General features: G+C 30.7%; 8 protein-coding genes across 22 annotated transcripts in view; 2 read left to right on the forward strand and 6 right to left on the reverse strand.

Annotated features, from left to right (window-relative positions):
- Nucleotides 1-25,165: 25,165 nt before the first annotated feature.
- LOC109802011 (UPF0481 protein At3g47200) lies at nt 25,166-28,793 on the forward strand. 4 transcript variants are annotated; one of them, XM_083072805.1, is made up of 4 exons: nt 25,167-25,442; nt 25,567-25,617; nt 25,823-27,157; nt 27,238-28,793. In XM_083072805.1, exon 4 carries the CDS (start codon nt 27,277-27,279, stop codon nt 28,645-28,647), a length of 1,371 nt encoding a protein of 456 aa, XP_082928931.1. In that variant the 5' UTR covers nt 25,167-25,442; nt 25,567-25,617; nt 25,823-27,157; nt 27,238-27,276; the 3' UTR covers nt 28,648-28,793. The 4 variants fall into 4 exon arrangements, with proteins under 4 accessions (XP_029127893.2, XP_082928931.1, XP_082928932.1 ...); XM_083072806.1 differs by having other exon boundaries at nt 25,570-25,617; XM_029272060.2 differs by lacking the exon at nt 25,823-27,157 and having other exon boundaries at nt 25,166-25,442; nt 25,570-25,617.
- Nucleotides 28,794-32,730: 3,937 nt separating this feature from the next.
- LOC109801731 (uncharacterized) lies at nt 32,731-83,149 on the reverse strand. Of its 3 annotated transcripts, none has more exons than XM_020362847.3 (6): nt 82,840-83,145; nt 82,526-82,667; nt 82,310-82,421; nt 81,233-81,347; nt 79,814-80,764; nt 78,669-79,174 (listed from the first exon to the last, which is right to left on the reverse strand). In XM_020362847.3, the coding sequence occupies exons 2-6, from the start codon at nt 82,650-82,652 to the stop codon at nt 78,929-78,931; spliced, it is 1,551 nt and encodes a 516-aa protein (XP_020218436.2). In that variant the 5' UTR covers nt 82,653-82,667; nt 82,840-83,145; the 3' UTR covers nt 78,669-78,928. The 3 variants fall into 3 exon arrangements, with proteins under 3 accessions (XP_082928934.1, XP_020218436.2, XP_020218435.2); XM_020362846.3 differs by having other exon boundaries at nt 82,526-82,694; nt 82,840-83,144; XM_083072808.1 differs by lacking the exon at nt 78,669-79,174 and adding an exon at nt 32,731-33,150 and having other exon boundaries at nt 82,526-83,149.
- LOC109802012 (UPF0481 protein At3g47200) lies at nt 51,432-55,526 on the forward strand. Its single transcript, XM_020363200.2, has 2 exons — nt 51,432-52,023; nt 53,741-55,526. The coding sequence occupies exon 2, from the start codon at nt 53,744-53,746 to the stop codon at nt 55,178-55,180; it is 1,437 nt and encodes a 478-aa protein (XP_020218789.2). The 5' UTR covers nt 51,432-52,023; nt 53,741-53,743; the 3' UTR covers nt 55,181-55,526.
- Nucleotides 67,433-71,104, reverse strand: LOC109803067 (uncharacterized). The gene is made up of 5 exons (XM_083072807.1): nt 70,868-71,104; nt 70,699-70,761; nt 70,429-70,634; nt 68,350-68,509; nt 67,433-68,216 (listed from the first exon to the last, which is right to left on the reverse strand). Exons 4-5 carry the CDS (start codon nt 68,506-68,508, stop codon nt 68,169-68,171), a joined length of 207 nt encoding a protein of 68 aa, XP_082928933.1. The 5' UTR covers nt 68,509; nt 70,429-70,634; nt 70,699-70,761; nt 70,868-71,104; the 3' UTR covers nt 67,433-68,168.
- Nucleotides 83,150-107,839: 24,690 nt separating the features above from the next.
- Nucleotides 107,840-110,816, reverse strand: LOC109802562 (protein yippee-like). 7 transcript variants are annotated; one of them, XM_083072809.1, is made up of 6 exons: nt 110,729-110,816; nt 110,283-110,403; nt 108,878-108,921; nt 108,402-108,510; nt 108,233-108,288; nt 107,840-108,102 (listed from the first exon to the last, which is right to left on the reverse strand). In XM_083072809.1, exons 2-6 carry the CDS (start codon nt 110,376-110,378, stop codon nt 108,018-108,020), a joined length of 390 nt encoding a protein of 129 aa, XP_082928935.1. In that variant the 5' UTR covers nt 110,379-110,403; nt 110,729-110,816; the 3' UTR covers nt 107,840-108,017. The 7 variants fall into 7 exon arrangements, with proteins under 7 accessions (XP_082928935.1, XP_020219561.1, XP_082928937.1 ...); XM_020363972.3 differs by having other exon boundaries at nt 110,643-110,767; XM_083072811.1 differs by having other exon boundaries at nt 110,283-110,396; nt 110,643-110,731.
- Nucleotides 110,817-120,220: 9,404 nt separating this feature from the next.
- LOC109802315 (Peptidase S24/S26A/S26B/S26C family protein) lies at nt 120,221-123,311 on the reverse strand. Of its 3 annotated transcripts, none has more exons than XM_020363629.3 (5): nt 123,093-123,311; nt 122,242-122,418; nt 122,084-122,156; nt 121,534-121,699; nt 120,221-120,797 (listed from the first exon to the last, which is right to left on the reverse strand). In XM_020363629.3, the coding sequence occupies exons 2-5, from the start codon at nt 122,402-122,404 to the stop codon at nt 120,693-120,695; spliced, it is 507 nt and encodes a 168-aa protein (XP_020219218.1). In that variant the 5' UTR covers nt 122,405-122,418; nt 123,093-123,311; the 3' UTR covers nt 120,221-120,692. The 3 variants fall into 3 exon arrangements, with proteins under 3 accessions (XP_020219218.1, XP_020219215.1, XP_082928938.1); XM_020363626.3 differs by having other exon boundaries at nt 122,242-122,482; nt 123,093-123,307; XM_083072812.1 differs by lacking the exon at nt 123,093-123,311 and adding an exon at nt 122,730-122,896.
- A 699-nt stretch (nt 123,312-124,010) lies between these two features.
- LOC109802986 (E3 ubiquitin-protein ligase AIRP2) lies at nt 124,011-126,890 on the reverse strand. The gene is made up of 5 exons (XM_020364427.3): nt 126,326-126,890; nt 125,139-125,283; nt 124,806-124,872; nt 124,466-124,700; nt 124,011-124,386 (listed from the first exon to the last, which is right to left on the reverse strand). The coding sequence occupies exons 1-5, from the start codon at nt 126,439-126,441 to the stop codon at nt 124,167-124,169; spliced, it is 783 nt and encodes a 260-aa protein (XP_020220016.1). The 5' UTR covers nt 126,442-126,890; the 3' UTR covers nt 124,011-124,166.
- Nucleotides 126,891-137,579: 10,689 nt separating this feature from the next.
- RUS5 (root UVB sensitive protein (Protein of unknown function, DUF647)) overlaps nt 137,580-144,179 on the reverse strand; it is a 7,703-nt gene continuing 1,103 nt past the window's right edge. The window contains exons 3-15 of one of the 2 annotated variants that reach the window (XM_020363134.3): nt 143,687-143,841; nt 143,456-143,556; nt 142,929-142,987; nt 142,766-142,812; nt 142,611-142,689; nt 142,451-142,523; nt 140,941-141,030; nt 140,004-140,063; nt 139,799-139,912; nt 139,331-139,391; nt 139,128-139,246; nt 138,912-139,004; nt 137,580-138,276 (exon numbers count right to left, since the gene is read on the reverse strand). In XM_020363134.3, coding sequence (XP_020218723.1) covers nt 138,043-138,276; nt 138,912-139,004; nt 139,128-139,246; nt 139,331-139,391; nt 139,799-139,912; nt 140,004-140,063; nt 140,941-141,030; nt 142,451-142,523; nt 142,611-142,689; nt 142,766-142,812; nt 142,929-142,987; nt 143,456-143,556; nt 143,687-143,841 — 1,285 coding nt within the window. In that variant the 3' untranslated portion in view covers nt 137,580-138,042. Of the gene's footprint in view, nt 138,277-138,911; nt 139,005-139,076; nt 139,247-139,330; nt 139,392-139,798; nt 139,913-140,003; nt 140,064-140,940; nt 141,031-142,450; nt 142,524-142,610; nt 142,690-142,765; nt 142,813-142,928; nt 142,988-143,455; nt 143,557-143,686; nt 143,842-144,179 lie in introns of both variants that reach the window. The other variant, XR_003804413.2, reaches the window with a different exon arrangement.

Consider the following 144,179-nt stretch of genomic DNA (forward strand, 5'->3'; position numbering starts at 1 on the left):
AGCGGATACAATTAAATCAGAATCAAAGAAGGAGATGAATGGAAAACTGCTTTCAAGATCAAGTTTGGACTATATGAGTGGTTAGTGACGCCCTTTGGGCTCACCAATGCTCCTAGTACATTCATGCGTCTCATGAATCATGTCCTTAGGGATTGTATAGGGAAGTTTGTTGTAGTTTATTTTGATGACATTCTCATTTATAGTAGGTGCCTAAGTGATCACATAGGACACTTAAGGCAAGTTTTTGATATTCTTAGGAAAAACTAACTTTTTGGAAATTTAGAAAAATGTACTTTTTGTGTAGATAGTGTTGTTTTCTTAGGATTTATCATTAGTAAAAAAGGGGTTCATGTGGACCCCGAGAAAATCAAGGCCATCCAAGAATGGCCCACTCCTAAAAGTGTTGGAGATATTAGGAGCTTCCATGGTTTGGCAAGCTTCTATAGGAGGTTTGTTCCTAATTTCTCCACACTTGCCTCCCTATTAAATGACTTAGTCAAGAAAAATGTGGAATTTATATGGGGAGAGAAACAAGAAAATGCCTTCACAACTTTAAAGCATAAGCTTACCCATGCACCACTTCTAGCTCTACCTGATTTTTCAAAAACTTTTGAGTTAGAATGTGATGCCTCTGGAGTTGGCATGAGGGTGGTTTTGTTACAGGGTGGGCACCCTATTGCATATTTCAGTGAAAAACTCAAGGGTGCCTCTCTTAACTATCCTACCTATGACAAAGAGCTCTATGCTTTGGTTAGGGCCCTTCAAACTTGGGAACACTATCTTATTCCCAAAGAGTTTGTCATTCATAGTGACCATGAGTCACTTAAATATTTGAGGGGCCAAGGCAAACTAAATAAAAGGCGTGCTAAGTGGGTAGAGTTCTTAGAACAATTTCCATATGTGATTAAATACAAGAAAGGGAAAAATAATGTAGTGGCTGATGCCCTTTCTAGGAGACATACTTTGTTAGTCTCCCTTGGATCTCAAATCTTGGGATTTAATCACATTAAGGAATTGTATACTAATGATCTCGAATTCAAGGAAAATTATACCCAATGCTTAGCAAAGCCTCAAGGAGGTTTCTATATTTCTGAGGGGTACTTGTATAAAGAAGGAAGAATTTGTATACCCCAAGGATCTATAAGAAAACTCCTTGTTAAAGAAAGTCATGAGGGTGGTCTCATGGGGTACTTTGGAGTTGAAAAGACTCTAAGCTTTTTAAAAGAAAAATTCTTTTGGCCCCATATGATAAGGGATGTTCAGAGGTTTTGCTCTAGATGTATAGCTTGTTTACAAGCAAAGTCTAAAGTAATGCCTCATGGCATCTATACACCCTTGCCTGTTGCTAACTCTCCATGGGTTGATATCAGTATAGACTTTATTTTGGGCTTACCCAAGACCTAGAGAGGCATAGTGGACAGATTTAGTAAAATGGCCCACTTTATACCCTGTCACAAAATAGATGATGCAAGCAACATAGCAAGACTCTTCTTCAAGGAAGTGGTTAGACTTCATGGTCTACCCAAAACTATTGTTTTAGATAGGGATACTAAGTTCCTTAGCCATTTCTGGAAAACTCTTTGGAGTAGGCTAGAAACTAAATTACTTTTCTCTACTACTTGTCACCCACAAACTGATGGGCAAACAGAAGTAGTTAATAGATCCCTATCTACAATGTTAAGAGCAGTCCTTAAGGGTAACCATAAGTCTTGGGATGAGTACTTGCCCCATATTCAATTTTCTTATAACAAGGTAGTCCACAAGACTACCAAAATCTCACCTTTGAGGTTGTATATGGTTTTAACCCTCTTACTCCTTTAGACCTAATACCCCTACCAGATTCTTCTCATTACTTTCATAAAGAAGGGGTATCTAGGGCTAAATTTGTTAAGAAATTACATGAGAAGGTTAAAACTCATATACAACAACAAAATGAAAGAACTGCTTTCGATAGACGCAAGGGAAAGAAAACCCTCATTTTTTAGGAAGGGGATTGGGTTTGGCTTCATTTGAGGAAGGAAAGGTTTCTTTCTCAAAGGAAGTCTAAACTCAATCCAAGAGGAGATGGTCCCTTCCAAGTCCACCAAAGAATCAATGATAATGCTTATAGGTTAGATCTTCCCAGTGATTATGGAGTAAGCAACACTTTTAATGTGAGTGATCTTATTCCCTTTGCAGGTTATGATGAGGAAGATGAACCTACAGATTTGAGGACAAATCCTTCTCAAGAAGGAGGGGATGATAGACCATGGGCCAAGGGCCCAGTCACCAGAGCTATGGCTAGAAGAATACAGGAAGAGTTGGACCTTGTGAAGACTAGTGGGCTTGTCAAGCCCAAGGTAATCTTCACTTGGAATGCTCTATCATGAAGAGAAGGCCTAGTTCTACTTGTTTATATTGTACAGTTTATACATAGTCTTTTGTATAGGTTATTTTTTTGCCTTTGTACTTGTGAGGCACTTTACTTGCTTTTCTTAGTGTTTGTATATTGATTTTGAGGTAGGTTATTTGGAGAGTTTAACTCCATTTAACCTCCCTAGTTGATATAGTCATTTTGTATTTTTTCAGTAGGGAAAAGGGGGTGACATTTAGCAAAGCTAGGGAGTGTGCTTAGAAATTGGGCCTGAGTTGGGCCTAGGCAAAATTTTGCATATTGGACTCATTTTGCTCCTAATTTTTCATAGATTTGATTTAGCTAGGTTTCATCATCATTTGATGAACCTAACTAAACCAAATCAAAGATTTTCAAATTAAATCATGGAGCCATTTGAGACCAAGGTCGCCTAGTCCAAATGCTTCTCCTTTGGCCGGATTTCCAAGCTTCTCCTCTTGGTTTTTGAAGCTTGCCTTGCAAGCTTCTAAACCATGGAAGGTTAAGCCTACCTTACCATGGTTCTTAAGTGAACCATGGTCAAGGTTAGCTTCTCCTACAAGCTAGCTAAACCGTGGAGGTTAAGGCTTACCTTACCATGGTTCCTAGTGAACCATGGTTAAGGTTAGCTTCTCCTAAAAGCTACCTCTCCCTATATATTTGTAATTCCTTCACTTGTACTCACTTTTGAACAATTTGAGAAATGAAATCAGATTTTCTCTCTCACTCAAGAGTCACCAAACCGTAGAGAATTCTCTCCTAGGTTTCCTATCCAAGGTTTTCAACCTTGACTTTGGTTCCTCAAGCTTCTACACAAAGCTAGGAGTAACCGAATCACCTTGAAGACTTCTCCTCCATGGAAGGTTTCTTTGTGGAGCTTCAAAGTCTCTAAGAATACCTCAAGAGTTCACGGTCCTAAGCATGGAACTATTGAAGAACCTCAATCTTCTTCAACCTAACTCCATCAATGAGGGAGTGGGGGACGTCTAACCTGAGGAACATTGGCCAATACAGGACGTCGGCCGAGCTCCCTTGGTCGATCAGTGTCTTGTGAACCTCACAATTGGCTAACTCCACGGCTATAACCATGGGATCATCCTAGTTGGGATCGACCCCGACATAGTCGCTGTCGGTGAAAATGATCGTCGATGAGTGTTGGTGCGAAGCTGAGGTGGTAGGGTGTTTGCAGTTGATATTGCGCAGGTGTCTTTTGCAGGTCGAGCTGCTGGCGCCCCCTCCTGCAAAACCACCTGCAATTGTATTGATTACTCCCCGTAGGGGAGCTGACCCTGTTTCCTGGCTTACCTCGACTTGCACTGCTCCACCGGGGCTGTGTTGAGAGCTAGAGGATTGGTCCGTGCGAGCTCCTCAACCATGACCTCTATCTCGTCCCTGTCCACCGTAGCTTCCCTGGTGACTTCGCTGGACATAATGGGCGAGGTGGCCTAATTGGATAAGTTCTTCAATGTGGTCTCGGAGTGTGCGACACTCCTCAGTGGTGTGGCCGTGATTCCTGGGGTACCGGCAGTGTTTAGACTTGTCCGCACTGTTGGGAGTGTGGCTTGGCAGGGGCAGGGTGAGCAGCTTACTGTTATTGGCCTCCTCCAGAATGCGAACTCTGGATGTGTTCAGGGGAGTGTAGAAGTCATATCTCCCCCCTCTATTTGCTCCGGGCAATTTTTTGAACTAGCTGTCATTGTTGACTTTGACCTTATCTTTGTGACCTTGCTCTGTCTTCGCTGGTCCTTTTCCGCGAATTTGATCACGGAAAGCGAAGTGTTCCTCCATCTAGATGTAGCCTGCAGCGCGGGCGCGGAGCTCGTCCATGTCGTAGGGAGACTCACGACATAGGCTATCGACGAATGGCCCGGGCTTGAGTGCCATAAGCATGGCATGTAGGGCGACCTCGGGATTCAGATTTCTAATCTTAATCGAGGTGGCGGTAAATCTCCCCATAAACGTTCGGAGTGGTTCCTCGTTGTTTTCCCTAAGACTGGCCAAGGCGGCAGAAGTGACATGGTGAGGTCGGCTCATCGCATACTGTGCTGTGAACCTTCTGACTAGGGTGCCAAAACTATCAATGGACTCGACAAGCAGTTGGGTATACCAGTTGAACGCGGCCCCCTTAAGCGAGGTTGGAAAAACCCTACACAAGATAGCGTCATTGTTAGTGTAGAGGTTTACTTGCATCGTGTACAGGTCTATGTGCTCATCTGGGTCCGTCGTGCCATCATAGCGATCGAGGTGGACAGGCTTCCACCCATGAGGGAGTGGTGTCTCCATGATGCCATCCACAAAAGGGTGGCGGCGGAAGGTTGCCTGATCCACTGGGACATGAGTAGGGGCCTTGCTGACTTCATGGACCGATGCGTGGAAGATCGTTGGGTCGGTGCCCTAGTTGTTGTCCGGGGTTGAGAGACTGAGTGCTCCTCCTCCTCATTATGGTTGCTCGTACGAGGAGGATGATTAGAGTGTCTCCGAGGAAGCTAGGCGCGAATCCGCTCATTTTTCGTGCGTAGCGCCGCTAGATCAGCTTCATTAGCGGTTCGCATTGCAGCTAGGTCGGTTTTGTGCTTGGCACGCATGTTCTACAAATCAGCGTCATGTTGTTGTCGCATCTATTTGACCTGATCGATCAGCCTCCTCAATGTTGCTTCGCTATCCATGGTAGATGGATGATCTGGGTCGTCTATTGCGCGTCTGCTATGGCTTCTGGTGCAAACCATAAGCGTGGCCGATAAGAGCTGTCTTGATCGGCCCCACGGTGGGCGCCAAATGTTCTTACCAAAAATCTGCTGTAGAGATGATCCACCAGGTAAGATCGGTGAGCCTCCTTCACTGGTACACTAGTGCTCCAAGATGGGGTTGGTACCTGCAAAAGAGACTCTGATGCTAAAGTTAGGGTTTGTATGAGTATGAATCTTCTATAAATAATACACGTACCTTAGTGTATATTAGGGTTGCGTTGGGCCTTGGGCTTGAGATTAGTTGTGATCTGATTAGGTGGAGAATCTCGCCTAGACTGAGATTTCCTGAGATCGGTTACAATCTATTTAAGTGTCGAGCTGACGTCGCGTTGCGCGTGCCTGAGGTCATCTTGCACTGTGATGCAAAACTCCGAGCTCGGTTTCGCAGTACGGATAGTACAATAGGGTTTGTTGGTTGGAAAACAATCCTTTGATCGGTAAACTGGTTTGCAATCTCATACACTGACCCCACAAACCTTGGGTTAAGAACTTGTGAGCCAAGTATTTACAAGGCACGTCGATGCTATAAGCCGTCAAACAAAGAACTTCTTCATATGTGTGGTCTATAGTACAATCAAAGTGTTACCTTTAATTAGGGATGGTCTCAAACCTTAAAAGATTAAGGAAAATGTGTCACGTGATTGGAAGGTTTCCTTTGTTATTATTCCTTGAGATATAATTAAACTTAGTCCTCCAAACTTGCATTACTTCTAGTGGGAGAAGACACTAGATATTTGGTGTAGCTTTTGTTTCCTTGCCTTTAATTTTCAGTTACCAAATAAAAAAACAAAAAGAATAAGGGAAACAATATTATACCAAAAAAATAAAATTAAATAAGGCAAACAGTAGATGTACAAGAGTTACAAGTCAAAGGCAATAGACTCACTAACAAACAATTTAAAGATAATAAACTAATAGAGTTAAGTTGTATATCATAATACCTCCCTTCAAGTTTGAGAATGAATATCTTTTCCTCCTAGCTTGGATAAGTTAATAGTATGTTTGGATGAGGAATTTAAATGGAGTAATTCATTTATTTGAAAATTTTCAAATTCTTTGAGGTAAAATACTTTGTTTAGATTGAGAATTTTTAAGGAATTTGAAATTCAAGCATTTGTAAAATTCTTTAAAATAGTAGAATTTCAAATTCTGCCAACAAAATAAGAATTTGAAATTCTTCATATTTTTTTTCTTATTTCACTTATATATTTTATTTTATTTCTTATCTCTTCATGTACTTAATTATTAAATATTCAAAAAAAAAATTAAAATTATTAAATATTATCTAATATTAATTTTTAAAATTATTAAATATTTAAAAATTAGCTAATATTTATTTTTATAAAAATTGATTTACAAATCTCAACATATAAATATATTTTTAAAATTAATTTTACCATGGTAGAATCAAATTATCATATCTAACCCAACAATTTAAAATTTGAGAAATTTGAATTGACTTATCTAAACAAAATATTTTAAAAATGATAAAAATTAAAATCAAAGTAATTCAAATACCAAGATTTAAAATTCCTTAAATTTGTAAAATTTTTCATCCAAATACACCATAAGAGAAAAGGGTTGAAGCATGCCTTAAATATGTAAGAGAGTTAAACCGTATATTCCAATACCATCAAAGACATGCCTAAAATGCATGAAAGACTCACAAATGTGTTAACTAATGATATAAATTCAAGTCCTTTTACATTTTTTCAAAAATCAAAAGTCCCTACAATTGTAGTATATGCATATTACCACAACCATGTCAACACTCACCGATCACCCTTTCACCCTTAACAAACCCATTTAACCTATTATAGCAAGCCAATGGAATCAAGGTTCAAGAACTAATTGAGTAAATGAACCCTTTCCTTCTCACCGTTTACCAACTCCAATCTTTTAATTTTTATTGAATTTACAATATCCAACAAATTTATTACCTGATTACTTTTAAACAACATACCATTCCTAATTAATCTCTCACACCTCAATAAACAAAACCACCCTCCATCCTTCCTTATCACTTCCATAACCACTCAACGATCACATAAATTGTTGAAATTTGACACTAGACATCATTATGGAAAACTCTTTCACATCTTATGATAAGCATAGAGACACCTTTGAAAAGAGCATGTACTTATGAAAAAAAAAATGATATATTTTTTCTTTATGAGAAAATAAAGATACGCGTCTATCATATGCATAAATTTTTGGAAAGGACCTAAATCCTAACTATGTTCTACCCCTCTCCATTAGAAATTGATTATATTATTAACAACACAAGAGGCACACTTAATAGAGAAGAAATACAAAATAACAATAAGAAAAATAATTGAAACATATTGATCCTTTTTTTTCTCTAGAATTTTGCAAGTAGCACAAAAGCCACGTTTTTAGGAAGAGAATGTTAGGATGTTTTTTCTCTTGAAGGTGGAAAAATAGTGTGGGAACTAATGTAGGAAGCTGAGAGCCCGTGAATGTCGGACCAATCCCCTTTTAATGTCTTTCGTTGTGCATGTGTGATAAAGAGAACCCATTAAAAAGAATGTTTTTTTTTTGTGCCAAGTTCACAGATCCAGATTCTCTGACTTTGTAAAAGGAAAGTTATGGTAACTTAATGCATTTAAACCGCTAGATGTATAAAAATAAATCAGATTGTGACACGTGTACAATATATATTTTAACTTAAATGTACAGTGTCACAATCTGATCTTTTATTACAAATCCAACGGTTTAAATGTATTAAGTTACCATAAATTTCCCTCCACAAAGTCAGAAGATCCATTTCCCAAGTTCCCTCCTCCTTTAATGAGATAGAGAGAGATTTGTGTCAGAAGCTCCATACATCAGTGAAGATGAAAAAATATCTTCTCTAAGTAGGAGTGCTTATGGTGTAGCTTGAAAATAAGAACTGATGCTTACAAGAAACTTCCAATAGAGTCATCCTACGTGACAAGAGGAGATCTTAATTTTTTGGCAGAGTTGCTTAAATAAGCAACGGAGCTTAACACTATGAAGTGTAAAAATGAAGAATTTTGATTGGTTCATCCAGAAACAAAAGATTCAGCAAAAAAAAAAAACCTCTGCTTCTCCCTCTGTCAGCCGCGCAGATCTCTTGTCGACCAGGCGCGCGAACCTCCAATCTGATGCGCGTAGACATCTGGGCTGCGCGTTCTCCTCTCTCGCGCTCGCGGATGTCCAAGTTGAGCGACCTCCAGCTAGCCACGCGTTTTCTTCTGCTGCGCGCGTGGACGTCCGGGTCAAGCGACCTCCGGTCAGCCACGTGTAATCCTCTCTCGCCCAGTTACCTCTGGCCAACCGTGCACACCTCCAGCCAACTGTGCATTGATGGTGAGGGTGAGGGTTAGGGTGAGAGAGAGGGGAACAGAAAGTGAGAGACTTTTAATGAGAGGAGAGATATAGAGAAAGTGAGACATGAGAAGAGAAAATGAATATTTATAATAATTAATTTTATAAAAATTTAACATAAAGTGTAATATGAGGTGTCAAAAAGTGTAGTATGAGTTGTAAAAAAGTAGGGGTGCTTATAAACAATTTCCATTAGAGCAAAAATTATAAAAATATAATATGAGTTGCTTACGAGTGACGTGACACAATAAGACCCATTTAAAGTAGTTGGGAGTTGTTTCTATTATAAATGCTCTAATACTCCATCTTTTACATTAAATGACCAAGACTTTTCGTTCTTTTCTCTTTCTAAACTAATCTTTTATTTTGCCACACAAATCTTTTCAAAAGACTTTATTTAAAACCAAAATATATTAAATATTAATCTATCAACATTTTGTTATTTTTATTCTCTTGCAATTTTTTTTTGCATATTATATATTTTTCATTAAAATTTATCTTAATTATTATATTTTTTTTAAAAAGAATTCAATATACTTTAGACAAAACGAAAATTTTACTAATATATTCATAAGTTTCATTGATGATTAAATCCATTAAGATTGATTATTTTTAGTAAAATCTCTTTTTTTTAATTATATTTTATTCATATATAAAATTTGAATATAAAATTTATTTAAAAAGATTAAATTTAATATTATTTGAATTAACAATTTATTGGTGCATTACGTGTTTGAAAATACAAAATGTCTACATAAAAAAATACAAATACAATATAAAAAAATGGTGTTTAAACGCCAAAGTCATTACACATTTTTGAAGTTAATAATAACGACGACTTTTTTTTTGCTAAGCAAAATTAAATTAAATAAGAGAAATACAAGGGGTACTCCAACTCATATACACAACATAACCAAAGTAAGTAGTGCACCCCTGACATCAGGAGGTGTTGAATGAAAATAACACAATAACTATATACCTCCTAAAATCAATTTGCAAACATCATACAATAAAAGACCTTGTACAAATAGGTGGAACAACCAAACTAGCAATCTAAAAAAAGACTATCAACTACAAAGTGAAACCAATCAGCATTGTCAAAAACATTGCCGCAACTAAGTCGGAATCACACACCCAGATAGCAATAATCACCAACAAAATCACTTAATAAAAATTAAGGCATACGGAAGGGGACTCAGCCCAAGAAGAAAATGAGTATGAAAAAGAATTATCTCTCACTTTTAACCATTTCCAAGTGCACTGATTTACCAATTCAAGCACATCTAAAGTAGATAGTACTTTGTTAGAAAAAATAAAAGCATTTCTTGCTAGCCAAATACTCCAGATTACAGTCAACCAGATCACAACCCATCTATATCTCATTTTGGAAGGACAGAGAGGCAGCCCAAGAAATTGATCAAAATAAGCAATGAAGCTATTGGACAGCACAAAAGTGAAGCCACACCATTCCAACGAAAGCATCCAAACATGATATGCAAAATAGCACTCAAAGAATAGGTGTGAAGACGTCTCCATCCTATATTGACACCATACACAGGAACTATCCGAATCAATAAGAACATGTCGCTTAACAAGATTAAATTTTGAGGGGAATCTATCTAACAATACCCTCCAAACAAAACAAGAGACCTTATAAGGCACCAAACGCCACCAAATAAACCTGTGTAATGGTATTTTAGCAAAAAGAGAATCATTGACAATAACATGATAAGTTGACTTCACAGAATACTTGCCATCTGAATCAACTTTCCATCCCCAAGAATCATGAGTATACTCTTGAACAAAACAAGAGACCTTATAGGGCACCAAACGACACCAAATAAACCTTTGTAATGGTATTTTAGCAAAAAGAGAATCATTGACAATAACATGATAAACTGACTTCACAGAATACTTGCCATCTGAATCAGCTTTCCATCTCCAAGAATCATGAGTATACTCTTGAACATGAAAACCACAAAGATCAGAAACTAATAGATCCAACTGTTCTAATTCCCACTGAAATAAAGGCCTTCTCCACCTCTAATTCCACTCAACACCACCCCCTCTACCAAAGAACATGTTCACCACGGTTGCCTCCGAGTTGATAGGAATAGAAAAGAGCCTACCATATCAAACACAAAAAGGTGTTGTAGTACACCAAGGATCCTTCCAAAAAAAAGTGTTTCGCCCATTACCCAAAACTCTTACACACATCGTAGAAAACCAATCCCAAGAGATACCATCACACACATCAATACTCCATGGATCTAACCACCACCTGGACACACTACCCCTTCTGCCTTCCAAATTCAAGGATGGCACTCCATATAAAGATGTTAACACTTTATTCCACAATCTATCTCTCACAGCTAATAGACGCCACCTCCACTTTCCTAATAGAGCAAAGTTGAAAGCTCTCAAATCTCTCAAACCTAGTCCCCCATACTATTTTTCTCGACACACATTAGCCCAAGAGACCCAAACTAATTTCCTATGTTCATCATCCCCTCCCCAAAGAAAATTTGAGAACAGAGATTCAAGATGTGAAATGATTCCTTTGGGAGCCTTGAAGAAGGAAAGAAAGTAGATCGAGATGGAGTGGAGCACGGATTTCAAGAGGACAAGCCTACCAGCGAAGGACAACAATTTGCTCTTCCATTTTCATAACTTTTTTTCCACCTTCTGCACCACGGGCTGCCAGGTCGTCAATCGAGCGGGATTAGCACCAAGTGGTAATCCTAGGTAAGAGCACGGGAAAGACCCAACTTTGCAATTTAGAAACTGAGCCAAAGGCTACAACCAAACCTAGTCAACGTTAACACCCAAGAGCTAAGTTTTGAAGAAATTAACCTTGAGACCGGCTACTAACTCAAATAGATGTAGAATAGCTTTAATAGCCCAACCATTACTCAGAGTAGCATCGCCCACTAGGATGGTATCATCAACATACTATAGATGTGATACTGGCACTGCATCCCCACCAACCATATAGCTTGTAAACACACATTCCTGCACTACTTTAGACATCAAAAAAGACAATCCTTCTACAGCAATCAAATAAAGAAAAGGAGCCAGTGGGTCTCCTTGTCTCAACCCTCTACCAACTCCAAATTCACTAGATGGACTTCCATTCACAAGAACAAACACTCTAGTAGTGCTGCTATCCACCTCCTCCACAATATTGGAAACCTCATTTTTTCCATAACAAACAAAATATACTCCCAATTGACAAAATCATAAGCCTTTTCAAAATCAACCTTAAACAACAAGCATTGTTTTTTCTTTCTTTATGCCTCTTCTAGAATTTCATTGGCAATCAAGACACTATCAAGAATTAGCCGTCCTTTCAAAAATGCTGATTGACTCTCAGAAATAACTTTCCTAATGACTTTCTTCATTCTATTTGCCAGTACTTTCGCTAACACCTTATACATACATCCAATTAAGGAAATAGGTCGGTATTCCTCCACTTTTTGAGGATTATCAGTTTTAGGCATAAGAACCACAAAAGAGCTATTGGAACCTTTAACTAATTTTCCATTAGCATGAAACTCATGTAAAAAAGCGAAAAAATCAACTTTAATATCATCCCAAAAATCCTTGATAAAATTGACTCAACTTGTGAACAATATAACAAATATCTGGGCGAGAGATTGTTAAATACAAGAGTCTCCCAATTAGCCTTCTATATATGCTTGGGTCTGGGAGCTTTGTTCCGGATTCTGCATTGCAAGTTTAAGATTCGCCTCCATTGGAATGGCTGAAGGTTTGCAAGCAAGCATACAAGAATCGTCAAGTATGGCTAGTGTGTAGGGTCGCTGACATAGATAAATGCCTTCCTTCGATTTTGACAACTCCAATCCTAAAAAAAATTTGATATCTCCTACACAAGATAGCCTACACAAGATAGCGTCATTATTAGTGTAGAGGTTTACCTGCATCGTGTACAGGTCAATGTGCTCATCTGGGTCCGTCGTACCATCATAGCGATCGAGGTGGAGAGGCTTCCACCCATGAGGGAGTGGTGTCTCCATGATGCCATCCACAAAAGAGTGATGCCGGAAGGTTGCCTGATCCCCTGGGACATGAGTAGGGGCCTTGCTAACTTCATGGGCTGACTTGTGCGTCGATGCATGAGACTGATGCGTGATAGGTCGTTGGGTCGGTGCCCTAGTTGTTGTCCGGGGTTGAGAGACTGAGTGCTCCTCCTCCTCATTGTGATTGCTCGTACGAGGAGGATGATTAGAGTGTCGCCGAGGGAGCTGGGCGCGAATCTGCTCGTTTTCCGCGCGTAGCGCTTTTAGATCAGCTTCATTAGCAGTCCGCATTGCAGCTAGGTCGGTTTTGAGCTTGGCACGCATGTTCTGCAAATCGGCGTCATGTTGTTGCCGCATCTGTTCGACCTGATCGATCAGCCTCCTCAATATTGCTTCGCTATCCATGGTAGATGGATGATCTGGGTCGTCTATTGCGCGTCTGCTATGGCTTCTGGTGCAAACCATAAGCGTGGTCGATAAGAGCTGTCTTGATCGGCCCCACGGTGGGCGCCAAATGTTCTTACCGGAAATCTGCTGTAGAGATGATCCGCCAAGTAAGATCGGTGAGCCTCCTTCACTGGTACGCTAGTGCTCCAAGATGGGGGTGGTACCTACAAAAGAGACTCCGATGCTAAAGTTAGGGTTTATATGAGTATGAATCTTCTATAAATAATGCACGTACCTTAGTGTATATTAGGGTTGCGTTGGGCCTTGGGCCTGATATTAGTTGTGATTTGATTAGGTGGAGAATCTTGCCTAGACCGAGAATTCCTGAGATCGGTTACGATCTATTTATGTGCTGAGCTGACGTCGTGTAGCTCGTGCCCGAGGTCATCTTGCGCTGTGATGCCAAACTTCGAGCTCGGTTTCGCAGTACGAATAGTATAATAGGGTTTGTTGGTTGGAAAACAATCCTTTGATCAGCAAGCTGGTTTGCAATCTCATACACTGACCCCACAAACCTTGGCTTAAGAACTTGTGAGCCAAGTATTTGCAAGGCACGTAGATGCTATAAGCCGTCAAACGAAGAACTTCTTCATATGTGTGGTCTATAGTATAATCAAAGTGTTACCTTTAATTAGGGATGGTCTCAAACCTTAAAAGATTAAGGGAAATGTGTCACGTGATTGGAAGGTTTCCTTTGTTATTATTCCTTGAGATATAATTAAACTTAGTCCTCCAAACTTGCATTACTTCTAGTGGGAGAAGACACTAGATATTTGGTGTAGCTTTTGTTTCCTTGCCTTTAATTTTCAGTTACCAAAAAAAAAAACAAAAAGAATAAGGGAAACAATATTATACCAAAAAAATAAAATTAAATAAGGCAAACAGTAGATGTACAAGAGTTACAAGTCAAAGGCAATAGACTCACTAAAAAACAATTAAAAGATAATAAACTAATAGAGTTAAGTTGTATATCATAATACCTCCCTTCAAGTTGGAGAATGAATATCTTTTCCTCCTAGCTTGGATAAGTTAATAGTATGTTTGGATGAGGAATTTAAATGGAGTAATTCATTTATTTGAAAATTTTCAAATTCTTTGAGGTAAAATACTTTGTTTAGATTGAGAATTTTTAAGGAATTTGAAATTCAAGCATTTGTAAAATTCTTTGAAATAGTAGAATTTCAAATTCTACCAACAAAATAAGAATTTGAAATTCCTCATTTTTTTTTCTTATTTCACTTATATATTTTATTTTATCTCTTATCTCTTCAAGTACTTAATTATTAAATATTCAAAAATATTTTTAAAATTATTAAATATTATCTAATATTAACTTTTTAAAATTATTAAATATTTAAAAATTAGCTAATATTTATTTTTATAAAATTTGATTTAAAAATCTCAACATATAAATATATTTTTAAAATTAATTTTACCATGCTAGAATCAAATTATCATATCTAACCCAACAATTTAAAATTTGAGAAATTTGAATTGACTTATCTAAACAAAATATTTTAAAAATGATAAAAATTAAAATCAAAGTAATTCAAATACCAAGATTTAAAATTCCTTAAATTTGTAAAATTTTTCATCCAAATACACCATAAGAGAAAAGGGTTGAAGCATGCCTTAAATATGTAAGAGAGTTAAACCGTATATTCCAATACCATCAAAGACATGCCTAAAATGCATGAAAGACTCACAAATGTGTTAACTAATGATATAAATTCAAGTCCTTTTACATTTTTTCAAAAATCGAAAGACCCTACAATTGTAGTATATGCATATTACCACAACCATGTCAACACTCACCGATCACCCTTTCACCCTTAACAAACCCATTTAACCTATTATAGCAAGCCAATGGAATCAAGGTTCAAGAACTAATTGATTAAATGAACCTTTCCTTCTCACCGTTTACCAACTCCAATCTTTTAATTTTTATTGAATTTACAATATCCAACAAATTTATTACCTGATTACTTTTAAACAACATACCATTCCTAATTAATCTCTCACACCTCAATAAACAAAACCACCCTCCATCCTTCCTTATCACTTCCATAACCACTCAACAATCACATAAATTGTTGAAATTTAACACTAGACATCATTATGGAAAACTCTTTTCACACCCTATGATAAGCATAGAGACACCTTTGAAAAGAGCATGTACTTATGAAAAAAAATGATATATTTTTTCTTTATGAGAAAATAAAAATACGCGTCTATCATATGCATAAATTTTTGAAAAGGACCTAAATCCTAACTATGTTCTACCCCTCTCCATTAGAAATTGATTATATTATTAACAACACAAGAGGCACACTTAGTAGAGAAGAAATACAAAATAACATAAGAAAAATAATTGAAACATATTGATCCATTTTTTTCTCTAGAATTTTTTCTCTAGAATTTTGCAATTAGCACAGAAGCCACGTTTTTAGGAAGAGAATGTTAGGATGTTGTTTTTTCTCTTGAAGGTGGAAAAATGGTGTGGGAACTAATGCAGGAAGCTGAGAGCCCGTGAATGTCGGACCAATCCCCTTTTAATGTCTTTCGTTGGGCATGTGTGATAAAGAGAACCCATTAAAAAGAATGTTCTTTTTTTTGTGCCAAGTTCACAGATCCAGATTCTCTGACTTTGTAAAAGGAAAGTTATGATAAATTAATGCATTTAAACCGTTAGATGTATAAAAATAAATCAGATTGTGACACGTGTACAATATATATTTTAACTTAAATGTACATGTGTCACAATCTGATCTTATATTACAAATCCAATGGTTTAAATGTATTAAGTTACCATAACTTTCCCTCCACAAGGTCAGAGGATCCATTTCCCAAGTTGCCTCCTCCTTTAATGAGAGATAGACAGAGAGTTGTGTTAGAAGCTCCGTACATCAGTGAAGATGAAAAAATATCTTCTCTAAGTGGGAGTGCTTATGGTGTAGCTTAAAAATAAGAACTGATGCTTACAAGAAACTTCCAATAGAGTCATCCTACGTGGCAAGAGGAGATCTTAATTTTTTGGCAGAGTTGCTTAAAGAAGCAACGGAGCTTAACACTATGAAGTGTAAAAATGAAGACTTTTGATTGGTTCGTCCAGAAACAAAAGATTCAGCAAAAAAAAAACCTCTGCTTCTCTCTTTGTCAACCGCGCAGATCTCTGGTCGACCAGGCGCGCGAACCTCCAATTAGACGCGCGTAGACATCTGGGCTGCGCGTTCTCCTCTCTCGCGCTCGCGGATGTCTGAGCTGAGCGACCTCTATCTAGCCACGCGTTCTCTTCTGCTGCGCGCACAGACGTCCGGGTCGAGCGACCTCCGGTCAGCCATGCGTTCTCCTCTTTCGCGCAATTACCTCTGGCCAACCGTGCACACCTCCAGCCAACTGTGCATTGATGGTGAGGGTGAGGGTGAGGGTGAGAGAGAGGGGAAGAGAAAGTGAGAGACTTTTAATGAGAGGAGAGATTTAGAGAAAGTGAGACGTGAGAAGAGAAAATGAATATTTATAATAATTAATTTTATAAAAATTTAACATAAAGTGTAATATGAGGTGTCAAAAAGTGTAGTATGAGTTGTAAAAAAGTAGGGGTGCTTATAAACAATTTTAATTAGATCAAAAATTATAAAAATATAATATGAGTTGCTTATGAGTAATGTGACACAATAAGACCCATTTAAAGTAGTTGGGAGTTGTTTCTATTATAGATGCTCTAATACTCCATCTTTTACATTAAATGATCAAGACTTTTCATTCTTTTCTCTTTCTAAACTAATATTTTATTTTGCCACACAAATCTTTTGAAAAGGCTTTATTTAAAACCAAAATATATTAAATATTAATCTATCAACATTTTGTTATTTTTATTCTCTTGCAATTTTTTTTCTGCATATTATATATTTTTCATTAAAATTTATCTTAATTATTATATTTTTTTTAAAAAGAATTCAATATACTTTAGACAAAACGAAAATTTTACTAATATATTTATAAGTTTCATTGATGATTAAATCCATTAAGATTGATTATTTTTAGTAAAATCTCTTTTTTTTTAATTATATTTTATTCATATATAAAATTTGAATATAAAATTTATTTAAAAAGATTAAATTTAATATTATTTGAATTAACAATTTATTAGTGCATTACATGTTTCAAAATACAAAATGTCTATATAAAAAAATACAAATACAATATAAAAAAATGGTGTTTAAATGCCAAAATCATTACACATTTTCGAAGTTAATAATAACGACGACTTTTTTTTTGCTCAGCAAAATTAAATTAAATAAGAAAAATACAAGTAGTACTCCAACTCATATACACAACATAACCAAAGTAAGTAGTGCACCTCTGACATCAGGAGGTGTTGAATGAAAACAACACAATAACTATATACCTCCTAAAATCAATTTGCAAACATCATACAATAAAAGACCTTGTACTAATAGGTAGAACAACCACACTAGCAATCTAAAACAAGACTATCAACTACAAAGTGAAACCAATCAGCATTGTCAAAAACATTGCCGCAACTAAGTCGGAATCACACACCCAGATAGCAATAATCACCAAAAAAATCACTTAATAAAAATTAAGGCATACGGAAGGGGACTCAGCCCAAGAAGAAAATGAGTATGAAAAAGAATTATCTCTCGCTTTTAACCATTTCCAAGTGCACTATTTTACCAATTCAAGCACATTTAAAGTAGATAGCACCTTGTCAGAAAAAATAAGAGCATTTCTTGCTAGCCAAATACTCCAGATTACAGTCAACCAGATCACAACCCATCTATACCTTATTTTGGAAGGACAGAGAGGCAGCCCAAGAAATTGATCAAAATGAGCAACGAAGCTATTGGACAACACAAAAGTGAAGCCACACCATTCCAAGGAAAGCATCCAAACATGATATGCAAAATAGCACTCAAAGAATAGGTGTGAAGAAGTCTCCATCCGATATTGACACCATACACAGGAACTATCCGAATCAATAAGAACATGTCGCTTAACAAGATTAAATTTTAAGGGGAATCTATCTAACAATACCCTCCAAACAAAACAAGAGACCTTATAAGGCACCAAACGACACCAAATAAACCTGTGTAATGGTAATTTAGCAAAAAGAGAATCATTAACAATAACATGATAAGATGACTTCACAGAATACTTGCCATCTGAATCAACTTTCCATCTCCAAGAATCATGAGTATACTCTTGAACAAAACAAGAGACCTTATAGGGCACCAAACGACACCAAATAAACCTGTGTAATGGTAGTTTAGCAAAAAGAGAATCATTGACAATAACATGATAAGCTGACTTCACAGAATACTTGTTATCTGAATCAGCTTTCCATCTCCAAGAATCATGAGTATACTCTTGAACATGAAAACCACAAAGATCAGAAACTAATAGATCCAACTGTTCTAATTCCCACTGAAATAAAGGCCTTCTCCACCTCCAATTCCACGCAATACCACCCCCTCTACCAAAGAACATGTTCGCCACGGTTGCCTCCGAGTTGATAGTAATAGAAAAGAGCCTACCATATCAAACACAAAAATGAGTTGTAGTACACCAAGAATCCTTCCAAAAAGAAGTGTTTCTCCCATTACCCAAAACTCTTACACACATCGTAGAAAACCAATCCCAAGAGATACCATCACACACATCAATACTCCACAGATCTAACCACCACCTAGACACACTACCCCTTCTACCTTCCAAATTCAAGGATGGCACTCCATATAAAGATGTTAACACTTTATTCCACAACCTATCTCTCTCAACTAATAGACGCCACCTCCACTTTCCTAATAGAGCAAAATTGAAAGCTCTCAAATCTCTCAAACCTAGTCCCCCATACTGTTTTTCTCGACACACATTAGCCCAAGAGACCCAAACTAATTTCCTATGTTCATCATCCCCTCCCCAAAGAAAATTTTAGAACAAAGATTCAAGATGTGAAATGATTCCTTTGGGAGCCTTGAAGAAGGAAAGAAAATAGATCGAGATGGAGTGGAGCACGGATTTCAAGAGGACAAGCCTACTACCGAAGGACAACAATTTGCTCTTCCATTTTGATAACTTTTTTTCCACCTTCTGCACCACGGGCTGCCAGGTCGTCAAGCGAGCGGGATTAGCACCAAGTGGTAATCCTAGGTAAGAGCACGGGAAAGACCCAACTTTGCAATTTAGAAACTGAGCCAAAGACTACAACCAAACCTAGTCAACGTTAACACCCAAGAGCTAACTTTTGAAGAAATTAACCTTGAGACCGGCTACTAACTCAAACAGATGTAGAATAGCTTTAATAGCCCAACCATTACTCAGAGTAGCATCACCCACTAGGATGGTATCATCAATATACTATAGATGTGATACTGGCATTGCATCCCCACCAACCATATAGCATGTAAACACACATTCCTGCACTGCTTTAGACATCAAAGAAGACAATCCTTCTGCAGCAATCAAATAAAGAAAAGGAGCCAGTGGGTCTCCTTGTCTCAACCCTCTACCAACTCCAAATTCACTAGATGGACTTTCATTCACAAGAACAGACACTCTAGTAGTGCTGCTATCCACCTCCTCCACAAAATTGGAAACCTCATTTTTTCCATAACAAACAAAATATACTCCCAATTGACAGAATCATAAGCCTTTTCAAAATCAACCTTAAACAGCAAGCATTGTTTTTTCTTTCTTTATGACTCTTCTAGAATTTCATTGGCAATCAAGACACTATCAAGAATTACCCGTCCTTTCAAAAATGCTGATTGACTCTCAGAAATAACTTTCCTAATGACTTTCTTCATTCTATTTGCCAGTACTTTTGCTAACACCTTATACATACATATAATTAAGGAAATAGGTCGGTATTCCTCCACTTTTTGAGGATTATCAGTTTTAGGTACAAGAACCACAAAAGAGCTATTGGAACCTTTAACTAATTTTCCATTAGCATGAAACTCATGTAAAAAAGCCAAAAAATCAGCTTTAATATCATCCCAAAAATCCTTGATAAAAGTGAAACTAAATCCATCAGGTCTTGGACTTTTGGATCCCTCACAATCCCACACTGCAATCTTAACTTCTTCATCAGAAAATGGCAAGATTAAGGTTGCAGCATCTTCTTCTGACAATGTTTTAAAGTCGGTACCTTGAAGTCGAGGTCTAGCATGCAAACACTCACAGAAGTGCCCTTCAAAAAAGCCTTTGACTGCCTCTTTTATTGTCGAAGGCTCATTATACCTTTCATTGGCCACCTTCAAGCTTCGAATCTCATTTTTTAACCTTCTACGATTGATACAAGCATGGAAAAATTTTTAGTTAGCATCTCCTGCTTGCAACCAATTAAGACGAGACTTTTGAAATAACATATTATCCTTAAGAGTCAATGATGGACACAACTGAGCTCTCCACTCCTTTCTTTACACAACTTCAACTTCTTGTAGATTAGAATCTTCACTCTTAAGATCCAACATGTTAACAATATTCCAAGCTTCATTTATTTTCTTGTCTAAACAACCAAATGTCTCTTGATTCCACCAACGCAATCTACATTTTAAGAGCTTGAGTTTCTCCTTTAGTACAAATGCAGCTCTCCCCTCCACATCTAATTCCTTCCATTGGGACCTCACAAATACGGCGTACCTCGCATCACTCCTCTAGCAATCAAGAACTCTAAAAGGCTTTGGACCCGAATTGATATCTTCATTTTTCATCAAAATAGCACAATGATCTGACACACCTTTACTAAGGCCCCATTGTGTTGTATGTGGCCAATAAGACAACCAAGCATTTGAAACTAAGAATTTGTCTAATCTTCTCATACACTTTCCATCTGTTTTGTACCATGTATATTTTCTCCCTATTAACAGTAAATCCACCAACTTAGCCTCAGTAATAAATTCATCAAAGCACTTCATATCATCTTCTCTCCAGTAGGAACACACTCCTCTCCTCTCCCCCTCAACCCTTACAGCATTAAAATCACCTCATGCACACCATAAATCACCTCCACGACACCTCATCACCTCCACTAGACACCACCACAACGTTTTTTTCCTTTGCAGATCGCAGGGAGCATATATGTTTACAAAAGAACACTCAAGATTATTTTCCCCCCACAACCCTTTCACACCAATAAAATGATCCCCAGAAAAAGACTTAGTCATTATAAATTTTTCCTTCTGCCAAAGAGATAGCAACCCTCCAGACAACCCAACAGCAGGTTTAGAAACCCAATCATAATCCACTTCACCAGTTAAAGAAGCACAGAATATGTCATCAATTAATTCCTTTTTTGTTTCTTGTAAGAAAAAGACATCAACCCCCTCTGAGCATAGCAACTTCCTTACCTCCAACTTTTTCACCCTTCCCCCTATGCCCTTAATATTTAAAGAAGCAACTATCATTCATATTAATTCAGCACCCTAGTAGGAAACTATCAACAACCCAACATCCTACAGCTTACCTCTTCCAGCAGCCACCTGATCCCTACTTTCCATATTTTTCAATTTTTGAAGGATATCAGAATCTGAGCTCACCCCTTCTATCCCCAGCTGTTTTCCAATCTCCCAAACACAATCAACTATACTCTTAGCGCCCATATTTAGCAACCTATCAACATGTTGTAAGTCATTGACAGGGCTAGAAGCACTTACTTCTGAGCTTAATTTCTTTCGTGGTCTACCCTTCCTCCTTCTAGACTCCGCAATGTGAATCACTAGTTTTGAACAAAAATTTGTGATATTTGACGTTAAATCAACCAATTGAATTGGCACCTCACATATATGATCTTCTGAGAGCTCAACCCAACATGAATTGGAGCCAATCGCATCAACACAATTCAGGGGTTCTTCAACATTAGGGCCAATTTCTGGTTCAGCCAAAATATCAATCTTCCTTCCAATTATTTCATTACCAACCGGACCTAGGTGAATACCTTCATCAACCATATGGCCCAATGAAAGAGACAATCTCCCTACCTTCGCACATGCCGACCTCTGAGCCTCCTTTGGGTTAACACAACACATAATAGACCTCACACTTTCCTTACCAATAGCCTCAAGATTTTGGGCCAATGAATTGGTATCATTCACCACGTCCTTCCCACTAAGAATATGGGCCTCAAATGAATTACTCTCTATACTAGTGGGCTTACCTCCTGCTATGTCAACAACCCCACAAGGAATATGGGCCAGCAAAGTATCACGGCCCACCATAAATCCTTCTAAATTCTCATGGTCGTTTCTCCTCCTATCACCATTCACATCATTCCCACAACGGTCATCTAACAATTCATGCTCGTTGCTCCACCTAACAAGATTTTGGTCCAATAAATTAGTAACATCCACCACGTCCTTCCCTCCAGGAATATGGGCCCCAATTGAATCACGCTCCACACCATTATGCATGCCTCCCTCTACATCAACTACACAAGGGATATGGGCCAACACATTATCACAAGAGACCACTGCACCAACTTTGCTTCCTACCTCACCACTCCACTTGTCATGCTGAATTGATGTTGTAGATATCTCCACCAAGCTCGGTTGTCCATCACCATAATTAGTTTCGCATATATCTCCTTGGAGAATATTCGCCTCAGCATTTATAACCAATAAATCCAAAATAGATTTATCTTCATTTAAAATATAATTACCTCCCAAACCAAAATCCCGATTATGAGTAATTAACTCCCCATGATTCTCTACCTGATTGAGTGTTACTATCTCATTTTGAATTTCAAAAATATCATGCTCCCCATTTCCATCTCGACAGAAATCAGCCCAAGCACTATCATTACTAAAGTAGTCCAAAGAACAATCACTCAACGCCTCTGACTAAGAATTTGAAATATTTCTATTAGGTAACACTCTCCAAGGAAAGATTAAAAGAACTTCAACAACCTTAATTGAAAAAGAATTATTAATCTTAATTTTCAAACAAGTATTAATAATCTCCTCTAACGTAGTATGAATCAGCATCCACGCTACATCCAATCTATCCTTATTCTTTATTCTACTATCAATACACACAAACCTCCCAAATGTCGTAGCAATCGACCTAAAAAAAGTTTCATTCCAAGCATGAAGTGGCACTCCATTGCATCTAAACCATACATAGCGTGCACGTGGAACATCTTCTTGACTCCAAGGGCGAATTGAGCCAAACCATAGTGAAAATACCTCATCTAACTCTTCTAACAACTCCTCGCTATTCTCCTCATTATCAGGTTGAATTAACACTTTCAACATTGGAGTGAACTTAATAGATAGGATTCCTTCAGCAATAATCTTTTCCTGAAGTGTGAATATCTCATCAACCTGACGCACCTGACCAATATAGCATTTTCTCAACCAAACCATTTCAGTGTCTAGGACTTGAAATTCCATACCACTCCATGTATCAGCACTCTTGTTAGCATGACTATCTTTGGGCTTCCACACCTTCCTTACACACTGCCTTGTATGTCCTCTAGCAACATCCAAATATGATTTCCCTTCCATAATACTGGTTACCTTCTTTTATTGGCACCCTTGACCCGTGGACTGAGAATGATCATCAGATTCATCACCAACTAAAATTCCACTGTCTTTGTTTTTTGCTAAATCATCACTCTCTTTGTTTTTCGCATACCGAGAAACATTTACACGAAGTTTGTAGGTACCAATCCAAATTTGACTCAACTTGTTCTCCATCAAGCACTGATCAACATTATCCATGAATCTAACAAAACCAAATTGATATCCTCTCTTATCCCTCTCTTTTGGAATGTACACATCAGCTACCTTCCCTCCCCATTTCGTAAAAACTTTCCACATATCCTCAGTTCCAAAGCCCTCTGGAAAATTTGAAAAGAAGAAAGAAACATATCCAGGACTCTTTTGATTAAACTGTATCCACTGCCGATCCCACGCACTCCTAGTGTTCCATCTATCCTTTGGCAATCTGTTCACTACTATAAAAGTGTCATTTTTCTGCAAATTTTCTTGCAAAAAAATATTCGTAGAAAGTTTTTGCGAAATTTCCTGCAAAAAATATTCGCAGAAATTTTTTACGAATTTTCCTGCAAAAAAATATTCGTAGAAATTTTTTGCCAATTTTCCTGCAAAAAAATAATTTACAAATATTTCTTAAAAATTTTGCTACAATTTTAATAATCATGGAAAAAAATTTACATGGTAAAAATTTGCAGAAAATATTGTAAGAATTTTATTTTGTTTCTTGCAGATTTTCTTGCAAAAATAAATTCGCAAGTAATGTTTACTAAATGGTAGAAAAATTTTGCAGGTAATTTTTCTTGCGAATTTTCTTGTAAATTTTGATTCGCAGGAAAAATAAAAGAATATATTTAAATTCATAAGTTTAATATTTTAAAAAACCTTCAAGTCCCACATCGATTGAAAATAAAATAATTAAAGAGTATATAAGTTGGGGCAACACTTACCCTTACAAGTTGAATTGTATAGTTGAGTGTTAGGCTTATAATCTACAATCTTAGAATTTAAAAGATTATGTGTGAAACATGAACATAAAAAATTATGAATTCTTAAAATATATAATTTATAGTAATTTTTTTTTAATTTTTTCGTAAAAAATATTCTTGCGGAATTTCTTTTGCAGGAAACTTTCTTGCGAATTTTCCTACGAAATTTTTTTTTGCAGGAAAATTTCCTGCAAATTTTTTTTTGCAGGAAACTTTCCTGCGAATTTTTTTCGCAAGAAATTACGCAAGAAAATTTTCTGCGAATTTTAAAATTCACAAAAATATATTATCCACAAAAGTATTACTTGCAAATAAAATTTCGCAGAAAAATTTGTAGGAACAATATTTCTTGCAAATTTTTATAAAAAATTTGCAAGAAAAATAACACGTAATAAAAGAAATTCGAGTAGTAGTTGTCCTCTTGAATAGTATCCATTCTCGGTCGAAAGTCCTTCCATCTTCTTGATCTCACCAAGGTCTAATCCCTCGCGTTCTCTCCTTCCTTTGGCTCTGTTCCCGTTTTCATTTTTTGACTACTTAGTACTTTTATGATAAGAATCCGATATAATATTGAATAGAAGCCACGCCGTCCCCACTTAGCAAACCGCCGCCGTCAGCGTCTTATTATAAGTGGACTTTGAGTACCCTAAAAGCTAAAATCACTCACAAATAGGCAAATCAATTGCAGAATTTTCTCTTTAAGTAAAATAATAAACTAAAATAATAACGACGACCTTGACTCGACCCCTTCAAAGACTCGATCTTTCTATCCTGCTTTCAGTGTACCTATTTATTTAGAGCATCTGCAGCGTAGCAACCCACCCTGCATATATGCTCTTAGAAGCAACCAACTCACCGCTGCATACGTTCTTTATGGAATAGGTATCCACTGGGTTTTGAGGCTGAATCGTTAACTTGACGGGGTGAGGTTTTTGACAGGGTACAACTTTGACATGGTAGTCTCTATCTTCTCTTTTGATTCAGATCAAGCTTTGCCAAATTATAAGATTTCTGTTTCGTGGTTCAAATTTTTGAGAATTTATTTTGAGAGAGAACTGAAATTTGTTTTACACTATGTAGCAGCGGTTGCAGTCGCGGATGCGGTCACGGTTGCAGTTACAACGGTTGCAGGTATTGTAATGCGGATTGTAACTGTTGCGGTGTGAAATTATTAATTATTTTTACTAAATATAAAAAATTTATAATTATCAATATATATTTTATTTTTAAAGATTTATACATTTTAATTTTTTTTTAAATATTCTATTATTTTAATGAATAATTTAATTTATTTTAAAATTATAGTATTAATTTATCGTATTACGGTGCATTTCAGATGTGTTGTGGATGCAATACTGTTACGTTGCGAAAAAATGTGTAATTTTCAGTCTTATTGCAATTATGATCCGATGCCGTTGCAGACAAGGCCGCAACAATAATATTACGGCCGCAATACGTGTTGCGGTCCGAAATTTAAAACCCTGCTATGTAGCAAATGTGATCGAGTTCAATGATTTATTGTGCCTTTTGGTGTGGTTCAATAATTATCATGATCTTAGACATAGCTAGTTTATTGACAGGGAGACGTTTTACTTTTAATTTAACTTTAAACACTAATAACTAGATAGGGTGTCAAGATCTAAAGGGCAAGCACACAGCAAAACAAGACAGATCTCAATAGTTAAATCAATTTCACGCAAAATAGAGTGTAATAAACCCAGGAGGTGGGCATAATGGTCCAACTAGGATGAATCACTTCTCTCACTTATCTTAATTGAGATCATTTAACTTAATAAGTATACATGTCATTTAATTCAATTGAGGTCATTCAGTTAAATAAATAAATAAATATAATTTTGGTCCACATAATTTACTATTTTTTCATTTTTGATCCCTGTATTTTTTTTAGTTGTTTCATGTTTAATATTTTATAACATTTAAAAAATAGTTTTTACTATCAATTACCGTAAATAAATCCTAAATGACAAACGAAATACATATTATATTTGTTATATTTAATTTCACTATTATCAAGTAGATAAATTAATTTTAAATTTTTAAACAATTTTAAAATATATTTAATTTCACCACACTCAAACCCTCACTTTGTGATTACGTTTTCTCTCTTCCATCCAAATTCGACGTTACAAATCCTAAACCTCATAATTCAAACAACCTCAATTGTCCAATGAAAAATTTCTCATAATCTATGTTCTCAATAATATCGTCAAGTTCGTCCTCAACAATTATAATATCAACAATGTCATCAAGTTTCTCTTCAACAATCATAATATTTAAATCAATTTAATGCAAAACAGAGTGTAATAAGCCCAAGAAGTGGGTGCACAATGGCCCAACTAAAATGAATCACTTCTCTCACCTATCTCAAGTATACATGCCTTTTAACTTAATTGAGATCATTCAGTTAAAAAGAAATTAAAATATACTTTTGGTCCATTTTTTAGAGTTAGAAAATCTTCCGAGTGAGTCAGAGTCTCAGCTCTTATCAGGAGTAACATTTTAATTATAAGGTGTAATTAATTTATTTTGATGTCTGTTTCTTTTTGTTTTCAACATATTAAAAATAAAAAACAGTATATATCATGGTGTAATGAAGTGGCCTCATGGTATTAACAAAGGGCAGTGACTCTTTCCTCAACTGTGTGTCAGTGTGGGTGTTTTTTCCCTTTCACCTCTAATATTCAATCTTCTAACCACTCATTCATTCACTATGTTTTTCCATAATTGCAGGCGAAGGACAAAGATTTGGAAACATGGCTAGAAGCAAAAATGGAATTGTTGGCTGCCATACGATTAAATGAATGTCAGCCACACAGCATTCCCATTGTTCCGGAGGAACTTGGGAAATGGAGCAAGAAAGAGTACGAGCCAAAGGTGGTGTCGATCGGGCCCCGGTTCAAGGGAAGAAAGGAACTTCTACCAATGGAAGAGATCAAGTTCCGTTGCATGCTTCACCTTTTTCATAGAAAACCATACACTTCTCTCAAGGCAATGGTAAAAGGCTCTATGAGATCCATGTTGAGCTTAGACGCAGCTGTTCGCACTAGCTATGGGGAACAAATCGATTTGGACAGCTACGGTCTAGCCACCATTATGTTACACGACGCTTGCTTTCTCTTAGAGCTTTTCATTTCTCAATCTGTGGAATGGAATTCAAAGCTACAACCCGACGATGACACACTCCCTCCTAGCCCAGCAGCTGAACTCGGGAATATCGAACTCATCTTGAGCGATCTCACCTTATTAGAAAACCAGATACCCTTTTTTGTTCTTTATAACGTCTTCTTTCAATTTTTTCCCAGACTCACTCCTGGTGACAAGTTGTTTCGCTACAAGAAATGCGTTAGAATTACACAAGATTTGGCGCTGTCTCTTTTTGGCTACTCTCGTGATTCAAGTTCTACCTCTATTCCCGATCCCATTGAAGCCTCTCACATTCTTCAACATGTTCACTCCTTCATTCTCAATCCCCAAAGCCACCATGGTTCATGTGTTATTGATATTGAAGTTGATGTTAGTAAACAAATAGAACCCAAATCTTGTGCCACTAGGCTCTTAGCCGCTGGGGTTACTATAGTCAAAACTGAAGAGAATTCTATTATTCCAAAATTCAGAAGCAGGAATGGGGTGCTAGAAGTTCCTCCCTTGCATATCACTCAAACCATGGAAGCAAAGTGGCGAAATTTTATTGCTTGGGAGATTCACACTACCAGGTGGAAAAAGAGTGTTGGAAGAGATTTGTTCACTGTTCGGGCGTTGCTCTACAATGATTTGATATGCTGTGCAAGCGACGTTCAACTGCTTAAAAACAAAGGAATCATCGTAGATGAGTTGGGTATGAGTAATCACCATCTCATGGATCTTCTTCGTTCCATCACAAATGGAGTTGACCGTGGCCTTGTTGATTCAACTTACTGGAACATGATTCATGCCCTCAACACCTATTATGCAACAAATTGTGTCATAGGCTTTCCCATAATTGTGTGGCATTATTTGAAGAGCCGATTTTCAGAATGGCTTTACGGTCTGAACAAGTTTTTAAGGCGCGGTTACAACTTTCCTGCTGCGTTGATAACTGTTCTCACTGTCATCCAGACTTGTTATACAATACTCAGCTATCATTATCCAAAGAACAATTAGTTTTTCTTTATCCAATTTATGTTATTTAAATGATTTTCCATTGCTTTCAGAATATTTACTTGCATTGTATTAATTTCTACAAGGCAAACTTACCTTGTTTGTTTGAGTTTTTATTCCACGTTTGTCCTCTTTCTCATTATGATAAATTTGTGTGTGGTTTCTCAATTTGCTGTTCTTCTCATTGGATAATTTGTTATCATTTCAAACTTTCAATCCATATATCTAAGCAATATCAATAATGTTGCAAGCAAAGAACCATTTGAAATGAAGTCATATTATTTCATCAGCTAAGTGGAAATTTGTCAATTATATTTTGTTGTGGTGTCTATGTAATCATACTATTTCATTGTTCAACATTTAATTATTTGTCATAATTTTTATTGTAATTTATATTGTACGTATCAAGTATACCACCATATATAATTATTTGTCATTGTCACATGGTTGGATATTATAACACGTGACATAACATATGTCATGATGACCTGACACGTGGCACGACAATATGACATATGGCATAATACGTGTCAAATCCGTTAAGTATTTAAACGAAGGATACGGAAAATCAAACATTAAGATACATTTTAAAGATGTGGGACTAAATTGATTTAATTAATTAAAGTGAGACTAAATTGACACTAATAAATAATATAAAGAAAGAAAAATGTATTTTTACCTTAAAAAATATTTAAAAAATGATGAAATATATAGTGGTAAAAAAAAAAAGACAACAATAATAACACCAAAGGATTTGATCAACATGGCACATGCATGAACCATTATGAAAAAATGAAAAAACTTAAAAAAATGAAAAAAAAAATATTTTTATTTATCTATTTTTATGTTTGGTTTTTCATTTTTTTAAAAAAAATCTGATAAATAAATATAATTTATTTTTAAAAAATTGAAAAAATGTGTAAGATTTATTTAATAAATATACTAAAAATTTTAAAATAAACCTCTTTCATTTTTTTAAATATTACATATTTATAAAATTAATCACTATTTTTTCTTTTCAATTTTTTGTTTTTTTTTCAATTATGTTTCTTTTGGGTCGCTGGTGGGAATAGCGAAACCCGAATTTTTTACTAAAATAGAATTTTTTTAAAATTTTTTTATCAAAATAGCACATGTACCAATTTATTTATCCAAGTAACACCTTTTACTGTTCATACTCAGAATTCAATTCCTGGGGAACCGAATTCTAAACTTCAATTTATTTATTTTTTTGTGCTCAAAATTCGTAGTGTTTTAAAAAAAATTTTCAGTTTGTAGTCCAGGTTGCGCGTTGATTTTGTAACTGGAACGGCCCGTTCTGCAAGCAGAATGACCCATTCTAGTTGCACGCGTAGTCTATTATTTTTGCAACTGGAACATCCAAGCAGAACTAGGGATGGCAAAACGGGCCAGCCCGACCCGTTTTGGCCTGGCCCTCCATTGGCCCGCCAAAAACGGGCTGGGCTAGCCCGGCCCACCAATATAAAACGGGCAAGGGATGCTGGCCCGGCCCGCCTAAGGACGGGCTAGCGGGTTGGCGGGCCAGCCCGCATACAAAAAAAAATAATAAAAAATGGAAAATTAATATATTTTATGTTCAAATAAAAATAAATTGCTACAAATAAATAAATATAACCATATGAAATTAAAAATGCATACATATTGTACATAATATATGTTCAACAAAAGCAAATTACAAACTTAGAACAAAATCAAATAGAAATTAGTCCATTTACATCAAAATCAAAACCAAATTATAAACTTACAAATTACTTATAAACTAAATTTTTTGATATTCCACAAAACAAGTTCAAATACAATTAATTAACTTTGAATTTTTATTTTAAGAATATTAGAAGCTCTCTTCAAAGAAGTTGTCTTTACTTTTTTTCTTGATCATATTCATCCTCATCTTCTACATCAAAATAAAATAAACATAAAAATAATTAAATTAAAAAAAATAATATATATATATATGCGGGCCGGCGAGTTGTGGCGGGCCGGCCCGCTATTTGGCCTGGTGGGTTGGCGGGCTTGGCGGGGCAGGCTTGGCGGGGCGAAATGATGAGCCTGGCTCGCTAATTTTTGGCAGGCCAACGGGCCAGCCCGCGAGCCACAGCCCACTTTGCCATCTCTAAGCAGAACGGCCCATTCTGATTCATTCTTCATGTGTTTATTTTTTGCTCTGGAACAGCCCGTTCTGAAAGTAGAATGGGTCGTTCTTCATGGAGAACAGACCGTTCTACAAGGAGAACGGGCCCTTCTGCAAGGAGAACGGACCGATCTCAATCCATTTTTATCTCCCATGCTCAGATCCAAAACGCAAAAAAAAATAATTAACAGCTTAGAATTCGGTTCCCCGAGTGTGAACACTAAAAGGTACTACATGAGTAAATAAATTGGTACAGGTGTTATTTTGGTAAAAAAAATTAAAAAAAATTATATTTTATTAAAAAATTCGTGAAACCCTCACCCCCCCACCCCCTCCCATTTTCTGTTTTTTCCGTTATTTATTTATTTATTGGTTTTAGTTTTTATTTTTAAAACTTGATAAATAAAAATAATTAATTTAATAAATTAAAAAATGTAAGATTTATTTAATAAATATTACCAAATTTGTAAAAATAAATGCCCTCATTTTTTTAATATTACATATTTAGAAAAATAAACTTAACTAATAAAAAAAAAAAGACATATACAATTTTTTTAAAAAAATATTTTTTTAAATAAAAAAAGTGGTGTCATGGGCCAGAGACACAGGCAAAAAAAAAATGTAAGTCACTATGACCTATAGCAACTTAAAAAAATCAACTCTACACATACTTGCATTTTACAAGTCACTATATGATTTATGATGTAATAATTATAAGAAAAAGTATATAAAATTAATTTTTTTCTCACATGTAATGAGTGTCATTATGATCCATAGCGACACCTACAACAACATCTTCCAATGTGTAAATGGTTTCAAAGTAACTTTATTTACATAATTTATTTTAAAAAGTGACTCTCAATGGTCAAAAAGCTAAGAAAGTGAAAGTGCACTTGGAGCAACAACTGCTAGCAGCAAAGCTTGTGTATAAGAAGTGACAAAACAAAATTAAGCTTGAGAGAAAAACCTATGACAAAAACTCTCTTTAGTGTTGAGCCGTAAATCTTAAACCTCTTTTTATTTGAGATTGTGTGTTTTGGAGGCTTTAAGCTCCTTTATTAATGGGATCAAAATAAATGACTATTATTAATTAGAAGTGGGCTAAGTTAATTCAAGGTCATTGGTCAAATTGATATCTCTGCTCACTAGATAATGTGAAAGGTGTAGGTTTTCCTTACTCTTTCTCTTCTCCTTTCTCCTTCTTTCTTAAAATAAGTTATAGAAGTCAAGATTATTAAATTCAAGAGTCTATGTAAACTTTTCATAAACTCTTACGAGTTTACTTATTATAAAAATAACATTAAAAAGTCTATTAAAGACATATATATATATATATATATATATATATATATAATATTTTTAATACAACAAGAATTCAACATTTTAACTCCATAAAAATGCAAAGTTCTAAACTACAATAATGAAGTGTTATAATACATTAATACTAAATAGGATTAAACTACATAAATAATCAAATTATATAATTTCACAAAAACATAGCTGCTAACAAAAAAATATTTCATAAAGGAGTTGATTTTTTCAAATAATGAGTCATAGTAAAACACTAACACTATGGAGGCAATTTTATGTTTTTTTTTTGTTGTTAAAAATGAACAGGTATCGGTCTATTAAATTTTTGCATGGGAGATGCTCAAGAATAACAAAACTAGTTGTATCTTCCCGGGTATCTTAGAGAATTAGGTTCAATAAAGAAATGCCTGAAGCAAATAAAACCAATGCCCTTCAGTTTCTTAAGCCCCATAATTAATAAGTAGAACTTCAAATGTTCACTTGCTCGTGCATCGAAGTTTAAGTCTACACTATGAACATTTCAAAAATAGATGTAGCTTGTAACAATTGAACGAGATTGTCAATTGATAGTTCAAGGTTCCGTACAAACAATCCTCGTGACATAAACATGCTCATGTTCTCTCCTATAATAAAGCTCATAAAATATCCGGAGGCACACTTCTATTGTATCAGAACACTAGAGGCACAGAGACAATGTACTACTATACTACAAACTTTCTTCATTACCACATCAACTAGAGAACATGGTATCACATGAATATCCGTGTTGTTTGTTGTACCACATACAAATAAAGTGGCTAGAGCAGTGATCCCCTCTCACTTCCAAAATCATTTTCTTCAATCTCACTTCCATCATAAGATGTGGTGGAATTGTTATTTACACTTGGTTCAGAGCTGGTAGTGCTGCTTGTGGCAAGTGGGGAATCAGAAACACTCACTGTTCTGCTCTTTGAGGAACTACCTGATCTCACACTGTACATTGAGGAAGCTGGAATGCTTGTCACTAGTGGACGCAGATTACCCTGGATGCTTCGCCTTATGTCCTGTGGAAGAGAAACCAAACACACACTTGAAACTTACCTAATGTGAAACACAAGTGAATTATTCCATTTTTGTGTCAAAATAGTGGATACATTATTTATTGCACCATAATGTGTATTACTCGTTCGAATTCAGACATACTTTTAAGTGCTGTTTAAAACTATAATCTAATTCAGATACTCTGAAATCTATGTCAACATTCTGTTCTAACTTGTAACATGCTTGCACCATATCTCAAATGCTATATTAATATTAATTGTTGGGATTCATCCCAAGTCCCACATCGGTAAAATGAAGGAACATTGGCTAGTTTATAAGTGTCCACCATTCCACATAGTATGAGGCCTTTTGGGAAGGAGCCCAAAAACAAAACCGTGCGGGCTTGGGCCCAAAGCGGACAATATCATACTATGGTGGAGGAACGGGTGGACTAGCGGGCCCTAACAAGTGGTATCAGAGCCAACGGTTCGTCTGGGTTTGATGCGGGAAGACCCTCCGTGTTGTGCCTCGCGATGGAGATTCGAACTTGGTGCCTTGTGTCGAAAGTCTTCCTGATATTGTGGTGTTCAGGCGGCGTGTCCCGTAGAGTTAACGGCGGTACAAGATGGTGACGGATTATCGCTTGAGGGGAGGAGATCACGAGACATGTGGTCCTTGGTCTGAGGGGAGGTTTGTTGGGATCATCCCAAGTCCCACATCGGTAAAATGAAGGAACATTGGCTAGTTTATAAGTGTCCACCATTCCACATAGTATGAGGCCTTTTGGAAAGGAGCCCAAAAACAAAACCGTGCGGGCTTGGGCCCAAAGCGGACAATATCATACTATGGTGGAGGAACGGGTGGACTAGCGGGCCCTAACATTAATGTCAGTCTACTGAATCAACTAAATATAAATCTTTCTATTCAATCTGTTTCTCAATATCGGACATGAACAAACACTTTGCCTTAAACTATCCAAACTTTCCGACCATAATCTTAGGGATGAGGATAAATAACCAACGTGTTTTAGTTTATTGATTATTCCAGTATTTTGGAGAACACATGGGAATACAGACATGGCATAGCTCATAAATTATTGACAATATACAGAACAGAAAAAAATAATTATTTTAAATTATTTAACTAGAATTTTATTAACTAATATCTAGTTTTAAATTTGATATGAAAATATTATGATATAATTAGATAATATTTTAAATTAGTATTTTATTAATGGTTGATAATTAAAAAATAAAACAAGGTTAAATGCAATTTTTGAATTTTATATCTTAGATTTAAGATAAATAAATATAATAAGTTAATTAATAATTTATTTAAAATGTTATAATTTAATTTATAAGTATGTAATAAATAAATATTTATAACTTTATAATATTAATTTTAAATAGAAATAAGTAGATTGTTAATTATAAAAGTAAGTATATGTATAAATAATGATTAATTAAATATAATATAATTATTATTATTGGTAATATAATTATTTATAATATTATATTTTTTTAACAATCTAAACACACCGGAGTGAAAGCTATCTAAAGATAGTAAAAGTATGAGATTGTATAGTTGAGAATGACTTAAATAAATTAATTTATACTACTTATATTGATAATATGCATCTACTTTTCGGTAGCTTATCTCATCAAAACTACACAATTAAACATGTTTAACTTGGAGTAATATAGGGATGAGTGACTTTCTGGAAAGTTTCTCAAAAATTGTGTAAGTAAGGACAAAACACGCTGAAAAATGAAGTGTCTTGAGAGGTCAAATATGAGGGGTGCTACATTAATTAATTTATTAAAATTAAATAAATAGAAATTTTTTGACGGATTTATCTGTCGGAATCACATAAAAATTTTCAAACAATTTTTTACGGATATATCCGTCAAAAATTTCTGACGGATTAAATTATTTTTGACAAATTTTTTTTTCTGATGCCCCTTTTTCCAACGATGGATTATGCCCATCAGAAATTTGTGTTTTTCTTGTAGTATCCATTGACAACTCTAAATTAGTCACCAATATATATATATATATATATGAAGTTAAATATGCATCATTAATTACATAATAACTAATGTTACCACATAATTTAAATAATAAATACTTTATCAAATTTTCCTTAAAATTCTCTTAGTGAAAGACAATAATTTATATACATATTTTTAGAAATAGTACACATATAGTTTTACATGCCTTTCTATTGGTCCCGGTAGAACATAAATATAGAATAGGGGTTGAATAGATTTTTCACTAAGATAGCTTCCTATGGTCTTTAAGAACTTTCTTTTTAATTCTTTACTTTCTTAGACCAATTTCAGTTAATCACATTCAGATTATAATTCAATTAAAGATACACAATATCATATTTATTACACAACAGAACAAATTCTTGTAATCCAAATTGATTTTAGTAATTACATTCTTTCACTTATTACCAAATTGCATACATACTACTCAGAATTTGAATACGCAATTGATAACATTCAAAAAAATAGTTTCTTGAATTTCTTGAAATTCTTTTTTATCAATATTAACAATAATTATATCAAGATATGAAGGTTAAAAGAGAATTTGCATAGTGATCTATACTGCTTCAGCCATATAAGGGCCTACATCCAATTTCTGACTTAGCACCCCACTAAATCAAGTCATTCTACTATAATATTCTTAACATATACCATGTACAAGTAATATTATACTTAGAATGTAAATCACACAATCTTGATTCCACAAGATTTCACAAATACAGAATTCTTGCACCCCACAATAATCCACTTGAGAAAAAATTATCCCAAGATTTCTTTTAACTCTTCTAGAGACACTCTATCTCAAAAAAGTCATATACCTAGCAATAAAACAAAGTTTAAAGATTAGAAACAATACACCTGATGTGTAGTATGATATTCCACAAAGATTAGCTCAACAATCTTTTAAGTTCTTTCAAGAACACATCTTTCTTGGTTCAATCTAGCTCTTGTAGTTTTTCCTTTCTTTTCTTGATCTTTCTAATGATCTTTCTTGCTTTCTTTTGATCATATCATTTCATTATTATTTTAGTTTTTCAAAAAGAGTTATATTTATAAAGCAAATAAGATTTCAGCATTAAAAACTCGTAACAATAGTAATCTATTACCATAACAGGTAATCCCCATTACCAGTCTTTAAAGAAACTGAAATCATATTGATTCAAGAACTGAGGTAATCAATTACTAAACTTGGTAATTGATTATCCCGTATTTCAAAAACCATAAAACTCAATTTTGTATACAGTTAATCAATTACTAATATGGATAATCGATTAACCTGATGTTTTTTCAACTTATTTCACTTGTTTTCACTTAAAAGTCACCATGATAATCTATTACTTCAATTGGTAATCTATTATCACATAGAGAACTTTGAATTTCACTTCAAAACTATGCTTCAGTAATCTATTACCTGAAACGGTAAATTATTACCTGACTTTAATATTGAATTCTTTTGAATAAATCAAGTTTCAATTTATGTCAAAACACTCTATAATCTATTACCAACACTTGATAATCTATTACATCATGTTTTCACATGAAATGAGAAACATTGAGTTTATGTTTATCAAAACAAGATAAGTTTTTAAAATTAACCAATCATAACAAGCAAACACATTCAAGCCTATATCATATTAAACAATCAATACAATATCCTTTTCACATAGGTCAAAAATATAAAATAAAGTAAACTTAATCAAAACTAAACAAAACTAAATATGGTTACATCAAAACTAAAACTTCATCTTCACAAAGATCTTCAAAAAGACTTAAAACTCAACACTTTCAAATATATTATATTTGATGAAAAAATAACCAAACTAATAATTAGTTTTACTCAAAAATTAAAAAGGTCGAAAAACCTTTTTTTTTATTATTATTATCATTAGGAAAAAGGTCTTTTGAACCAAATAAATTTTGGATACTTAACTAAAATACAACAAATACTTTTTTATGTGTATAATTTATAATATTACATTCTATATTTTACAAATTCAAACCGTTCTTTTTTATAATAATTGAAAAAAAATGGGAGTAACAATATAGAAAAAAACAAATAGAAAAAAAGGAAGTGTATTATATTTAATTGCTAGTGTGAATATAATAAGGAACCATTTAGTAAAAACGAAAATATGCATCGTATAAGTCATAAATTCCCATTAGGCATGCTTCACATTATACATCATTTTAAAATAATTACAGGCTCAATTATAATCACTTATCCAATCATATATTAAGCTTAATTGATCTAATTCATACATACATGTTAATATAAAGTTAGTGTATTAACATAAAATGTAACTTTATAATTTTAAATATTACATTTGATTTATTATATTATTTTCAAGATATTCTATATATGGTTATTTAATAACAATCATTCTGTGTCTTTTATTCTCTGAATCTTTTCAAATCTCTTTTTCTAATGTGCATGTATGATTTATAAGAAGCTATAACTCGGGAGTAATAAAGTTGTTTGACCAAACAAAAAATTTCAAGACAAATATAAAATGATAATTTTTTTTTAAAATATTCTTCGGCTTAATGCCTCTATACACTATACAACAATGTTTTGTTATCAAATCATCATAATGAAAAGGAAAAATACATAAACATTGAAATATTAGTGAAACAAAAGCACCCGTAACTATTGAAAATACACAAACAATCAAAGCTAAAACCAATTCAACGAAAATCCATAACAATAACATCAAATCAAACAAAGACATTACCATATAACTAAGAAACATATTACATTCTCACATTATAGGAAATAAGATTATTGATTGAGACCTATGATATACGAATACGATATGTATATCGGATACGATATGTATATCGGATATGATATGTATCTGATATGATGATACGTCAATTCTTAAAACATAGGATATGATATGTTTAGGATATTTATTAAAAAAATTAAAATAATATATATAAAAATAATAATTACAAATAAAAATCATTTAAAAATAAAAATTATGAATACATTTCCTTTAATTTTTAAACATTACTAAAAAAAATAAATCATTTCTTATATTGTCTAGAAATAGGAATAGTATCAATTTCATCCCCTCCCTGACCATCATCTCTAAATAAACCAACTGTAGACCCCTAAAATTGTCCGGGTCGGAAATAAAGCTTGAAGACTCTTGAAGACTGAAGGAAAGTCAGCCAGAAGGACTCATGGAAGGCCCTAGGAGGATTCTCTGTAGGTCTAGAGGTCTTATAATAGCTCAAAATAAGGAAGTGGAGGGAATGAAGCCCAATACGGCCTCCCAAAAGTTCAGTACGGCCGTATTGAACATTTTGAACTACAATACGGCCGCACTGAACTCAATACGGCCGTATTGAAGTTCCTGAACTTCAATACGGCTGCACTGAACTCAATACGGCCGTATTGAGGTTTTTTGAACTTCAATACGGCCGTACTGAATTCAATACGGCCGTATTGTAGTTCAAAAACTCAATACGGGCCGTATTGACTCCAGGGCCCGTATTGCGCCTGTTCCCTATAAATAAGACGTCATTTGGACGTCATTCCACACTTTTACACTGAGTTTTAACCCTCTTCTTGAGTATTCTGGGTTTTTTTGAGCAGTGCTCTGCCTAGAAATCACTCGGAGAGTTGATCCGACAAAGTTCTCGAGTTCTGAGCTTTTTGCTTGAGTCTCGAACTGAGTCGAAGGGAAATCCTCCGGATTTCCATAGTTAAAATTTTCTAGGAGGGAGCGAGCGGGCTTGTAGAGCGAGGGAACGCCAAAAAGCTTCCCAGTTTTACTTGAATATAAAAGCACGCTTCAAAGGTTTCTTCTTAAGTCCTTCCTTTTACTGCTTTCTGTGTGTATATTTAACTGTCATCATGTAGATAGTTAAGTTATAATTGTTTAGAATAAATAGGGGTAATTTAGTAATTTCGCACTATTATTTTTAGAAATAATCTGTCATAGGGAACCCGAAAGGGGCGCTGTGGGGTGCTAACACCTTCCCCACGCGTAACCGACTCCCTTACCCGACTCTGGTTGTCATGGCCGAAGTCGATTTTTGAATCGATTGCCTTAAACTTCTTTTTCCAATGTTTTGAGTAAAACATTGGTGGCGACTCCATGAACCCTTCCTTTTTATGAAAACCGCTAATCCATGGAGGGTCCCGCTTGGGATTAACATGGATTGGTGAGTCTTTTAATAAAATTGCTCGTTTGACAAGGTCTCAGTTTGAGAATAAGTCATTCTAGCAATCCATATTTTTAAACAAATAAAAGAGTCCAACCATCCTTCGCGAATGCCGAAAGCCCGTTTCGGGCCGGTGGCGACAGCAACTTCCATTTTTGGTTAATCGAGAGGTAATGATGCCACTTCGAGATTTTCAACACCATCTAAGCTACCCCATGCATTTTCACCAATGTCCCACATTCTAGTACTTTCACTACAAGAAAATGACGATTTTGTGACGGTTAGAACTACCGCAAAGACAACATTGCGACGGTTTGAGAACCGTCGCAGAATTGTCTGTCACTAAGTAATTTTGCGACGGTTATCAAAACCGTTGCCCAAACCGTTGCAAACTTGGAATGGCAACCCTTTCATCAACTGTGGCACCAACTGCCTCTATATTAACATTACGACCCTTTCATCAATTGTCGCACCAACTGCCTCTAAATTAATATTACGACCCTTTTTTTACCCGTCAAAAATTATAATTTTTTTAATTTTAATAAATTTATTAATGTAACAATCCTCATATTTGGCCTCTCAAGGGTTCTATTTCACGATATTTTACTATTTAACGTGTTTTATCATTCCTTGTGCAATTTCTGGGAAACTTCTTAGAAGGTCACCCATCCCTGTACTACTCCAGGTCAAGCACGTTTAACTGTGAAGTTCTGATGAATAGGCTACCGAAATGTATATATATATGTTGTCAGTATAATTTGTACAAATTAATTCATTTAAGTCATCATCAAATATACAATCTCATATTTGTACTATAATAATAATATATAATAATTTTATATTACGAATAATAATAATAATAATAATAACAATAATAATAATATATTTAGTTATTCTTTACTTATATGTACTTACTTTTATAATTAACATCTACTTATTTCTATTTAAAATTATAATTTAAATTATTTAATTTTACAATTTATAATGATAATATAATTTATAAAATTATAAATATTTATTTATTACATACTTATAAATTAAATTTTAATATTTTAAATAATTATTAATTAATTTAATATATTTATTTACCTTAAATCAAACATATAAAATCAAAAAAAATGTATTTATCCTTGTTTTATTTTCTAATTATCAACTATTAGTAAAATACTAACTTAAAATCTTATCTAATTATATATAATATTCTCATATCAAATTTAAAATCAGATATTAGTTGTACAAAAATATTAAGATCATATAGTAAATTGTCAATAAGATTTTAGTTAAAAAATTTAAAATAATTAATGTTTCAATTATATTGTTAATTAGCAAATAATTTATTCCAAAAATAATTAATTTTTTTTAATATTAATTATTAGTAAAATTTAATAACTTTTAAATTAACAATTAATTGGATCGATGAAATTCAATACACACCATGAGTTATTGAGGGGAATAACTTTACCAAGAGTTATTTTGTAAGTTATCTTAAATCAAACATATAGTATTCAAAAAATATATTAATATCCTTGTTTTATTTTTTAATTATCAACCATTAATATAATACTAACCTAAAATCTTATCTAATTATATCATAATATTTTCTTATCAAATTTAAAACCAGTTCTTACATTTGCGACAAATATAAATTTTCTGAAATATTCCATCATTAATATAGCTTTTCTTACAAAAATTTTCTCATCAAAAATATAAAGTTTTCGACAAATTGAATTTAATTTTATAAAAAATCATCTTCGATTAATATAACATTTTGTATATATGATTTAAGAGTAAAAGATTTTCATTTTAACAGTTGAATTTACAAAATTCACATTTAATATAAAATTGAGCGATGTAACAATAAAATTTATACCGATGAAATTATAACCCCTCTCATATATATATATATATATATATATATATATATATATATATATATATATATATATATATATGTATATATATATATATATATATATATTAAATGTGACTTTTACTAAATATTACACCACTCAATAACTTTATATTAAATGTGAATTTGGTAAATCCAACTGTTAGATTGAAAGTTCATATCTCTTATAGATTATATATACAAAACTTTATATTAATCCAAGATGATTTGATACTTCATTTTTATAAAACAAAATTGATATAATATATTCATTTCAAAATACACTAAAATATAAACACTTTGATTACCTTCCAGTTGTTCAATTTTAACAAAATTTGATATACACTTATAAAGTGATATGAACTTTCAATTTAACGGTTGGATTTACAAAATTCCCATTTAATATAAAATTATTGAGCAGCATAATACTTAGTGAAAGTTACACCGGTATAATTATAACCCCCTATATTATATATATATATATATATATATATATATATATATATATATAGGGACGAATGCACGTTTGGAATAGTGGGGCACTTGCCCCCACTACTATTTGACATATACATAATTTTTTATCTAAAATATAATATATTTTAAAAAATAAAAATTATATTCTAAAAATAAAATATAAATTCAGAAAAAATGTTTATTTATTTGATATCTGTCAAAATTTTGAAAGAAATTAATTTATGAGATAAAAAAAATTTCTTAATAATGAATTAATTTTTTAAAAAAGTTTAATTATAATATATATATATATATATGTCTTAGTATTCACATATATATATAATGTAATATATTAAAATATAATTTTTTGATAAAATAAAATTTGTACCATGCATGTTTATCTTTTGTGTTTTTTATTTATTGTATACGTTAATTAAAAAAATCAAAATAGTAAAATTGTATATATTGATTAAAAAAATCAAAATAAGAAAAATAAGAAGATTTATGTTCCATTTAGAATTGTTATTACAAGTTATATTTTAAAATAAATTATCATCTAAAAATATATTAGATATTAAAAACATATTTATATCATAAATAAATTAAACTGAATTTTTATAAAATTTAACATATTTATTTTTATATTTTTAATAGTGTTTAAAAGATGGAATTTAAAATAAAATTTATAAAATTTAACATTGTAAATTATTCAATAATATGTGATCTGATAACTCAAAAATTAAGTTATAAAATGATAATTATATTTATTTATATACTCTAACACATCTTATATACAAGATAAATTCATAAGTTTGTTGAAAGATAAATTTATATTCTAGTCACGATTTTGAAATTATATAAAGAAAAAAAATCATGTAGCTCATGTTAAAGGAAGTATATATAAAATTGTTAATAAAATATAAGTTCATTAAGATAATATACATAATACTTCAAAAAAAAATTTAATTTTAATAAAAAAAATTGTCGCAATGTTAAAAAAAATTTGCGACGGTTTATGATTAACTGTCGTAATGTTCAACAAATTTTGCGATGGTTTATAATAAACCGTCGCAATGTTCAACAAATTTTGCGACGGTTTATGATAAACCATCGCAATGTTCTACAAATTTTGCGACAGTTTTGAAAAACTATCGTTTGAAGGGTCGCAATATCAAAGCGACGACAATTTCTAGATAACCGTCGCAATTTGTCCGTCGCAATTTATCATTTTCCTTATAGTGTTTCTTACATATGTTCTTCACTTTTCGTAGACAAGAGTTGCAAATTAGTATGTACATAAACCAAGTTTTCTACTCTTTTAGGATTGAACTTATTTCTTTTCAGCGAGTGAATGAAGGAATAAGTACTCCAATTCCTTTCATAACAAGATGAAGAACTAGGTTGTATAAGAAGCTTTAAAGAAAGCTTTTGAAGGAAAGGGGTAGAAGAACCATGCATTACCCACCATGATTTAGGATCTAACATCCATCTATCTTCAATTGAGTCAAAAGAAGCAAAATTATGAGCTTTTGATGAGAAATTAGTATATGCAAGAGCAACTTTTCTTCTTTCTTCAACAGTTGTGAAAAATATTTTTTAAACATTTATTTCTCTCTACATAAATTTCTTCATCCTCATGTGGGGGAATTCTAATTGGAGCTATTAGAAAAGAATGACTTGATCCAAAAGGGGGGAGGGGGCGGTGAATTGGATCTATCAACACTTTAAAAAATTTATCACAGTTATAGATCTTTATTTCTAAAAACAATTTCCAAAGAAGTTTATTGAAACCTTGGTATATGGGATATGTTCCTATATGCTTTTATAATTCTTCTTTAAAGATTCAGTTCATACAACCTTGTTGACATGCACTGATTATACTTCAATTAAACCCTTTAAACACATAAGAATATTAATCACTTGCAAACATATATGAATCAAGTTAATTTTTCAATTAAAAATTGCACAAAGTAAAAGAGTAAGTATGAGAGAAAAGTGCAAGATTATTTATCCTAGTTCAGCCACTCCGCATGTGACCTGCATCTAGTTTTCAATCATAACATGATCAAGATTTGTTCCACTATCTCAATGAAGAAGTTTTATAATCATATCACACATGCAAAAGACTAAAACATACAAGAAAGACCCATTCTTGCACATAAGAAAGTACTCCTTGTAGTAACCCACTACAAGAACTCCTACACTTGAGAAACCTACTCAAGTATTACAACAAAACACAAAAAGATTATAGAATGAATTCACCTATAACTGCAAATTTAGATAGATGAATTCTCTATCAAGTATTTGTCCCTTTTCAAGAATATGTGGATGATGATGATAATCTTTCAAAACATTTCACAAATATGTTTATTTCTTGGATTCACGAAGAAATCTCTCCAAGAAGATCACATTGATCAAAATAGTTCACAAAGTTTCACTGAAAATCACTTGCTTGTGTTTCTAAATGAGAAAACCATTTTTATAAATGGCACAGAATGCAAAGGAAGAACTCTCTAAGAGAGAAAATACTCAATTGAGTAATAGAAGTGATATTGATTGATCAGTGCCTTGAGAGCTTACATTGATAGCTATTTATAGGAATCAGAAACAAAGAAAATACAAATCATAGAAGCTGGCAATTTAGAAAAACAGAGGGGGTGGTGGTTGCTTTGTGGAAAAAGAAATTCGGTGGTTGTCATTGTTGACAATGGTGACTGGCATGTGCTGGCATGTGGCTCATGTGCTGGCATGTGGCTGGCATAGCTTTCCAGATCATTTTCCCGGGGTTGGAAAAGACTCGTCCTCGAGTCTAAGCGTCTTCCTCATCGAAGTAGGGTGAAAGGTCTGCGACATTAAATGTAGCAGAAACACCGTAAGAACCTGGTAGCTCGATCTTGTAGGCATTGTCATTAATCTTCTGGACTACGCAGAATGGACCATCAGCTCGTGGCGACAGCTTGGCATTGGACTGTTTTGGAAACCTTTCTTTCCGCAAATGAATCCACACTAGATCGCCTTCCTTGAATACCTGTTGCTTCCGGTGCTTGTCTCGTTGAGCTTTGTACTTTGCATTTTGCTTTTCAATCCTTATTCTGGCTTGCTCATGAAGCTGTTTAATTTCTTTGGCTCTCTGGTCAGCATCAGCGCTGAATTGACTCTTGTCTGAAGACGGAACCAAGTCTAAAGGGGTAAGAGGTCGTGCACCGTAGACGATTTCAAAAGGACATTTACCAGTAGCTTGATTAGTGGAATTGTTGTAGGCAAATTCCACTTGAGCTAGAATCTGATCCCAATGGCGAAGATTTTTACCTACAAAGCTGCGTAGTAAGTTACCTAGTAGCCTGTTGATAGCCTCTGTTTGACCATCTGTCTGTGGATGGCTAGCACTACTGAACTGCAACTTCGTACCCATCTTTTTCCATAGAGTTCTCCAAAAGTGACTCAGAAATTTAACATCTCTATCTGAAGTGATGGTTTTAGGAATTCCGTGTAGGCGAACAACTTCCCTGAAATATAAATCAGCAATATTAACGGCATCGTTAGTCTTTTGGCATGGAACGAAATGTGCCATCTTCGAAAATCTGTCCACAACCACCATAACAGAATCTTTTTGTCTTTGGGTTCGTGGAAGTCCTAGGACAAAATCCATGCTGATGTCTTCCCAGGGTGCAGCTGGTACCGGTAATGGTAAGTAAAGGCCAGTGTTTTGGCTTTTGGATTTAGCTAGGTGACAGATTCTGCAACGTTGAATGTGGCGAATGACATCTCTCTCCAGCTTAGGCCAGTGAAAATTCTCCTTGATGATAGATACAGTCTTATCTCTACCAAAATGTCCTGATAATCCTCCATCGTGTGCTTCCCAGATAATGGCTTCTCTTAAAGAGCAACGAGGAATGCATAAAACGTTGTCTTTAAATAGAAAACCTTCATGACGATGGTAATGTTGGAATGGCTGATCTTCGGTAGACTTCCAAACAATGTTGAAATCTGGATCGTCTTGGTATAATTCCTTGACGGTCTCGAAGCCAATGACTTTTGTTTGCAGAGTAGTGAGCAAGAAATGACGTCGGCTTAGGGCATCAGCAACAGAGTTCTGCTTTCCTGACTTGTGTTTGATCAGGAATGGATAGGCTTGAAGGAACTCAACCCATGAAGCATGCCTGCGGTTGATCTTTTGTTGTGAACTCAAATGCTTGAGAGCCTCGTGATCAGAGTAAAGAATGAATTCTTTGGGAAGCAGGTAATGACTCCAGTGCTGAAGTGCTCGTACAATGGCATAGAACTCCTTGTCGTAGGTCGAGTACTTTAGCTTTGCATCATTTAGCTTTTCACTGAAGAAAGCTATTGGTTGGCCTTCCTGGCTAAGAACTGCACCAACACCAATGTTAGAAGCATCACAATTTACTTCAAACACTTGATCAAAATTAGGAAGGGCCAATACTGGAGCATTGGTCAGGTGGTGCTTTAATTCATTGAAGCTTTCCTGAGCTTGTTCTGACCATTGGAATTTATCACCTTTGATACAGTTGGTGAGTGGAGCTGCAATTGTGCTGAAGTTCTTGATGAACCTGCGATAAAAAGAAGCCAATCCATGAAAACTTCGGACATCGTGAATGGATTGAGGAATTGGCCAACTGTTAATCGCCTCGACTTTGCTGGGGTCCACCTTGATACCGTCACTAGAAACAATATAACCAAGGAATATAATTTCATTGGTTAAAAATGAGCATTTCTCAAGGTTGGCATAGAGTTTCTGCTCCCGTAGAACTTCTAACACCTTCTGTAAGTGCTTCAAGTGCTCCTCCTTGCTTTTGCTATAAATCAGGATATCGTCGAAGTAAACGACTAAAAATTTTCCATTGAAAGGCCTTAGTACCTGATTCATCAGTCGCATGAAAGTACTGGGAGCATTGGACAATCCAAACGGCATGACTGTCCATTCGTATAGACCATCTCGGGTTTTGAAAGCAGTCTTCCATTCGTCACCTGGTCTAATTCTGATTTTTCCTCTGATAATTCATGTGGTTCTTCTTCAATGATGGTGAAAGCCTTTCGATTGGGACAGTCGGAAGAAATATGTCCAAAGCCTTGACATTTGAAACATTTTATAGTTGATTTGGATTGTGGGGCAGGTTTGGAGTTGTTGTCTTTGGTATTTTGGGCTGGTAGTTTGGAGGTGTTGGACCGGGTGTTTTGGGCTTTACTGTTATAAAAAGGATTTTTGGATGAGGATGATTGATAAGGGTTTTTAGAGTAGGAAGGGCGGAACGGGTATTTGGATGTGGAGGGTTGGTCTCGAAGAGTGGTGGAGAGTTGTTTTTCAATTTTGATGGCAAGTTGTACTACATCATCTAAGTCCTGGTACTGTTGTAATTGGACTTGGTTGGCTATTTCAATGTTTAGTCCACCAATAAAACGAACTATTTTTTGTTCCTCGTCATCTTTAAGGTCACATTTCATTACTAACAACTCAAATTCCTGGGAATATTCTTCTACTGTGCGTGACTGTTGAGACAGTTTGTGAAGCATCATATAGTTTTCTTGCTTATAGTGGAAAGGTAAGAACTTACTTGTGAGTTTCTTCTTCATCTTCTCCCAAGATTTGATCTTTTCCTTCCCTGCTCTTTCACGCTTCTTGTTGAGATTCTCCCACTAGATGGATGCATGCTTCTTCAATCGGATAGCCACCATTTTGACCTTGAGTTTATCTTGAACATCATGCAGGTCAAAAATTCTTTCCACCGTTCGGAGCCAATCCATAAATTCGTCAGGTTGTAATCTCCCTTCGAATTCAGGTATATCTACCTTGAAATTATGAAAACGATTGGTTTGTTGTGTCCTCGACACTTGGTGACTTCTAGAGGAATAAGAAGATGAGGAATCACTGTTGTCTGACTCATGATTTGGTTTATTCCTCAGCTGTTCAAGTTCAACTCGTTGACTTGCAACTGTTTCTTGAAGCTCTCGCAGTTGCCTTTTCATTTCCTCAAATTCGATATCTCGAATGGTCACATCGTTTTGCTTTCCACGAACCATGGTGAAGTTGGATAGGAATAAAGGGGTAATTTAAGAGGTTAAAGGGGTAATATGGGAATTTAGGTTAGGGTAAAATGGTTTTTTTTGTAGAAAAGGGCAATTTTGGAATTTTGAAAATATAAGGGCTAAATTGTAATTTTAGAAAGTTTAGGGGCAAAAATGTAAGTTCAGAAAGTACAAGGGTAAAAGTGAAATTTCAAAACTTACAGGGGCTTTTTTTGCAAATTATGAAACTTTGGTCAAAGTCAACACTGAAGATACGTGGCAGAATATGGTTGGTCAGAGGTGGCAAATGAGGGTTCTCAGTCAACGTTGACCACTTATACGTGGCGTCTCCTGAGTGGCTGATTAAAGATGACGTGGCGCTTATGTGGTGATGACGTCAGCTTGTCTTCAACCTCCAGAAATTCCGGTGACCGTCAAATTTTCCGGCGAACTTTTCCGACGAATTTTCCGGTGACTTTCCGGGTGGTTTCCGGCGATACAAACTATCATTCCCAAGGTTTTGGGACCTTCCGGACGCTTCTACGGGGTCGGTTTTTCGAGAAAAGGCCTCTAAGGGTGGGTTTTTGGGGCTGGCCGAATTTCCAATGGATTTTCCGGCGACCGGAAAGTTCCAAATCTCTTTTCTAATAAACCCAAAGGCGTAGGAAGCTTCGGAACCTTGCTCTGGTACCAAAAATGGCACAGAATGCAAAGGAAGAACTCTCTAAGAGAGAAAATACTCAATTGAGTAATAGAAGTGATATTGATTGATCAGTGCCTTGAGAGCTTACATTGATAGCTATTTATAGGAATCAGAAACAAAGAAAATACAAATCATAGAAGCTGGCAATTTAGAAAAACAGAGGGGGTGGTGGTTGCTTTGTGGAAAAAGAAATTCGGTGGTTGTCATTGTTGACAATGGTGACTGGCATGTGCTGGCATGTGGCTCATGTGCTGGCATGTGGCTGGCATAGCTTTCCAGATCAATAAAGTTTTCAGACTTACATAATTGATTATTTTTAAGGGTAATTGATTATTTTTAAGGATAATTGATTATTTTGTTCTTAGCAATTTTGGAAATCAATCAAAATAAAATAATCGATTAATTCTAAGGATAATTGATTATTCTAGAGAACACATTCTGGGATAATCAATTATTTTAATAGGTAATCAATTATTACGTTTTCCAAGTTATTGAAAAACAGAGCAAATAATCGATTATTATTAATGAATAATCAATTATTTTGAGTTGATTATCAAAATTCGATTTTAAACATTTAGAAACTTTCCAAGTTGTGCTCTATCATCATCATACTATTTTCAAGTCAATCAAGATAATGATTTGACGCATGCATAAAACATAAACTAACATAAACATGCATAAGACAAAATAATCAAGCAACTACTACATATGAACTACACTATTACAACTTTTCACTTAAAACATTTCATGATATTCATGCTTCCTTTTTGTAATCATCAAAACAGTTAGAAATTAATTCAACAGCTTGTGAATCTCAACAGGAGCCTCTTAAAGTCATTCATCATTATAGTACCTGTGAATAAATAAGAAAGTTAATAGATAAAAAATATAGTAACTATCTATTTTTTATATAAAAAAATTTAAATATTTGATAGGCTAATTTTACCTAAGATTCAAAGAGTGAGCCATGTAGTGGAAAGGGGTGCAATTCTTAATTTACCTATCAATTAGTATAAAATAAAAAACTTCATAAAATGTTGATGTATAACTTTACTTTTTCTATCATAGTATCCCACATCTCATAGACCAAATGAAGTGTGGGATTATCTGTGTCACAAGCCCTAAGCATATTATAAATAAGCTTAATGAAATTAAGATTTTGTCCCACAACACATCATTCAAAATAAATTCTTTTGCAACTTGAGCCTTTACCCACATCATCTTCTCTATAAGAGTTTCATTCTTCACTAATAAACATCGATTGCAAAGTACCTTTCAAAAGTTTAAATCTCTTTAACATCACTAGAATAGATGAAAAACATGTTTTAGCTATATCAAACAATTTTATAGGTAAGAAGTGACTAAAAATTTCAATTTCATTGAGTGATTCATGATAAAGTTCCTAACAAAATAAACATCATCAACAACTTGAGTAATCCAATTACATTGATCAGCATAAACTACCTCATTCCTTTTGGAAACACATATATTCTTCAATGCAAGGTTCAATGTGTGAATAACACAAGGAGTTCAAAAAAATTTAGGAAAAGAAATTTCATTAACCATTCCTACACCTTTGCATACAGGAACATTATCTATTATAACTTGAACAACATTTTGTTTTCCTACTTTTTTTATAACTTCTATCATCCTATCAGCCATATAGTGTTTGTTTTTAATCTCGTCATAAACATTAATAGCTTTTAAAAATATTGGACCCCTTTAACTTGCAATCATAAAATTAATTAAAGGCCTTCTTTGGACATCTGTCCATCCATCAGATACTATGCTAATACCTTTTACATTCCAAGTTGATTTAATAGGTTTAAGTAACCTCTCAACTTGTGCCTTCTCTTGATGTAAGAGAGTTGTCCTTGAGGCATTGTATCCAGGAGGGAGAAAACCATTAAGCATATGATTTGCAACAAATGAATAAGAATTCACATAATAGGGATTTTTGGCGAGGTTGAAAAGCAATTTAGAAGAACAAATCATTCTAGCAATGTTGAGATTATCCTTATCTTCTAAATTAAATGTTTTCTCCAAAGTACCAACTTTTTCCTTTTTCAATAAAGAACTCTGACGAATTTGCTTTGCTGGCAATAAGACATGCTTAAGTTTCACTATATTTTTAACCAATTTTCAACAAATGATTTCAATTCAACAAAATATTGATCATTTACACTTGCACACACAAAAATTTTAGTTCCTTAACAAATGAGCTTAATTTAACTCTCGAATAAAAACTTTTAAAAATGTTATGACAAAAATTACAAGATCGGTTCTTATATTTCCCTCCCTCTTGATTTTTTTTATATCTAATATGCTAATATAACACCAAAGACGAGCTTGATCATCTTGTATAACAACAATAGAATGAACTTACTAGAAATTTTAGAATTGACATTACAATCAAACTTAGAAGTATTTAGTGTTGACATTATAAAAATATAATTTTTATGCTTCTATAAAAAAAAGTATATCGATGTTAAATAAATTCAATCACTTCATGAATCACAAAAAAATATAAAATTATAAAATAATAAGTAATTTCACAAAGGGCAGTATAACATGAAAATATTAAAATAATAAATTAAATATTATCAAATATTTTTTATTTATAATTTTGTATTAATATAAAGAAATTATATAAATATTGAATATTTAAGTATTTAACTTATTTTAATATTATAATTTCATCTAAATTAGAATAGATTAAATTAAGAAAAGATAATTAAAATTTAAAAAAACATTTATGCAAGACTGGAATTTTGTTAGTTTAAAAATTAGAAATTAAAAAATTACTACAATTCTTTTATAATTTTTTAGAGACACTAAAAGAGAATTAAAAAAATAAAAGAACTTCTAATTATTATTAATTTACATAGGAAAAAAAATAACATTTTTTCTTACAATAGAAATCAAAAACACACATCAATTGGGGCAGAGTTTTTCTTTCTGAGAAAATAAAAAAAAAAAACGCGTCTATCATATGCATAAATATTTGGAAAGGACCTAAATCCTAAGTCCTAACTAAGTTCTACCCCTCTGCATTAGAAATTGATTATATTATTAACAACGAAAGAGGCACACTTGGTAGAGAAGAAATACACAAAATAACAATAAAAAAAAAATAATTGAAACATATTGATCCATTTTTATCTCTAGATTTTTGCAATTATCACAGAAGCCACGTTTTTAGGAAGAGAATGTTAGGATGTTGTTTTTTCTCTTGAAGGTGGAAAAATGGTGTGGGAAGGGAACTAATGCAGGAAGCTGAGAGCCCGTGCGTGTGGGACCAATCCCCTTTTAATCTCTTTCGTTGTGACTTGATTTAAAACCAAAATATATTAAATATTAATCTATCAACATGTTGTTATTTTTATTCTCTTGCAAAATATATTAAATCATTACACATTTTCCAAGTTAATAAGTCTACCCCTTCAAAGACTCTATCTTTCTATCCTGCTTCCAGTGAACCTGTTCATTTAGAAGCAACCAACTCACTGCTGCATACGTTCTTTATGGAATAGGTATCCACTGGGTTTTGAGGCTGAATCGTTAACTTGACGGGGTGAGGTTTTTGACAGTGTACAACTTTGACAAGGTAGTCTCTATCTTCTCTTTTGATTCCGATCAAGCTTTGCCAAATTGTAAGGTTTCTGTTTCGTGGTTCAAATTTTTGAGAATTTATTTTGAGAGAGAACTGAGATTTGTTTTTAAGTATGTAGCAAATGTGATCGAGTTCAATGATTTATTGTGCCTTTTGGTGTGGTTCAATAATTATCATGATCTTAGACATAGCTAGTTTATTGACAGGGTGGCCTTTTATTTTTAATTAAACTTATTTTTCTGTTATACTTTTTTTTAGATGATTAGAAAAAAAAATATATTAAAAAATGAATAAATATATTATTTAATGAACATAAATTAATTATTAAGAATAAAAATAAAAAAATTAATAAATTATTAATTTTAAAAAATAATAATAAAAAAAATAACAAAATATGATAAAATGACTATTAATAAAAAAAAAACCAGGAGTAATAATTAGATAGGGTGTCTTGAACTGAAGGGCAAGCGCACAGCAAAACAAGACAGATCCCAATAGTTAAATCAATTTTATGCAAAATAGAGTGTAATAAACTAGGAGGTGGGCAGAACGGCCCAACTAGAATGAATCTCTTCTCTCACTTATCTTAATTGAGATCATTTAACTTAATACATGTCATTTAATTCAATTGAGGTCATTCAGTTAAAAAAAAAAGAAGATAAATATAATTTGGGTCCATATAGTTTACTGTTTTTTCATTTTTGATCTTGTATTTTTTTTTAGTTGTTTCATGTTTAATATTTTATAACCTTTAAAACATAGTTCTTACTGTCATTTAGAATGCACTCTTCTCATCACACCCAGACTCTCACCCTTGCCATCATTTTTTTCCTCTCGGATCCAAATTCGACATTACAAATCCTAAATCTCATAATTCAAACCACAATTTTCCAATGAAAAACTTCTCACAATCCATAATTTCTCATCCTCAACAATCATAATATCAACAATTCGTCCTCAACATTCATAATAGTTAAATTAATTTTATGCAAAGCAGAGTGTAATAAGTCCATTTTTTAAACTATTTTTTATATAAAAATTAACGAGTTTAATTTTCTAAAACATTTTAGAAAATATGTTAAATTCAGTCGCTCCAGTAAAAAAAAAAAAACAAAAGACAAGCGTAACAAATTAAAAGCGAGTCAACTATTGCCTAAATAGAACTGCATCCGATTTATATAAAATAATAAAGAGCAAATAAAAATCCCCAAATTAAAAAAAAAAAATACACATGTGATCGATTGATACATAAATTGTTGATGTTATTTTTTTTTTTTCGTCTTTAGAGTATCCACCGCTGATAGCGGTGACTAATTTTCTCGCTACGTTAGAGACACCTCAAAGGGTGGGATAGCTGGTCCCAAGATTTAACGCGGCTGCATACACAAGACAGGATTCAAAATCCTGATATTGCTTAAGCGTAGATCAACCTCTACCGCTGAACTATACGTTTGGAGTTAATTATTGATGTTATTAACTACCTAATAATTCATCAACACCAAATATTTATATAGAAGTATGGAATTTATCTACCTAAAGTCTTGAATGGGTGTAATGAAATAGTTTGTAGTGTTACAGTATATATTGACTTTGGTGTAAGCTCGTGGCCTCATGGTTCTAAGAAAGGGCAGTGATTGTTTCCTCAAATAACTGTGTGTCTATATCAGAGCTCTAATACTCACTCATTCATTCTGTTCTTCCTTACTTGCAGGCCATGAACGATTTCCAAAAATGCTGGATTGCAACAGGGGCTTTGTTAGATGCCGTAGACGGAGAAATATATCAACCGTACAGTATTCCCATAGTTGGGGAGGAACTTCGCATATGCAACGAGAAAGCTTACGAGCCAAAGGTGGTGTCCATCGGACCTCGGTTCAAGGGAAGAAGGGAACTTCTACCAATGGAAGAGATCAAGTTGCGTTGCATGCTGCACCTTTTAAATAGAATACCATACCATGATCTCATGGAAATAACAGATCAAAAATATATAGATCCTATAGAGAACGGTATGAGACTCATGTTGGATTTAGACGCAGTAGTTCGCGCAAGCTACGGGGAAGAAATCAAATTCAACAGCTACGATCTAGCAACCATTATGCTACACGACGCTTGCTTTCTCGTGGAGCTTCTCATTTCTCGATCAGTGGAATGGAATTCAAGGCTTCAATTCGATGAGAACCCACTCCCTCCTAGCCCAGCAGCTCAACTTGGAAATATGGAACTCATCTTGAGCGATCTCACCTTATTTGAAAATCAGATACCCTTTTCCGTTCTCGGTAACTTGTTTCACCAACTTTTTCCCCGTCTCTATACCGATATTAGGAATTACATTGGTCTTACACAACATTTGGCTCTCTCTCTTTTTGGTTACTCTCGGGATTCAAGCTCTACCTCTATTCCTAATTCAATCTCTGACTTTATTCCCGATCTCATTAATGCCTCTCACATTCTTCAACTTGTTCACTCCTTCATTCTCAATCACCAAAGCCACCAGGGTTCATATGTTGTTGATATTCATGATGATAATCTTAATAAACAAATAGAACCCAAATGTTGTGCCACTAGGCTCCTAGCCGCTGGGGTTACTATAGTCAAAAGTGAAGACAATTCTATTATTCCAAAATTCAACAGCAGCAAGGGGGTGCTAGAAGTTCCTCCCTTGCATATCACTCAAACCATGTTAGCAAAGTGGCTGAATTTTATTGCTTTGGAGCTTCACGCAAAGAGGTGGAAAAAGAGTGTTGATAGAGACGTGTTTACTTTGCGGGCGTTGCTCTTCAATGTTTTGATGTGCTGTGCAAGCGACGTTCAACTGCTTAAAAACAAGGGAATCATCGAGGATAAGTTGGGTATAAGTAATCACCATCTCATGGATCTTTTTCGTTCCATCAAAACCGGAGTTGACGGTGGCCTTGTTCATTCAACTTACAGCAACATCATTCATGCCCTCAACACCTATTCCGCAACAAATCCTGTCCTTCAGTTCCCAATAATTTTGTGGCATTATTTGAGTCAATTTTCAGAATGGCTTTACGGTCTGAACAAGTTTTTAAGGCGTGGTTACAACTTTGCTGCAGCATTGTTAACTCTTCTCACTGTTATCCAGACTTGTTATACAATCCTCAGCTATCATTATCCAAAGAACAACTAGTTTGTTTTTATCCAATTTATGTTATTTAAATGATTTTCTATTGCTTTCAGAATATTTACTTGATTGTATTAATTTCTACAAGGCCAACTTACCTTGTTTGTTTGAGTTTTTGATTCCACGTTTGTCCTCTTTCTCATTATGATAAATTTTTGTGTGTTCTTCTCATTGGATAATTTGTTATCACTTCAAACTTTCAATTCATATCTAAGCAATATCAATAATGTTGCAAGCAAAGAACCATTTGAAATGAAGTCATATTTCATCAGCTAAGTGGAAATTTGTCAATTATATTTTGTTGGTCTCTATCTAATCATACTATTTCATTGTTCAACATTTAATTATTTGTCATAATTTTTATTGCAATTTATATTATACATATCAAGTATATATACCACCGTATATAATTATTGGATAACCAGAAAGAAAGTGGTTCCTCTAGAATATTTACACTACCTTCAAACACACAAATAAAGGTCAATATATATTAAGCCCACAAGTTACTTGAATTACATTAAATTAACATTGGTATGTTGGTTAATTCTTTCTAATAATTTTATTATTTTCCAGTGCTAATAAAATTTGTTTATCCTATTAATTTAAATTTATATAACAAATTATTGGATGATTTATATAAAATTTTGTAAACTTTGTCTATTTATTAAAAAACATTTAATTTGGTAATTTGAAATTTAATGTAAAATATAAATTATTGAGTAGAGTAATTTTAAAAGAAAAAAAATTACTTTTAAAATAAGTGAATCTGATTCCTGAAGTCACGAGCTTCTTTCTGCAAAGTTAGAAGGTTCAAAATCTAAACATTGTTTTAGGCTTCTGATGGATTAATTGTTTTGACTTTAAGCTATAGGCACTATACCAAAAACATGTTCAGGAGCCTCCAAGAAGATCCTTTCCAAAGAAAGCTTCCATCCCTCAAACTTCTCTCTGCCAGCATTTGCTCTATCCTCATTTCTCCTTTCTCATTGAGTTGAAGTATCAGCCCTTTGAACTTTTCCTTTGTCAGCACAACTTTCATTCCTGAAACATCCCTTTATTTTCATTTATCTTCACAAATCCTCTTGATCGATGTTTCTGCTTCTTCTTGTTGCTACTGCTTCTTATTGCTGCACTATAGTGTATGTCTCCATAGTAGCTGCCGAAGATTTTTGGTATCGTTGGAAACAACTTTGATTTTCCTCAGGAAACTGCTCCCTTACTATTTTGTTATAAACCTAAGACATGCATATTTTCCCCCTAAATAATGAGCCTTTTGATCCTATAACCAAAAATTATTTATTTTGCCTTTTGTTGTGGTTAATGATTATTGATCTTAGATATTGCTATTTTATTCCCAGGATGGTTTTTTTTAAACATTAAACATTATTGATCTTAAGATAGTCTCATGATCTAAGAGCTAGTGCAGAGAAGAAGAGTAATCTTAATATTAAAATCAACTTTATGCGAGAGTTGTACTAAGCTCAGGAGGTGGTGGTTGATAATGGTAAGTAAAATATATGAATATCTTTTAATTTTACACAATTATCAAATATATTTTATACTTTTAAGTCATGTATTCGTCAAAAATAAGTATCAAAAATTAGTTTTAATTATTTTAGTAGTAGAATTCTTTAAATTTTAGGTATTTTAATGTTTTTGTTAGTACTCTTGACACATGAAAGAAATACATGAAAGAAGAAGAAACTATTCAAAAATAAGAAGAATTATAAAGAAAAGATTATCAATAAGAATCATTTAGAACAGGTCACACGAGAAGCCATTCAGAATGTTATAAATTAGACTTCAACCCACAAAATAAATACTGCACATTTAGTATATTTTATAGAGATCGGAAAGATTCATCCATTGTTGGAGTTTGATATAAGTGACTTTACTCTATTTAATTTTTTATTTTTATTTAATTAAGTTTTTATTCAGTTAAATGTTATTCTTTTTAATGTGTTTTAGCTTGATCACTTTTTACATGAATCTATAAAATTAAATGTGGTTGAAAAATCTTTTTAAAATTATGATATGGAAAACAACACTAATAATATTTATTATAATAATAAAATAAAAATATTAGTTGAAATTTTGAACATCGACTTTAATATACTTAATTAACATTACAATAAATTTTTGTAAATTTTTCTATAATTTTAATGATCATAGAAATTTTTTTCATGATAAAAATTTATAAAAAATGTTATAAGAATTTTATTTTGTTTCTTGTAAAAATAAATTCACAAATAATGTTTACTAAATGATAGAAAATTTTCATAGGTAACTTTTCCTGTGGATTTTCTTGCCAATTTTAATCCACAGGAAAAGTTAATTTTTTTTTAAATTTATAAGTTTAATAATTAAAAAAAATTTAATTAAAAAATGTTATTTTACTAAATTATTTATAAATATATCCTTATAATTAATTTTAATTTTAATTAAATTAAATATATAAAACTTTATAAATATGATAAATTATTGAGAATGAGTTTTAATTTAATGATAATTTATAAAATTTTAAAATTAAAAGTATTTATTTAATAAAATATTATTTTACTAAATTATTTATAAATATTTCATAAAAATTAATTTTAATTTAAAATATTGATAAATTAAATGTTTATTTTAATTAAATGTATAAATTAATGATAATGAGTTATAATTTAATGATAATTTTTAAAATAAAATTATTTAATAAAAAAAATATTCTTTTTTAAAATATTGAATATTTTAAGAGTTAAAATAATTTATAATAATATAATTTGGTAGTTCAATATAATGAATTAATCTTCCTTCTAATGACATGATCTAATTAATATTTAAAGAAATTTTCAAGTCCCACGTCAATTGAAAATAAAATAATTAAAGAGTATATAAGTTAGGACAACACTCACCTTATATGTTAGAGGTGCAGAAACAAATTTCTTAATGCTTTAGATGAATTCATTGTAAACATTTGAAAGTTGAAGAATTATTAATAGAATTTGCACAAAAATTATCTGAATTTTAAATTTGCAATAAAATTTCTGTAATAATTTCTTTAATTTTTTGCTTATTGTTAATTCAACACGTGTGTTATCGATTACAGCTATTGAAATTTTTTTGAATTATGTCTGAATCATCCCGTTTTTTTTAGGAGATATTGGTGTTATTGCACTTCGATGAATTGCTTCAATCTAGCTAGTCAAGTCTTCAATAGTAGCAAGGGATTAGTTTTCGTGGCAAATTCTGGGGTGGCAGAGTTCATGCCATTAGTGTTTGTGCTTTTTACAGAACGTTCATCTATTTGTTTGAGATGAAGTTTAGGTTCAGATTCAACCTGGAATATTTTCAAAGAGCTATATTCAGAGTCCTTTAATGTAGTTGCCAAAGCCATCACAGTATTGAATTATGGAAGAAAATCAGGACCTTCTCATGGAACTGTGGTGATATAATAATGCTGGTAGGGAATTGTGTTTGAACATCTCGTTGAGGACATTGATGATACAACAATGACGAAGATACTCAAGGCAGCTTTTGAAATTGCTAAGAATCCCTTACAGAAAAACCAGGATGCACTTTCTAAATCTAAATTCGTAGACTTACTGCTTATGGCAGAGACTCTTAGAGGGAATTTCTATTTTTCTCATACTAAAATGTCCTTACAATTCAAGCAATGGGACCCCGGGGGTGTTCTTTTGTTCAACAAGCAAATCACCAATTGTGGTGATTATTGTGATACGAAAACTCACTCCACCTCTTTTTGCGGGGTTCATAGTAAAATCAAAAGCCTTAATTATGATGCAAAGAAAAGCTTGACGTGTTATTCACCTCCTTTGTCAAGGAGCAACTCAACTGGTTCAGTGCCATGTCAAAAGAGAATGAGTTTAACTAGTCAGCATTCAGCAGCTAAGCCTTTATCATCTTCAAGTTCCTCTACTTTAAATTTGTATCATGTGCAAAGGTCCCAAAAATGTAAGGGTTTTGGAGTATCTTATGCCAATTGTCTTGGGATTAGTCATGTTTTGAACCTACCAACTCCTTGTATTTCTAAAGGAAGTGTTGGTCTCTTCGACTGAAATTTTTTTTACATGTTGGGAAGGCAGAAGACAAAACAAGTGATATGTTCATATTAGCTAAGGTAGATTCATTAATGGTTAATCATAGCATATCAAATTCATCATTGTTTATTCTAATGGGTGACAAATGAATGTATCGGGTGATTTTTTAGATTAATTATAATGGATCGGATAAAAATAATCTATTTAGCTCTATTAAAATTTTAAATAAAAATTTAATTTATTCAATTAATTTAAAGCAAAAAATTCATCTAATTCATCTATTAACAATTTTTTCATGAATGGATATTTGATCCATCCATAAAAATATTGTTTTAAAATTAAATCATTTTTATTTTTAAAATATTTTATTTCTATCTTTTTTTTTTATAAATCATTACATTCTTATATAATCTTTTAAAATTTACGAGACCTTTTATTTGTGTCAAAATAGTCTTTTTAAAATCTGAATTCAGTAAATATCTCATATCGTAATTCAATGAATTTTGAAAAAAATAATGGATGAATCACAAAGTATCCATAAAATTAAATGAATGGATTAGATCCAATTTATTATTTATTTTTATTGTAATAAAAAATTGGATAGATTTACCCATTCATCAATCAAATAGATTATGGATAAATACATTCATTTGCCACTTCTACTAACCAGAGATCTTAAAAGAAACAAGTAATGGTGGAGGTTAATTAGCATGGTACTAAATGACATTAATTATGGTTATGCCATGTTAATGAGTTGGATGTGAGAAAAAAATCTGATGGCAATGTAGTTAATAAGAAGCTTTTGGATCCTGTTTGTTCAGTTTAGCACTTGTTTATGTATGAGAAATGCTCTTTAGTTCAACAAAAAGGTTAGCTTGAATTTGAGGCCACTGATGTTGATGCTATCATTAAACCATCAAAAGACTACATTTTGGGATAATATTCATTGATATTTGACCTTAATTTATTTGTAATTCTTTGGCAATATTTCACTTTTTTTTTTCTTTATTAAGTGTGCAAGGGAAAAAATCAAAATTAGGTAAAATATGTTCAGTTATGCAACCAAACCATAAAGCATGGACATCCAACTCTTGTTAAGAAACAGGACCGTGCTTACTCACATGTATGACTGTGCTTAGCTAATAAAGCACGTTTTTCTTCTATTGAAACACGACGATGTCTCTTAAGCACACCCTAATCGTCCAAACAGCATGCCCATGTTCCCATTTGTCTAGCATTGAAGCACACCATGAACAAGATTGTACTTCCTATGTGCACGATCATGCTTAAAAGTCTGCCCTTGATTTTTTTTACTATAAATAGAGATTTCCAAACATATTATTTTTATCCAATTTTTATCTAATTTTCTCCAATTCTTAGTTATAGTTTCTCTTATAATTTTTTTTCTCTTTTATTCATAATTAAGGTTTTGTAAAAGGCTAAAGGCCAAACCTTTAGTGAGATTTTTCCTATCATAGTTAATTCTTTTCCTTTATTTAATGGGTTCTATTAACATGTGTGACTAGTTCTTTCATTCTAGGGTTGTGATGTAGTTGTTCCTTGAGAGCTCCCAGTGATGAATTTATGAATTAATTTTGTTTATTGTCAAATTATTTTAGTATATTGTTTCTTATCTTAATTAATTAGAAATGCTTGATCAAACTCTTGTATATAATTAACAAAAAACTAAAATAATTGAATTATGAAAATTGGCATGATCAAGTTGGTTTCTAATTTCCAATCAAATTAATTATTTGATTCACCTCTACTCATATATGTTTTGCTTTTAGAATAAAAGTCTTATGATCAATTTCAATTTTTCTTAAGATAAAGACTATTAACTTTCTGAAACTAACAATTTCATGAATAAAAATGACAACATGACTTATTAATTTATAAATTTTTTCTTTGGGGGGATCGAGAGTAATAAGTCACAATTATAGGGTTTTACCTCTAAATCTTAATAATAAAATCTAATATTCTATTTCAATTTATAAATTAACATTCTCTCAAACAAATTTTGTTTCTCCAAACTACTAAAAACCATGATTAAGTTGATAATTGCCTGAATCTAGTCCTTTGAGTTCGATATTTAAATTTTATCCAATATTACTACTACGATAAGATATGCTTCCTTAAGTAAATTTTAGACACATAAGTTTTTGGCCCCGTTGTCGAGGACTAATATCCAAGCAATATCAACTGAAAAGGGTTTTCACTCATTTGAAATTTTTATATTTTGTTTTACTTGTTTTGGTTTTTGTCTAAGCTTGCTTCCTTGTGTTGTATGTTAACCTGCTCAAAGATGCTTGTTTTGCAATACAATTTTGAGATTTAAAAAATAACTAACAAGTTAAGGAAGGAGACAGAAAACCAAGTCATATTGGCTGAGGCGGGAGAGTTCGAGCCCATACTAGTTGAAGAAGGAGTAGAAGCAGTCATGGCAAATGAATGCCCCTTAAAAGAATTGTTTCTCCCAAACATTGAGGTAACTAATAGCCTTTGATGACTTACAGTAGTTTCTAACACTTTTAAGCTAAAGTCAACCCTCATATCCAAGGTTCAAAGTAGTGGTCAATTTGGGGGCCAACCTATTGAAGACCAAAGACGAGTTTGATCATCTTGTATAACAACATCAGAATGAACTTGAAATTTTAGAATTGACATCAAACTTAGAAGTATTTGGTGTTGACATTATAAAAATATAATTTTTATGCTTTTATAAAAAAAAGTATATCTATGTTAAATAAATTTAATCACTTCATGAATCACAAAAAATATAAAATTATAAAATAATAAGTAATTTCACAAAGAACAATATAACTTGAAAATATTAAAATAATAAATTAAATATGATCAAATACTTTTTATTTATAATTTTGTATTAATATAAAGAAATTATATAAATGTTGAAATTTTAAGTATTTAACTTATTTTAATTTTATAATTTCATCTAAGGTAGTATAGATTAAATTAGGAAAAGATAATTAAAATTACAAAAAAAACATTTATGCAAGATTAAATTTCGTTCATTTCCCTTTCTAATATCTTTTACATTAAATGACCAAGATTTTTCGTTCATTTCCCTTTCTAAACGAATCTTTTATTTTCCACACAAATCTTTTGAAAAGACTTGATTTAAAACTAAATATATTAAATATTAATCTATCAACATTTTGTTATTTTTATTCTCTTGCAAAATATATTAAATCATTACGCATTTTCCAAGTTAATAACAACGACGACCTTGACTCTACCCCTTTAAAGACTCTATCTTTCTATCCTGCTTTCAGTGTACCTGTTCATTTAGAAGCTAATAACTAGATAGGGTGTCAAGATCTAAAGGGCAAGCACACAGCAAAACAAGACAGATCTCAATAGTTAAATCAATTTTACGCAAAATAGAGTGTAATAAACCCAGGAGGTGGGCAGAATAGGATGAATCACTTCTCTCACTTATCTTAATTGAGATCATTTAACTTAATAAGTATACATGTCATTTAATTCAATTGAGGTCATTCAGTTAAAATAAATAAATAAATAAATATATTTGTGGTCCACATAATTTACTATTTTTTCATTTTTGATCGCTGTATTTTTTTTAGTTGTTTCATGTTTAATATTTTATAACATTTAAAAAATAGTTCTTACTGTGAATTACCGTAAATAAATTCTATATGATAAACGAAATACATATAACAAATATTACAAATCCTAAACCTCATAATTCAAATCTCAATTGTCCAATGAAAAATTTCTCATAATCTATGTTCTCAATAATATCGTTAAGTTCGTCCTCAACAATTATAATATCAATAATATCTTCAAGTTTGTCCTCAACAGTCACAGTAATTAAATCAATTTTATGCAAACCAGAGTGTAATAAGTCCAAGAAGTGGGTGCACAATGACCCAACTAGAATGAATCACTTCTCTCACCTATCTTAAGTATACATGTCTTTTAACTTAATTGAGATTATTCAGTTAAAAAAAAATAAAATATACTTTTGGTCCATTTTTTAGAGTTAGAAAATCTTCTGAGTGAGTCAGAGTCTCAGCTCTTATCAGGAGTAACATTTTAATTATAAGGTGTAATTAATTTATTTTGATGTCTGTTTCTTTTTGTTTTCAACATATTAAAAAAAAAAAACAGTATATATGATGGTGTAATGAAGTGGCCTCATCGTATTAACAAAGGGGCAGTGAGTCTTTCCTCAACTGTGTGTCAGTGTGGGTGTTTTTTCCCTTTCACCTCTAATATTCAATCTTCTAACCACTCATTCATTCACTATGTTTTTCCATAATTGCAGGCGATGGGCATTGACACTCACGCAGATTTGGATACATGGCAAGACGCAACAATGTTATTGTTGGGTGCCATATACAACAATGAGTGTCAGCCACACATCATTCCCATTGTTCCGGAGGAACTTGGGAAATGGAGCGAGAAAGAGTACGAGCCAAAGGTGGTGTCGATCGGGCCCCGGTTCAAGGGAAGAAAGGAACTTCTACCAATGGAAGACATCAAGTTGCGTTGCTTGGTGCACCTTTTTAAGAGAACAGGAAGCATTTCTCACCAATGGAAGGCAATTCTAAATTGCTGTATGAGACGCATCTTGACGTTAGACGCAACTGTTCGCACTAGCTATGGGGAACAAATCGATTTGGACAGCTACGGTCTAGCCACCATTGTGTTACACGACGCTTGCTTTCTCTTAGAGCTTTTCATTTCTCAATCTGTGGAATGGAATTCAAAGCTACAACCCAACAATGACACACTCCCTCCTAGCCCAGCAGCTCAACTCGGGAATATGGAACTCATCTTGAGCGATCTCACCTTATTAGAAAACCAGATACCCTTTTTTCTTCTTTTTAACGTCTTCGGTATGTTTTTTTCCCATCTCGTTCCTGATGACCCGTTTCGCGGCAAGATTTACGTTAGTATTACACAAGATTTGGCGCTGTCTCTTTTTGGCTACTCTCGTGATTCAAGTTCTACCTCTATTCCCGATCCCATTGATGCCTCTCACATTCTTCAACTTGTTCACTCCTTCATTCTCAATCCCCAAAGCCACCATGGCTCATGTGTTATTGATATTGAAGTTAATGTTAATAAACAAATAGAACCCAAATTTTGTGCCACTAGCCTCTTAGCCGCTGGGGTTACTATAGTCAAAACTGAAGAGAATTCTATTATTCCAAAATTCATCAGCAGGAATGGGGTGCTAGAAGTTCCTCCCTTGCATATCACTCAAACCATGGAAGCAAAGTGGCGAAATTTTATTGCTTGGGAGCTTCACACTACCAGGTGGAAAAAGAGTGTTGGAAGAGATTTGTTCACTGTTCGGGCGTTGCTCTACAATGATTTGATATGCTGTGCAAGCGACGTTCAACTGCTTAAAAACAAGGGAATCATCGTAGATGAGTTGGGTATGAGTAATCACCATCTCATGGATCTTCTTCGTTCCATCACAAATGGTGTTGACCGTGGCGTTGTTCATTCAACTTACTGGAACATGATTCATGCCCTCAACACCTATTATGCAACAAATTGTTTCATAGGCTTTCCCATAATTGTGTGGCATTATTTGAGCCGATTTTCAGAATGGCTTTACGGTCTGAACAAGTTTTTAAGGCGCGGTTACAACTTTGCTGCTGCGTTGATAACTCTTCTCACTGTCATCCAGACTTGTTATACAATACTCAGCTATCATTATCCAAAGAACAATTAGTTTTTCTTTATCCAATTTATGTTATTTAAATGATTTTCCATTGCTTTCAGAATATTTACTTACATTGTATTAATTTCTACAAGGCAAACTTACCTTGTTTGTTTGAGTTTTTATTCCACGTTTGTCCTCTTTCTCATTATGATAAATTTGTGTGGTTTCCCAATTTGCTGTTCTTCTCATTGGATAATTTGTTATCATTTCAAACTTTCAATCCATATATCTAAGCAATATCAATAATGTTGCAAGCAAAGAACCATTTGAAATGAAGTCATATTTCATCAGCTAAGTAGAAATTTGTCAATTATATTTTGTTGTGGTGTCTATGTAATCATATTATTTCATTGTTCAACATTTAATTATTTGTCATAATTTTTATTGCAATTTATATTGTACATATCAAGTATATCACGATATATAATTATTTGTCATTGTCATATGGTTGGACATTATAACATGCGACATAACATATGCCATGATGACATGACAAGTGACATGATAGCATGACACGTGGCACGACAATATGATATATAACATGACACGAGTTAAATCTGTTAAGTATTTAAACGAAAGATACAGAAAATCAAACATTGAGATATATTTTAAAGATATGAGACTAAATTGACTCAATTAATTAAAGTGAGACTAAATTGACACAAATAAATAATATAAGGAAAGAAAAATATATTTTTAGCTTAAAAAATATTTAAAAAAATGATGAAATATATAGTGATAAAAAAAAGACAACAATAATAACACCAAAGGATTTGATCAACGTGGCACATGCATGAACCATTATGAAAAAATGAAAAATCTTAAACAAATGAAAAAAAAATATTTTTATTTATCTATTTTTTATGTTTGGTTTTTCATATTTTTAAAAAAATTTGATAAATAAATATAATTTATTTTTAAAAAATTGAAAAATGTGTAAGTTTATTTAATAAATATAGAAAAAAAATTTAAAATAAACCTTTTTCATTTTTTTAAATATTACATATTTATAAAATTAATGGGCATCTCCAATGCAAGCAACTCATTTAAAAATGTGTAAGATTTATTTGAGTTGCTTCATGCATTAAAAAATGAAAAAAGTAGTCTCTAGTGTGTCATGTCAGCATTAAGCAACTCAAATACAAATTTACTCCAATGGTAAGAAACCTTATGAAATTCAACTTTTAAATTTTTTTTTTCTAATCATTTATGAACCAAATTTAAATTTTTATTAAAAAGGATAATTACACTACGATGAAAGAAAATAAATTACGAGAAAAAAATACACAATAAGTAGATATTAAAAAATAAAATAAAGCAATAGTAAATACATAAACATTATACGAAATTAATTTTCATCATTATTATTTTTGAAATGTTCTCAAATATCACTACAAAAAAAAAGGATTTTAGTGACCACAAAAATCGGTCGCTAAATTGCTTAAATCGGTCGCTATTTACTTTAGCGACCGAATTAGCGACCGATTTGAAGTAGTTGCAAAAACCCTGGTCGCAAAGTTGTTTAGCGACGAAAATACTGGTGGTCGCTAATTAGCGACCGAAATTTTCGATCGCTAATTGGTCACTACGATTATGGTCGTCATAGTATATGGAACCAAATTAGCGACCGAAAAAAAGGTCGCTAAATCGGTCACTAAATGTGTTATTTATTTTTAAATTTTTAAATAATGATTTTCCTTTCCGTCGCAAAGTCGGTTGCTAACATTTTTCAAAATAAAAAATTATTTTTAATTGCAGTTGCTAAATCGATCACTAAATTTTATTATTTTAAAAAATAATTTTCATTTCGGTCGCTAAATTAGTCGCTAAGTGTGTTTTTTTATTTTTTTTAAAAAATAATTTCTAATTCAGTCGCTAAATCGGTCACTACATTTTATTATTTTAAAAAATAATTTTCATTTCAGTCACTAAATTGGTCAATAAGTGTGTTTTTTTATTTTTTTTTTTAAATAATTTCTGACTCGGTTGCTAAATCTGTTGCTAAATTTTATTATTTTTAAAAAAAAAATTCATTTCGGTCATTAAATCGGCCGGTAAATTTTATTATAATAAAAATTAATTTTCTTTTCGGTCGCTAAACATAATTTTATTTTTGAAAAAAAAATACTGATTTTTTTCGGCCGCTAGACTTACTTTATTTTTAGACATGATCGCTAATTTTATACCTTAAACACTACATATTTTATTTTCATTTTCATTTTGAACCTGTTTAACAATGAAACAATAACACTAAAGTTGATAATGCATATATAGTCCTAATATCATAATAAAAGTAATTAAAATATATAATATATGATACAATCTACAAAATCACAACTAATAAAAAGAATTAAAAAAAATGACATTTAACTAATAACTAATAGTAAAAATCAAATAAAGTTTTCTAAACCACAATTAATATAAAACATCTAAAGTAAGTCATCAAATACACAACTAACTAAAAACATCCAAAAGGAGTATATAACATTTAACTAATAATAAAAACTACAAGAAATATATATTTAATGATTTTGTTTAGTTCAGTTAGAAATCTCCAAATCATGGACTCATGGTACGGGCAAACCCTACAAGAAAGAATCTTTTATCCAAAAACCATGGTTTGGGGTGGCCTCTCCAATTGAAAACCAAACATTCTTCAAGACTAAACACAAATGCTACGAGATCCAAACCTCACTTTGATCCAACTTCTTTAGCCGTTTCACATGTTCCTGTCACCACCAATAGCTTAAGGCTCTCACCTTTTAAACCCCAAACATGGAAGGACATGCCAGCTTATGTTTGGTTACCTATACGGAAATGGAACCAAAACAAGCAAGCACTACCGGTCAGGCAATTCCACTTGATTATCTACCATGCCAAAAAGCAAACTGAAACGTTTAACAAAGCTTAGAACACCATTGAACTTGTCTAGCGCATGTAAAGCAAGGAGAAGTATAACCTAAAAGGAATAGTCAACACACAGCAAGTACGAAACCCGAATCGGAAACCAGCAGTTTGAGCTAATTCACTCGATTGATTATATAAAACATACAAAAAAAAATACACTTTCATTCAAGTTATAAACCCCCAATGATGGTCAAAGTCTGCAACTAAGCAATTTTATTAGGAGAAAAAACATAAATGCTAAAAAAACCACTTGTCCATATTAAGAAGGTTCTGCTTGGCTTGTGTGGCAAAACACCCACATCCTCAGTCCGAAATTCCCATGTCATTCTTTCTTTCCGATTCCATGTGACATATTATAGATCCCTCGTCCCTGGAAAATAACACACAAAACAGTGTCCATAAAATATGATTAGAAGCAAATGGAAAGTTGGAGATGCACTGATAATTTTAATCTGATGAAGTCAACAGAGACAAGTGAAAATTGATATTACAATTGAACTTACAATCAGATAAAGTGATGATGCAGCCAAAGCCAGTGGTATGGCCACGGACGTAACCTTATCAAGGGGTCCCTTCAAGTAGGTATGCTTGGGGATATTCTGGAAATATTTTTGCTTCTCAATAAGCTTCTCACGTGGTCTGAATGGTGCTTCTTCTGACATCCTGCACACCATGACCAATGATTATCTCAATGTTTATTCCTCAACAATATAAAAGAAGGAAAAAGAAAGAAAACATGGCATGAAATGAATTGAAACAGAACTTGTATCCAAAAGGAGTATATAAAGTGTTATCGGTAACCCAAAAACATAGTAGTAAAGGTATCAATCACACAACTCTTAACACATACCAATGTTTGTCCATAAAATTAGACCAAGAATTTAACAAAAACAACAACAAAAATAAATCTCACTTATAACTAAGAAATCAAGGAATTGAATTATATTCTTCAATTTATATCCTCCAGAAAGCATAAGAATGAAATTAAGGGTGAAATTCAAGATGCAAGAGGGCACATATTCTATGCTCTGATGGTTTTTTTTGCTTAACTTGAGAACTCATGTGATTGGTTTTCATTTTTTTTCTTGTTCAATGATCCACAATTGTTTAACCTTTCATTCAATGAAGCACTTTTACTCTTGTAGGAAGCATTTTACTATTTCTGCATGAATTTGTGCATGTTGAACTAGACAAATACCAAGCAGATTTGATTTCTCACTAATTGAAGCAATCAAAATCTCTTTACTCTGTTAATTCTGTAACCGGGTATTAGCCACCATTGAAAATCTCTTAACTAAATTGTTATAAAATACATGTACTTGGGTAATAAATCACAAAACTGTTCTATTTTATTGATTTTTTTTAATCAATGGTGATAACTTTACATTTTATCCTTTAAAGGGTGTCCCTCACATTAAAGAAACTAAATCCAAGTTTAATCATAACCTCAGAAGAACATTCTCACAGCTAGGTATGAAAGCATATAATATAACATAAAATATTGTTGTTAAAGCATGTAACATTCTTACAAGTTGCTTTATACCTGTTCATGATGGCAGTGCAAGGGTAAATAAATAGTAAAAGGAATTTATTTATACCTACCTGTTCACATCAACATAAACATTGCTAAACAAAATTTTTAATTTATTGTGAAGAAAAATATTAATGGATTATTAACTAAATGAAAAATGAAGAAAGGTAGTCAAAAATAATTTCATTGATATGGCTCTATAGTATGGTTTAGGTGTTTCTGAAATTTTTTAAAAAACAAAAGATTTGGATAAAGGTGACTTAACAATAAAATGAAAATAAAAGTTGTTTCACCTTTTCTTGTAAGTTATTTTCATTCCGTGGAAAGTTTTTAATGGTTACAAACTGATGACTACCACATGCAAGGAAAGGTTTATATTAATAATTAATTATATAAAATAAAATTAACCATTTTTACAAGTTTTTACTTGTGGAGTACTTAAACCAAAACAACAAGTAAACAAAATCATGCTTGTTTTTAACAATGCTCGCAATGATCAACGTTTTCTATTTTGATTTTGCGTGATATACAGTTTGCTGAAAAGCTATGTAAATATTATTTTTCACAATGCAATTCCACAGTTCTACCACCAATTTCATGCAAGCTTATCCAAATCAGATAAATATATATAATATATCACACTCGCAGGTCAGCATACAGATCCTGGACCTACAATCCAACAAATATAGGTACATATTTTTCATTCTAAAGAAAAAATAAATAAATAAAAGAATGACCAACTCTTATTTCATGAAAGCAACATAATATGAAAAATCCAATATATACAAAAGAGCTCAACTCAATGAGTCAAGCACATACTAAGCAAAAAGGAAGAGAAGAACAAAAACAGAACAATATTTACCATTGGAGTATTTTCAAGTTAATTATCCCCACCCCTATGAAAATAAAAAAAGGAAACAGAGATTGAATTTATTTTTTAAACATCCTTGTACAGTATCTGGTATTTTGGTACACGTTCACAATAAGCTTTCCCTTCATTGCTCCTCTAAATATTGTCAGTAGAAATTTCATGAATACTGATAATAAATACCTTGGAAGTAGACAATTCAATTAGAATACTGGGAAATTTTCGGGATATTTGGACTTGAAGTCTATGCAAGCCTTGATTGCCTTCACATAGTGGCTTTTCTCGTACATAAGGTTGTGAAGCTGCAGCGATGTGAAATCCACGGGAGCCTTGGCACGCTCCGTTTCGATTTTCACTCTGTCTTCCTCAAGCAAGATATTGCGATTTGCCTGAAAACAAACGAAGAGAGTCATAAACCCTAGACTAGAGAATAAGAGTTGCGAAATAGAGTACCTGGCGGAGAGTGACGAAGTGCAGGAACATTTGAGTGACAAGATCTCGAAGGTTATGTACCATCTGCACAACAATAATATTAAGAACGTTAACAATAACAAACAAAAAAGTAAAAGAGAAGTTTTTAAATGTACACAAAATTAGCCTAACGGAAAAAATCAAAGCTTACCCTATTTCTCAACACCCAACTCACACTTGTTTTGCTTTGACTCCTTGCACGACATCAACTCCGAGAAGTTTGCTGCGACAGGAAGTAGTGTCGAGAGGAGGATGAAGGAGAGGGCAAGCTCGACGGAGAATGCCTTCAAATCTAGGGAGACAAAAGGGGACAACGGCTGGTGCAGCAGCCCAAGCGGCAGCCCCGCCGAGGAAATGAAATGGAGGAACCTTAACTGCCCTAATTTTTTTGTCCGTCACGGACACGCTTCGGAGTCTAATAGAGAAAATCAAATGGTTGGGGCGCGCTTGGAGTGTTTTATTATTTATTTTCAGATTTTTTCAAAAACACTTTTTTAAATAAATTTTACATTAAATTATTAACTATAGTCATTTTTTAATTAAGTTATTTAATTTTAGTTTTTACAATAATTTTTTTATTTGTATAATGAATTTTAATTTGTTCAACTTATTAAAATTTTCGTTAAATTCAAATTCTTTATACAGTAGATAAGATACGATATATCTTATAATAGTTATTTTTTTCATAATGCTAAAAATTAAAAAAATTAATAAAGTGTATAAATTTTAGATTTTGTATCAAATATTCTTAATCATATTTATTTCAAATAGCGTTTTTTTTATTAAAAGAATCAAATAAAGTTTATTTAATTAGATTTGCCTATATTTTAGTAAAACAAAATTAAGTATTTTTCTTTTTATCTATTTGTATGTTTAAAGGGAATAAATAATTATGTATAGTAATCCAATATTAAATCAAAAGATAATAAAAATTATAACTAAAATCATAATAAATATTATGATATTAAATTTAGTATATATTAAAATTAATTAAATATTTGTAATTAAAAAATTGTTACAGATTTTAGATATATATTTTAAAGTTTTTATTTTATTAAATTAATTAAAAATTAATTATATTTTATCACTTTTTAATAAAGTAAGTGTATGATAGTTAAATATTATAATTATTTTACAATAATTTAAAATGAAAAGATAATAAAATATGTTAACTTATGTTTCAAATAAAATGCTTTAAAATATTATAATCAAAAGAAATTTAATATTAAATCAAAAGATTATAAAAATTATAACTAAAATCATAATAAATATTTTGATATTAAATTTATTATATCTTAAAATTAATTAAATATTTGTATCAAATAAACTGATACATATTTTATATTTTATTTACTATATTTTATAATCAAAAGAAATCCAATATTAAATCAAAAGATTATAAAAAATTATAACTAAAATCATAATAAATATTCTAATCCTAGATTTTTAAAATATATTTTAATTAAAAATATATTTTTGGTGAATATGATGGTTAAAAGTATTTTTTATAAATAATTATATTAAAAATAAATTTTAAAATCTTATAATGGTGTTTTTTAACGATGTTAACTTAAATATTTCCAAGATTTTAGAATAAATTAAAATAAAAAGATAATAAAATATGTTAATCTGTATTGAGATTTTATTTCGACACGAAACTTTAAAATAAATGTGCGAATAAAAAAAACTCCGTCAAAACGGTCATATATTCTGTTTGATAGAGAAAAAAGTAAGGAAGCGCATTGTAATGTATTAAAAACTAATCAAAAAGAACAAGTAGGTGGTTTGTCCAATTAGTTATAGAGAAGACTTAAGATTTTCTCCACGTAAGTATGTGTCTAGATTCGAGCTCTATTGTCAGTAATTTTAGCCTTTTTAAACAAAAGATGTGTAATTGTAATAAAAAGGAGGTGTATATATCATAAGTTAAATACTATGAACATCTTCGAGTAAATTAAAATCAAAAGATATTAATTTTTTTAAATTACTAAAAAATATTTCATTTTTTAATTGTTTCACAAATTCTTACTAATTTTTGTATAAATCAATTGTTTTTAAACAATGAAACTAACATGATTATATTAACTGAATTGAATGATTAAGTCTAACTTTTAAAATAATAATTAAAATAAAATAAGATTCATGAAAATAATTTCAAAATATATTAAGTAAATAATTTTTATATATAATAAAATTAAAGACTAGGATTAAAATAATTAATAGAATTAATGTAATGTTCATTTATAAATATTTAAATAAATTATAAGTAGCAAGGTATTATTTAATTGATGTTTAAAATAAAATATTTTATAATATCTGAATGAATTGATTTTTAAGATAAACTATTATATACATATTTAATTAATATAATTTTAATATATATATATATATATATATATGTGTGTGTATTAGATATATTTTAAATATATATTTTTATATTAAAAATTATTTTATCATTAAATAAAATAAAAATATTTCAAAATATGGCTGTTGTTAAATCAGTTTCCCATGGTGGGATCATATTCATATATAATAATAGAATCATGTCTTCTTAAAGAAGTAATATCTACCTCAAAGTAGTACGAACATAATTGAAAATAGATGGTATAACGTATTCTAAATAATTGATCTCATGTGTTATTGGTGTATATATTTATATATACATTTTTTTATTTTATAATTTTTATTTATTAAAATAATGGAACATTAATTATATTTTATCAATTTTAGATTTGTTTGATAAATTTTTATTAATTCTTATGTAGGCCAATTATTTTTAATTTGATCGAACTAGCATTTTTATATCAATTGAACTAGATGTTTAAGTCAATTTTGAAAATAATAATTAAAATAAAATAAGATTTATGAAAAGAAGTTTATTTACCTAAACAAAATTGGAAAGAACAATAAATTATGTATTTTCATATTATTTAATAATATAATAAAACATTAAGCATGATAAAAGAGAAATAAATTTCTCAAGAGAAAAATAAATAAATTTTCTAGATGAACTATTATTTAAATTAGTCTAATTTTTTTTAAAAAAAAGATTCAATTAAAAAGATTATTATTTAATTTTCTTTTATAGCATTATGTTTCTCATTTTTTAATACATCATGATATATTAATTGTCCATTTTAAATTATATATTTTTTATTATTTTAAAAAAAAATTTATTGGGAGGATAATGATTTTTATTTCTTATAATTAATATTTTTATCATTATAAAAATAATATTATATATTTTTATATTTGCTTCCAATTAAAAGAAATATATTTTTGAATTTTTTAAAAAATTTCTATTTAGCGACCGATTTTAATTTGGTCGCTAAAATTATTATAAATAATAATATTTTTATTTTTTTAGCGATCAATTTTAATTCGGTCGCTAAAGTTATTATAAATAATAATATTTTTATTTTTTTAGCGACCAAATTAAAATCGGTCGCTAATGTTATTATAAATAATAATAATTTTTATTTTTTTAGTGACCGATTTTAATTTGATCACTAAAATTATTATAAATAATAATTTTTTATTCTTTTAGCGACCGATTTTAATTTGGTCGCTAAAATTATTATAAATAATAATATTTTATTCTTTTAGCGACCGAAACTGTTCCGTCGCTATTTTAACCAATAATTATTATTTTAGCGACCAATTTAGCGACCATTTATTGGCCACTAAAAAAATCGGTCGCTAATTCGGTCACTAAATAAAATTTGCAACTAAATTAGATTTGGTCGCTAATTATGTCGCTATTAGCGACGGAAAAAAATTGGTCACTAATTTCGGTGGCTAAATTGGCTTTTTTTGTAGTGAATTATATGTTCAATAAGATCTGCTTGAAATCTGGTAAGGAACGATTGCTTGAAGAAGCAACTCTCTCTCTTCTTCAAGTAACTCATGTTGCTATGTCAGAATCATCCAATGACAACAAATCGAGACTTAAGTTGCTTCATGGGACAAACAACTCCCATTAGAGTGGCTCCACTATTTTTTCTTTTCAATTTTTTTTTCAATTATGTTTCTTCTTGGTCGCTGGCAGGAATAACGAAACCCAAATTTTTTACTAAAATAGAATTTTTTTAAAAAAATTTACCAAAACAACACCTATATCAATTTATTTACCCAAGTAGCACCTTTTACTGTTCATGCTCAGAATTCAATTCCTGGAGAACTGAATTCTGAACTTCAATTTTTTTTGTGCTTAGAATTCTATGTTTAAAAAAATATTCAATTTGTAGTCTAGGTTTCGCGTTGATTTTGCAACTGGAACAGCCCAATCTGCAAGCAGAACGACCGATTCTGGTTGCATGCGTAGTCTATTATTTTTGAAACTGGAACGTCCAAGCAGAACGGCCCATTCTGATCCATTTGTCATGTGTGAATTTTTTGCTCTATAACGGCCGTTCTGAAAGTAGAACAGGTCGTTCTTCATGGAGAATCGGATCGTTCTACAAGGAGAACGGTCATTCTACAAGGAGAACGGGTGGTGCTGTAAGGAGAACGGGCCTGAATCCATTTTTATCCCCCATGCTCAGATCCAAAATGGAAAAAAGAAATTTAACAGCTCAAAATTCGGTTCCCCGAGTGTGAAAGTAAAAGGTGCTACCTGGGTAAATAAATTGGTACAAGTGTTATTTTGGTAAAAAAAAATTTAAAATTCTATATTAGTAAAAAATTCGTGAAACCCTCACCCCCCCCCTCCCATTTTCTGTTTTTTCTGTTATTTATTTATTTATTGGTTTCATTTTTTATTTTTAAAACTTGATAAATAAAAATATTTAATTTAATAAATTAAAAAATGTAAGATTTATTTAATAAATATACCAAAATTTTAAAAATAAATGCCCTCATTTTTTTTTAATATTACATATTTAGAAAAATAAACTTAACTAATAAAAAAAAGACATATACACATTTTTAAAAAAATATTTTTTTAAATAAAAAAAGTGGTGTCATGGGCTAGAGAGACAGAAGAAAAAAAATGCAAGTCACTATGACCTATAAAAACTTAAAAAAAAAAATCAACTTTACACATAATTGCATTTTACAAGTCACTATATGATTTATGATGTAATATTTATAAGAAAAAGTATATAAAAAATAAAAAATTTATAAATATAGTAAAAAATTTAAAATAAACCGTTTTCATTTTTTTAAATATTACATATTTATAAAATTAATGGGCATCTCCAATGCAAGCAACTCATTTGAGTTGCTTCATGCATTAAAAAATGAAAAAAGTAGTCTCTAGTATGTCATGTCAACATTAAGCAACTCAAACACAAATTTACTCCAATGGTAAGAAACTTTATGAAATTCAACTTTTAGAATTTTTTTTCTAATCATTTATGAACCAAATTTAAATTTTTATTAAAAAGGATAATTGCACTAAGATGAAAGAAAATAAATTACGAGAAAAAAATACACAATAAGTAGATATTAAAAATTAAAATAAAGCAATAGTAAATACATAACCATTAGGAAATTAGTTTTCATCATTATTATTTTCGAAACGTTCCCAAATATGTTCAATAAGATCTGCTTGAAATTTGGTAAGGAACGGTTGCTTGAGGAAACAACTCTCTCTTTTTCAAGTAACTCATGTTGCCATGTCAGAATCCTCCAATGGCAACAAACCGAGACTTAAGTTGCTTCATGGGACAAGCAACTCCCATTGGAGTTGCTCCACTATTTTTTCTTTTCAATTTTTATTTTTTTTTTCAATTATGTTTCTTTTGGGTCACTGGCAGGAATAGCGAAACCCAAATTTTTTACTAAAATAGAATTTTTTTAAAAAAAATTTACCAAAACAACACCTGTATCAATTTATTTACTCAAGTAGCAACTTTTACTGTTCATACTCAGAATTCAATTCCTGGAGAACCGAATTCTGAACTTCAATTTTTTTTTGTGCTCAGAATTCGTAGTGTTTTAAAAAAAATTCAGTTTGTAGTCCAAGTTTCGCGTTGATTTTGCAACTGGAACGGCTCGTTTTGCAAGCAGAACGACCTATTCTGGTTGCATGCGTAGTCTATTATTTTTTAAATCGAAACGTCCAAGCAGAACGACCCGTTCTGATCCATTCGTCATGTGTGAATTTTTTGCTCTGGAACGACTCGTTTTGAAAGTAGAACGGGTCGTTCTGAAAGTAGAACAGGTCGTTCTTCATGGAGAACGGGCCGTTCTTCATGGAGAACGGGCCGTTCTGCAAGGAGAACGGGCCGATTTGAATCCATTTTTATCCCCCATGCTCAGATCCAAAAGGGAAAAAAAAAATTAACAGCTCAAAATTCGGTTCCCCGAGTGTGAACAGTAAAAGGTGCTACTTGGGTAAATAAATTGGAACAAGTGTTATTTTGGTAAAAAAAAAAATTTAAAATTCTATTTTAGTAAAAAATTTGCGAAACCCTCACCCCCCCTCCCATTTTCTATTTTTTCTGTTATTTATTTATGTATTGGTCTCATTTTTTATTTTTAAAACTTGATAAATAAAAATATTTAATTTAATAAATTAAAAAATGTAAGATTTATTTAATAAATATACCAAAATTTTAAAAATAAATGCCCTCATTTTTTTAATATTACATATTTAGAAAAATAAACTTAACTAATATAAAAAAAGACATATACACATTTTTTAAAAAAAATATTTTTTTAAATAAGAAAAAAAAGTGGTGTCATGGGCTAGAGAGACAGAAAAAAAAATGCAAGTCACTATGACCTATAAAAACTTAAAAAAAAATCAACTTTACACATAATTGCATTTTACAAGTCACTATATGATTTATGATGTAATAATTATAAGAAAAAGTATATAAAATTAATTTTTTTTCTCACATGTAATGGGTGTTATTATGATCCATAGCGACACCTACAACAACATCTTCAAATGTGTAAATGGTTTCAAAGTAACTTTATTTACATAATTTATTTTAAAAAGTGACTCTCAATTGTCAAAAAGCTAAGAAAGTGAAAGTGTACTTGGAGCAAGAACTGCTAGCAGCAAAGCTTGTGTCTAAGAAGTGACAAAACAAAATTAAGCTTGAGAGAAAAATCTATGACAAAAACTCTCTTTAGTGCTGAGCCCTAAATCTTAAACCTCTTTTTATTTGAGATTGTGTGTTTTGGAGGCATTAAGCTCCTTTATTAATGGGATCAAAATAAATGACTATTATTAATTAGAAGTGGGCTAAGTTAATTCAAGGTCATTGGTCAAATTGATATCTCTGCTCACTAGATAATGTGAAAGGTGCAGGTTTTCCTTACTCTTTCTCTTCTCCTTTCTCCTTCTTTCTTAAAATAAGTTGTAGGAGTCAAAATTATCAAATTCTAAGAGTCTATGTAAACTTTTCATAAACTCTTACAAATTTACTTATTATAAAAATAACATTAAAAAGTCTATTAAAAACATATATATATATATATATATATATATGCATAATATAATATTTTTAATACAACAAGAATTCAACATTTTAACTCCATAAAAATGCAAAATTCTAAACTACAATAATAAAGTGTTATAATACATTAATACTAAATAGGATTAAACTACATAAATAATCAAATTATATAATTTCACAAAAACATAGCTGCTAACAAAAAAATATTTCATAAAGGAGTTGATTTTTTCAAATAATGAGTCATAGTAAAACACTAACACTATGGAGGCAATTTTATGTTGTTTTTTTTTTGTTGTTAAAAATGAACAGGTATCGGTCTATTAAATTTTTGCATGGGAGATGCTCAAGAATAACAAAACTAGTTGTATCTTCCCGGGTATCTTAGAGAATTAGGTTCAATAAAGAAATGCCTGAAGCAAATAAAACCAATGCCCTTCAGTTTCTTAAGCCCCATAATTAATAAGTAGAAATTCAAATGTTCACTTGCTCGTGCATCGAAGTTTAAGTCTACACTATGAACATTTCAAAAATAGATGTAGCTTGTAACAATTGAACGAGATTGTCAATTGATAGTTCAAGGTTCCGTACAAACAATCCTCGTGACACAAACATGCTCATGTTCTCTCCTATAATAAAGCTCATAAAATATCCGGAGGCACACTTCTATTGTATCAGAGCACTAGAGGCACAGAGACAATGTACTACTATACTACAAACTTTCTTCATTACCACATCAACTAGAGAACACGGTATCACATGAATATCTGTGTTGTTTGTTGTACCACATACAAATAAAGTGGCTAGAGCAGTGATCCCCTCTCACTTCCAAAATCATTTTCTTCAATCTCACTTCCATCATAAGATGTGGTGGAATTGTTATTTACACTTGGTTCAGAGCTGGTAGTGCTGCTTGTGGCAAGTGGGGAATCAGAAACACTCACTGTTCTGCTCTTTGAGGAACTACCTGATCTCACACTGTACATTGAGGAAGCTGGAATGCTTGTCACTAGTAGACGCAGATTACCCTGGATGCTTCGCCTTATGTCCTGTGGAAGAGAAACCAAACACACACTTGAAACTTACCTAATGTGAAACACAAGTGAATTATTCCATTTTTGTGTCAAAATAGTGGATACATTATTTATTGCACCATAATGCGTATTACTCCTTCGAATTCAGACATACTTTTAAGTGCTGTTTAAAACTATAATCTAATTCAGATACTCTGAAATCTATGTCAACATTCTGTTCTAACTTGTAACATGCTTGCACTATATCTCAAATGCTATATTAATATTAATGTCAGTCTACTGAATCAACAAAATATAAATATTTCTATTCAATCTGTTTCTCAATATCGGACATGAACAAACACTTTGCCTTAAACTATCCAAACTTTCCAACCATAATCTTAGGGATGAGGATAAATAACCAACGTGTTTTAGTTTATTGATTATTCCAGTATTTTAGAGAACACATGGGAATTCAGACATGCCATAGCTCATAAATTATTGACAATATACAGAACAGAAAAACTATTGAAATTCGTAGCTTTTACTTCAAGGCATGTACCAAGATTAAGCATAAATAGCTTCCTCGTGATATTATATTCATTAATTAAAACTACATAATCTAATTGATTTCAAGTATAAAAAAAACGTGAATATTGGAATAAATGGACATACCATATGCCTCATTGCCATATCCAAAGACTTCTTTGAAAGTGTAGTTCCAAATCCGGAGCTACCAGAAGAAGATTTTCCATAAGAATTGTCACGAGAAGAATGGTGGTCTTCATGTTTTGGTGGGGCCAGTTTTCTCATGTTCACTACTCTTTCAACCATCTTTGTCCCAATCAAAACTGGGCTCTCATCATCACCATCAGTGAAACGAGTTCGGCTCAAAACTTGCATAGAGGTGTGATTATTGTGGACCAACCCTGCTGAAGTCCTTCCTTTGGAGGGGGTATTTGCCTGCCTTTTAGATTTTCCATTGCTACTGGTCTCAACTGAAGATGATCTAGAATTTGGTGCTCCATGCCTAGTCCTAGTGGCTGAAGCTGGTCTATCCAACAATGATGTCTTCAAATTTGGAGGAGCATCATGAGAGAAACCAGGCATTTGTGAGGGTTCCCAGGGTCTAGATCGAACCGATGGAGAGCTTCCACGTGATTGCACTGGATTCTTAGCAGCTGCAGGGCGTGCTTTGGATGCTGATGAAGGCCTAGTAGGAGGAGCAGATGCTCCAAATGCCTTTGATGGGGTTGTTGATCTAAGTGTTGGTGTTGCTGATCTTTGAGATGCCTTGGGAGGTGCCAAGGAAGGCCTTGTAGTAGTAGGTGTTGAGGACCTGGCAGTGGATCTTGTAGGAGTAGATGATCTCGCTGGTGGAGCCGTTGATTTTGCGCATGTTAAGGTAGCCCTGGAGGTAGGTGTAGAGGGCCTAGAGGATTTGGTTGTTGAAGGTATTGTTGACCTTCCAGATGGAGTTGAAGATCTTGAAGTGGCTGAGGTTGGACCCCCAGATGAAGAAGGTCTTCTGCTACCATTTGTGGAAGAACCTAATCCTGGCATTGGTGCATGATGTTTAGAAACTGCATTGCTTCTTGAAGCAGGTTCTGCTTGGATATTAGCTACCTGCATTTACAAGATACAGCATAACAAGAAAGTTGCAAGTATTTTATCAGTTAAACCAAGAACAACATAATCCAATACTAATAGTTAGAAATGCTAACAAAACACTCTCTAATATACACTCTTCATTACTTACTAAATTTTATTAGAAATCACAGAAAATTATAGGTTTCGTTGCTTATTTAATGATTACTAATAGTTAAAAATGCTAACAAAACACTCTCTAATACACTCTTTATTGTTGACTAAAATTTATTAAAAATCACAAAAAAAAAATATTTAATGATTTTTAGTCATGATTTTGTAATTTTTAATAAATTTTAATTGATAGTAGAGAATTTGTTAGAGGGCCGTGGCTACCACTCCTATAGTTGAAATTCAAAAGAATTCAAGGCTTTGATAAGGTAGAGGAATTATTAAGACAAATTGATATGGTTCAACAACACTCAAATCATATTAAATGGTTCTTACCCTAGGTTTTAAAGCTGTTGGACGAGCATTATGAGTCTCCTGTTCACTCTTTATTGATAATTGTGATTCTTTCTCTAATGTAGGAAAAAGTGGTGTATCTGGTGGTGCAAGAAGCCTGAAAGAAGAAAACTTCACGTCAATAAAATGCAATTATGATGGACAAAAACGGCAATGTAATATAGATGCAGAAACTAAGAATGAGGTAAAATACATACTGTAAATCAGACTATTGCTTAGGTATGTGTTATGCAATTTGGTTCTTTTCAGCATGAAAGGTTTTCAAGTTTCAACCGCTATAGAATAACATAGCAGAGAAGTACAATTAACAAAAGACTAAATACACTAAGCAAAAAATAGTTAATTCATTTCTGATTCCTCCACCAAAGGTTTTCATTTGAAGTCATTAAATTAAAGACTAAGGTGATCATAGATTTTCTTTTCCCCAAATATGACATCAATTTAAGAAGAGGGTGCATGAACAGTAAAGTTTGATGTTAACTTAATCACTTGTTTCCTTTGGAGAAAACATTCAGCGCCATACTCTAACTCACCAGCAAAAAGTCACATCCGGTAACCGCAGATTAGTCACTAATTGTCAATTTTAAGATACAGCATGGTCATGAAAAAAAAAAAAAAAAACTACTCTAGCTCGCCATTAAAAATGGGAAATTGCAAAGCTCCAATAATTGCATGTAGAGTGTCATTAACAGATGAAGGGTGGAAGTTGGAGCTAGGTGTTGGTGTTGCAACCAGAAATTTTCATTGACAAAATTGAATGACCAAAAAAAAAAACTTTTCAGCTTAAGCAATTTCAAATGAAAGCCGCTAAAACATTCAAACATGCACTTTAATCATTCTAAAAATTTACTAATCATTTTGCAATGCAAATGACGTTTCACTTCACTATTGTGACTGCTTTCATCTAGACTAGAAGAATTTCTCTCACATCAGATTACAAACAAGACCAAATGCTCAACAAAACTTTAGTTCAATCGATGTAGAATTTTCAAGATCTACAAACTCATACGGCCAAATCAAGCTCCCCATCACCAATCAAAAGTCGAAGTCCAAAATTACCATTCATAGTCAGACTTGTCATTCTCTGAATTCAAGAACTCTTCAACTCCATTCTTCCTTGGTGGCACCGAAGACACGATCTTGGAAATCACGGAGCCCCCATGATTAGATTCTGTAGTCAAACATCATAACATGATGCAACATGGCCTCATAATCATTAATCAGGTATTAATAATTGCTGCCAAAAATAAATACATGAGAAGATAAAAAACATACCGAAATTGGGCAAATCAAGTTCTTCAGAATTTTGAAGGAGAAGAAGATTGTTTTTCTCATTCTCTTTCTCTCTCCTCCTCATCTCGAGGAACAAAGAGAGCTCTTCATCTCTTCCCTTCATCACCATCACTTCAGCTTCTCTCTAAAAAAATTCAAACTTTGATAATCCCTTCCAGCAAAAACCAAGTAGGCAAGTACAAATTACCAAAGTCTCAGTCTTTGAACCAAAACTTAGTGATTGGAATGACTTGAAGGAAGATGATCCAAAAGGGTGTAGTAAAAACTGAAAAGACACTTAACAAGGATCTAATTACCGTTATGGGGTGAAAATGCAATCTAAAAAATTCGGGTCAAGACAAATTTCCTTCAATAAGCTAAGAAGAACTCAGGTAGTGTTGTTGGATGGAAGTTGAGTCACGTGGACAATGGTGTTTGTTTGTGTTGCAAGAGAGAACCTATTTTTGTTCGAAATATTTGATTGTGTTGTGAGTTGCCTTGACGAGGTTGGAAGTTGCAGTTGCAGTGGCTGTGCACCTTGTCTAGTTGGCATTCAGATGTTTGAAAACGGAACACAAGAAATAAAAACAAAAGGATTTGAATTCAATTTTTGCGGTTTATTTATTTGTTTCTCTGACACAATTAATACCTTTTATTATACTAACATTTGCTTTAAATGTTAAATCATCCTTGAAAAGTTTGTCCATAAATTTCGAGGCTAATCACGATGCTGCCACTCCGAGGGAAATTTGTTTTTAACAAGGGTCAGATATATTATATCTTAATTTGATTGCTTTAAATTTGTTATTTTACTGGGTCAGTTTCTCTACCAAAAACAACTAGGCTCAGATTAATTTACTTATATATCTTAATCCTTTTTCTTATTTGTTTCGGAACGTGCCAAACCACATTGACTAATCAATTAAGTCTTTTATTTTTATTTGATAGTGATGAATCTTTTAATTTGAAACATATATGGCATTATCACTCTAAGATAAAAATTGACTTCAAAGAGGATGAACAAATAGTCATGTACCTAAGAAATAAAAAAGTGAATTGCAATGGGACAATGAAACAAGAGGACAAAGACATAAATTCTGTCCTGTTTGTAATAGCATAAAAAAGTCTCAATCACAATTACTTCTGTCCTCATTGCCATTTCTTCACTAAGCATTAGACAATCAGTTGGTATTTGGCTATAAATGTGCTCCGTGGCCACAAGAAATTATTCACATTGTTCCATATTAGACCTTATATCCCTTCAAATGATAATGTATATGAATTTAATACCTCATTCCTTTTTGGGGGTGATGAGCTTTGCCAATGTAGCAAGAATAAGAAAGTTGAATGGGAGTGTTCTCCTACTCCTACTAATTAATACACAACTAATAGTTAATGGTTAATAAAATTATATTCTTTTATGTCAGTTTATAACACTCAATACTAAATTTGAAAATTAAAAATTAATTTGCATTTGCAAAATATATTTTTTTGAATAAATATTATTTTAAGTGCTATAATCATTGGAGCAATTAATTTAATTGAAAGTATTAAATTTATTTTAAATTTATTTTTTTTATAAACTTACTTATGACATTAATGAAACTCTTTTTTTATTAATTATTTATTGAATTGAATAAATAATTTTAATTAAAAATATTTTTTATTAATAATAATTACTGTATAAAACATCTTAAATTGATTCTTATAAAAATATTAAACAATATTTTCAACTTTAAAAAAAAAAGTATATATGAATAAGGGCAATCATGTAATAGGGTGATAAAAACGGTGTTAATTTATACATTATTTATTATATTATAATATATGTGGAATACAAAATGGATCAAGACATTCTCTAATGCACATCACCATATGTGGCACCTAAGCTATGACTCAACAAATATACAAAAATGTACCATATCAATAATTAAATTTTTTAATTCAGTGTGATATTTAGAATTATTCAAACTTGCAATAGATTAATTGTGTGGAAAATCAAAGATAGGGGTAAGAATGTAAGATGGGGAGAATGGCACATTTAAAAAATGGTGATTGGTCAAAGATGAAACGTGGGCTGTTGGATTCCTCGAGATGTAGAAAAGAATGATCGAACGGTGGTGATTGGAGAGAGAGGATGGGTCCTCGTAAATCGTGCGGTTCAAAATTTGGATTGGAGGAAAACGCTCCTCTCTGATTGCGAGGGTCCCATTGGGATGGATCTTTCATATTTGTATTAACTTTGCGAATAGCATTTATGTTTGCTTCTGAAGTCTGAACTGCTCTCACCCCACTGAATTTCAATGCCCCACACACTGCCAGGTTTCACCACCCATCATAAATATTTTTTACTTTAAAAAACTCTCATTTTCTTAAAGTTTAAAAATGTTTTTTTTTTAATTTTATTATTTAAACATATAGAAATTAAATCTAATTTGAAGCTATATTTAATCTTATTTATTTTTTTATTATATATATACATATGTACATCTCAAAAATAATTCTTTTGATCGGAAACTAAAAAAACTAGTTCCATTTTTTTTATTATTAATGATAAAAAAAAATGGTTAAGTTAATGTCATTCTTCTAAGTTAAATATTACTCCTTTAAAAAACAATATATATATATATAAATAAAGTTTAATTATTTTATTAAAATATAAGTAAATTTTAGTTGAGTCAACTATATTTGATATTTTAATTTAAAAATTTTAAAATAATAAATGATAATACTATTATAGGTATAATTAAGGATATTTTAAGAAATATTGTATATATTTTACTTAAAAATTATGAAAATTAAATATATTTAATTAACTTTAATTTGTATAATATTGATTTAATTAACTTTCACAGATATAATATTTTTATAATTATTAGTCAATTTAAATTAATGAAATAAAATATCAAATAACTTTTAAATTTTAAAAAATTTTACAAATTTAATCTATGCATTAAAAACTTTAAATTCAACTATTGGATTGTTCAAATTTGATATAGAACATGAGTTATTAAATAAAGTAAATTTAGGTAAACTTATTCATGTAGTAAATAAATATCTTTTCATATATATATATATATATTCATATATAAGTTTTCTAGGAATTTTTTGAAAAATCTAAGAAAAAGTACATTTTTCCAAAAGCTAGCAAAGAAACTTTTGCCGAAAAATATTGTAGAAAAAATTCATAAGAGAAAACACAAAAGAAAATTTTTAATGAAAAACTTGTATGTATGAAAAATACACGAATTCAAGTTTAAATTTTCCTGTACAAAACAATGATATAAAAGCCATAACAAGTTGGGTTTGAAAAATATATTCAAAAATAAGTTTTATAATGTAGAAGATAATTAACTAATGAAATAATGATATCAATATTTTCTTTTGATAAATATATATAACTTTGTCACGAGGAAGCTCGACATGCAAATGATATTGACAATGATTATAATATAGATAAAATTTACATATAATATTATAAGTGTTGTTGGTATTATTTTTTAATTTAAAATTAAAATTTTATTTTAATAATATATATAATAAATTTTTTATTAAATATTAATATATTATTATTATTATTGAAATAAAATTTTAATTGTAATTAAAAAGCGTTATTATAGTATTGTACATAAATTTTATTTTTATGAATTATAATATTAATAAGAAGAGTATTAATAACACATTTTTTAATATATTGATCATTGATCAAAGTTTATTAAAAACTATTTAAATTAAGAGACACTTATTAAATATGAGATGAGACATATAAAAAAATAATTTTTTAATAAATTGTAGTTAATATTAAAATATGTGATGTGAAATATATTATTAACAAAATAGAGCAAATAATGGGGGTGAAAAAAAAAATATTCGTCAAGTGCTATTTATTCCCAACTCAACTTCTTGAAAAATTTAAAATAATAAACAAGATAAAAATAAATTTATCACAATCACCAAATAATGAAGTAAAATAAAATATCATAATTTAGCCTATGTTATCTTCTTCATCTTAACCACTAAAAGACACTTAATGCATACATCAGTTAGATGATGTTGCTTTTTGAAATTTATTTTTATTCGGATACGTTCAATTTTTTTCCCTTGGTCATAGTTCAATTAAAGATCCTAATCAAACATTTATCTCTTGCTAGAAGCAGACAACACGAGTGATAAGCAATTTGCGTAATACCGATCAATATTTATTTATTTATTTATTTTGGAATTATTTGGGTGCTCATTTCTATTTTTTTGTCTTCTTTTTCTGAGTGTTAAATTATATGATAATTATTCAAATAATACTAACAATACTCTACAAGTATACATTAAGTATACGGATGACAGCCAATAAAATTTACCATTATATAAGTTTTCTAATAATTATGGAAAAAGTCAATAAATTTATAATAAATAATAATTTATTTTTAGATCACTATATAAAATTATTTTACATTCTCGTGCATAGTACTTTTTCTCTTATTATAATAATATTTCTGTTTATATATGTTCAACTTGTTCCAACTTTACTGATTTATTAATTAAATTAGATATATGATGCATATTTATAAATCAAATTTGTAATAATTTGTTATGTTCATCACACTTACGAATCACAATTGCTAATAGTTAAACTAACTCATACTAAAAGATTTATACTTGATATAAAATGAGAATATACACATTATAACATGTATATAAATATAAGCAACTAAAACAACTCTACAAATACATACACGACATGTACAATCATTCGATGTAAAAATAGTATAAAATCTTAAGTATCAGTCAAACACACACCCAGTTTCGAAGCTACACATTCAGTAGTCAAACTCATAAGATATTTAACCAATGCATATGAACAAATCAATCAACAACACATCATATGCATACGTTTCAATTAATGTGTTGTCACGCATTCACCTACAAAGTTCTCCCAATACATTAGAGCAGTCTAAGTGGCTTGACCCTACCAAGCCTACTCGACCACTTTAACACCCAATGTGCCCACTAGATCAACATCTAAAATGGGATACCAATCACTCATCTGATTTCTCGAGTGTCACCACTTACATTAGGAAAGTCTGGTTCCACCGTCAAGACTAGTATAATAAGATATAGGCATACCACGACCTTGACATACATTACCAAGTCACATATGGAGTTAGTTCACTAACTATTAGCAAGAAACCACAAAAAATTTTCAATAATTAGTTAAGGGTTATAGTCATCGACTTCATGCTTTACTCCACATTGACTAATGACCAAGAAAAGACTCAACAAAATTCACTTCAAGAGTTTCACACCTACTTAAGGAGGGTTTTCAACAATTGGCCTCCTAGAACACCAAAACAAGATTCCCTATATGGGATCTTCAACTTTCACACAACACCATCTCCTCTAGTCCTAAGTCAATCAACATGTTTTAATGCCTACAACATTCTTAGCATCAACGTCTCAACATACATCACATATATACATCCCAAGTCAATGCATATAGAGATCAAGTCACACTAATCATAATTAGCATATCAATGCTATAAACCTCATCCAAGACTAGCATGCCAATGCTAATGACTTATTTAATAAATGATAGCATACCAATGCCTATTAAACATCAATCATACCTAACATATCAATGCTCATCACCCTCATACAATTATACAACATGTATTAACAACATAACCCATGCCTTGGCGTAGCTTACCTTGCACTCGATGCTACTAAGGCAGGGAGTTCTCTATCTTGTCCATGTCTAGCAACACTCAACCTGTGCTCGACGTGATTGAGGTAAGGAACCCCTAGGACCTCATGTCTAGTGTGGCAAAATCCATGCCTACCTTTATCATAGGCAAAGAGTTTATGTATGGCTCATGCTTGACATCACCTCACTAGCACCTAGTGTTGTCTAGGCAGAGAGCCACTGCCTTAATCACACTTAATGCCACCCAATTTGGGGCCCAATGTCACCAACTTAAAGGCTTTCTAAGCCTTTCATGCTTGGTGTCATTCAAACCATTCTCGACATCATCCCAACCCGAGACGAGTCTTTCTTCTCACACCCAACACACCGATCTTACGTCAAGTGTGGATGAGATAAAGACCTCTAGTTGGGACTACACTTGGCACCATGAAGGCATGTTTGACACAATATCAGAAATCTACAAATGCAGACTATGAAAACTTGCCTTGATCCATCTAAAACACATAAATTCCAACATGCATTGTATCGATTTATACATACACATTCTCAACAACTCATTTCACACCAAAAATAACAACATGCAACTACAAAAAAGACCAAATCAATCAAAATTCATAACAATGAACCAAAACCTCGAAACTCAAACGCTCCCCCATACTATTTGAATCATAATCAGACCATACACATTCTAATTCCAATCAAACAACATCCAGTTTCAACAATCACAACAATTCCAACATGAATTTGCCCTAACTTTCCTTACCTCAACTCCAATAGCCACTGAGAATGAAAAAGGAAGGAGAAGATGAGTTTCCAAGCTTAGAGTACACAAGTTCTACACCAACCCAACACTCTGATTCTTAGCTCAAGCTTCAAATCCACAACCCCCAGCTATGAATTTCACACACCAAAAAGATCTAGAAAAAAGGAAGGAAGAAGAAAGATTCATGTCAGAGTTCTTATCCCTAGAATTCTCTCTCTAAGGTTATGAAGGACATGAACTTATGAGACTCAATCCTAAACAAAAATCTTATATACATTCCTCTCTCATGGTCAACTAGACCTTTAGTTAAAAACCCTTAGGACTAACCAAACTCCTAAGAGTTCTTCAACCCTTATTAGAGCCCCACAACACACCCTAAGTATCAGATACACAATTATTGCTATAAATTAAGCCAATAATTAAAAACTTATAGTGTTATGATTCTCTCCAACAAATAAGAATTTTTGTCCCAAAAATAGAACTACTTGGTAATAGGAATGAATATAGAGCCTTGAACTGGTCCTCTAACACCTAAGTCACCTCCACAATAGTTGCATCCCACAAAATCTTCACCAAGTTGATGGACTTACCCCAAAGCTCCTTCAACTTGTGATTAATCACAACTACTGACCTTTTCTCATAAGTCAGGTTCTCTTTAACCTACACCTAATCCATCTCCACCACATGACTCAGGTCATGGACATACTTTTTCAATTAAGAAACGTGAAACACATTATGTAGATTGGATAGAAATGAAGGCAACACAAATTGATAAGCCACTAAGCCTACATGACAAAGGATTTGTTAAGGACGAACAAATATCAATGTCAATTTCTTAACCCTTATAGCCCTTCCCACTCAAATAATGGGTGTCACCTTCATGAACACCCCTCCTCAAACTCCATAGGTTTTCTTCTTTAATCAGCACAAGACTTCTTCCTATTCTAAGTAGTCTTCATCCTCTCCTGAATCTGTTTCACCTTTTTAGTGGTTTGTAGAACTAACTTTGGTTCTACCACCACCAACTCACCCTCCTAATACCAACATAATAGAGTCCTACACCTCTTGTCGTATAATGCCTCAAAAGGTGTCATCCTAATACTTGCGTGAAAACTATTGTTGTAGGTAAACTCCACTAAAGGCAACACTTTCTCCCAATTCCCTAGATGATATAAAATGCAAGCTCTCAATATAGTATCCAACAACTGAATTGTCCTCTTTGACTGTCCATCCATTTGTGGGTGATAGGTGGAACTCAATCTCAACCATGTTCATAATGCTTGATGTAAACTCTGCTAAAACTTATAAGCAAACCTTGAATCTCTATCAAACATAATATTGGAAGACACTTCATACAATCATACTACCTCTCTGATGTACAACTGTGTAAGTCTCTCTAAGAACTACTTCTTGTTGATGGGAAGGAAATGAGTACATTTAGTCAACCTATCAACAATCACCCATATAACATCATTGTTCCTAACCAACCAAGGCAACCCAACAATGAAGTTCATCATGATGTTATCCCATTTCCACTTGGAAATCTCCATCATCTATCTTTATATCCTTGTAATTTTAAATTTAAAAACATAAGTAAGGATATTTGAACATTATACTAAAAATATTTATAATTTCTTTCCTTCTCCCATAAATCTCTCTAATATTACAGGGAAGTTAAAATTAGATAAAGAGGAATTTTACTCCCTTTCCTAAAAAAAAATAAATAAAAAATAAGCCAAAGAATAAAAATAAGTTATTTTGTAAATTATAAAAATATGATTCAATATCTCAATAAAAAGTTATTTGATAGTATATAAACTCATTAATTTTTTTTTAACTTGGAATTTGGTAGTTAACAAAAATCAAGAAAACAAGGATGCAAGTCACATAACAACATAAAACTTTAACAAAAGGAACAAAGTGACACAAAACAAATCCTAAAGTTGACAAATCATGAGGTCTTATATATTTCTTTCACTTTCATGACATGCGCATAGAATCACCTCCATTGTTTTTTCCGTTGTCCTTATTTTCTTTGATCAATCAAGAATATTTTTCTCCGTCTATATTTTCTATCACCCATTTCATGTTTTAAAAGCAAACATATATAGGATATATAATAAGGATGTGCATGTAGGGATGACCAAGACAGATACATAACCTTAACTATGACAGGCCGGGAACTCGATTTTTTTTTTTAATAATAACTTTAAATAATACTAAATCATAATCATTAAATATATCATGTTATTTATCTAATGTACGAATATTATTATTTTAAAATATGTACTTTTTTTTTATAATCCTTCAATATAATATATTTAGAATAATAATTAAATTTTATTATTAAAAATTTTCAAAGAAATGTGTGTGGGATGGTGGGGTGGGGCAGGGGTGAGGCCTGTCCCTTGGAGCTGTCGTTGAGAATGATAATATATTCTATCCATATTCAAAACTCAAGAGCAGCATATATCAACTGAACTTATGCTTAACCTAACTTGTAGATAATTTTTTTTATCTATTAAATTATAAAGATGATACTAAAATTTGTTATGTTTAGATTTAAATTTGCAAATGTAAATTTAAAATCAACCTCATTAATTGAAAATTGATGTTTTAAAAGCAGTCATGTTGCTTTCATTTAAAAGTTGATTTGCATCTAAGCATATGTGTACATAATTATTAAACAACCATGGTCGACCTAGTATGGTGGGAGTTGAAATAATCTACTTGAAGTCCTAAATTCAAACATTATTATTATTGTAATTCTTATAAATAAAAGAAATTAACTTTAACAAAACAAATGTACATTCAAGACAACTAATAATGAAAAATCAAACAGCCATTAAATTTGCATTTTCATTTGAAATGGAGAAACAGACACTTGGCAAATTAACCGTCCGTAGAGCTAAGCCCTAATTAATTGATATCAATACTAACCGCATAGTGAATGAACCTGCATTTATTAACAAATTAAAATAATATTTTTAACATTTTTTTTTCAAAATGTAATTAAAATTCTATAAATTTTATTTTCTTTTGACAACATTTTATAAAATTTATTAAAATATTGGCATGTATGTAATAGGAGCAATGATATATTAACTAAGAACATTTACAATGGGAGTTGTTTATAAGCAACTCTCATCCACTTTAAATGGATCTCACATTGTCATGTCACTTATAAGCAACTTATATTATATTTTTATAATTTTTACTTCAATGAAAGTTACTTATAAGCACCTCCACTTTTTAATCACTCATACTTCATTTTTTAATAAATTTTAAAAAATTTAATTATTATAATTGTTGGTATCAGTAAAAAAAGGAAATATTAAATTATTTTTTTTCTTAAGCAACTATCTCTTATATAAGAAACGGTGCTTAAATTTTAACAATTTGACCTATCATGTCAGCGTGTTCCAATTCAGATTTTTTATAAGTAATGAGACCTTAAACTTAAGAACCGGATAAAATCTTAACATTAAAAATGCTCTGATGATGTCAATTTTGGTAGGTGGTTATTATCATTGAATCATGTATCAGCATACTATTTAAGGATTTTAACTACAACAATTATACGATATATTAAACTCATCAAATTAATGATGTGATGACATTTCATTAAATATAAAATGCTAACTAATTCGAATGATATAAAGTCTTCTGCAGATGAATTTAAAAACCTCAATCCTCTTAGATGTGCACTCATGCGTCAACATGTGATGTGTGCTCTTAAATTGCTTGAATTATTCATTTATTATAATTTTAAGAAAACTTTTTACTAATCAATCAATTATATCTAATAAAAAACATCATTCAATATAATTTTTTTAATTATATAGAGAAGGTATGTCTGAATTAATTCTTAAAGTATGAATGAACGTGCCACGCTCAATTGTCAATGCTTGAACTATTTACCGTTTATGGGTCATGTCAAAGGCAAACCTTTTCTAATAGATTCGATGAACACGGGGCTCTTGAATTCAGTGACGGATCTTTTAAAATAAAAATTATTTTTTTAAGGAGTCTTAAATATTAAAACACATATGTCCTAAATTATTTATGATATAATATATATATATATAGTTTTTTTTTTTATTTACAGGGTCATCGCCCCTCCCGTTTTTTATAAACTCCGCCCCTACTTAAAGTTGAATTCGCCAATTAATGTTTTTGTCAAGGAAATAGTTAATATTTCTCTCTCTCTCTCTTTTTTAAGCATTTTACATTTTAAACATTGAAATGAAAACATTTTATAATGCAAGAGAGACCAAACCTACAATGTCAACCGAGAAATCAAAAAACAAAAATAAACCATTTTTTTTAATAATATTATATATTTTTATATTTGCTTCCAATTAAAAGAAATATATTTTTGAATTTTTTAAAAAATTTCTATTTAGCGACCGATTTTAATTTGGTCGCTAAAATTATTATAAATAATAATATTTTTATTTTTTTAGCGATCAATTTTAATTCGGTCGCTAAAGTTATTATAAATAATAATATTTTTATTTTTTTAGCGACCAAATTAAAATCGGTCGCTAATGTTATTATAAATAATAATAATTTTTATTTTTTTAGTGACCGATTTTAATTTGATCACTAAAATTATTATAAATAATAATTTTTTATTCTTTTAGCGACCGATTTTAATTTGGTCGCTAAAATTATTATAAATAATAATATTTTATTCTTTTAGCGACCGATTTTAATTTGGTCGCTAAAATTATTATAAATAATAATATATGTGGAATACAAAATGGATCAAGACATTCTCTAATGCACATCACCATATGTGGCACCTAAGCTATGACTCAACAAATATACAAAAATGTACCATATCAATAATTAAATTTTTTAATTCAGTGTGATATTTAGAATTATTCAAACTTGCAATAGATTAATTGTGTGGAAAATCAAAGATAGGGGTAAGAATGTAAGATGGGGAGAATGGCACATTTAAAAAATGGTGATTGGTCAAAGATGAAACGTGGGCTGTTGGATTCCTCGAGATGTAGAAAAGAATGATCGAACGGTGGTGATTGGAGAGAGAGGATGGGTCCTCGTAAATCGTGCGGTTCAAAATTTGGATTGGAGGAAAACGCTCCTCTCTGATTGCGAGGGTCCCATTGGGATGGATCTTTCATATTTGTATTAACTTTGCGAATAGCATTTATGTTTGCTTCTGAAGTCTGAACTGCTCTCACCCCACTGAATTTCAATGCCCCACACACTGCCAGGTTTCACCACCCATCATAAATATTTTTTACTTTAAAAAACTCTCATTTTCTTAAAGTTTAAAAATGTTTTTTTTTTAATTTTATTATTTAAACATATAGAAATTAAATCTAATTTGAAGCTATATTTAATCTTATTTATTTTTTTATTATATATATACATATGTACATCTCAAAAATAATTCTTTTGATCGGAAACTAAAAAAACTAGTTCCATTTTTTTTATTATTAATGATAAAAAAAAATGGTTAAGTTAATGTCATTCTTCTAAGTTAAATATTACTCCTTTAAAAAACAATATATATATATATAAATAAAGTTTAATTATTTTATTAAAATATAAGTAAATTTTAGTTGAGTCAACTATATTTGATATTTTAATTTAAAAATTTTAAAATAATAAATGATAATACTATTATAGGTATAATTAAGGATATTTTAAGAAATATTGTATATATTTTACTTAAAAATTATGAAAATTAAATATATTTAATTAACTTTAATTTGTATAATATTGATTTAATTAACTTTCACAGATATAATATTTTTATAATTATTAGTCAATTTAAATTAATGAAATAAAATATCAAATAACTTTTAAATTTTAAAAAATTTTACAAATTTAATCTATGCATTAAAAACTTTAAATTCAACTATTGGATTGTTCAAATTTGATATAGAACATGAGTTATTAAAATATTAATAACACATTTTTTAATATATTGATCATTGATCAAAATTTATTAAAAACTAGACACTTATTAAATATGAGATGAGACATATAAAAAAATAATATTTTTTAATAAATTGTAGTTAATATTAAAATATGTGATGTGAAATATATTATTAACAAAATAGAGCAAATAATGGGGGTGAAAAAAAAAATATTCGTCATGTGCTATTTATTCCCAACTCAACTTCTTGAAAAATTTAAAATAATAAACAAGATAAAAATAAATTTATCACAATCATCAAATAATGAAGTAAAATAAAATATCATAATTTAGCCTATGTTATCTTCTTCATCTTAACCACTAAAAGACACTTATGGATACATCAGTTAGATGATGTTGCTTCTTGAAATTTATTTTTATTCGGATACGTTCAATTTTTTTCCCTTGGTCATAGTTCAATTAAAGATCCTAATCAAACATGTATCTCTTGCTAGAAGCAGACAACACGAGTGATAAGCAATTTGCGTAATACCGATCAATATTTATTTATTTTGGAATTATTTGGGTGCTCATTTCTATTTTTTTTGTCTTCTTTTTCTGAGTGTTAAATTATATGATAATTATTCAAATAATACTAACAATACTCTACAAGTATACATTAAGTATACGGGTTTGATTACAATGTATTATAATTGTAAAATTTACATGACAGCCAATAAAATTTACCATTATATAAGTTTTCTAATAATTGTTGAAAAAGTCAATAAATTTATAATAAATAATAATTTATTTTTAGATCACTATATAAAATTATTTTACATTCTCGTGCATAGTACTTTTTCTCTTATTATAATTATAATAATATTTCTGTTTATATATGGTTCAACTTGTTTTAACTTTACTGATTTACTAATTAAATTAGATATATGATGCATATTTATATATTAAATTTGTAATAATTTGTTATGATCATCACACTTATGAATCACAATTACTAATAGTTAAACTAACTCATACTAAAGGATTAATACTTGATATAAAATGAGAATATACACATTATAACATGTATATAAATATAAGCAACTAAAACAACTCTACAAATACATACAAGACATGTACAATCATTCGATGTAAAAATAGTATAAAATCTTAAGTATCAGTCAAACACACACCCAGTTTCGAAGCTACACATTCAGCAGTCATACTCATAAGATATTTAACCGATGCATATGAACAAATCAATCAACAACGCATCATATGCATACGTTTCAATTAATGTATTTTCACACATTCACTTACAAAGTTCTCCCAATACATTAGAGTAGTCTAAGTGGCTTGACCCTACCAAGCCTACTCGACCACTTTAACACCCAATGTGCCCACTAGATCAACATCTAAAATGGGATACCAATCACTCCTCTAATTTCTCGAGTGTCACCACTTACATTAAGAAAGTCTGGTTTCACCGTCAAGACTAGTATAATAAGATATAGGCATACCACGACCTTGACATGCATTACCAAGTCACATATGGAGTTAGTTCACTAACTATTAGCAAGAAACCACAAAAAAATTTCAATAATTAGTTAAGGGTTATAGTTATCGACTTCATGCTTTACTCCACATTGACTAAAGACCAAGAAAAGACTCAACAAAATTCACTTCAAGAGTTCCACACCTACTTAAGGAGGGTTTTCAACAATTGGCCTCCTAGAACACCAAAACAAGATTCCCTATATGGGATCTTCAACTTTCACACAACACCATCTCCTCTAGTCCTAAGTCAATCAACATGTTTTAATGCCTACGACATTCTTAGCATCAACGTCTCAACATACATCACATATATACATCCCAAGTCAATGCATATAGAGATCAAGTCACACTAATCATAATTAGCATATCAATGCTATACACCTCATCCAAGACTAGCATGCCAATGCTAATGACTTATTTAATAAATGATAGCATACCAATGCCTATTAAACATCAATCATACCTAACATATCAATGCTCATCACCCTCATACAATTATACAACATGTATTAACAACATAACCCATGCCTTGGCGTAGCTTACCTTGCACTCGATGCTACTAAGACAAGAGTTCTCTATCTTGTCCATGTCTAGCAACACTCAACATGTGCTCGACGTGATTAAGGTAAGGAACCCCTAGGACCTCATGTCTAGTGTGGCAAAAAATCCATGCCTACCTTTATCATAGGCAAAGAGTTTATGTCTGGCTCATGCTTGACATCACCTCACTAGCACCTAGTGTTGTCTAGGCAGAGAGCCACTGCCTTAATCACACTTAATGCCACCCAATTTGGGGCCCAATGTCACCAACTTAAAGGCTTTCTAAGCCTTTCATGCTTGGTGTCATTCAAACCATTCTCGACATCATCCCAACTCGAGACGAGTCTTTCTTCTCACACCCAACACACCGATCTTACGTCAAGTATGGATGAGATAAAGACCTCTAGTTGGGACTACACTTGGCACCATGAAGGCATGTTTGACACGATATCAGAAATCTACAAATGCAGACTATGAAAACTTGCCTTGATCCATCTGAAACACATAAATTCCAACATGCGCTGTATCGATTTATACATACACATTCTCAACAACTCATTTCACACCAAAAATAACAACATGCAACTACAAAAAAGACCAAATCAATCAAAATTCATAACAATGAACCAAAACCTCGAAAAACGCTCCCCCATACTATTTGAATCATAATTAGACCATACACATTCTAATTCCAATCAAACAACATCCAGTTTCAACAATCACAACAATTCCAACATGAATTTGCCCTAATTTCCCTTACCTCAACTCCAATAGCCACTGAGAATGAAGAAGGAAGGAGAAGATGAGTTTCCAAGCTTAGAGTACACAAGTTCTACACCAACCCAACACTCTGATTCTTAGCTCAAGCTTCAAATCCACAACCCCCAGCTATGAATTTCACACACCAAAAAGATCTAGAAAAAAGGAAGGAAGAAGAAAGATTCATGTCAGAGTTCCTATCCCTAGAATTCTCTCTCTAAGGTTATGAAGGACATGAACTTATGAGACTCAATCCTAAACAAAAATCTTATATACATTCCTCTCTCATGGTCAACTAGACCTTTAGTTATAAACCCTTAGGACTAACCAAACTCCTAAGAGTTCTTCAACCCTTATTAGAGCCCCACAACACACCCTAAGTACCAGATACACAATTATTGCTATAAATTAAGCCAATAATTAAAAACTTATAGTGTTATGATTCTCTCCAACAAATAAGAATTTTTGTCCCAAAAATAGAACTACTTGGTAATAGGAATGAATATAGAGCCTTGAACTGGTCCTTTACCACCTAAGTCACCTCCACAATAGTTGCATCCCACAAAATCTTCACCAAGTTGATGGACTTACCCCAAAGCTCATTCAACCTGTGATTAATCACATTACTGACATTTTCTCATAAGTCAGGTTCTCTTTAATCTACACCTAATCCATCTCCACCACATGACTCATGTCATGGACATACTTTTTCAATTAAGAAACGTGAAACACATTATTTAGATTGGATAGAAATGAAGGCAACACAAATTGATAAGCCACTAAGCCTACATGACAAAGGATTTGTTAAGGACGAACAAATCTCAATGTCAATTTCTTAACCCTTATAGCCCTTCCCACTCAAATAATGGGTGTCACCTTCATGAACACATGTTCCCCCTCCTCAAACTCCATAGGTTTTCTTCTTTAGTCAGCACAAGACTTCTTCCTATTCTAAGTAGTCTTCATCCTCTCCTGAATCTGTTTCACCTTTTTAGTAGTTTGTAGAACTAACTTTGGTCCTACCACCACCAACTCACCCTCCTAATACCAACATAATGGAGTCCTACACCTCTTGTCGTATAATGCCTCAAAAGGTGTCATCCTAATACTTGCGTGAAAACTATTGTTGTAGGTAAACTCCACTAAAGGCAACACTTTCTCCCAATTCCCTAGATGATATAAAATGCAAGCTCTCAATATAGTATCCAACAACTGAATTGTCCTCTTTGACTGTCCATCCATTTGTGGGTGATTGGTGGAACTCAATCTCAACCATGTTCATAATGCTTGATGTAAACTCTGCTAAAACTTATAAGCAAATCTTGGATCTCTATTAAAGATAATATTGGAAGACACTTCATACAATCATACTACCTCTCTGATGTACAACTGTGTAAGTCTATCTAAGAACTACTTCTTGTTGATGGGACGGAAATGAGCACATTTAGTCAACCTATCAACAATCACCCACATAACATCATTGTTCCTAACTAACCAAGGCAACCCAACAATGAAGTTCATCATGATGTTATCTCATTTTCACTTGGAAATCTCCATGCATCATCTACCTTTATATCCTTATAATTTTAAATTTAAAAACATAAGTAAGAATATTTTGAACATTATACTAAAAATATTTATAATTTCCTTCCTTCTCCCATAAATTTCTCTAATGTTATAGGGAAGTTAAAATTAGATAAAAAGGAATTTTACTCCCTTTCCTAAAAAAAAATTAAATAAAAAATAAGCCAAAGAATAAAAGTAAGTTATTGTGTAAATGATAAAAATATGATTCAATATCTCAATAAAAAGTTATTTGATAGTATATAAACTCATTAATTTTTTTTAATTGGAATTTGGTACAGTTAACAAAAATCAAAAACAAGGATGCAAGTCACATAACAACATAAAACTTTAATAAAAGGAACAAAGTGACATAAAACAAATCCTAAAGTTGACAAATCATGAGGTCTTCTATATTTCTTTCACTTTCATGACATGCGCATAGAATCACCTCCATTGTTTTTTCCGTTGTCCTTATTTTCTTTGATCAATCAAGAATATTTTTCTCCGTCTGTATTTTCTATATCACCCATTTCATGTTTTAAAGCAAACATATATAGGATATATAATAAGGATGTGCATGTAGGGATGACCAAGACAGATCCAGAACCTTAACTATGACAGGCCGGGAACTCGAATTTTTTTTTAATAATAAGTTTAAATATATACTAAATCATAATCATTAAATATATCATGTTATTTATCTAATTTACGAATATTATTATTTTAAAATATGTACATTTTTTATAATCCTTCAATATAATATATTTAGAATAATAATTAAATTTTATTATTAAAAATTTTCAAAGAAATGTGTTTGGGATGGTGGGGTGGGGCAGGGGTGAGGCCCAAGGACGGAGCCAAGGGGGGACCTACGGGTGCCACGGCCCCCCCAACAATTTTAATTTTTTTTTATATACATATATATTACTATATGGCACCCCCTATTTTTAATATAAACTCATATGTATAATTAAATGAATAACCCAAATTTATTTTTTTATTCAACTTTTGGACTTCTGGTACGGCCTGCTATGTGGTATCACTTTGGAATTTTTTTTTTTTAAAAAAATGTAGCGCCTCATTTGATCATTCCAATTCTCGGCCCCCCAGTATTGAAATCCTGGCTCCGTCCCTGGTGAGGCCTGTCCCTTGCAGCTGTCTTTGAGAATGATAATATATTCTATCCATATTCAAAACTCAAGAGCAGCATATATCAACTGAACTTATGCTTAACCTAACTTGTAGATAATTTTTTTTATCTATTAAATTATAAAGATGATACTAAAATTTGTTATGTTTAGATTTAAATTTGTAAATGTAAATTTAAAATCAACCTCATTAATTGAAAATTGATGTTTTAAAAGCAGTCATGTTGCTTTCATTTAAAAGTTGATTTGCATCTAAGCATATGTGTACATAATTATTAAACAACCATGGTCGACCTAGTATGGTGGGAGTTGAAATAATCTACTTGAAGTCCTAAATTCAAACCTTATTATTATTATTGTAATTTTTATAAATAAAAGAAATTAAATTTAACAAAACAAATGTACATTCAAGACAACTAAATGAAAAATCAAACATAGCCATTAAATTTGCATTGTCATTTAAAATGGAGAAACAGACACTTGGCAAATTAACCGTCCGTAGAGCTAAGCCGTAATTAATTGATATCAATACTAACCGCATAGTGAATGAACCTGCATTTATTAACTAATTAAAATAATATTTTTAACATTTTTTTTTTAAAATGTAATTAAAATTCTATAAATTTTATTTTCTTTTGACAGCATTTTATAAAATTTATTAAAATACTGACGTGTATATAATAGGAGCAATGATATTAACTAAGAACATTTACAATGAGAGTTGTTTATAAGCACTTCTCATCCATTTTAAATGGATCCCACACTATTATGTTACTCATAAGTAACTTACATTACATTTTTATAATTTTTATTTTAATGAAAGTTGTTTATAAGTACCTCCACTTTTTAATTACTCATACTTCATTTTTAATAAATTTTAAAAAATTTTAATTATTATAGTTGTTAACATCAGTAAAAAAAAGGAAATATTAAATTATTTTTTATTCTTAAGTAACCGTTTCTTATATAAATAAAGATACTTAAATTTTAACAATTTGTCATGTCAACATGTTCCAATACAGATTTCTTATAAATAATAAAAGTTTAAATTTAACAACCAGATAAGAACCTTAAAACCTAAATTTTGATAAGTAATTATTATGTTAAATCATGTATCAGCATACTATTTTTAAGGATTTTAACTACAACAATTATACGATATATTAAACTCATCAAATTAATGATGTGATGACATTTCATTAAATATAAAATGCTAACTAATTCGAATGATATAAAGTCTTCTGCAGATGAATTTAAAAACCTCGATCCTCTTAGATGTGCACTCATGCGTCAACATGTGTGCTCTTAAATTGCTTGAATTATTCATTTATTATAATTTTAAGAAAACTTTTTACTAATCAATCAATTTTATCTAATAAAAAACATCATTCAATATAATTTTTTTAATTATATAGAGAAGGTATGTCTGAATTAATTCTTAAAGTATGAATGAACGTGCCACGCTCAATTGTCAATGCTTGAACTATTTACCGTTTATGGGTCATGTCAAAGGCAAACCTTTTCTAATAGATTCAATGAACACGGGACTCTTGAATTCAGTGACGGATCTTTTAAAATAAAAATAATTTTTTTAAGGAGTCTTAAATATTAAAACATATATGTCCTAAATTATTTATGATATAATATATATATATATATATATATATATATATATATATATATATATATTAAGTTTTTTTTTTATTTACAGGGTCATCGCCCCTCCCGTTTTTTATAAACTCCGCCTCTAGTTAAAGTTGAATTCGCCAATTAATGTTTTTGTCAAGGAAATAGTTAATATTTCTCTCTCTCTCTTCTTTAAGCAATTTACATTTTAAACACTGAAATGAAAACATTTTATAATGCAAGAGAGACCAAACCTGCAATGTCAACCGAGAAATCAAAAAACAAAAATAAACCATTTTTTTTACATTATATATATTAAAAATCTTATGTTGACTAGTGACATATATAACTAAAATAGAATATATAAATAAAAATATTATTATATTATAAAATAATTTTGCAGTCAGATTTTGCATTCCATTTTCTTTTAATGAACTGGTTCCATCTATTTCAATTTTGACAAGTTTAACCTAAATAAATTGAACTGATCTATTTTACCATTCATAATTATGATAATATGAATATTTACATGAAGATCTTCGTTCACTTGACATGGTTATTAATAACTACCATATTAATATTATAATAATAATAATAATAATGTTGGATATAATTAAATCATAATTAATTGATAGCTTAAATAGTCTAGTCATCGATAATAATGTCAACAATTATATGCGTGTAATACCATATTTAATTGTACGATTATTGTCAAATATGTGTGCATTACCATATTTAATTGTATGATTATTGTCAAATAAAAAAAAATAACAAAAAAAGAAATAATACATGCTTCAATGTCTTTTGAAATACTCATTCCCAAGGTAACTTTTCTAAATTTACAAAAATGCAACCTAAAAAAATTCTAAACAAGATAAGATCACTTTTAGGGTGTGTTTGCAAGAGGTAAATTAAAGAAATAAGGAAAAAATGTGGGAAAACAAAGAAATATCAAAAAGGAAATGTGTTTAGACGAAAATATGGATTTATTAGTGTTGGACTCACTATGTAAAACTCTCTTGTAACATTATAAGTTTTTATTAATTATTGTCTTTTAACAAAAATTGTGTGCTAAGTTGCTTTAAAGTAAGGTGTTAAGAGATTTTAGGAGTTAAGAAACTCTTAAAGAGTCTTTAGGTATTTTAAAAAGTTTTTGGACAAAGGTCCAAACAGACCCTAAGAGAAGGAGTATATAAGATTTCTATAAAGATATGAGCCTCGTAAATTCAATTCTTCAAAATCGTAAGTTTCCTTCTTCTATAAACCTTCTTCAGAAAGGGGGATTCTTTCCCTGTTAATTTGGTTTGTTTTTGATGATTCAATTTAGTGAACTGTGAATACAAATGTTGTTTCATGTGGAGTTCTTTAGAGGAGCTCAGATTTCTTCATCCTTCTTCTCTTCTCTTCCTCTTGGAGATTTTTGGAGGTAAGAGAAGCTAGATACATGTTTACAATGAGTTGTGTAGAGTTTCTTGTGGTTTGATTATTATCAAATGTAGTCATGTGTTGGATTTTTGGATAGTTTGATGGAAATGAGGTGTCAGAGTCTTTAAGCATGTGTGGATGGGTTTTGGATGATTTGATCTTTTTTTTTTTTGTTGCATGTTAATATTTTGGTGTGAAATAGTTTGTTTATAAGTTATATGGATGATTTGCGTTGTATGCGGAAATTTTGCTAAGTTTTGGGTGGTTGGAGGCAATTTGTGAATTTATTAATTAAGTGTAGAACTCACTATTGCATTGGGCATGTCTTCATAACACACCCTCAATCAAGGGCATCTATCCTACTTATATCGAGTGTAGGATTGATGGTGCTAAGTGTGAGGAAAGAGATTTGTCTTAGGTTAGATTAGCATTAGATGGCAAAGGAGTGATGTCAAGTGTGAGAAGAGAGAATCATTTCGAGTTGATGTGAGGTCAAATGTGGGATTCTTCCATGCCAAGCGTGAGGTCTTAGGGGTTCCCTACCTCAGCCACGCCAAGCGTGGGTTGAGTGGCATTGAGCATGGAAGAAGTAGAGAGCTCCCTGCCTCAATGGTGTTGGACTCGAGATGTGTAGCTCTAGGCACAAGTTGCCTTGAAAATACTTGTTGTCTTTGTACTAAAATGGTGAACATGAATAGATTAGGTGTGTTTATTTTATGTTGTATGTTTAATGGTGATGTTGTTTTATGTATATTGATTTAGAATGATATATATATATATATATATATATATATATATATATACATGTTTGTATGGTTGACTGGTTAATATGCATATGCTAAAAATTGGTGATGTTGCTAGATCTCTATATCCATTGACCTGGGGTAATGCATATAGATGACGATTGTTGAGGTGAATGCTAAGAGTGCTTTAAGCATTTAGTCATAGTGTATTGACTTGTTGAGGTGTTGACACTAAGAATATTGCATGTGGACATTAAAACATGTTGATTGACTTAGGACTAGAGGAGAGAACATTTTTTTAAAATATGAATGTTCATATGTGATTAAATTACTTACTATTATAAGGTTGTTGATGTCATGTTGAGTGATTTGTCTTGTTGATTCATTGTGAACCATGAGGTGTTTTGTTATTGGTTTACATGTGGGTGTTGGTGATTAGTATAATTATTTTTATTTCTATACATTGTTATATGATTATTTTTTTTAAATCTAGCTTACCTTTGTATTCCCTTGGTGTTTGGACTATGATAATCATGTTTATATGAAAACAGGGCAGGGCTAGACGGAGACTGGTGATGTTTTGTGGAGCCATGTTGTTGGTGAGTAGCTTGTGAGGTATTTTTTAGACTAGATTTGTTTAGAAGTTTCTTGATTGATAACTTAAGATTACTCTTTTATGATTTTTGGATTACTGTATAGTCTTTTATATATATATATATATATATATATATATATATATATATATATATATATTGTGACGATAGTTGTGTACATTTATGTGTATATTATATTGTGATTGACAAGATATATTTAAGCATCAATCATAGGTATTTGTTAGTTATTTTCTGCTACTAGTTGTTGGTTCTATTAAGTGTAGTGATTATGGCAAGTCATTATACTTTAATGATATCAGAGCTAGCCAAATCTTTTAGACACTATCTTTCTATTTATATGTTTTTTGTTTATAAGACTTGAATATGAGATTTTACTTTTTAAAAAAAATGAATCCAACTTTACTTAAACGAATGGTACATAAAAGTTAGTTGTTGAATTTATACATGAATATATATATTTGTATGTTTAGAATATTTAACACTTTTGTTAAAAATGTCTACTTTAATTAATAAAATACCCCCTTAACTTTTTTAAAGATAAAAACATATTTTCAGAAAATTACTTTCTAAAAGATAAAAAATATACTTTTAGGAAAAACTTTTTGGAAGAGAAATATTTTCCTCTTTTGAAAGTATATTTTAAAAACTAATAAACACAATTTTATAACAAAAATAAAATAGATATTATTTCTAATTAATAGTTTATCATAAAATCAATATATCATATTTTTAAAATGACATCTTCATAAAATTCATAACCTTGTATCAAATGTTTACAGTATTGAATATAAAGTGAAAATTGAAGCTTAAAAATGTTAAAATTATGAGTAAAAAAAAATAGGATTTAAAAAACAATAAAGACGAGTCAGGAAATTGATTGTTGGAGAAAAATTAAAAAAAAAATGTAAAATAAAAGGAGACATGTGAAAAGTTGTTAAAGAGAGATAAAGTAGTCAAATAGGAAGGGAGAAAGACATGCTAAATGAAGAAGATAATTTTTAAAAATAAAATTTATTTTAAAAAAGAGAAGTATCTATTTTTTCAAAAAAAAAATAATGTATTTAACATTTTCCTCTATTTATCCAACTCCAATATAGTAAATACAAGTTTTTATATTATATAAGAATATTTTTAGGAGAGTTTTAAGAATTTTTTTCCTTTTTATCTAATTCAGTTTATATTTATCATAATTATTTATAAATTAAATTTTAATATTTTTAAAATAAATTATTAACAGATAAAAATAATATTCTGCTATAATATAAATTATTTATCATAAATTTATATTATAATTTAAAATTTATTATAAATTTAAATTATATATAATAAATATTTCAGCTGGTAAAATACTAAGATAATCCATATGCGAAACAGAGAAACCGAATTGTCTTTTGTAGGTTCAGAGGAAACATGGTCACTTTTTTGCTCCAACGGATTCAATGTCCGCAAAGCTGACAGCATCACATTCACCTCATATCACTAGAGTGCCATCACTTGAACACCAATTTTGTTTCAACATGGAACACAATCCCCACTAGTACTACTCATCACAGCTTTTATTCTATAACCATCATTTCATTTTATTTTCTTTTTTGAATTATTTTATTTCATATACAAACATTTTTTCAAAATTTATTAAGTGGGTATTTAGGTCAATAACATAAATAGTCTATTTATTTTTTTACAACATTCAGACAGTTTTCTTCTAAATAAATTTTTTTTTTCTAGAAACAGCCAAATCAAAAGTAGCATAAAGTTTATTAAATAAGCACTAAATTAATTAATTAAACTTGTGTTTTTTATTTAAATAGTAATTTTTTTAAATATTAATTGATTTATTTTTGGTAATCAAATATATCTAATTTACTGCAATATAGTAAATTAAAACATGAATGATATTCCTTTTATATATGACTGGAAAATCAACCTGTTAGATTTCTCTAACTACTATTTATTATGATAATGTTGTCTCATTAAATTTAATCTATCTACCAGTTGGTAGATTTAAAATAAAATTTCATAATTTAATCTATCATTTCGTACTCAAAAAAATAGTGAAGTACCCTGCTCAAAGGCTAGTGATGTGTGAGACAAACATATGAATAACACAACACTTACAAATTAGATACTCTCCAAACATTCCCACTAAAAAAACCAAAAGCAGAAGCACTCAAAAATAAATAAAAAGGAAAAATGACAGTGAAAAAATTAAGAGAAGGTAAAGAAAGATATAGGAGCTTTGAAAAGCTGGAGAAAGTTTGTAACATGACCTTTTTTCATTTATTAAAGTACTAGCAAAATTCAAAATGAATGAAGAATATTCAAAATTCAATTTTCATAATAAATGCTTCTAGAGAGCTGAGTTACACAAATGATTCCGTGGCTGTATTAAAATGTCCTATACTGAATACTAATAATCGAGTGAAACTACCAAAGGAAGAAGGAATAGGACAAACATTTGGTGAAGATGTCATAAACATTGACTATAGTTACAATGTTATGAATCTCACTGTAGATCACCGTAATACTTAAGTGGACTTTCTCATAAAAAAAAATTAGCCTTTCATTAAAATTGAGCTGAAAGAAAAAAAAATTAAGTGGCAAACTCGAGTTTTAGAGAATATCGATGAAAACATAGAAGGTAACGTATGATCAGTTTGATGTTCATTTGGCATTAAATTGGCTCCTTTTCCGTGTTTGTTTGATTTTGTAGCTTGTTTATTCATAATTGCTTAACCTGGTGCACATAACTAAGGAGAAAAACATTATCTCTTAAGTTATCTACTTAAGTACATTGTCAAGACTTCTATTACTAGTTTGTGATAATAAAAAAAAAAAAGCAAAAAATTAGTCTCATATAAATCTCAGTATTTTGAAAGATTAAAGATTAGAAGATATCCTAATTCACTCAAAATAACTTGAGAAAAATATGACATCAGCTAACAAACCTAGGATGACTCCTTAGTTGAAGAGGCACAAGGATAAGGCAAGATAGGTGCAAAAAATATATTGATTCTGAATTGAAATAAAACTGTTGTAACTTTTTCAAAAGCTCTTTGAGGGGTCTTGCAAGTATGTATACTATTTCTAATAGTCTAGATAACAGATTTTAACAAAGTGAAGCATGGAGAATGTACAATTCAGAAATGAAATGAGCAAATCAAACATCATCAGCATCACTTCCAGCAACATGAGCATCTTGAGATGCCAAGTAGAGGCTGCCATCAGGTCCCAACACCTTAAACCTACTCAATAATAAAGCACTTGAGATCAAATTGTGAACTATTGGAAGCCAATTTTGAAAACTCAAAAGACAAAGATAAAACAAAAGCTGTAGAGTATATATGCCTAAACATAGATAAAATAACTGTTTACCTTTCAAGGATAAACTTTCCTTCTTTGTACTTCTGAGTCTTCTCATGAGCAGACTCCTGAAATGAAATAAAGAAAAATATGTTGAACAATAGTATTCCAATGCCCACAGCATTTTGTTAAGTAGACAAATAAATCACAAAGCATGAAGGTTTTACAAACTGGTCCTCACATATTTCCATCCAACAATGGACCCGCATACAACGCAGAATATGTCTACGACAGTGTGCAATCCAGTGATCATCATCCGTTCTTCTTTCTCACCAACAGTGACATTCACACTGTCGTAACATAGATCAACAAGATGTTATTTGAAGGACTCATATTCAACTACTTCTAATAGTGATCTTAAGTTTCAATTTTAATCAAGTAGCAATTGTGCTATTGGTGCATTCAAGATTTACGAAAGATAGAAGTTCAAGTTTTTCTCAAAGATATTACAAATTCCACAAGAAATTAACTTGCAATTTTAAAGTAAAAGAAATTTTATTGGCAGTAAAAGATGGGGAAATGCACCTACAACCATCATGCACAAGTATATTGGCTATATACATATTGGCACAACAATCTTTAACGAATAGAGGTTTTACATCAGCACCTAATAATGCTTATGTTAATGTGATAGAGAGAAAGTCAAATAACACTTACACTTTATCAAAAAGATATGCTTTCCCATGCCTGCAATGGAAAGCCTAAGAAAAATAGGGTCAGATTGTCTGAAGTTTCCAAAATTTACTCATATACTTAGTTTGCAAAATGCACAATTAAGGATTCAAATATATATTGGCAACAAAGAGAAGGTGGACCGGCAAATATTCTAATCTTTCCCAAAACATCTCTAATTTGACAAAATTATTTTGCAAGGGTATCACAGAAGGCTTCAATCAGGTGCCATAATCAGGGGAGGGAATAATTTTAATGCTCTAGAAGTTTCATATGAAGACATCCTATACCAATTCTTATGCAGATAATAAATCAAAAAGATAGTATGTCAATAAATTCATGAATGAAATTTGAATACACTGATAGAGAAAGAATTCATAGTTTTAACAAGTTCAGATAGGGATGTTGAATGACAAAAAGATTTTACCAAGTCACCTGGGACTGGGAACATGGCCATTTAAATATAACTGAAAAGTCAAATTAGGAAATTGTCAACAATTTAGAAGTCTTATAAGATATACAATCTATGTAAAAAAGGTATTTCAAACACTTCATCCTCCAGTTTGTACATTGTGGTTTCTGATTCATTTTTGCTTATTGACATGCCCTGTATGAGCCTATCTTGCTTCACTTTTTACATGGTTGTACCAATTACAATCTTCCTCAAAAGGAACAAAACTAAATCATCATTGAATTAAGAAAATCTTCTACGCAAGCAAACTTCTAGCTTCGAAACATTAGCATTTGGTCTGAACTAGAGTAGCACAATCATAATGGCATTACAAGTATTTTGCACTATTACAATCCCACACAAAAAGAACTCAAAAACCATACTTCATCGCTCTTGAAACACATTTATAACTAGTCCAAATAGCAGATCCTTCCACAGCCAAAGAATCACGCAACAGCATGGTATAACGTCTCAACCCAACACATACAAAATTCCAAAAAAGCACAGATACATGAAATGCAGTCACTAAGATACCAACATAGAAAAATTAAAAAATATAAGAACATGACAAGACATGGGCACATGTATAAGAAACACCGATGACTAAGCACTACTGATGGTTATCAGTAGAACATCAACAAGTATATCGAAACTGGAACCATATATAAATGTTCGTCATGTACTTGAAAATTATACCCCACTTTAGTTGATCATATCCTATCTTCTATTGTCACCCTCTCTTCGAGGTGAATCACTACATCCCTCTCATGATGATTAACCAGCAAAGACGATCACATAAAATAAAAGCCTTACACTTAAATATAATAACAACTAGTTATCGAGCAAAACACCAGAATTATCGTTACAAAATATTTTATAATCAAGTACTGAGAAATCAAATTAATGGCCAAGGGAAGGGAATAAAAGGGAGAGAAAAACCTTGGAAATGATATCATCATCAAGAGCAAAATGTGTTTGGCAGTGTTTGCAGCTATAAAAGTTTCCTTCAAGATTGATCAAGAAAAGCCTTCCCATGTCTCCCTTTACACCAATCTATCAACTTGAAACCACCCAAAAAAACTCTTTAGAAAACCACCCAACAAGAGAAAAAAAAAATTAAAATAAAAACCACCAACCCAGAAAGGAAAACACGAAAACAAAGAGAACCCTGATAGTGTCAAACACAAAAAATCAACCCCATGATGTAAAAAGACGAAATTGAAAATGTAGGCATGTAATGCAACCTGACCCAAGAAACCCAAAAAAACGTAAATGTTAATGAGAAATTGGGATGGTTACGGAGAAAGAGAAAAGGTGTTGAATGCAATGAATCGGTCTCCCGAAATTTGGAATTTGTTAATTACAATGTGAAATTAAAGGTTTACACTTTGGTTTTGGAATGATGACTCTCGTTACAAATTTTGTGTGTCTTCTTCCTATGTGTACATGTCTATGCTGCTATTATAATTTGTTTTTATTTTTATTTTTCTTTTAGAATTTGTTTTTATTTTCATTTTTCTTTCTTTATATGTTTGTTGGGATGAAAATAGTTACATAAAATTATATAAATTAAAATTTAAGATTAATTTATTATTTATCATAAATTTTTTATAGATTTGACTTTATTTTTAAAAAAAATCTGATCTAATCTATTAACATATTTAAAAATTCATTTTACTTTAACAAAGTTAAATAGATTAATAAATTTAATTTTAAATAAGTCAAAAAAACTTAATTTTTAAATTTTAAATTTGACTTGAATATTCAAAAGTCTATTTTACATTAATAAAATTAAGTTAGTTAATAAGTTTAATTTAAAATAAGTCAAAAGAATTTATTTTTATGTATTTTAACAATGCATGAGTTTTTTTATTTTTTTATTTGCATGATGAAAACTTTACTCTATTATTATTAAGAGCTTAAAATAAAAATGAAAATAAAAATTAATGTAATAGAGACAACTCATATGTATCCATTATCTCTACACTCATATATAAGACAAAAGAAAATAACTTTTTCAAAAAAAATATTTTTAAATATTCTCTATATTTCATTTAGATTATTTTGAATAATCAATCATAAAGATAAAGGAAAAGAGTAGATGAAGATACAATAATTAAAGTTTTTATTTTATATTTATTGAATTCCTACGAATAAAAAATTATAAAGTATTTAAGTATAATGAAAATATAAAAATATTATTAATTTTATTTTGTTTTAAAAATTTATTTATTTAATTATATTGTTAAAAATATACTATGTATATTATTTTTTATTATATCATCTATACTTATATTTAAAAGTGATTCCATATTTTTGTGTGCACACATATTGAATTTTACCATCATAAGTTATAGTCACTTCTAGTCCACTTGCTTACATTTTCTTTTTTGAATCTTTCTTTTCCAAACTTCCTAAATAATTACATATTTATTATTTATATTTTTACAAGTCTAAATTTAGACTTTTTAAATAAATAAGTTTTTTTAAAACTTAAATATAATTTTTTTTATTAAATAGATTAGATCACGAATCTTTATTTAAACTTTGATATAATTTTATTCTTACTTATTATCCGATTGTATGAGTTAGTATTGTATGATTGAAAATTATTTATTTTTAATTATTTAAAAATTTAGAAAGGTGTATTAGATTGAAATTTCATAATACAAAAAAAGTATTATGAATTTTAAAATACTTTGTAAAAATATAATGACTTTTAAGATATTTTTTAATTGTATTTTATAATTAAGATATTGTAATATGGATATTTTAATAAATTTATATATTGAGAATTTATGAGATTTTAAAGAATTTTATAAGATTTCAAATAATAAAGTGAATTTTAAAAAAAATAATACAATTAATAAAAAAAATAACATAAATGATAAGGTTTGAATAAAGAAAAATAAAATTAATAAAATTTTTCAATCTTTTAATAAATAATTGATTTTAGCTTCATGTTTTTTTGAGTAATATTTATTTACATATACATGCATTGATATTTTCTCATTCTTTTCTTTTAGAATGATCTTTTCTCATTCATGCTATTGAATTTGAAAATATTCACTAAAAGACTGTCATTCATTTGACATTATTGAATTTGAACAATATATTCAAATTTATTATATTCATTAACCAGGAGAATTGTTATTAATTTGAATAATATATTCAAATTTGACTCACTATGTCAAGTTAGGTTGGACCTTTTAGTTTTAGGCTCAAAAAAGATTGGACCCAACTTGATGGGCTAATAAGATCAAACTAAGTCACTAAAAAATATTTTCTTTGAAGTTATGTCTAGATTAGAAAATTTAAAAGTTGAGATGCTTTTAATTGTTTTCATTGAATAATTTAATTCAAAATTTTAAATTTTAAATACTTAATTTTTACCATTTACAAAAATTATTTTTTAAAATATGTTTAAAAAATTGTAAGCTTCTCTAAAGTGAGAAATTTGTACTTTAGAGAATAAATTGCAATAATAGTTATTGATTAAGAAAATCAATAGTTGGTATTACAATGAATTTTAAATTTTTATTTTATCAAAAATACTTATTATTGATTTTATAATCAATAATTGTGACTGTGAGTGCATTTTTTTTCTTTAAAGTACAACCTCTCACTTTAGAAGAGTCAAATTCATCATTTCAATATTAAATTTTATTAAAAATAAACATGCAGTTAAATTTTAATAATTTATATTTTTAACAGTAGATAATATTTAGTAATTTAAAAATAATTTTAATATTTAACAATTCAAAAAATAAATATTGATAAACTATACATCAATATTAATAAAAAAATATGGGAAAATAGAAAGAGAAAAAAAGAGAGACATAAATGAGAGACATAAACGAACGAAGAAAAAAAAAGAAAAAAAAGGATGACACATAGAGGTCAAGAGAAGAGAGAGAGAGAGAGATGAGAAAGAAAGAGAAAAGAGAAGAGAGCGAAAAAGGGGGATAAAAGAGAGAGGGGAGAAAGGAGAAAGATAGAGAAGCAAGAATTGTGAGAAAGAAGATTTAAAAAAGAGAAATAAAAGAAAAATGAGAGATAGAAGAAGAAATAGTCATGTAAAATCCTGGTATTTAAATTACTTTAATTTTAATTTCTATCTTTCTTAAAATATTTTGTTTGGATAAGTCAATTTAAATTTTTTAAATTTTAAATTGTTAGGTTCAATATGATAATTTGATTCTACCATGGTAAAATTGATTTTAAAAATATATTTATATGTTGAGATTTTTAAATTAAATTTTATAAAATAAATATTAGCTAATTTTTAAATATTTATAATTTTAAAAATTAATATTAGATAATATTTAATAATTTTAAAAATATTTTTGAATATTCAATAATTAAAAATATGAAGAGATAAAATAAAATATATAAGTGAAATAAGAAAAAAAAATGAGAAATTTCAAATTTTTACTTTTTTGGGAGAATTTGAAAATTTACTATTTCAAAAAATTTCACAAATGCTTAGATTTCAAATTCTTTATAAATTATTTATCTAAATAAGATATTTCACCTCAAAGAATTTGAAATTCTTCAAACAGATGAATTACTCCATTTAAAATTCTCATCCAAATACACTATAAAGATTTTGATAAAATTATTGGATAAGTGAATTATATGCAAATTCTAATAAAAAAATCTAACAAAATCTATCTTACAAAATAATCTATTGAAAACTCTAACTTAATTAAATACTACTAGATTTTGATATATTCTTAAAAAAAATGATTGTTTTAATTGAAAATCACACAACTTTTTTATATTAAAAAAACTTAGTTGAATACAATAAAAAAATTATTATAAAATAAAAAATTTTAAAATTCTAATTCAATACTCCCTTTTTATATTTAAGATAATTTTTAATTTATAAATAATATACAACTTTTTACTTTGATAATATATCTAAATCAATAATGGGGGAGAGACAATATATAATCATCATAGCAATTGGTTGGTGTAAAAGTATCTTTCTTTTATGATTGTCTCTTTTTTTTTAATACTAAATGTGCTCAAATTAAGCTTGTCAAATATATTTATGATAAATTTTACCCAGCCTCGAACTTGATGATTAATGTTCAAATATCATTTTTTTGCCTCAAAATATGTTCCCTATAGGAAAATCTCAAAATTTATCTCTATTATTAATTAATTTTGGCCATACTACCAATTTCGGTAAATATTTGGGTTTTCTTTTTTTGTTGGGAAGAGTTGAGAAAAGTGAATTTTCTTTCATTATGGAAAAAATTAATGCTAGATTATAAGAGTGAAAAAGTAAAAAGAAATTTTAGTTTCATAATCCGTTATGTTGTGAATATATTTATAAGAGCATTAATTCAGTTTTATTTTTGGTAGCTCTCATCCTCATTAGGTGGGATGAGATACAACCATTAAACCTAGGACCAAAGGGAGATTAGGAATTAGACAAGCAAAAAATTTTAATATTGCCTTACTTGGGAAGTATTCTTGGTCTTTTATGTTTAATCCTCGCAAATTATCTGTTCAAATACTTAGAGATAAGTATTTTTCAACTATGAATTTGATGTATGCAACTTTGGAGATACTTGGATTTAATTTTTAAACTCTGGGATAATTTAAAATCAGCAGCCTTCTCCTATTTCCTCTTTCCTTTATTATCTCTATTATTTTGTTTAATCCTTCGCTTGAAGTGATAAATACCGTTCCAATTTGGAATTTTTTATGGCCTCATTACTGTAAAAAAAATGCTTATGATGACAACATACATACATTAGACAATACTAATAAGATAGAAGTGTTGTTATTATAGTTTGGTCACATTTAACAACACTTTAATAGAATAAAATAAAAAAGTAGTTCTATATATTGACTCTCTTATAACACTTTTAATAAAGAGCATTGTCCATTTTCTTAAAATAACAATAAACAACATTTTCTCATTAAAATGTTGTAAATGAGATTTTAATAGTATTTTTTTAAATAAAGATATTAACCCACTTAATTTCACATAAAAGTTAAAATATCATACTCCTGCATAAATATAGCATCATTACTCTTGCCTTTCGTTCAACCCAACTATTATTCACATTTCACTCACCACACAACTATTGTTGAACTCATCATGTTTCCTAGCATTAATATTCACTCTCACTTAGTGAGATTTTCACCACAATCATCAATTCCTAATTAAGTGCATGTTGTGATTATGTTTCATTTTGTTTTTAATTACAAAAGAAGGTTTATTTTTGTTCTTCTTGTTTTTTCGCACATTTCTATTACTCATCAATTTCATTAAAATATATGAATGTTAAGATCTTGATATCATCACCATGGTGAATTAGGATTGATCCATCATTCATGTATTGATCGTTATTGAGTGATAATGACAATTGATTTGTTCAATTAATATTATGAAAGGGATTGGAGATAATTAAGATGAAGGTCAAGTTTATGTGGTTCCTTGATATAATTATATTAAATAATAGAAGATTTTTTTCCATCAAAAAATTGAGTACCCTATTGAGAAATTAGTGAAAACTTGCCATTAACAAGACCAATATGCCTAACCTTGATTCATTAAATATGGAAGTTTGTCATATGTACACCCAAATACAATATTTGGATGAGAAATTTGGTTGTTACTGCCTACATATAGTTAAGTTTTAGAGAGTTGGAAGGTATTATGCAAGAGATCAAGTGGGTAATTGGTGGGTCATAGAATGTAGATAAAAGGGAATCAAAGAGAATTAGATGAGTACGGTGCTTGCTAAAGGTGTCTTTAGAGGGAAAAAATAATGAATTGTTCCTAGGTAACTTATGGTAGAGTAAAAGGGTTGTACCATGGTTACTAGTTTCAGGATTGTAAAAAAAAAAAAAATATATATATATATATATATATATATATATATATATATATATATATATATATATAGGAAGTCATTTTCTAGAGTTTTTGAGGACTCACTTGAGACAACTCAGGTCAATGGTTACTAAGACCTTAAAATAACACTTGTTTAAAACAATTGTTGTCTAAAAGGACCCTATGACATCACATGTTTAGAACAAGTGTTGTTTAAAGGGACCCTATGGCATCACTTGCTTAGAATAAGTGTTGTATAAAGAGACCATACGTCAACACTTGTTTAAATCACAAGCACTATCCAATTAGGTTTTATAATAACACTTTTAATATGTTGTTAAAGGTAGATCCCTTTTAATAGCACATGCATTGACAATCCATAAAAGTTTTGTTAAAGACCTTATTTAAATGTCGTAGTGGAGGTTTGGATTGTAGTGAACTTTGACTTCTTTCATTGTGAGATCCTTATGAGCTTGAAAGGTGTAGTGTAGACTGGATTTGAGCATGGAGGTGTAAGTCATTCCTTTGATTTGGATGTGACACACTTATTATTGTGGACATCTATGAAAGTTTCACAAATTTCAAGAAAGTGTTTGATGAACTTTTCCCACAAACTTGATATAGGCAGCACAGATCATTCCTATGACGAACAAAAAAGCATGGCCTTTGAGAGCTCGTCAATGACAATGATTCTAGAGTATTTGGATTTTGAAAGGTATAGAGGTTGTAATGAGGAAGACATGATAAAGAAAGTGGTGTTGAAGATATTCTAGTATAAGAAAAAATAAGGTGTAGAGAGTCCACCATAATATTGTAAGGATAAGATTAACTTTACATAATTGTCCATCATAAATCACCTAATTCTTTTTTCCACCCTAGCCTTCATCGTAAAAATAATCATTTGAATAGATTTAGATAGATTTACAAAGAAACTTCTTAATCATATTCGACATTAACTCGATAAATATCATACGTTTATATTGTGAGAATGATTTATTTAGCAAACAACACATATTTGATATCCTCTGTGTAAAAAATGGTTGTGACGATGACAATTACAATATTGTGCACAAAATTAATCTCTAGTCTAATGGTCTAGGGATACCTATGACAAAAAAAACCTCCATGTTTAAAAGTTATTCTTATCAAATCAATTGTAATCAATACTACATTAAATGACTACCTAATTGTCGAATAAAACATATGGAGATAGAATTCCATTAGCCTTATTTTTTCTTATGCTTTGCTGAGTTGAGTTTTTTTTCTTCTTCTTCTTTTTTTTTTTTAACAATCTTGATTTTAATGTTATGTGTTTGTTTTTTCATATATCACTTTCTCATTTCATTTTTATCTTCTTTTTCTTTAAAATTTTAATGAACATGTAATATCAATATAATTTTTTTTTACATTGTACTTCAATTAAAATTATTTAGGATATTTTTAAAAATTATTTTTGTAAATAAAAACTAATGTATCATACATACTTGTGATTATATGATAGTATATATAAAAAAAAAAAAATTACATTGTCGATATATACATTATTTTCTCTTTTTTTTATATATTTTTTTTATTGAATTTCATAAATATGTACAATGCACTATAAATTTAATTGTTTTAATGTATCAACTAACTAAAAATTAAGTTTGAATTGATATATATAAAGTTTTAGTTATATAACATTAATAAAAGAAATATAATTTTTTTAGTGAACATGTTTATTTACGATTTTTTATCATTAATTCTTTTAAGATAAATGTATAATATCTCTTTATTTTAAAGTGTAAGGTGTAATTTTGATGGTTTAATATCTAATCTTCTTTTGTAATTCCACACTTTCAACCTATGTTGCATGAACATAACATTGGACTAGCATGTCCCCAAGTCTGACACTTTTTTAAAACGAACATGCGACGGATGCCCCTTGGACACTTCAACAAATCGTATCCACACAAATTGAATATGTCTCCATCGCGAACACCTACAAAATTGATGTGTCTCCATTGCAGACACCTACAAATGAACATGTCTCTATCTCGATGGACTATCTTCTATGCAAATTCAAGATTTTTTTATAAAAAAAGAATACATCTTAATAAAAATAGAAATAAAGAAGGAAGAATTGGAGATTATTTAAATTAAAAAAAAAAAAAAAGAATAAACCTCAATAAAAAAAGAAAAGAAAGGAGAATTTGAGGATTTTTTTGAAACAAAGAAAAATATCAATAAAAATATAAATAAAGAAGGAAGTATCTAAGTTTTTTTTTTTTATAAAAAAAAATCTTGATAAAAACGAAAATAAGGAAGAAAATCATTCTTGTCTTTTCTTAATTAACATTCATGTAATATAAAAGAAAAATCTTAATCTATACATATTATAAAAGGGATAGGTATGTAACTATTTTTGATCTCCACTTTTTAGTAGACCATTATACCCTTTAGATGTAAAAAAAAATTTATATCTTTCATAAATAATTACACACAACTTTCTAATATTTTGTTTGTATCTATATATTAGAGGCACAAAGTGTCTCTACCCCTCTAGTAAAAATAGTAACAATGGAGGGAAGATTTGAGATTTAAAAAAAAGAAGAATATATTTTTGCTAAAGAATATGATGTCTTTTAATAATTTATTTTTGAGATTTAGTAAATTATTGTCATGTTAATATATATATATATATATATATATGTGTGTGTGTGTGTGTATGTGTATATGTCGTATCCACGTATCCTATATTTTTTAATTTTACTATATCTCTGTATTCATATCGTGTCTGAATCCGTGTTACATACCTTTCAATATAGTTAAGTCCTTAACCACTCATCTTTCCATTATTAACTGCTTATTGTTTTTTAAATACAATATAGAAATTCAAAACTTTTAATCTAGTTATATATCAAAATAAATAAATAAACTCACTCTGCATGATAATTTATAATTAAATGATATTATAAAAAAGTTATACTACCATTTTTTTTTCTTGCTTTTGTTATCATATATTATACTTCACTTTTTATCTTTTTATTTTATTTTTCTCTCCTTTCTATGCATAAAAAAAATGAGGCGAAAGTTAATTTTCCTAACTGTTTTGGTCCCTGAAATTAGTAGAAATGGTCTCATTACTTCCTAAATTTAAACAAAAGAATATTTCACCTAATTTATTTCTTCAACCTCTAAAGACACCAGCAACCTAAACATTATAATATCAAATTTCAAACTTTAGTAAGATGAAATCATATTGTGAACACGGTTATAAAACTTTATTTAAAAATATTATCTCATCTTCAAAATTTACAAGTTTGATGTTGATGATAAAGATTCAAAGATGCGGGCAATTCAAACATCATAAAGTGTGTTTGTATACACATTCAAAATGTGGAAAATCATGTTTAACGTGAAAGCTATTATTAATAACTTCCACGTTAAACGTGATTTTTCACGTTTCAAACGTATATACAAACACGCTAATAATATCATTTTCAAACTATAGTACTTTCTTGTGTGAGAAAAAAAAACTAGTATTTCTTTGTTGTTAACTTTTCAAACTTCAGTAAGATGAAATCATGTTTTGATTATCATTTTTAAAGCTTTTATTTCATTTTCTAAAACTCTACTGTCGTCTGTCGATTATGTGCGTGTTTGATTTCACGTTTGAAACGTGAAAAATCACGTTTAACGTGAAGTTACACATTGTAGCTTCACGTTAAACGTGATTTTTCACGTATCAAACGTGAAACCAAACACAGGCTATAAATACTAACATTAGTCAACGATAATGTTGATAATCACAAAAATAGGGAGAAAAAAACGTATTTAAAAGTTTATCTACATTAAAATAAACTAATTTATAAAACATAATATCTAAGGAATATAATATGATTTTCAAAATAAAACAAGGGGTATAATTTATTGATATCATTTTTTTTTGTCTTACATTTACAATTTACTAAGCCATAGACTAATCTTACTATCGATATTACGATGATTTTCGTACATGATAGAGATTGAACACAAATAATTTAAGCATATAATAAGTATAATTTACTTTCAAATAATAATTTCTCTAAATAATGACGGCATCTTTTAGCTATTACTGCAACAAATCTCTCATCCTCAACCAGAACTACAGCACCAACAGTATGAATGAGTGCTCAAAAAATCTATGGTAGCAGTAACTAGACATGTCCTGACACCTTTCGAAAGAGCGGTATCACATTGTTATTATTGAGTTTTCACCAATTTCTCCCTAGAAAGGAGCAATTAAGATATCATTCTTCTTATTTGTAACCCTTTAGGTTACCTTGCTTTGAATGTAATCAACATTTGAGGATTCAAGGTTACTCCTTTCCATCGACACAAAGTCACAAATTAAGTAAAGAATGGTCTTCACCATCTAAGGGAACAAGGTCAGAGATCAGAAGATAATACTTCCTGTGTAGTTCTTTCATACCTATTATTTAATCAGGCCAAACAATAGAGTTGGGATCCAACTAAAAAGAAGCTAATCCTTGTGGTGGAATACTCTTGACAGCTCCTATTCTTTGAGGAGGCCACACAACATGGGTAACCCTTCCCCGAATTAGGCCCAAAGGAATCTGCAAATATATTTATCAGGTCACACCAAAATTAAAAGAAAATTCATTAGCCATTGCTCAGATTACGGCACAAAGAAAGTCCACAACAACCAATCAATAAATATTTTCTGTCAAATGTAGCATTCCTAACTACTTAACAAAAGAGTTAATGCAGCAGATGAAAATTAATTTAACAAAAAATGTTTGGTAATTGACTGATATATTAATAGACTAGTGTCAAGGCTTGCTTAGATGTACCAAAAGACACAGCTACAAGGCAAATTGAAACATGAGGAATGTAAATTAGCGAGGCATTTTGCTTGAATACATTAAGCAATGCAACCTAACGAGGCTGAATTAATCAGAAAAACTCCTAGCCTCTATTGCTTTGAAATAAGTTAAAAAAATGCAATTGACAGATAATAAATGTACATTCCTTTTCTAGCAATAGAAGCCTAACTGGTCAGGCTTTGTCCAGTACTTATTACAAACCATAATTTCTTTTGCTCATGAGCAACAGACACATTGAGATTTTTGCTCAAAATGTAATACTAAAGAATAATCGAGGAGAAGTCATCATAACCAACTTCAATTTTATATCCTCAACCAACCAAACTACTAAAATGGTAAATGGGTCAAAAAAATTTCACCTAACGCTCATTTCAAGTATTGATCCTTTACAAGACTTGTTTTTCTTGCTTTATTTTGCATATCATAACAGTATCATGCCATAAACTCAGTGGTAATAGCAACTTACTGGTCCAAATGACTTTGAATCCATGCTAGAAGCTATGTTGTCTCCCTCAACCCAACAATGTCCTAGAGGAATATGAACCACATCATTGTTATGATAAGTGCCAAACCATTCACCAGGTAATGCAGCTATTCTCTTTATATGTGTCTCCTTGTGATTCAGTGGAGAGCTACAGAAGTTTCAGAATGCCAATTAAAACTTCCAAAAACAGAAATTTAGATCTCAATTGTAAAATTATCATATTAGTATAGTTCAAGATTGTAAATATGCATCATTATGAGCAAAAGCCAATCAATGGACAATTTACATAACAAGAGTTCATTAATGTTTATGAGCCAGTGCCAGATAGTATAATTCAGACAATGAACCATCCACTGCCAATAACTTCTACAGAGAAGCAATATTAATCCAAAGACATGCTAATTCACCAGGCTCTACAATCACCTGCTAAATTATCTTCCAGACATCATATAACAAAGGAAGATATGGCATATAAATGCAAATATAAATCTTAAGAATACAATACATGGAAAAGAATGGACAAAAATATTACCGGAAAACTACCACATCACCATGTGCAAAATTGTACTTCCCAAGGCTAAATTTCTCAACCAAAACATAGTCATCTGCAGCATAATTAATGGTCAAACAAAAAAATCTGCAATTGTAAAAGTCATTTTTTCTCTTGAACCCCTTCAGCAAGAAAAATACCAAAAACATCTTCCATCTGAGAACCGGATTTAGGATTAAATGTGGGAGACATAGAGCCACCTCGAACTGGAATAATGGTCACAAAACGATCAGACACAGTCACGGTGATGATCGAAGCAGTGACGAACTTTTTAGTACAGTTCCATAGAAAATTGGTTCCCATGAGTTTAGATGCACCTGTATGTCAAAAATCAACCGTCTGCACCCAGCTTTCCAAAGCACAACAATAGAAAAAGGGTAACTGAAATTCAAACACACTAAAAAAAATTACAAACTAACGGCAAATATCGTGGCACAGTTTCAAATCTCAAAAAGGAATCAATCATTAACAGGAAAATTTACACAGAAAAAGCAAGCAAGCCACCAATTTACACACACAGTAAGGAAACCTAAGTTCAGCGTAAATCAGAAGAAGAAAATAGTTATAAGTTTAACATATTTCAATGCTAAACCAATCCACCAAATTGACAAATTTCCAGAGTACTAACTCTTAGATGTGCACATTTCCTTGCTTCTACATTGAACTAGTTCTAATGGACCTGAATAGAGGCCCTGCAGTGTTGGAAGAACAGAGCATGTTCATCAACTGGGCATTTTGAAAATGCCAAATTGCAAGCAAGGTTGACATTGAAGAGCAGGCAATATTTATGTTTAGTAAACTTAAGAAAACAAACAACACTGACTTGGGCATTTGATCAAGCACCTTACAAGCACACAGACAAAAGGGTAAGCATCGAAGTCCTGATTTTCATTGACATTAGGAAAAAAACTTGACATACTAAGATATGGGCATTATTCTATTACGTAATAGTGAAAACAACACGTAGAAGAGAAGAGGGAAATTTAATTACCAAGCTACGAAGGAGAGAGAGAGAGAGAGCGAGAGAGAGAAATGGTGGGTAAGGGTAAGTTTGTTTTATCGAGTTCTCTGTACATATACAAAATACAAAGGAGAACATATATAGGCCTTTTGGGTTGACATGTTGCTGTTGCACTACCCAATTGGATCAAATTTCCTAATTTACATTTCATTTATATTTAAATAGCCATTTTATTCAGGAAATTAAAGTAATTTAAAGAATGTGTAAAAAAAAAAGTCATTTACTTTTTTAGAGTTTGTGTAAAATAAAAATTATTTTCTGTTTATTTATAAGAAAGTGTGTTTTACGTTACGTTCGAGAGCAGCGAAATAGAATTAATTTTCTCATAGTCTCTCTTTGCCTTTATATAGGCCACAATAATCAATTATGGGGAGCATAATTGACTATAGCATCATATGGTATCCATTATTTTTTTAAATCTTGTATAAATTTCAATCGTATTTTATCACGTAAATTAAAATTTTGAAATAAAATTATTTTATATATATACATTTATAATAGTTTTAATTCATGTTCATATATAAATATAATATTTATAAAATATTATTTATATATTTATTTTAATTAAAATATGTATATATTTATTTTATTTCATATCATATACTACTTTATTACGGTTTTCAAAAAAAAAAAAATCGACATAACCGATTATGCAAATGGCATAATTGATTATCTGCCTTTTTTCACAAATGATTTAAACATAATTTAAGAAGTAAATTAAAATATAAAATTGATATGTATATAATTGTTATAATCTTATTTTGTTATAAAATTGTTATGTATATACATATATTGTTATAATCATATTTTATCAAGTGTGAATGCATCAAGGGATTGCATAATTGATTTTGCTAAATTAAGTGTCTCAGCCATGAACAAGGAAGACCGTTTGAACAACTGAACTCTTTAATTAATTCCAATGAAATGAGTATATAATATGGACTGTGATGAAAATGTAACATGTATTTACAAATGGATAAATTCCTGCACAAACTGAGAATCATATAAAAATTTAAATTTAGTGAGTTTGAATGAGCTTTTCTACTAATTGGCAATCACTAGTGGTGACGACATGACATGGTGAATATAGGGCCTGGCAATGAGAGGCAAATTTTCTATGTACATAAATAGTCTTTTCAAATTCTCCTTGTTGATTGAAGCCGGGTCATTAATCTCACTTCTGTTAATGTAGATCCAAAGGTCATCTGAGTTCACTCTTTTGAGACTGTCTCGACAGAATGGACATGATTGAGATCTTGCGTGCCTAAACCAACACGAAAAACAAGAATCCTTAGAAGTGAGGAAAAAAAACATGCCATCAAATGTTGTCTCAATCCACTCACCAGTCTTGGTAGCATTTCATACACATTGAATGATTGCAATTGGGCAATACAACCTTGCTATTCATCTCCAAACAAATACCACACTCTTCTTCTCTCTCCATGTCAATTTCAGAAACCTTTCCTTTACTTGTCAAGTCTTTAAGCTTATACTTGGTAGCACACAGATGTTTTTGTTTCCTGTCTTCAACATCACTGATTCCTCTGTGGAGTTGCAATAAAGAGGGAAACACCATACCTGTTATTATAGTCAGAGAGTGTAAAAGTAATCACATTTGGATTGTGAAGCACTTTATCATATGAATGCACACACAGCATGATTTCAACATGACTATTTACTTACCATAGAACTCCTTTAGACTGGCTTTTCTTTCATAAATGGATATGGTTGTCTTCCCATCCTCATATGCCTGTGACAAACCCAATATGTATTATTCACTAGCATTACAATAAAAGAGCAACATTGGTTACACTTTTGCATTATCATATTCGATAATGAAACCAATGGATCTAACTGAGTTGGTTAAGCAGGATATGTGAGTTGTTATAAATACATTATTACTGAGTTTGCTTCCTATATATCAAAAATAATATTTGATAATGAAAATTGGAAAGTATATTTTAGGGAAAAGATAGACTTGTTAACAGACACAAAGTTAAGAAGCATGGAACACACCTTGTATATAAGAATTCTGAGCAACCCTAAGGCTCCAGCAAGGTGACAATCAGTCCACTGAACCAGAAAAAGGAAGAATTGAGCAGCTGGGCTGTAGGACAATCTCATTTGGAAGCAAGCACCACCACTTGGATACTCAGAAGCTCTGATTCAAACAATTTTGCACACAAGATAGGTTAAAAACTTAGGGTAATGTCAATTTTTTGGTTGAGAAGTTTCAATGTTGAATAAAACAATGAAGAAAATGGCTAGTCATGTTTCATAGATAAGCATTTAAAGTGGGCACATAGAAGCTTCTTTATCTCATTTTGTTGTGCTAATAATATAAGTCTACATTACAGTAGTATTTTAAAAAAAAAAGGGTTAGATCATCTCACTGCATTAAAATGCAAATAAAATGGAAGCTAGAAGTGACAGTGTGACACAGGCAATTTCAAACGTGTCTCATACTGTCTTGTAACCCAGTAATCCACTATGCTTTTAAAAGGCCCCATTCAAAAAGTTAAAATTTTATTTTGCTAATTTAAGTGAAAAAATAGAAGGGTCTCTGAATTTCACACAAAAAGAGGAGGGGAATTTGCCACAAACTGGGGCATCCCTGCCACTCTACAGGAAAACACCAAAAGAATTGAAGTGTCCATTGCCCAATACCCTTCAGAATGGAAAACCGAAAACTTTATATAAAAAGTGGTTCATTAAAAAAGCATATAAATCCATATTTAGTTGTAAACATATACTGTATAGTGTATAGTGTATAATACTCCCTCTTTTCCTTTCCTTCAGCTTAATTTCCTCTTTTGTCTTCACCTCAAGCGTACAATTCACTGGTCCTTTATACCAGCTTTAGCATAGCAGGAAATTATTATCATTATTCTTATTATTATAAAAAGAAAAGCAAAACCATGACATTGTAAGATGGAAGAATGAACAGAATAGAGTTTACATCTAAATAGCTTCATACAAGATTGCAGCCATCACTAGTTTACAACCCATAATTCAGCATCCAAAAAGACTTGAAATTTAGCATCATCTCCAAAAAGAGGCAGAAATTTGGGAAAAGGGCAGTAGCATCCAAAGAGACGTAATGATAATCAACCACAATCACAACCGAATAAAAAAGAAGAAAAACCCTGTTTGGGATGAGATTGGAAAGAGAGAAAAAAAAAAAAAGGAAGAAGGAAATTTACAGTGTGTTGGCAAAGTGAATGTCAGCTTCAAGAGCTTTGAGGGAATCCTTGAAAGACTTGCGCATCATCTCTCCTTCTTCTCCTTTCTTCTTCCTCCTTTTGAGACCAAGCCCCATCCACAATCACAAACTCTCAGAACAACAAAACTAGTGACATGATAAAGCCACAAACAAATCGCGTGACCCTTCTTCCTAGTCCTAGTCCTGTAGGAAATAGCAACACTATGTGTGAAACCCAACAACAAGTAGCTCGATTTACCCCTTCCTCGTACCAAACTAACGACTAAGGTGAGCACTTTGAGATGGAGAGAGTGGAGAAAGTAAAAAAGTGTTGGGCAGTTTTGATTTGCTGGGTTTTCGCTTGAGCTACACGTAACTCTCGTTTGTTCTGTATAATTTGTACATACATGTCCCTATGTAGATGGATCTCACGTCATGGTCATGAGTTTGTTTAAATTATTACCCTAAACTAATACAATTATCCTTTTGATTTTTCTCGAGATTCATGCAAGATCTATTTTGCTCGTTTCCCCGTGAAAAACGTTTCCACCAGAATTTACTTGCTTGCTTTTCAGCTCGTGTTCTACTGTCACTCTATTGCTTCACTTTATACACGCCGAACTCTCTGGATCTCTTCATACTCTTACTCATAAAATTCTCACCCCAACAATATTTTTGTAACAAAAAATTATGACTTGTTATGTTATGATCATAATTAACTAATTATAGTATTATACTGTTATGCAATAATATCTTCCCATGCTGAAATTATTGGCTTTATGACAACTTATTTAAAAATTATATCTGAGTCGATTTTTTATTATATATGTATTTTTTCTATCATATCTCTCATTTTATGACACGAATCAATTTTTGTTTAATAAGATATAATTTCTTCCCGCTGAATGATCATATAATGGCACTTCCGATCACTGATCACTCTATTTTTCTTGCATAAAAAAAATCTTAATTACCTTATATTTCATATAATTTTGTGAATTTTAATTAATCATTTGACGTTGTTAAATAATTATTAATATTATATATTAATTATCGACATTAGTTATCAATATGTTACATAACAATTAACTTAGGTGTTAAACAACAAACTAAGCAGTCGCATGATAACAAAATTTTATTACAAAATTCATGAAACCATAAAATGTGTTAAGAATTATAACTAAATAAAAATTATTAAAAAGTGTAACAACACATTCTCTTACATTTTAATATAGTTAATTTTTAATATAAAAATTCCATATTTATTCTAATATAATTAATGTCCTTAGAGTAATAGTCAGCGAGATCCAAAATACTGAAAGTAGTATGATATAAAAGATATTGGAGTACAAAGTAAAAGTATATTTTGTTAAAATATAATTTAACATCAAAATTATTAAATTAAATATATATATATATATATATATATATATATATATATATATATATATATATACGCTTCAATATGAATTTAATATTAACACTTTTTAAAATAAAAAGTAATACTCGTTTCAACTAAAAATTTTATAATGAGTCCATTTTTTTAAACTAAAAAAGTGTTTTTAAACAAGTTTTTATAATACAAATAATTTCTTAAAAAATAGATAAGACTTGTTTATTAAAAACAACAGAAAATTGATTATTTTAAAAAAATGGAAAACTATATAATAAAGTAAAAAAATTATTATTTTATTTTAAAAATATTTTTATAAGAAAATAATAAGTTTAAACAAACACATTCAATAAGCATCTATAATAATTATTTTTTGTATTTTAAAGCATTTTTAATAGTATATGAAATGATGGGATATATTAGTGATTTTTTTAATAGAAGAAAAGACATATTTATTACTGATGCAAGAAGGATTCCTCTAGCTTGCTCCCAAATTTTAACAATTTATCATTTTATCTGTCGCCAATCTTTGTGTGTATTTTTTTATATTTATTTTCTCGGCTCACGGTGTCGATTAAGTTACACCAATCCTAGGGATTATCGATGAATTAACTTTATAACTTATTGATGAATTAATTTAATAATCTTTTTATACTCTTTATGGTTGGAAATTAAAAAAAAATGAATTAGATCCTATTATATAATTTAGGTCCACACTCTTTTAGTGAGACTCCCCACATATATATATATATATAATATAATTCACCTAATGCTAAAAAATATATGCCAAAATAAAGCAATAAAAAAAATGTTTCTAACAAATATTTGTCGTTGTAGGAATTCCCTTCATCACGTTGAAAGCGAACCAAGAAATTGGACAATGATTTGTTGAAATAATTCAATTATTTATGGCAGTTGGAGAGGATGCAAGATCTTATATTCGATAAAATTAGAGTTAGTTAATTGTCACGCCACGACGGAATCTAATCCAAATGCAATAACTTAATTTTTGTCAAGAACAATTTTGGATTGATGGATTCGTTGCCAAAAGAAAAGAAAAATTTTGGACTAAGCTTGCAAGTAACGTGATGAATGAGTTGTTGAAGAAGCTACGTTTCTTAATCCCGTGGATATATTTTTAAACATAAAACATTTCGAATTTTGAATCTTGTGGTAAACAACTACCATAATTCATTTGATATTTGTGATGGTGTTTAGCAATTAATTAATTAGCATGAAACGTTGGCAAATTCTTTTGGATAGTACGTACGTGTCCCATTGGTCATGGTTCTACAATTTCTTGCGATTAGTATAAAATGATCATTAAATGAACAAGTGACGATTTAAATAGTTTTTTTTCGAAGATGGTGACATGTCAACCCCCTCATTAATCAGGGATGGGTAAAGGGAAAATAAAATAAAATAAAATAAAATAAAATAAAATAAAAAGGTGTAACAAAACATAAGGTGGCATAACCCCAAGCGTGTGGTTCAACGGTAGGGGTTGATCCACGCTTAAGTAAGGTCAGGGGTTCGAATCCTGCCTTGTGTATGCCCCCGCGTTAAATCTTGGGGCCAGCTATCCCACCTACCTTTGAGGTGCCTCCAACCTAGCGAGGAGATTAGTCACTGTTGTCGGCCCTGAATACTCCAGGGACGAACCAAAAAAAAAAACATATGGTGGCATCAAGGGTGTAGACTATGGAAGAAGTTAAATCTTAGGGAAATCATAGATCTTCCACGAGTCTCATTTATCCTTCCAACTAACACTTGTCAATATTTTGAATTAAAATATTTTTTAAATTAGAATCTTTTACTAAATTTTTTGGACGTTAAAGCATTTTTCTAAATGTTATTTGCACTAAATTGCTTACACATGAGTTGTCAAAGTTGGAACTTCTGAGATAAATCAGTTCATCAAGAATTTCAATTGAGTTGAATCAGAAAAAAAAAAGATTCGTTCATTTTAATTATAAAAAAATATTGATCTAACCCATTTATAACATGGTTTATCATGAGTTAACTCGTGGTGAGTTGAATTAACTCGTAAATTAGTTCATCTAGTATATTTTTTATTTTACTTTTATTTTTTAGGTTTTCAAATATTAATTTATGTGATTATACGTTTATATCATTAATTATTTTTATATATATAAATTGTGAATTATAATAATTAGTGTCAATTTGATATTATTTATTAATATTTTATGTAATAAATTTGATATTAATTGATATTATAAGATGAATAAATTAGTTGTGGTTGATGTCTATTGTTTTTTTTTTACATTTTATGGTCCTATCATTAAGTTGTAATTCTAAAATATAAGATTGTAATATATATTTTTTTATAAAATTTAATAATTTTTTATTTTTTATTTTATTTAAGTGAATCAATTCATTTAATTCATCAATCCGTAATGGATTAGGTCAAGTTGATTATTTTTAATCTCACTTGAAGGTAAATTCAATTGAGTTGATCCACTTATTATCTTACTTGTGATAGATTGAGTCGAACTAAATTATCTATTTTGAGAAGTCTAAAAAGACTTACTTAAAATTTTATCTAAATTGAATAAGCTAGTATGTTAATATGGGTTATTTTTTTTAACATTTAGAGACATTTTTTTTTACTTTTAAAGTTTTAAAAAAAAATTCTGAAAGTGGGATAAGTTGTGCTTGTAAAACATTACTTTTAAAGTGGAAGTTGTGTTTGTATAATATTATTTCTTTTCTTCTTTTCTTAAAATACTGAATTTTTACTTTTAAAAAACAATTTATTTTATTTTATTTTTATGTAAAATTATTATTTTAACATGAAAAAAGCTTATCAAAGACAAGTTGTATGTGCAAAACAAGACTTTATTTTATATATATATATATATATATATATATATATATATATTCATGTTTTCTGTTAAAAGAAAAAAGTAAAAATTGTTTATAGTCATTTATTTGTCCACTTGCATAAATTGATTTGATCTTTATGCATGTACAAAATTGTTTGGGTTAAACTTTCAATTTGTCCTATAAAAAAAGTGTGAGGTGTTTTATTACTTAGTCTCTTAAAAAGTTTCTTCCATTATTCACATTCATCCTTAGGTAGATTATTTTTAATAGATGCGTTGCATGTTAATGTCACATTATAAAATATTGTTCATTTTATGTAGCATGTCACATTAAAATTCACAAGGGACAAATTGAAATATTGTCAAATCAGAAGAATTAAATTGAATAATTTTGTTTAATGATAATTTTGTTTTTAAATACTTCAAAACTTTTAACCCCTATACTAATTTGTTAAAATTTATTCAGTCCTTGAAAGTTAATAATAATATTCAATTAGTTTCTATACTAATTCATTAAAATTTATTTTAGTCCTTAAAAGTTAATAATAACTTTTAAACTAGTCCTTATTGAATAATAGTCAACACACATTTCAAAATTTTATTATTCTTTTGTACTAATTTATTAAAATTCATTGATATCCTTTGAAGTTATTAACAATTTTCAAAGTCATCCCTAAAACATTAACTAACATGAATAATTTTAAAATGCTTGCAATTAAGTTTTATGATATTCACGAGCTTGAAATATTCACAATATCCACAAACTTGAAACATTATGATATTAATGAGCTTGATATGCTTACAATGAAGCTCCCCCTTTCCTCCCTGTTAAAGGTAATGGTGAACCTGAGACAAGAGATTCATGCAAGAGGGAAACCTTTTATTCTCACACCCACTATATATCACTTGTGTTAATTAACATTCAAATTTTGTGGTGCAACGAATCTTAAAATTAGGTAGATATCTACTTCCCAAAATTGTTATATAATAGTAATTAATTAATTAATTAATTAATTAATTATTATTTACAGTCTCACAAATATAATGTAAATTTATTTTTAATTTCTCAAATTTAAAATTAATTATTTTATTCCAATAATTTGAAAAAGAAAAAAAAAAATTCCAATTTTTATGTTCAAATGTCATTAATGAATACATAAAAAAATTCACCTATTAATTAATTTATCACACAAGAACTATTTAAAAGTGTTATTGTTAACAAAAATATTGCATTAAACTCATCTAATATCACACCATTGATACTTAATTTATCACAAAAAAATTATCTAAAAGTATTATTGTTAACGAAAATATTCCATTAAACTCATCTAATATCGTGCAATTGACTAAATTCATTCTCTTAAGGGATTAAAATAAGATTTTTGAAATTATATAAATTAAAAAATCAATTTAAAATTTAAGAAACAAAAAAAAAGCTATCCCAAAACTTGACAACTAAAAGTATATTTAATCCTTAGACTTAAATATGTTTTTGTCCCTCAAATTTAAGACAAATTTATTTTTGGTCCCTCAAATTTAAAACGGTTGTTTTTAATTCCTGTAATTTTTAAAAATCTTGTTTTAGTCCTTCAAATCACTAGTAACATATCTGAAAGTGACAAATTAAGATGGTTATACAATATTAATTGGATTTAATGTGATGTTTTTAATAACAGGGACATCAGTAGATAGATTTTATACAATAATATTTGATAAATTTCTTAACAAAATTTGAATATAAGAACTAAAATAAGGTTTTTCTTAGAAAAAAATTATAAAGACTAAAAATAACAATTTTAAATTTGAGGGACTAAAAATAAATTTATCATAAATTTGAGAAACTAAAAACATATTTAAACCTAATCCTTATTATTATTAATTTAAATCACAAAATAAACTAAAAAGTGAGGGTCATAAAATAGATGAGTGAAAAAAAAAACTTAGAATCTGACACATGTCCAAGACCAACTAAATTTTTTTCTCTATTTTTTACAAAACTAATGTTATTGTTTTAATATAATATAGAATATATTCCCTAGCTCCAATGTACCAAATGTGTTAACCTCAACTTATTTTCTTTAGTTACTTTTGATACGCATTACAAAACAAATATCTTAATTATTGGACAACTTTTTATATTGTATATTATTTGGTGAATATTGAAAAACACAAACAACATAATGTTATATTTATTACAATATCTTTTTAATATTAATATCATAATGAAATATTATATTATCTTATAGAGACGATAGTAGCGAGAATCTTTATTATAATAAAAGGAAGGAAGTCTGTGATTCTTTTTTTCCGCTCAAAATAAGGGTACTTATGTAATTTTATCTTGTCATAATTATTCTCTTTTTTATTTTTTTATTTTAATAAATTCTGATCATAAGAAAAACCTTTCATCTTTCTCTTTGCTTTATACAAAAGAAAAACTCTTCCTCTTCCTCTCTGCTTTATACGTTTCTCATCAAATTGTTTGTATTTTGTCTTCCACTCAGAGAAGCAATTATGGATATCTATTTCCTATGTATTTGTTGCAGCTTTTCAATGCCAATTAATCTCAACTATCCTCTAATTTTTAAAGCATTCTATCAATAACCATTTTTAGGTAAGCTTGTACGAAGTTTTAATTTTAAAGGTTGATTGTTTCAATGTTGATGTAGTGAACATATTATTAAAAGTTTTATCCTTTTTTACTTTCATCTTCTTTTTAAAGGACATGGCTCAGAGGTTTACATTACTAAAGGACATTACAGCAGGGAGAATTGACTGGAAGATAAGAGTTCGTATAATAAGATTATGGGAGCTGCGAGAGTTTAAGAATCCATTGCAAACAAATTCCTTGGAGATGATTTTGGTTGATGAAGAGGTTTTTTTCTTCTTCATAAATTATAACAGTTGTAAATTTCATTGTTAGATAGTATAGTTTTTGTTTTTGCTTCTGTTTGAAATTTTCATCTTCACCAAAAAAAATATATAATTAGTAAATATATTGTTTTCAGAATCAATTAAAATGAGTCGATGATCTTAGTAAGGACATTGGTAAATTTTTCTGCACGTATGTTATTTTTTAGAAGCTAATATATTTTTTTCCTTTATTCTTTTAATTATTTTTACCTATTATAATTTAAATAATAACCTTATTTTAAAACAAATGAAATTAGTCGGATTCAAATTTTTCAATTTTTTCTTTTTAACCAAATCCTACAACTCAATATCTTTTTTAGAAAAAAGTTTCTGTCACTTTTGTATGTACAAATCATTTTGTTTAAGGCTAATTACTACAATAGTCATGTTGTATTCTTGCATTTTTAATTGATGAATTTCTATGTAATGTTGCTAGATTTTTTCAATTTGACCTTTCTATTTTGCTGCCAACTCATTATATGTCTTTCATTTCAATTTTTTCTTATTCAATTCAATTTTGCTAGAGTTTAAGAATCTATTGAAAACAAATTAGATGATTTTGGTTTATGAAGAGGTTTTTATTTTTCATAAATTATAACAATTATAAATTTCGTTGTTGGATAGTGTAGTTTTTGTTTTTTCTTCTGTTTGAAAATTTCTTCACAAAAAAAATATGATTAGTAAAGATATTATTTTCAAAATCAATTACAATGAGTCAATGATCTTAGTAAGGACATTTATAAATTTTTCTGCACGTATGTTATTTTTTAGAAGTTGTATTTTTTTCCTTTATTCTTTTAATTATTTTTATCTATTATAATTCAAATAATAACTTTATTTTAAAATAAACGAAATTAGTCTGATTCATATCTTTCAATTTTTTCTTTTTAACCAAATCATACAACTCAATATCTTTTTTAAAAAAAGCTTACCGTCACTTTTGTATGTACAAATCATTTTGTTTAAGGTTAATTACTACAGTAGTCATGTTGTATTATTACATTTTTAATTCATGAATTTCTATGTAGTGTTGCTGGATTTTTCCAATTTGACCTTTTTATTTTGCTGCCAACTCATTACATGTCCTTCACTTCAATTTTTTCTTATTCGATTCAATTTTGCCAGAATTTAAGAATTCATTGCAAACAAATTCCTTGGAGATGATTTTGGTGGATGAAGAGGTTTTTTTTAATAAATTATAACAGATATAAATTTTATTGTTGGATAGTGTAGTTTTTGTTTTTGCTTCTGTTTGAAATTTTCATCTTCACAAACAAAATATGATTAGTAAAGATATTGTTTTCAGAATCAATTACAATGAGTCAATGATATTAGTAAGGACATTGATAAATTTTTCTGCACGTTTGTTATTTTTTAGAAGCTAATGTATTTTTTCCCTTTATTTTTTTTAATTATTTTTACCTATTATAATTCAAATATTATCCTTATTTTAAAATAAATGAAATTAGTCTTATTTAAATCTTTCAATTTTTTCTTTTAACCAAATCCTACAACTTAATATTTTTTTTTAAAAAAAAACTTACTGTCACTTTTGTATGTACAAATCATTTTGTTTAAGGCTAATTACTACAATAGTCATGTTGTATTCTTGCATTTTGAATTGATGAATTTCTATGTACTATTACTGAATTTTTCCAATTTGACCTTTTTATTTTGCTGCTAACCCATTACATGTCCTTCACTTTAATTTTTTCTTATTCGATTCAATTAAGATGTGAAATAATGTTTTTAATCAATTTGTTTCTGTTGTGTTATTGACTTTCTACTTATTCTACATTTTTAGTCTTAAATTTTTCATACCTTCGTAACTTTATCATATTTCATTGCATTTGAGATAATAGTTGTATTGATTTATGCATTTTATTTATAATAAATGAGAATATAGGTGATATTTCATAAGTTATTATGTTGTATTGATTTAGGGAGTAGTTTTCTTTTTTTATTGTGTTATTATTAAATTTTACATTTATTTTAAATTTCTGTTTTATGTTTTTAGTTTCATTTCTAAGGCCAAATAATCTCTATTATTTGGTTTTTAATTATATGTGATGCATCAACTTCTTATTCAATTTTAATTTAATGTCTGATTTCATAATATTTAATAATCAGGATGGAAGGATTCATGCATATGTTAAAAAAAATATGTTTTGGGTAAATTGTAAATATGTTTTGGAGGCAAAAGTGATATCAGGCAGCAATATTGGACAAAAGGTTTTTATTCCTCGATTGTCCTTAATTCCATCAGATAAGAGAATTCCTTTCAAATTTCAACGTAGACAATTTCCAATAAATGTCTCATTTGCCATGACAATAAATAAAAGCCAAGGACAATCATTGAAACATGTTGCCATCTATCTTCCACAACCTGTTTTCTCACATGGCCAATTATATGTTGCAATATCTCGAGTCACATCTCGCAGTAGTCTGAAAATTCTTATTTGTGATGATGAGGTAAATGGTTCAACATCTACTACTAATTTAGTTTATAAAGAAATCTTTCAGACTCTGACATAGGTAACTTGCGTTTTTTTTTAATAATAACATTATAAAAGGAAAACATGTTTACTTTAGTTTTAATTTTACCAATTTTTCAGGTATTTCACCAAGTTTATTTTTCATGATGGATGTGTTCAGGAGTCATTACATAATTACTGTACAAGGTAAAAGTTTAATTTTGTTTCCTTCCTATTTGAATTATTACATCTTTATAGCATTTTAATATTACCCTCTTTTAAATTAATTATAAGGTTTTTTTTCTTCAGGTTAATGCATTAACTCATATTGTAGATGTTGATGATTTTGAAACTGAGACACAATACAATTTAGTTTTCTTATTAATTTATATTATCATGTTTTTAATCGTTTATCATTGTCATTTTATTCATATATTCAGATATCTTTTTTCATACTGCGTTGGATTCAATTAATTTTCATAATTTTATATACATTAATTATTAAAATAAAATTTATTTACTATAATAATTTATTTTTCGTGTAACGCACGGGCACATGTCTAGTTAAAATAATGACAGTAATATTAGTGGTAATGATAATAACAACATTGATGATAGGAACATAATGATAGTGAATGATGACAGCAATAATGGTAGATTTCAACAATAATGATGATAAGTGAAAATAGTGATAAACAATGATAATATTTGATGACAAAGATAAAATTTAAAATAATGTTTATGTATCACCAGAATAGTAATGAATTTTATTAACTTAGAACAAAAAAATTTCTTATAATTTATTGAGTAATAAAAACTTAAACTTTGTCCTATCTTTCTTTATCTTTTTTGTTTTATTTTATGAACCTTTTGTAAATTAAACACGGACCAGTTATATTTCTCCTACCTATTACGATGATTTTTAGCGAATCAATCACACCCTTCCATAATACTTTCGATTATAGTTCCCTTTTATATTGTGCTGCTCTACAACTTTTAGTGTATTTACGTCAATTCCTATTTCGTGAAAGATAAAATCACTAGATGACAAAACAAGCTATTGCATACAAAATTGAACACCACCTAATTGAATATTTAAATTGCATTACACTACAATTAAACTTTGCAAATGGATATCATCCTATTCTGATACAAGAGTTAAGCATTGAAGTGTTAGCTAGCTATTTAGGAATCTTTCCACACAAGGCATTGATCTATAGGAGAAGATGCATTTCATACTTCATCCGTAAAGAAACTACATCATATCAATTTTGTGTAATGGTAATAAAGGACCGTCCTGATATATGACAGCTTATTAGAGTCAAGCCCAGACAAGTTGTCAATTACAAGGATTTGGGTTGAAAAGGAAAGAATCAAACTATATCAAGGGTGGTAGTTGACAAATAGTAACTTAAAACATTGAAAACATAGAAACTCTGGTTCTTTACCTATAAAGTATGACAACTCCACAAGCACCTACATAATAACTAAAGGCATCACATGTAAAGTTAAATGGTACCACACAAGAGTACAAGACAACCATCAAGCTAAACTTTAACATCATAGACCCTTGTTTTCCATAACATCTTTTAAAAGGACAAATAATTTGATTAAATCAGCATTAACATCTATCTCAAAAGGTCCAACATTGAACTTTTTATGAAGACAAAACAATGAGTTGGTTGACTACAGATAGCAGGATTGACCAAACTGTACACCAACAGAAGTAATGAATTCCAAGCATGAATAACTTTCTCCAAAAAATAAAATTGAAAACAATAAAGGTTTTGAACAAAATTGCGAACAGATTCTTTACAAGAGGAGCCTCCCTAAGAATGTAAGATGCCAGTGTCAAAGCCAGTATACAGTATTCAATGAGTCAAGACTATAAGCCAATTGGCCACCATAAATACTCTGTCTCTCTTTGTTGAATATCTTCATGTGATGTGAAAATAGATATTTTGCTCTGAATGCTTGTAACACTGCTAACAGAGTGTACAATTTGGCTGATCACATTTTATGCCTCAACTCTTAAGGACCTCATGGTCATATCATTTTGTACTAAAAGAACTCAGCTTCACCCTTTAAGAATTTAGATAGGATTGGTATTATCATCAATTAAGATTTCTTTGGGAACCTTCAAATTTAATTGCTGGGTATCCCATTCTGCATCTTTCAACTTTTGAATGAAATCCTCAAACCTCTCTTCCAATTCTATTAGACTATTAGCAATTTGATCACAAACATTAACATTGCTATCCCAGTTCTCACTTAGCCAGAAAGCCTGCCACACACTTCGCAATACTGAAGCACTTGTAGCTCCAACCTGCAGTGTATTATCAACGAGAAGTTACAGTAAACCTATCAATCTCAAAACACTGGTACTCCTGAAGTCCATAAAAAATCCTAGAACCCCACATCTCCAAAACACCTTACCAATCATCAGTAAGAAACAGCATTTCCTCAAATTGCTGCTTTGTGTTTGATTCCTCAAGTTGCTGCTTCTTCAACTTCCCGTACTTTTCCTTCAGGGCATTAATGCTTTTTTTTTGCAGTTTTTTTACAACCTCACAAATGTTGTAAAGCTAGTCCTTGAGGTGGTAGCTGCTCATTTTTTTTTCTTGAAATAGTTCTGTCCTCTTTGGAAAATTGGAGAAGTATCAACTTGAGGAATCAAAGACAACATAGCAGATACACGCCCCCACATACAATAGCCCTTTTGGACTAGAAGCATGGAAAATAAACAGGACCGTGTGAAAATTCAACCTTTATGGTGGTGAGAAGGATCAAATTCCAAACCACTTGGTCAAAGAGTATATAATACACCATCAATGACCAAGTATCCCAGAAATGGTTCAAATTGTTAGGTGAAAGATCATGAATGGTTTTACATCTAACAATAAAATTTAAGGTCGAATGAGGATTGCTTCAGTTATTTCTCATATGGGAATTGAAGCATACCTTGAAAGAAACAAAAAACCTCAAATCTTCTTTCTGCTGATTCACCATAAGAATATATTTCTCACTTGCATATAATTTTAGAAGTGCCCCCACCTGCCCCATTATAACATAATTATATGATTTCCTGATGGATTTATTTGAAATGTAGAGAAAATAATTATGAACCTCTTGGTTTCCTTCATAAAATTGTGTAAAGCAGCAATAATGATCCTATACCATAAAATGAGATCTCTCCACACCATTCATTTTCTCCAAGGACAAGCCAAAAAGTATTTTTGGCTTCATGAATTGCGACCAAACTAATATATTCTCTTCTCTGTTGCAATCCGTGCATCCTGAAATAAATCCGTATGGCAAATTGAACATATGTGAAGGGAAATACCTCATACAGCATAGTATTGAATTTGTCTGAATGTAACCTGGAACAGTAGAGTGTAACACATGTGATTTTACCAGTATGTGAGCACGCTTTAGATTTATCTGTAAAAAGAGCAACACAAAAGAAAAATAACTAAACAAATCAATCATTGGGATAAATATTGGTGGACTTTCTCCCTTACTGTTTAGAGGAAATGGAAAGGGTGCAACAGTAAAATTGTCTTTTTGTTGTCAAGTATGTGGACCTCATACAAAAGAAATATTTGTTACCCAACTAAGTCTGAAAGGATAAAAAACATAAAACAACATCCCTGTTCAACAGGATGGTTCTAAATCCATTTCTACAAAGCAAGAAAAACAGTCACCACTCACCAGAACAGTCATTATTAAAGACATTATAATTCAATATCTTCTCTCATAAAGAAATACACAGTCAGATTTGAAATGTCTTTCTACCAGCTTGCGTGCATACAGATTTATTTGCATTAGGTTATGCACTACATGCTTACTGTGTTAAACTGGAGAACTGAAAGTGATTCATAGCGTAGCCAAAGATGCAGAAATCGCATACTCAACCAAGTTAATGAAAGTACACCATACGATTTTACAAGGCCAGGTGTATCCTGCAATCAAGAATTAAAAGAATGTAACCTGCCAACTAACAGTGTATTGATGCTGAGAAATAAAGCCATCCTGAAAATTTATGTATTTTACCAGAATCAATATGCCGATACCAAGGCCAACCAGTTGAGCAACAACTTCCCAAACTTCTTCCTGAGAAATTTTGATGCAACAATTATATGAGGGAAACCCTTTAAATTTTCCAAACAGTGGTATACTGGAATTGGAGAATAACAGACGTGTATAACAAGACTTTTATATAAGAAGAAAGGGAGAATTTCTAAAAGTCAAATGAAGCTGAGATGTTTAGACCTAAAGGGAACTTATTAATGACAATTGATAAATCAAGTCACGTAATTGTTCATTGACCAACATGTATACACCAGTTCACTCAATGTCCAACATCTTGGCTTGGCTTTCTGCCTCAACGATTCTTCCAAGAGCATATTAAAAACTTAGGCGTTACCTGGCCCAGCATATGTAACTAAGAAATGAATAAAATAAAATAAAAAGATAACAAGCATCTATTATTAATACTTAGCAGTGATTTCTCCATGAAAATTAAGTATAATATATCAAGATTCATTTTCAAGGTTTCTTACTATCAGTGGTATAATATAAGCCAAATTGGGTCAATAACTGCATCCCAGTGCCTACTTCCTCAGCCAAGACACATAACTTATGTATGACTCATTAGGTCAACAAATCAATTCCTACCCAAGGGTGTCATTCAAGTGTTTGGATTGATATAACAAGAAAGTGAATACAAATTATGAAATTAAAATCACCCTCCATCATTGCTTTAATACAGGGAGTAACACAGACAGATTTTTTCTTGATATAATATTAATTCATGGATAGGAGATTTCAAATTTTGAATTTATGCTTGAAAGCATGGAAATAAATAACACGTACCAATACAGTACTCATAAAACTCCATAGGAATTCTAGATGTATAATCACAAGAAAATATTATTACCAGAAATTACAGATTTCAATTCTGCTACAAGTTTATGATGTGATAATATACCTTTGCTGCTACCTCTCCTAGATTTCCTGAAATTGCAAAATGGTTTTGAATCACACGAAAAGAAGGATCTTTTAGTCCTCTTGCTACAGCCTGTTTGAATGTCATACAATAAAATTTACACAATCAAATCATATATAAAGTGGCTATTAAGTAATCCATGATCCTTCTGTGAACATGAGAGTGCAGAACTACAACTGCTTTTAAATCACTATTTTTCACGATTTATGTTAAAAAAGAATTTTCGAACTACTTGTTTCAATATACCAAAATTCTCCTTTACCAAGGACTGGAAGTAAACATTTTAACATTATACGTTGCTACTTGCAAGGCATTTATTTGGGAGGATGTACGGAAGGGTAAAATAAAATCCATGGCCAATATTCATTTGGAATGTGAAGAGAAAGACAACAAAAGGGTAAAATGAAAGGTTAAAGGCCAAATTCTCAAAGTAAAAAAGGACAAAAATAGCAGGGAACTAACCCCCCATCTCCCAAAAAAAAAATCCAATAACAACAATTATTTTAAACTTAAATATGTTTTTAATTCCTCAAATTTAGGATAAATTTGTTTTTTAGTCTTGTAATTTGAAAAAAAAATCTTGTTTTATTTCTCATGGTTAAATTTCATTAATGAATTGTGAAATATTGTCACATGAAACTTACCAACTAGTATTTTTAATAGTAAAAACATTACATTAAACCAAGCTAATGTTGTATAACTATCAATTTGTCACTATCAGAAATATTACTTGTAGCCTAAGGAATTGAAACATTTTCTTTTACATTATAGGACTAGAAAGATCAATTTTAAATTTGAAGGACCAAAAATAAATTTATTCTAAATACGAGAGAATAAAAACATATTTAAGTCATTTATTTTACGTTCTATACATAGCTACATACTATTGATCTAAGTTTAGAAAATGCAAAACCGTATCATCAATTCAGTATATCTATTATCTCTTCCTTTCTGCCAAACAAACAAGAGATGAGTAATTTGTGTTTTTTTTTTCCATTCTTTTGATCCCCATTCCCTGTTTTTCCAACTTTTTTTCAACATTTCTTCTCCTTTTGGGGATAGAATTCTATCAATTTTTTATTTTCCTCGAAAAAAAATGAAGTTAGTAGTAGGAAAAGGGCAGTCAGAAAATGACACTTATCCAAAGTCAATCATTATTCATAATTATTTCATATCTTTGAAATATTAACTAATAATCATCTTTATGCAGTAATTGGAAAAAAAAAAAAAAAGTGGTTCTTTTAATAGAGTAAATATGTGCAAGAATTAAAGATATCGCAGATCTCCATATTAGAGGAATCAGGGATTTGAATTATTTTGTTGTAAAAATAAGATCTCCATTATTTGTTTCCTTTTAATATTCCTTGAATCAATGAAATTCAAGCAATAGATGATAGTGTAATATTTCTATATAAGCAGTACTTTTACTGCTGAATAACATGTATTATGTATATCTTCCCTATAACTTTCTATAATATACATAATAAAGTACCTTAGTAAGATTTCCAAGAGATGCCAAAGGAAGGAAATAGGCAGGGTATAGTTGGGTTGTCAGATCAAAAATGCTGCATGAGATGTTAGCAATATGAGTTTCTCTAGAACCTCATTTTATTTGCATATTTCCATAGGAAAACAACGCATGCAACTCAGACCTGCCAGCACTGCCAATGAAATCTGCATACATTCTCCATTGCTTGGGATCATCATCAAAAAGACTTCCAAACTGCCCACCTGAAGAAAAGCAGCAATAGTCAGCTAAAAAAATTACATTTTCCACTTCCTTCAGTTTACTTCACGGATGTCATACCAATGAATAAGCGTCCAATAGCTCCAATGCCATCCTTTGAGACCCACCTAAAGTTATAGAGCACACGATCAACCACATAAAAATCAAATGAAATATTTAAGATAATACTACATGCATAAAAATACAGTATTTGTAAGTATAGGCTCTAAAATTTATGAGTCACCTGATGGCAGCAGCAGAAGCAGCTGCTGTGGTTCCAGAGAAAGAGCCAACACCAACAGCCTGAAGTTAAGTAGAAATTTTGACACGAGACAGAAGCACAATCAACACTCCTCGCATTAATGAGCTAGAGAAATAAATTTAAACAAAAGATAACATTGTTATGGAGCACATGTAATTGCAAAAAACTTTGCTGCCCAGTCACATAGAAACAAGAAGTAAAACCTTTAATAAAGAATTTAAAGAAACAGATATAACTTTCAAAGATGGCTTCCTAACATACATCAAGAAACTTTAATCGATATCAAAAAATGTATTCAAGAAGCAAGTAGATTGGCAAGACTATCTCTAACGATTTTCATGACTTAGCTTTAAGCCTCACTGACATGCACAGTGGGGCTTTGTGAAATAATTATCAATTTCAATGATAAGCATGGCAATTGCACAAAAGGAAACATAAAACTTAGCCAAATATTCCCAGGGAAGACATACTTGAGAAAAAAATCAGCAGTTTGAGCAAGATTGACATGCCTTTAGGAGACTTGAAGTGACTAGAGTGTGACAGATCCATCCAGTCACATTGGTAGGGAACTGTAATAACATGTAATGCAAGTAATCATTTGAAACTGATCCTGCATCATGTGTCATGACCGAGAAATTTAAGTAAACAAATGGTTGAACTCCAATTTAACATAATCACTGAAGTTAAAACTCAAGAAGTTTATCTATGAAACAACCACTAAAGTTTTTTATTTTAATCACCAGGAAAGCCTGCTGGTAGTATAAAATCTTTTATTATCTTTGGAAGCCAGGATAGACTTTCATCAGCAGAATGCAAATCCTGGAACCTGTATGGTGTAGACCTGTCTTCCTCAACAAGAAAGGTTCGCAACTTCAAATCATCTCCTAATACGTATCTGTTCATAAGAGAGGGGGAAACAAAAATATCATCAGTCATAGTTGAAGCCTAATTTGGAGAAGACAGCCAGACATTGTGAAATTTGTGTAATTGAGCAAATGGTGATAATGAAAAGTACAAGAGATTACTAGAATATTCCCGGGAACAAAAATATCAATAGTCATAATGATATTTGTTTGAGCAATTAGTATATCATTCACTTTTTCTAATGAAGTAATAATCAATGTGTATTAGCATTTCATGATCCCCCAACTTCACAACTAGTAATGCAGTAACCTTCATAAATGTACAATTGCAGAATTTAAATAAAAAAATTATTATCCTTTAGGTCGTCCC

This window comes from Cajanus cajan, chromosome 4 (genome assembly GCF_000230855.2).
Source record: "Cajanus cajan strain Asha chromosome 4, NIPB_CcT2T_4, whole genome shotgun sequence".
Taxonomy (NCBI): domain Eukaryota; kingdom Viridiplantae; phylum Streptophyta; class Magnoliopsida; order Fabales; family Fabaceae; genus Cajanus; species Cajanus cajan.

Excerpts from the sequence above, each read along its gene's own strand:
- LOC109802986 (XM_020364427.3), bottom strand. The coding sequence starts at position 126,441 with ATGGGGCTTGGTCTCAAAAGGAGGAAGAAGAAAGGAGAAGAAGGAGAG. Across the intron at positions 124,873-125,138 it reads TCAGAATTCTTATATACAAG|GCATATGAGGATGGGAAGAC; the intron begins GTGTGTTCCATG and ends GGTTTGTCACAG. Across the intron at positions 124,701-124,805 it reads CAGTCTAAAGGAGTTCTATG|GTATGGTGTTTCCCTCTTTA; the intron begins GTAAGTAAATAG and ends CTATAATAACAG.
- LOC109802012 (XM_020363200.2), top strand. The coding sequence starts at position 53,744 with ATGAACGATTTCCAAAAATGCTGGATTGCAACAGGGGCTTTGTTAGAT.
- LOC109801731 (XM_083072808.1), bottom strand. The coding sequence starts at position 82,652 with ATGGTGATGAAGGGAAGAGATGAAGAGCTCTCTTTGTTCCTCGAGATG. Across the intron at positions 82,422-82,525 it reads ACTTGATTTGCCCAATTTCG|AATCTAATCATGGGGGCTCC; the intron begins GTATGTTTTTTA and ends GTTTGACTACAG. Across the intron at positions 80,765-81,232 it reads CAACAGCTTTAAAACCTAGG|GTAGCTAATATCCAAGCAGA; the intron begins GTAAGAACCATT and ends TTGTAAATGCAG.
- LOC109802011 (XM_083072804.1), top strand. Across the intron at positions 25,618-27,237 it reads TGCAGTTACAACGGTTGCAG|GCGAAGGACAAAGATTTGGA; the intron begins GTATTGTAATGC and ends CCATAATTGCAG.
- LOC109803067 (XM_083072807.1), bottom strand. The coding sequence starts at position 68,508 with ATGTCAGAAGAAGCACCATTCAGACCACGTGAGAAGCTTATTGAGAAG. Across the intron at positions 68,217-68,349 it reads CATCATCACTTTATCTGATT|GGACGAGGGATCTATAATAT; the intron begins GTAAGTTCAATT and ends GTTATTTTCCAG.
- LOC109802562 (XM_083072809.1), bottom strand. The coding sequence starts at position 110,378 with ATGGGAAGGCTTTTCTTGATCAATCTTGAAGGAAACTTTTATAGCTGC. Across the intron at positions 108,922-110,282 it reads ATGATGATATCATTTCCAAG|GCTTTCCATTGCAGGCATGG; the intron begins GTTTTTCTCTCC and ends TATTTTTCTTAG. Across the intron at positions 108,103-108,232 it reads GGAAAGTTTATCCTTGAAAG|GTTTAAGGTGTTGGGACCTG; the intron begins GTAAACAGTTAT and ends ATTATTGAGTAG.
- LOC109802315 (XM_083072812.1), bottom strand. Across the intron at positions 122,157-122,241 it reads TCAGATGGAAGATGTTTTTG|ATGACTATGTTTTGGTTGAG; the intron begins GTATTTTTCTTG and ends ATTATGCTGCAG. Across the intron at positions 121,700-122,083 it reads GGTGATGTGGTAGTTTTCCG|CTCTCCACTGAATCACAAGG; the intron begins GTAATATTTTTG and ends AAACTTCTGTAG.